The sequence below is a fragment of the Cavia porcellus genome, unplaced genomic scaffold, assembly GCF_034190915.1.
Source record: "Cavia porcellus strain 051 isolate PalLab524CR breed Dunkin Hartley unplaced genomic scaffold, mCavPor4.1 scaffold_2, whole genome shotgun sequence".
Classification (NCBI taxonomy): domain Eukaryota; kingdom Metazoa; phylum Chordata; class Mammalia; order Rodentia; family Caviidae; genus Cavia; species Cavia porcellus.
The window spans coordinates 52,398,341-52,542,519 of record NW_026947485.1 but is presented as its reverse complement, the minus strand read 5'-3'; the positions used below and the strand labels follow the sequence as shown (position 1 = coordinate 52,542,519).

Genomic DNA, 144,179 nt, shown 5'->3' with positions numbered 1-144,179 from the left:
TAGCTGTTCATAGCATCACAGATAATAAAATGAAAGAAACCAAGATAAAACCATTCCAACTAATGAAGCATTATAAGGCTTCAAAGCAATGTAATGGGGGATCATGATTGCCATAAACTCTTATGTACTCTTACCATTTCTTATACTAGGGAGACTGTACGGTATTTGTATATGTGAGTTTGATTTATTTTGCTTATGAGTATGATCTCAAGTTGCATCCATTTATTTATAAATATCTCAATGTGATCATTCTTTATAGCTGAGTAGTACTACATTATATAAAAATACGACAACTTTTTTATCCATTCCTCAGTTGATGGACAGTTAGATTGTTTCCAAGATCTGGCTATTACAAAATTGTTCTGCTATGAACATGGGTGCACATATATCACTGTGGTATGATGTTTTCAGTTCTTCTGGGAATATGCGTAGAAGTGGAATAGCTGTGTCAAATGGGAATTCCAATCCCACCTTTCTGAGGAGTCTTCAGACTGATCTCCACAGTGGTTGCACCAATCTACGTGCAGGAGAGTTCCTTTTCCCCCACAGTTTCTCCTGCATTTGTTGCTGGTAGTTTTCTTGGTCCTGGCCATCCTGGAGTGAGATGGAATCTCAGTGTTGTTTTAATTTGCATTTCTCTAATGACCAATGATGATGAACATTTTGTCATGTATTTATTTGCCTTTTTTTTTTTTTTTTATCAGTACCGGGGATCGAACTACCTGCTTACAAGGCAGGCGCTTATGCCGCTGAGCTAAATCCCCATCCCCTTTATTTGCTTTTTGTATTTCTTCATCTGAGAACTGTGTATTCATCTCAGATGCCCATTTTTGGATTGGGTCTTTGAATTTCAGAGTTCTGATTTTTTTTTAAATTCTATACATGTTTTAGACAGAAGTTCTTTGCTTGAGGGACAGTTCACTAACATTTTTTTCCCAGTTTATGGGTTTTCTTTTCACTATGCTGGAGATTTCTTTTGACATGCAGAAACTTTTTAATACAACGTGATCCCAGTTATTGATTCTGGGGAGTCTTTCCCATGCAGTTTGATTCCTGTTCATGAATTCTCTACCTACTGCTATGTCTTCAAGATTTTTACCTAATTTGTCTTCCAACATACTTAGTGTTTCTGCCTTAATATTCAGATTTTTGATTCATTTAGATTTTAGTTTAGTATATGGTAAAAGGCATGGGTCGAGTTTTAGTTTTTGCCAATGTGGATAGCCAGTTTTTCCATTTATTAAGAGACTGTCATTCTTCCAGTGAACATATTTGGCCCCTTTATCAAAGTTAAGGTGGTTGTCTATTCCATTGATCTTCAGATCTATTTCTATTCTAGCACCATGTTGATTTTATTACAGTAGTTTTGTAGTGTAATTCCAAGTCAGGGATTGTGATGTCTCCTGCCTTTCCTTTGCTGCTTAGCATTGCCTTTGCTATTCTAGGCCTCTTCTGGTTCCAGATGAATTTTAGGAGAAATTTCTCTAGATCTCTGAGGTATATTGATGGTATTTTCATTGGTATTGCACTGAATCTGTATAATAGTTTTGAGAGAATTGCCATTTTCACAATATTTATTCTTCCTAACAATGAACAAGGGATGTCTTTCCATTTTCTGAGAACCTCTTCAATTTCTTGTTTCAGGTTATTATAATTTTCCCTACATAGAACTTTTACTTCTTTTGTGAGAAAAATTCTTTTTTCGGATGCTAGTGTGAAGGGTGTGGCTTCTCTTATTTCTCTCTCAGTGATTTTGTTGTTAGAGTATAGAAATGCTATTGATTTTTGAGTATTGACTCTGTATCCAGCTACATTGCTGAATTTATTTATTACATCTAGGAGCCTTTCAATGGAGTTTTGGGGGTCTTCTATGTAGAGTATCATGTCATCTCCAAATAATGATAATTTAACTTCCTCTTTTTTCTTATTTTTATCCCTTTTATTTCTCTCTTGTCTAATTGCTCTGGCTAGTGTTTCCAGTACTATGTTGAATAGAAGCAGTGATAAGGGACATCTTTGTCTTGGGCCTGATTTTAAGGTAAAGGCCTTCAGTTTTTGGCCATTTAATATGATGCTGGCTGTTGGTTTGTCATAGATGGCCTTTATCTTAATATGATATGATAAAGGCCATCTATTCCAATTTTCTGTAAGGTTCTTATGAATGAGTGTTGGACCTTATCAAAAGCTTTTTCTGCATCAATGGAAATGATCATGTGATTCTTACTTTTGGTTTTATTGATATTGTGGATTACATTTATTGATTTACATATGTTGAACCACCCCTGCATGCCTGGGATGAATCCCAATTAGTCATGGTGTATAATCTTCTTGATGATTTGCTGCATCCTGTTTGCCAATATTTTATTGAGGATTTTTGCATCTGTGTTCATTAGGGAGATTGGCCTGTACTTCTTTTATTTTTAGTTTGGTCTTTCTCAGGTTTTGGTACTAGAGTAATATTTCCTTCCAGGAATGACTTAGGAAGAATTGCTTCCCTTTAGATTTCATTGAAGTGTTTGAGGAGTGTCAGCATTAAGACTTCTTTGTATTTCTTGTAGAATTCCGCAGTGAATCCTTCTGGGCCTGGGCTCTTCTTTGTAGGTAAGGACTTAATTACATTTTCAATTTCATTAATAGAAATTGGATTATTCAGCAGTTTTACAACTTCTTGACACAGCTTTGGTACTTTGTATGTTTCTAGGAATCTGTCCATTTCTTCTGCGTTATCGAACCTATCAGAGTAGAGGTTTTTGAAATAGGTGTTGATGATCTTCTGTATTTCCACAGTGTCTGTAGTGCATTGATTTCTGCTCTGATCTTTATAATTTCCTCCCTTCTTTTGGCTTTGGGCTTGACTAGCTTTTCTTTTTCTAGATGTTTGAGGTGTAGTATCAGGTTGTTTATTCGTATTCATTCTGTTTTCCTAATGTGGGAAACAGTGCAATAAATTTTCCTCTGAGGACCGTTTTCATTGCATCCCACAGATTCTGGCAAGTTGTATTTGTATTTTTGTTTGCTTGTAGGTATTGTTTAATATCTTCTTTAATTTACCCTGTGACCCACTGATTGCTCAAGAGTGTATTATTCCATTTCGATGTGTTTGTGGAGTTTTTGCAGTTTCTTTTATCATTAATTTCTAGTTTTATGGCGCTATGATCTGATAACATGCATGGGATAAACTCAATTCTTTTGCATTTATTTAAATATGTTCTGTAAGCTAGTATATGGTCTATTTTAGAGAATGTCCCATGTACTGCTGAAAACAATGTATATTCTGATGTTGTTGGATGGAACACTCTGTATATATCTATCAAGTCCATTTGTTCACAGGTGTGATTAGGTTCTGTTATTTCTTTGATTTTCTGTGTAGTTGACTTGTCCCTTGGTGTCAATGGTGTGTTAAGTCTCCTGTTATAATTGTATTATTGCTAATTTGATTTTTCATTTCTATTAATACTTGCTTTGTATAACTGGGTGTTCTGGAATTTGGTGCATATATATTTAAGATAGTTATCTCTTCCTCTGAAGTTTTACCCTAACCAGTATGTATTGACCTTCTTTACCTCTTAGACTTATTCTTGAAGTTCACATTGTCTGCAAATAGAATAACTACCCCCACTTTTATTTAAGTTTCTGTTGTGTGAAGTATTGTTTGCCATCCTTAAACTTTCAGTATGTGAGTTTCCTTTTGTGTTAGATGAGTTTCTTGCAGACAGCATATGATTGGATGTTGTTTCTTGATCCATTCTGTCAGTCTTTTTCTTTTAATTGGTGAGTTGAGACCATTTACATTAATGGTTATAACTGTTATATATTGGTTTATTATTGACATGTTATCTTTCTGCTGTTGCATTTTATCTTTCCATTCTGTTTAACTGTCTGCCTTGCTTAGTGTTTTTTTCCTTTATGTATCTAAACTGTCTTTCGGTATTCTTTGCATGGTTGGCTTGGTGATCATGAAGTTCTTCAGCTGTTCTTTGTCATGGAAGTATCTTATTTCTCCATCCATTTTGAAGGGCAGTTTTTCAGGGTACATCAGTGTAGGTTGAAAATCATTTTCCTTTAGGATATGACATACTTCACCCCATGGTCTTCCTGACTTCATTGTTCGTGTTGAGAAGTCCTCTGTAATTCTGATAGGTTTTCCTTTATAGGTGATCTGTCTTTTCTAACAGCTTTTAATATTATGTTCTTATATTGGATTTCTGGGATGGTGATTATTAATATGTCTGGGTATAGTTTTATTTTCATTGTGGCTATCTGGAGATCTATATGCTTCACTAATCTTAATGTCAGTTTCCATTCTCATGTTTGGGAAGTTTTCAGCTATTACTTCTGTAAACAGCCTCTTGATAGCATTTGTGTTGTCCCTTTCTTTTTCTTTTATCTCTATAATCTCATGTTGCTTTTCTTTGCATCATTTTGCAGCTGTTGAATTATTTCCTGACTCCTTGTCATTTTTCCTTTCCTGTTCACTAGCTGCAATCTTGTCTTCAAGGTCTGAAATTCTGTCTTCACTTTTGTTGAATTTGTTTTGACAACTTTCAATGGAATTTTGATTTCCTGTATATGTCTTTGAGTCTGTTTCATTTTTTCTGTTTGTTTCTTATATTGTTCATCCAGGAATTCTATCTTTTTGTTTAGTTCCTCTAATTTTTAAACTGTGTCTTCTTTAGATGTGTTCAGCATCTCTTTCATTACTTTTATCATTTCTTCTTTTACCCGGGAGATTATTTCTAGTTTCAATTCCTTTGAAGCTTCCTGGAGTTGCTTCTTTATTTCAGTTGCTGTTATTTCAGGTATTTCAGGTGTATGGCATATATTTTCTTCTATGTATGTGGCTCCTAGGCTTTCTTTGGCTGTGCTGGAGGTTTGAGATTGTATTTTGGTCTTTCATTTTGTCATTTTCCTATATTTCTATATTTCAAGTGTTGTTCCAAGGCTTCCCCTGGATGTGTTGGAAATCATCTCCTGTGCTCTGGGTTCCTGGGACTGAATGGAGATAGCTGAGTGTGGCCCAGTCAGGCCCTCAGGCCCTCCTGTGCCACCTCCAGTGTTCCAGAAAGCTGTGCAGGCACCTAATCACTGTGGATGATGGCCCAAAGCTTTCCCCGGGCAAGGACCAATGCGCTGGAACTCACTTAATGTGCCCTCAACTCCCCTGACTGAAGAAGGTCACTGGGTGTAATCTACTTGAGCCACAAAACCTCCCAAGCCTAATCTAGTGTGGCTGAAAGCTGGGCGGGTCCTTGACCACTGGGAGTGATGATCCTTAAACCCTGTCCTGTTTCTTTTACTCAGAAAGATGACTTGTATATATCTTAAAGTTAGGGCAAAAAAAAAAACTTAATTTGATAATGCTAAACTATTTGGAGTTAAACATCCTACAAGTTCAATCTAGTTTCCCATCATGTGACAGATAGATATGAACAATGATTTATTTTCAGGACGAATTTTTCATTATTTTATCATGTCCCCATTCTATTGTCCAGGAACTTAAATAACCTCATTTTGTGACTATTTAGTACTTCAGATATTCATCAGTACAAAGTTTATTAATGTTACAAGCCCTCAAGAAAGCAGTAAAAAGGGATGTTTAAAATTCCTGTAAAAGTTTTAACCAGAAAGTGAATTATGAATTCTATTCTCCTAATTGCTTAACAAGCCAATCTTTCTTGCAAAAAAGTTTGCTATTTCTTTTTAAATAAAATGACTCCATGAATCTTGTACATTTGCAAATAGAATGTTTCTGAGCAAAGGGTTAAAAACATAAAGTAGTTCATCAACAATCACCAGTGTACGTATAGAAAGTTAGAGAGATTTTCCAGAATAACTGCTACAAGAAGAAATTTTTTTCTTTTTCATTATTGTTCTTCTCAAAAAATTTTCCTCATATGAGCCATTGTCAATTTAACTGGATTTTTTCTAATAGAAAAGTAAATATTTATCATTTAGACAGTGCATGTCTTTAGAAGTATGTTCCCATTAACCACTAAACTTCTTTTAATAAACTGCTATAACTGCTCAGATCAGAAAACTAAATCAAAATTTATAATTTCTTAAAAATATTTGAGAAATTTGGTGAAGAGTGAAAAATTCTACTTGCTGGCACAGAAATGGAGTTTCTGTGCTAAACCACACAAACAACATGATCATGGCTAGAGAATGTAAGAATATTCCCAACTAAGATCCTAAGGGAGGTCTCCAGCCACAGAAACCTAAGGAAAAGGCATGATTAACTCTCATTTTAAAAAGTGAGCATACTGTGCCCATTGATCCAGATGTAGAGTTAAGCTACAAAAGCTTTTATGAGAAGAAATTATTGTTTTTATATTATCCTACTTTCAAGTCATAGATATTTTGGGAAAAAAAAGTCATGACAGCAGGATTCCTGCTTTACCCAGAGAGCAATGTAATAGCAAAAGAACTCAGAGCAAAAGATCTACTTTCTACTTGACAAGTTCAACTGAAAGAAATATTTTCTCCAATTGATCTTTAAATTTGTTTTTATAATGTATAAGATTTCTATTCTCTGTATTGCTGAAGTTTGTATTGTGCAAGCTATCTTTTTATATTGAGAATACCTTCCTTTTTTGGGGGGGAGGAGTATCAGGAATCTACCTCATAACCTTGCATTTGTCAGGTAGGTGTTGTGCCTCTGAGCTATATCTCTGACCCTGAGGGTACTTTTGAAAGCTTAACAAATAGGAACTCAGGAGTAAATCTCTTCATACATTTAATTTAATATTATTTAGTCTACCAAAAAAGATGATCTCCAGTGATATTTCGGTATCAGTGAATGTGAATTTTCTATAAGCATTTTTAAATACCTTATTTCTGATACAATATGTAACTTTAGTTCATTACCCAGAAATACTTTCTTAGGCACTGAACTGAATCCTCAGACTGCATACAAGTTAAACTTATATCACTTACATTCACTTTTCCTTCCTTAATTTTAAATGACATAGATTATAACACTGAGAATTTAGTTTATTACCCATCAGAAAACTATTATAGATTCTATCAAGTTTGTGTTCAGGTAAGGTGGCAGTGAAGATCAAGTAAGTATTTTCAAAAATTTCTTGAGCCCTGGGTGCAGTTTAATACATAGATAAACTGGCTTTTTTTCTTAGTAGTATACTGCAATTATACTTTGTTATTATTGAGAAGATAAAAAGTCAAAGATGATAATCCTTTTCCTATCTGCAGTCTTCCCAGATCACAGAAAGAAACATAACACTTTTTGGCACTGTTTTCCTATAACGACCAGGAATTTTGGAAACAACAGATAGCCAAACCCAGAAGGGGAAAAAGTCTAACTAAATGTGTTTTTCGTTCCTGATTACCCTCGACATCTCTTCCCCCCTTAACTATTGCATTGGCTTTTATCCTCTTTTTCTACCATGCCTTTCAGTTACAAATCCTATGACATTCTTTTCTCTTTTTTCAGAGAAAAAAAAAAAAAAAAACAGTGAACACGATAGAGAATTTCAAAACAAGATAATAGAAAATTAGCAGACTGATATATTGTGAGTTGTTGAGATTACAAGATATAAGCATGAAACATTGATCAAACAACCTAAGCACAAACTGTGCTTCTCAGTGACCTAACAGAAACTAGTAGTATAATTATCTTAGCTACCTTGTGTGTTCACATATGTACATTTATTTTTCCTTCCTGCTTTTCTTCTTTTCCCCTTCCCAGTTGTTCTTTCCTCTTCAGTAATTTCTTCTGCTTTCCCAATATCTATTGTACATTTTGGATATTACTCAATTCCTGGTACAAAAAAATTGATCTTGTTTATTTTTTCAATTTCTTATACTAGGGAGACAATGAAATGTTTACACATGTGAGTCTAATTTATTTCACTATTAAGTATAGTCTTTACTTGCATTCATTTACCTATAAAAGCCTCTAGTTTATCCTTCTGTATAGCTGAGTAATACTCCATTATATAAAAATAGCATCTTTTTTTAATCCATTCATCTTTGATGGACATTTGGTTTCTTCCCAAAATGCAGCCATTATAAATTGTTTTGCTATAAACATGAGTATACATGTATCACTGTGTTACAGTTCTGTCTTGGTTAATTTTTACTCATTACTGAGACAAAATACCTGAAGCCCAAAGCTGGGAAAGGACTTATTTCTTACAGTTTTTTGGAGGTTTCAGTCCATACTCAGTTGGCTCCAAGGCAGAGTGGCATGGCTGGGCTACAGTTCATGGCAGCTTCAAACATCAAAGAGGAAACAGGCAAAAGACAGCAAGACAAACCTTCTTTCTGCCATTACATTACATTCTGATTCCACTCCTAGGCCAGTGTAGCACTCACATCCCCAATCCAAGAGTTATACAATGAACCAATCACAAGTGCATAATGCAAATGCATGAGGCCTGGGGACCACCAACATAAACCATGATAGATGTTTTTAATTCTTTTGGGAAAATACCTAGAATGAGAATAGCTGGGTTGAATGGGATCTCTAATCTAGATTTTAGGGAACCTCTACACTGATTTCCACAGTGATTATACTAGTCTACACTCCCACCAACAGTGGAGAAGGGTCCCTTTTTCCCACAGTGCTGCCAGCATTTGTTGTTGATTGATTTATTGATGATAGCCCTTATTTCTGTAATGAGTTAGAAACTCAGTGCTGTCTTAATTTGAATTTCTTGAATGAATATTGATGTCAAATGCTTTTCATTTGTCATTTATTCGTCATTTGTCTTTCTTCATCTGAGAAGTGTATAATCATCCCAGATGCTCATTTTTTGACTGGGTCTTTGTATTTTGGGGGCCTGATGTTTTTCAGTTCTTCCTATGTTCTAGATAGAGGTCCTTTGTCTGAGGGACAGTTGGCTAAATATTTTTTCCCACTCTGGGTTTTCTTACATTCTGTTGGTGATTTCTTTTGATGTTCAAAACATTATTAAGTTAAGATTTCAATTATCAATTCTTTGATTTACATCTTATGCAATTTGAGTTTTGTTCATGAACTCTCTTCCTGCATCTATGCCTTCAAGATTTCTACATACTTTGCTTTAAGTAGATCTAATGTTTCTGTTTTAATAGTTAAATATTTGATCCACTTTGACTTTAGTTTAGTGCATGGTGATAGACATGTACTAGTTTTAGTCTTTAGCATGTGGAAAGCCAGTTTTCCCATTACCATTCTTAAAGAGGCTATCTTTCTTCCAGTGAACATGTTTGACCCCTTTGTCAAAGGTAAGGTGACTGTGTCTGCACTCATGTACTCACCTTCTAATCTGTTCCACTGATCCTCAGTTGTTGTTGTTGTTTTTCCAGTACCATGCTGACTTTATCACAGTAATATGTACTATAATTTCACATTAGGAACTGTGATGCCTCCTGCCTCAAGACTGTTGCTCAGGATTGCCTTTGCTATTCTAGGTCTCTTCTTGTTTCTAAATTAATTTTAGAAATGTTTTCCCTAGATCTGTGAGTACGGTAATACTTTTTTGATTGGGACTGCTTTCAGTCTACATAACAATTTTGGGAGTATGGGCATTTTTGCAAAATTGCTTTTCCTATCCTTGAGGAAGGAATATCTTTCCATTTTCTGATACTTCTTTGATCAGAGTATGGGAATTTTCAGAGTATTGGAATTTTCAATGTAAATATCTTTTACTTCTTGTATTAGATCGATTCTTAAATATTTCAGGTTTTGGATGCTATTGTGAAGGGTGTTTTTTCCTTAGTTTCTCTCTTAGATTTTGTTGTTTATGTCTTCTCTTTAATACTTTACATTTTCTCCCTAAAACAACTTAACAAATACTTACAACTAATTTGTCTGTGCAGAAGCACTGTTAAGTTTATATGTTTTGACATTAATAGTATCACTCTTTGTCACATTCAGGTTTAAGAGTCAATTATAAATTACCCACCCTCAATAAGTTTATACAAGAAGAAATACAAACACGAAACACCTGTGATATTTTTAAATTTTTCTCTGGTTACTGATGTATTAATAGAAAAAAATTAAGAACCATAATATTAGTGATTGCAACTCTGGGACTAAAGTATGTGGTTGAAAATCTTTCTGACAAATTAGCTAAGAAACATAATATAAAGCACTAGAATTCACCTAGAATCATCAAATTAACATGCTCACACAGAAACACCTAAGAAAACTTGTATTTTGAAAGAGAAACCTCTGCAGTGTATTCTACATTACGATCCTATTCATAATTTTATCATATCCAGCCTTCTTCTAAATTCAGTGACTTAAATTCTTTTTACTTTCTACATCAACAACATCTTTAGGCACAGAACACCACATGCTTTCTTTCATATATGTTGCAAAGCATTCTCTATAGGAAATGTGAAATCCCTTTTAATATGCTACAACAAAACGGAACTGTTAGGTCAGCCTATCCATGCTTGACTGAGACACTGCTTGCTCCAAGGGTGCGGGAAAACTGACCAACATGAAGAACGCTTCTTAAGGAAGTATAAGTGGTCACTTGACATTGTTTTTCCTGAGCCATTCATTGTAGGGCGGCCAAAGGCGCAAGGCAAGTGCCAGTGAAAGGAAGTAAATGTTTTGGGAGTAGAGAGAAAGCAGAGATAATATTTGAAGGAAAACAGTAAGCAAAATAACAAATCAGAGGTAGGTAAGAGCAATACTGAACATTTCAAGTTTGAAAATTTGACATTCAGAAATTGAAAATTAGAATCTATAAATTGGGATGGAGGTTTCTGGTAAAGACAGAAATATGAGTTTCACCTAGTTATATCAAATCCTGCAAATGCTTATCCTTGCAAATGAGAAGTAGTTTCTCAGCATCTTTGTTTACTAAAAGCTTGATAATATGAAATTATATAGAGTACTTTCCCTTAGTACTCTGATGGTAATTGCATTAAATCCTAGTGTATCGCCTTGACTGTCTTCTCTCATTTTATCTCCAAATACCTTGTATCACTTTTCTCTCTTGAATTCTCTTCTTGGCCAATACTGGTGAGCTATCTGATCATCTATATAATTTTATTTTATTGCTGCACAATGATATTAAATGCAGTTTATCCTTACTATATACTGACTTGGTATGTGATCATTTGAATCACCTTATTAGGAGAAAACTGAGCCAGAATCATATGAAGAAACTAACCCATGATAGTATTGCTATAGCAACAGAAACACTAAAATGATATCCAACATTTCAAGGCAGATTTATTTAACAATGGAAGAGCACTGATAAGGTATCAGTCCTTATAAAAATGTCATGGTGCAAAGGCTCAGAGAGGGAGGTTTTCATGGGGTTACAAGCAAGAATCAGAGTAGTTGGCTATCTTTGATTGGTTCTTATAAAATGTATCTTAATGAACAGCTATTTCTAAGAACCAGAAGTAACAGGAACTATAACAGGAACTGTTACCTGGGCAACTGAAGGATACTGACTGGGAGGAGCCATTTTCTGCTACAGTATAAATCATAGAATTCAACCCATCCTGAAATAACATCTGTCTTTCCCACCTTTCCAAAAGAAGAAGTAATTATTCCATTTCCTTTCTGTCTGAATTCTGCTCATATTCTGCTCAAGGAATTCTGCTCAAGGAAAGCAGTCCCTAAACACCATGGCCATGGCTAATCTTCTGAGAGCCTCAGTGTTCCTATATAATATCTTGCCCAGAAATATGATTCAGCAAGTGGAAACTTCTATAACACCTACATGTAATGATTAGTGAAAGTAATAAGACAGCATTTAGGAAGTTGAAGAGGAGAAAAAAAGCAGAAGTGTGGTGTGAGGAATAAGCCTGGAATGCCAGAGAAAAGAGCAGAATAGAAAAGCAAAATAAAAATAAATAAGTAGAGTTAGATTGCAGGCTCAAATGTCAAACTGAAGATTTTGATCTTTATCTTGAATAAAGCTGTTAAACAGAAAATATTAGAAAACATATTGGTACTAATTTGAAGTTTCAGGAAAACTTAATCTGTATTTGGCATCTAAACTGAATTGAGAAAGAGAAAAACAAAGTCTCATAGACTATTGCAGCACTTTGAGTATGGAGAAATGAGTGACTGGAATGTGGTGGTAGTGGGGAGAATGAAATACAAACTGTTGATTTGCAAAACACTTGGTGGAAGATCTTAAGGAGCTTGATGAGTCATAGGTTAAAGTCAAGATGATTGGGAAATACAGTGAGTCACATCCACTTCTGTTGGGCAGATTTGTGTGCTCCTTTTACGTAAATTTCTTTCTGCAAGAACCAAAGACTGAGGAAATTTGCATAATTACATATCCAGTGACTTTATTCTTACTCTCAGATACAGATTTTCTCAAGCAAACAGAGTTGCAACTGTACCCATTTTTATAATCTCATCATCCTTGTCCAGGTTTATCAGCATATATTTTGAGGGGCTGATTTAATATTAATAGATTATACAGTTGTTTTATGCTGATGATTTTTAGTGCTTACTGATTTTTTCTGACTACTGTGTGAAAAATAGAATGAAGACAGTTTCATGGATTCATGAGTTATGTGATTTCATGTATTTTAGATGTTTAGTGACATAAAATGACAGCTGTGTCAGACTGCCTATGCTGGGAAGTTGTGGAATCCACTTTAACTTGGGCCAGCTTCCATGGCTCCCCACAAAAGTAATTGATTCATCTAATTATTTCCTTTGATTGTTTCCTTATTCTAGCTTTATCACATTTTGTCTTGGTCTAATGCATTCTTGGGAAACCTTTTAGAGAGTAAGGTCCAAACTGCAACTGAAAACTCATTTATTCCAAAGAGCAACACTGCAATTAAATTTGAATACTGAGGTTTTAATTTAGAAATATAACTCACTCATTCACATCTTCCCTCCCCACCCTGACACAGGATCTTGCTATATCAGGGTCAGGTTGATCTTAAACTCACTATGTATCCCAGGCTGACCTGAAATTCCTAGAGATCCTCCTGCCTCAGCCTCTCTAGTGCTGGAATAATAGGCATGTGCTAACGTGCTCAGTCCAACATCTTTTGTTTTAAAAGAAAAACACAGCAACACATATGTCACAGGTTCTCCACCACTGGTCTAGTGCATCACTTCACTAACTACCATTAAATTTTAGACCTCAGACAGAGAATTTTCACCTGCAACAAGCCCTGTTCATGGAAGACGGTCGTATCTTTTTTAAAGGAGTTGGAGAAAAGTATGCAGATGAAGAAAAAGGAATTATATAAGAGAAGGGGCTGGCAGCTACATGTCTTCATCTATAATCATATCTATATATATATGTCTTGATTACTTTTCTCTCATTGTTGAGACAAAATGCTTGATGCCCAAAATGAAAGAAGGAAAGGTTTATTTAGCTTACAGTTTTTGGAGGTTTCAGTCTATACTCATCTGGTGCCAAAGGGACAGCTGTTAATGGCAGCCACAAGTGATAAGACTGAAAAAGGTAAATGGGCAAAGCATGCCTCTTTCCCTGTCTTATTTAGTATGCTGGCTACTTGATCCTGGGTAGGTGCAGTATTCATACCACCAATCCCAGCACTAGATAACAAGCCACTCACAAATGCTAGATTCAGCTGCTCTATGATTCCATTAAGCTTGAGGGCCATCCAAACATAAACCATAACACTATATAACCATGACTGAAGAGAAAAGGATATGAGAAATAATTAAAGTGAAGTATATATAGTCAGTATATACCACACCCTCAAAGTGACTGAAAAAGCATCTATTGCAAATATTTAATTCTAAAAATGTTTCGATATATCTATTGTATAGGCAAAATTAGCATAATAAGGCAATGTTTTGTTGCTTTTTTCCACTTGTGGATCTATGATCCTTCCTTAAGTAATATGATGTTGCCTTATTAGGAATGAAGTTAATGGCAAAGTGAGAAGTTATTTCATACAAAACCAATCATTGAGCCAAGGGATAAAGACAATAAGGTGGAGCTGAGTTATTAAGTAAAATATTGGTCTTCTTAAATCACCACAGCCTTTCAATCTTATCAATTGTAGATACTTCTGAAATGTCTTAATATTCTCTATGTATATGCCTACTATGTTACTGTGTGTGCTTTATTTCCTATAACACCTACTGAATACTAGTTTATCACTAATTAATTATTTAAAGTAGAATCTTGTATTACTTGTTTTGAAATTCTCCATACTACTCAGCTCAATCCCCAAATCCTAGATTACTTTATAGATTTCATAAAATGAATTCAAAAAAATGAACTAATGCCAAATGAATTATATTTTATATGAAATACATATAAATCCTAAATACATATAAATCCTATCAAAAATCTACTTGTTTTCTGTTTTTTCCCTTTTTGTTGTTTTTGATTATCATATATTAATTTGAAATATTTGCTGAACATTGAGATTAATTCTAAAATTTTTTTAATTACTGAAAGAAATCCAAAAACAGTTTACCTACTCTCAAAAATTAACTTTCATCCCATGTCAGCCCAAACTAAATTTTTATTTGCCTAGTGGGTTTCTACTTTCAAACACCATTTGTCTATATCTAAATTTTCAGATTTTTATTATTCTTTATAAAGATAGGAAATTTGAAAAGCTTTGTAGAAATTGAAACACTTACCTCCATTTATCATTTCTACTTTCATTTTTTTTCCTTCACCTTCCCCTTTCTATTTGAAAGAAACATAAAATAAGGCCAAGGAGTAAGCTCAGTGGCATAAGTGCCTGCCTGGCAAGCACAAGATTGTGAGTTCAATCTCCAGTACAAAAAAGACACAGAGAGAGGGAGAGAGAAAGAGAGAGAGAGAGAGACGGAGAGAGAGAGAGAGAGAGAGAGAGAGAGAGAGAGAGAGAGAGAGACATGAAATAAAACTGTCCTTGAATCTTTGAATATTAAAATGACCAATATGGGCCGGGGATTTAATTTAGCAGCGTAAGTGCCAGTCTGGCCAGCGTGAGGTTGTGAGTTTGATTCCTGGTACCAAAAATAAATAAATAACCAATGAAATAATGAAAAGTAAAGAAGCACCAGGGAGCATGTGACTGACATAATACTCACCTGGGGTTCAAAGGTCAGAACATTTGTTTAAAGGGTCTATCCTGCTAATCGATATCAAAATAACATGGGGGTAAATTTTTGGTGGTCAATTAAGAAAAACTGTGGCATTTGAGATTATAATACTATGTGAATTTTACTACTGTAAAGAATTTAAGTGTTAAAGAATTCTGATTCAGGAGTTTCATAGTTTAATAATGCTAGCATGAGTCTCAGTGATGGCAAACTTGCAAGGCAGAATTTTGAACGGAACGCAAATTCATAAGTCCAATCCAGTTTAGGGACCTTTATATTATACTATATTTATAAAAAATGCCATGGATTATATTATTCTACTTTTCATGCTGTTCATAGCCTTATTGTTAGGGTAACACAATTGGATATGTAGCTTTCTCTACAGGACACTAAGTGAAGAGATAAAAATAAATTTTTTAAGATCTTTATTTCTTCCACTCAGAAATACTCAGAGTGCCTACACCTGGCCAGCTAGACACTTTACATAATCAGCAAAATACATGCAAAAAGGCTGAGATGTAAAATAGACATGACCCCTGACCTCTTAAAACTAAGTGAGTTGTACAATGTTTTTGAAACTGCTTTTGAAATTTTTGTCTCTATGGAAATACAAAGCCGAAAACTGGAGAAGTTTACACAAACCAACAAAAAATATTACAATAACCTACCTACTCATATTTATCTGTTTCTGGGAGATCTTGGAGATGATTTCACTTGGGGAAAGAGTCCTAAATATAGTTTGTTGGAAGTAACTAGATTATAGAAAATGAAATAAACTGTACTCTGGGTAAAACAGACTATGTTATTGTGTATCCATAATGTATGTTTCTCTAAAACGTAAATGGATTACAAACAAATTTTAACTCCTTCCATGGATTTGTGTTCCACACTTATCTGTATGATATTTTTGATAATTTCAATAATTTTGATACTAATTTGATTATTATGTTGAAGAAAGAGCTACTCTCCCCTAAATTAAATGTTTGCACTGAAAAGAAAGCCTTCTGAAAAGAAAGAAAAGAAAAGAAACAAAAAAGAATAGAAGAAGGAAGGAAGGAAGGAAGGAAGGAAGGAAGGAAGGAAGGAAGGAAAGGCAGTCTTCTCTTGGAATGATGAGAGGGTTTTATTTCAAAGTTCATAGTCTTGTAAGACTTATAGAACTAAATTTGCTACTCTGCAGTTTATATCAGTAATATGAGTAGAAAAAATGACTGTTAGCTAGAGCACTACTATCTGGATTCAGAAATGACTTTAGAGCTCAGTGTAGAGCATAGGCTTAGCAGGCACAGAGATCTTGATCCAACATCTAGCACTGGAGGAGGAAGGGAACATGGAGAAAAGCTGGAGATGGGGACACAGTCCTAGCCTTCTAACTAGATGTAGATTTCTTCATCATGTTGATCTTGGAAGTAACTAGATTATAGAAAATGAAATAAACTGTACAAAGTTCAGAGGTCTGTCACTTTCTTTTTTCGCTGTTGCAAAATCTGACTTCATCATGATAATGAGACATGAATACTCTGATTTTCTATAGAATACTTTCATTCTTCAGGTCCTTAATGTCACTCAGACTTCTGCCCTGTCCATATAACAGTATAAGAGATTTAAAATCATAAAGTCATAGATTTTTTGATTCTTTGTGGATTCTCACAGTAAAGGAACAATAAGCTAGTCATGACACTATAGTTACGATAGCTATGATACCATTGTGGTTCAGTGCTAAAAATGTCCCCTTATTTGAGTTTTGCATAGGTGGAGACTTTCAGAAGTTTATCCAAGCATTTTCATCTGTTATATGCCCTTGAAAAAAATAAGAATTCTAAAATGAATTCGGAATGAAAATGTGTTCATTATGACTACAGACACTAATTCTTTGGCCCACATAGGTTCTATTCTTTTGTAGACGATATTAAGAGGAAGGTTATGCTAAAATGAAAAAAAGAAAACTTTTTGACTTGATAATGTAGTCTCCTTAAACCTGGATTTTCTGCTAATTTCCACTATAAAATGAAGAAGTAACATTTAATAAACGTTACAATACTAACATGTTTAAGTAAATAGCTTTTGAATATTATAAATATATATTAAAAGATTTTACTACACATTCAATGTAATGAATTCATCATATGTAAATGTAGTATCTAAATGTATTCTACTGTTAATATGCATTCACAGCATACGTGGATAATGGTTCCAAAGGAACTGTTGGAAGAGATATTCTGAATATGTATGAAGAATAATAGACACACATTATTAGTTCAATATATAGTAAAGATCAAGAAGCAGAATGTGTGGTTTTGCTAATACTCATTTACTGAAAATACAGCAGCAATGAAAAGAGACATATTGTAGTAGGAATCTGAATACATATTAAAAATACACAAAAAACCTAGCAAGCTTTTACAAAGTTTTTAGAACTGTAAAGAGATGACTAGTATTTTGTTATAGAATTTAGCTAATCCAAAAACAGAAATGATGCAGATTAGATTATGTAACTCACCTTTTAATAAAATGAAACACTTGAAAGATATTCGCACCCGTGATCTGTTGATCAAAGTGGAGGCTTGGTGAGCCTGCTTCTGATATGAAGGAAAAAGCTCCTGGGAGACTAATCCTCCCACAGATTATAGTCACAGATTTTAGGAAAACAATATATGGAGATTTGGGAAGGAAAATCAAAACCTGAATGAAGGAATTAGCATGATATGATCTTCTGGTTTCTGCAAACTTTGGACTAGAAACAGAAAATTGAAACTTCAGAGCAAAACATGGTCTTAATGCTGAAGAACTCAGAATACAGAGTTCAATGTGGCCACTTCCATAGGAAAATAAAGAGTAATCCTAAATATGAAAGAGTCAGGGAAAAGGAATACTACATTCTGGGTATTAATTATGCCCAAAGTTCTATACCACAAAAAATAATTAAAGGAAACAAAAGCCAGAACTAAGGTGTAAGATTCAGAATAACACATGTGAGGCATTTGGAGTTTGAAAGCCAAATTAAGGTAATTGCCCACTAAAAAATTAGCATACACCATATTCAAAGAAATAAAACAGAACCTAGAGTCACTGCAACATTGCATAATTCATGTATAAGATAAAGTCTCAAATTAACTTAAAAACACTGTCTCAATCACTGTCTTGCTGAGACATAACACTTGACCCTTGCCACTAAAAGGAGGAGTGATTTGTTTTGGCTCCCTGTCACTGTCATAGTTGGCTGGCTTCATTGCCCAAAGAACTGACTCTTAAAAGCAAGTAAGATATATTGGTCCCATGATCCAATCACTTTCCAAAAGCCCCACCAACAAATGTATGAAGCATTGGGGGACATGCTGGATCTCAAAAATAACAAATACAAACAACTAGGAAATTAACACATTCTCAGGGAAAAAAGGCAATAAATAGAGGTTGCATTGGTTTTCTACTGTTGCATAAAAAATTAACATGAATTTATTGGCATACACAACACAGATTTGTTATTTCACAATGCTAGTAGGTCAGGCGTCTAGCTAGCTAATCAGAATTGCAAGGCTACACTCAAGGTCCCACTTATGCTGAGATCTCATCTGAAGGTTCTCCTGGGGAAAATCTGTTTTAAACTCATTCAGGTTGTTGGCAGAATTCATGACTTTGTAGAACTGAAGGGTCTGGCTTTTCAGCGGTTGGCAACAGAAACCACTTTTGGATCCTAGAGGTTTCCAAGATTTTCTAAAAACACATGTGCAGTCCCCATTCATATGAATGCATCCAATATGGCTTATAACTCTAGCAAAAGTTAATAGATTTAAAAGGAGAGATAAATAATCTCCAAATCACAGGATAATCCTAGGTCTATAATTTAATTTTGCCTTACTTATAAGTAGTAAATTTGTCATTTCCTGTTTCATGGCTACTGGTTTAAAATAGAAGACTCATGGATTGGATAAAAAGACTTCATTTTTCTCAGCAAGTAGTATAACAATTGCATACTTGCATACATTCTCTGTAGTACTTAGGATTCTCTAGAGACACAGAATCAATATAAAATATGTGTAGAACTACACAAGGATTTATTAGGTAGACCTACAGGGTAAGAAGCAGAAGCATGCCTATGGCCAGCCATAAAATCAGAGACAAAAAAAAAAACCAAGCAGTCTTCTGAGTGCTAGAGAGCGGAAGGATTCAGTAGCAATTGAACGTTGAAGGCCTGAAAGCTCCTGTAGTCACTGGCATGAAAATGTGTAAAAAAGCAGAAGAGTCTCTACTAAAATGCTGAAGGAACTAGAGACCAAAGTTTACCAAAGTCACTGCAAAAACCAGAGCTTCCTGATAAAGGAACCACTTCCCTTTTTCCATTTTTATCCCATCTAGGCTACAAGGTTATTTGTTGGTGCCACCCATATCCAAGTTGGGTGCCCTGGCTGCATACACACTTAGTTTACTGGCCTGAGTGTCAGTCATCCAATACACTGAAATCTTTACTAATGTGCTGGGTAGTCCTTATGCCAGTAAGGTTGACACATCAGGGAGACACACTGTCCTTTTCCCTAAACATGAGAGGGGAAACATGAGGACCTAGATGTGTGAACAATGTGTTGGGCGGAGAATATTGAGATTATGAAAACCACTACTTCTATAATAATCAGTAAGTGATTGTATTGACTCTGGGAGATATTGAGAGCTGGTAGTTGTCTTCCAAAGTTACCAAGCCATTAACAACCCAAAGAAATGACTAAGAGATAGTTCAGGGCTTTGCAATTTTGACACAATCAGAAAAGTATACAGGAATAAGGAAGAACAAGGAAAATTATATCTCATGGAGAGATATTTAATCCTATTTTCTCAGCTGTTGATAATTAGACAAAATATTAGAATTGAAAAATTGAAATATTTCTTACACATATAAGAATTTAAAAATACCAGAAAAGTTTTAAACAAATGATATTTATACAACACAATATAAAACTTTAGCACTTAGAGTGTTTTTATCAAGATAAAGCATAAGCAACACAATTAAAAGTCTCAATATAGTTAAAAGAAATAGAATCACAGAATATGTTCTTTCATCACAAAAAATTAAATTTAATTTCATAATAATACATACAATAAATTATAATTATTTGTAAAACAATTCATTGCTAAATATCTCAGGAGTTTAAGAAAATTGCAGTGGGAATTTAAAAATATTTTTAAAAAGTGATATTGGAATATGTCAAATTTGGAAGTAAAGAAATAAAGCAATGTTAAATGGAATAATAATAGCCTTAAATCATTATATGTGAAAAAAGAAATGTGTAAATCAGTAATCCATCTTAAAAACAAGAAAAATTAGAGACAATTAAACACAACACTCATAGAAAACAGTAAAATAACAACTAGACATCAATGAAGCAGCCAAGAAATAAGAATATTTTTGAATAAAAATCTGGTTCTTTGAAAAGGTCACCAAAATTAATATGCTATCCATTATATTGATCAGAAATGCAGAGAGACAGACTGACAGAAAAAGAGAGAAAGAATGCCATCAAGAAACAGTGATGGATTATTGTAAGAGAGTATGTAGTTATTACTAAAGAATGTTCAGATAATTTTATGCCAGGAATTTTAGCTATTTAAAATACATTTTACCAAAATGACCACAAGATGAATAACAATTGTAAATCTGTCGTCTCAATTTAGGAAGATGTTTTTAGAAAAAACATGCACCAATATGCCATTACATCTCAATAAAATTGTTAAGTAAAATGAAGATTCAGGAAGTTGATTCTTGATATCGCATTACTTTTCTAATAAGAAGTCTTTAAAGTCTTCAAATATATGCATTAGGAAAAGAGAAGAGAATGCCACAGAATGTCATATGGTCCGAAGCTCCTTACGTGATTCTCAATTATCTCTATTTTTTCATATGTGTCTGTACTTTCTGTCACAGTTACATTCTCCGTCTTTATGATACTCTCTCTTTCTTGCTTGCTGGCTCCTGATGAATTCAGGTGCCACATTGTGGGATAGTTTATATGACTGTGGCAAAGAATTAAATTTTCTAGCCAATAGCTCAATAGGAGCTGATATTTCAGATCAACCACCCAAAATGGACTGAATTTTTCATCAATACTGTAGTGGAGCTAGGAAGTGAATCCTTCTCAGTTTCAGATGACAGCTGTCTCTTAAGAAAACCCAAATCAGAGGGCCTAGTTGAGCCATGTTCATTTTACTCAGTCACAGAAACTACATTTTACACATGTTAATGCTTCAAAGCCACTAGATTTTGGAGTAAGATTACGAAGCAATGGAGAATCAACACATATGAAAAATTGGAAGGGAAAATAGAAAAAATATGAGGACTGGGGATTTAGTTCAGCGACACACAGCCTGCTTGGCAAGCGTGAGGAGGTGAGTTCAACCTTGGTAGCAATTGGGATTTTCAATTCCATATTCATAAGAAGTGACAGAATAGGGTACTCATAAAGATGAAGGTCTTAAAAATGGCATAGGGAAGCTTCTGTTTTTTATTCTCAAGCACAATAAACTTATGTTATTTGTCCAAAGATACAACAGATGTGTTTTCATTTATATTCCTCTTCTCCTAAAGTATTGTAACTGGCTAAGAACTATCTCATGAAGATATTTATCTATTAACTGATCAATAGACAATAAATAGATATAGATATAGATTTCCCAGTAGGTTGCCTAGCAACTCTCTTGTGAAGATGCATATGATATATATGTATTTTATGCATTCATATATATGATTGTATGCATGTATGTCATCTCACTTTTCACTAGTAAATTTATTTGCATTTTGTTTTTGTGTCACAACAGTATTTATGGGAAATATTTCAGCTGAAAGTCTGTGAGGTGGTCTGTGGCATAATATATCTAATTGAAAAATTATTTTACCCAGGAATAAAGAGAAAATGAAAAAGATGACAAAAAGCAACTGAAACTCTAATTAGAAAAACATTAGGTATATTAATTACTTTTAAGAGAAATACCATTTTATAATAGTAGGACTTCCCACCTAATAGTAAACAAACTATCTTTCCATTTCTTCAGACCTTCTGTGTTTTAATAGGATCTAATACTTTTCTTCATGGTGGTCATTCGTCTTTTTGTTAAAATTTATTTCTGGTTAGTTAGTAATCTTGGTCACTACTGGCAAAGGAATAACCATCTCATTTTCATTTCTAGTTTCTTTTGGAAAATGTAGAGAAAAATTACTATATGTTTGTTTTGCATCCATGCGCATCATGAGTGTGGTACTTACTGTTTTCACTGGCCTCAAGTTCTACATATACTGGTCACAGGCAGCAAGAAGAGAAGGGTACCTGCCCCCATGGCCACAATGTTTCTACTGATTGCTCAGTCTTCATTTGTATTATATTTGCTACATGCTAAATATTGTAGGCAGATAAATTAGATAGAAATTAATATATAGTCAGAGAGAGACTAGGCCTTCAAGGAAATCATTACAAAAAATTAAAGAAAACATCAGAATTGTAGATGGAATCAGTAGCTAATGTTGTTTGTGTATCTCAAGGATAAACAGTAATTTGAATTATACTGTATGTAATTTATACTGTATGTAATTAGCACCACCTGGTTCAATAAGTCCAGGTGAGACATTAGGGCATCCGACCCATCCTTTCCCCAAAATGTGTTTGTTCTTTTCATATACTTTTGCTACATGACTCCTTCCTTTACTAGATCACATTAGCTAAGGCTCTATACTTATAAGTTGTTATATTTTGACCCACACATATTGTGACTTTATTGTATAAATTATCCTGACAAAGGACCCCTGTGGCCAACCACTCAGGATCCCTCCTTCAGGAGCTATTTTTCTTCCTTTTATTTCCAATAAAACTCTCCTAACTTCTTCCTTTGGTTATCAATATCATTCCTCAATGATGTGACATCACAAACACATATTTGACTCTAATAGGTTGGTAGTTACGTTTTTCCTGTATCATGAGGAAAATATTAAAACATAATCACATTTAGTGTGAGTCTTTTAGAGTAATATTTGTTTTTGATTTTATTTCATTGCCTATTGAAATTCAATTTCTCTTACAGGTAATGACTATCAAATTTCATCAAATATTTCCTTGAAGTATTTGAGATAGTAGTGTGGTATTTCCCTTTTAATCACTTGATATATTTTCCTAAGTTAATAGATTTCCCAGTATATAATCATCCTTGCTTGGACAGTTTTATTTTATTTTGCATTACGATTCTTTTGCATCATGGTACTATTTATTTAGTAGTACTTTAAATTTTAATGCATGATTATAGTAATATTTACCTGCATTATGTGTTTGTGTTGCTTATAAGATTTGGTGGTTAATATTAATTCAGCTTTTCCAACATGAATAGTAGCCTTTCCATCATTTATTTTGGCCCTCAATGGTATTGGCTGGTATTTAATGGCACTTTTTGAAAGGAATCTGAAGTCAACAATGAATCCATCCTGTCTTAGGAACTTTTCCAAGAGAAGACCTTCACTCACTGTTGTAGGTCCTTTAAAGGTAACAGGTATGATCAAATTTTCTGTTTGCTGGCTGATGCTTTAGTTTGCACTTTTATATAAAATAATTCATTTCTCTACATTTACAAAACTAAAGAATATACATCATAGAATTTTATGTTCTAGTCTCCTATAATTCTTTTAATATCCTCTACAAAATTATTTTGACTTCTTGCTAAATCTGAGTCATTGATAGGTTTATATATTTTATCTTCAGTCATCTGCATTAATTTATTTATTTATCTTAGCTTTATTTCATTATTTTCAACAAAAATACTTAAGGATACATCTAATAAATAATATGTATGGCCTTTCTATACAAAATTACAAATCTTATTGCTATTAATGAAAATACCAATGAATGAAGAATTATATCATTAATCCAGAGGCTCTATGTTATTAAAATGCCCATTCTTATGTTATTTTCTCCATTCAACACAATCCTTTCAAGCTTTCAGTAGGCTATTTTTAAGAAATAAGATTATTCTAAAATTTATATGGAAGTTGATAAGATTTAAAACACTCAAATCAATGCTTAAGAGGAAGAAATATTGGAGGACTTGTAATATATGAAAATTAGAGCAACAATGTGCTATCCATGCCATGTTAGGAAAATAAACTGATGAAACAACACAAATAATGTGAAAATAGACCCAAAGGCTCATAATCATTTGATCTTTGACAAAACTGGACAACAACTTGTCACATTTACTTTTCTTTCTTTGATGGGACAAAACACCTGATACCCAAAATCAAGGAAGGAAAAATTTATTTAAGCTCACAGTTTGTGGAGGTTTCAGTCCATATTCAGTTGGCTCCAAGGCAGGGTTGCAGAGGCAGATACTAAAAGCAACAACAGTGAAAGGGACAAAAGGGAGGAGCAAGCTTCTTTGTCTCCTTCCTATCGTATGCAGGCTACCTGCCCTGGGGTGGCTGCTGGACTCACACTGCCAATCCCAGCACTAAATCACGAACCAATCCCAAACTCTAGATTCAATCATCTTTCAAAGGACCCCCATAATGTCATGAAGCTTTAGGGGCACATCCCACTACATACATAATATACACATGCACACAAATGACAGTAAACATGCAATGTAATGTAAAAATCAGCAAGATATATTTGAATGGCCAGTAAAAACATGAGAAACACACAACCTCATTAGTTATCAGAGAAATTCAAATTAATACCACAATAAATAGTACTTTTATTTATTGCAGTTGCTAAGAAAAAAAAAAAATTACCAACAAACTGTTACCACCCAGACTGAAAACTAGAACTTCAAAATTTCTAATAAAATACAAAATTAAAATCATTTCGGTGGCATTTCATTGTTATTCATATGCTCATCCAGATATCAAACTTCCAGATAATTACTCAATAAAAATTTAAAAAATCATGTTAACATGAAAACTTGTACTGAAATATACACAGCACTCAATAGAGATAAAATTTCAAATAACCCAATGGCCATTAGCAGGTGAATTAAGAAACGAACCCTAGTGCATCTACTTCCGTGAATAGTGGTTAGCAGTGATAAAAGAAAGTAGTGATACATGCAGCATAAAAATACAGAACATATGATGTTAAGCTAAATAAGCCAGCCACAAAAGAATGCACTTTTTACATGTTTTTGTAGGTACTGTAGATTAAGGCAAAACGAATCTATGAGGTAAAAATTAGATAATTGAGGAGAAAAGGTAGGAAGAGAAGGGCAATGACAAGAAATAGATAGGAAAGAATACTGTGGAGTGATGAAAATAATCTCCACCTTAATTTGTGGAATGAGTAATAGCTACAATTCAAAAATATTTTTGCTTTATTTTATTTCATTCTAATCATATCTCAGTTTTAAATATCAGGGTATTTGATATTTTACAGGGGTAGAAGTATTAAATTTTACCCAAAAGTGTGATGGGAAACATTCTCAGACTAACAGATTAGTATAACAGATATACATTTCCTTTTGGCTGAAAGACAATTTCTGTGTCTATTTGAGTTGAGAAGCTGAAGAATAATCATTCTGCATTTCTGAAGTTACTCAAGATAAGTCCTGGGCATTAAGGCGCAGGGCAGAGTTTACACTGTTTGTAGTTCTGAATGAGGTCCCATTATATTCTGTGGATTTAGGAAAGGTGAAAAAGTAGATGAATGATAGTACTGCTCATTGATTATTGTATTAAAATTGTTCCCAACTCTAGTGGCTTACCACAACATTGACTTATCATTTCATAGAGTCTGGGGCAAGGCTCTCCCATACTTTGTACTAAACCAAGTATCAGCTGGGCTGCAGACTCATTTGAGGACTTAACTAGGAAGGAATCTGCTTCTGAGCGTTCATGTGGGTTTTGGTGGGTCTGAGCTCTTCCAGGGCCAAAGGGCACTCTCAGTTCTTTGCTGAGGAAAGAAAGGGAAGGAAATGGAAAGGGAGGTGGGGAGGGGGAAAGGAAGAAGAGAGGGCAAAGGAAAGGCATGCAAGTGTCAGACTTTTGTAACCTAAACAGAGAGAAGATTTTCCATTATTTTTTCTTACCGTGTTCCTTAGAAGCAAGTCACTAGGTGCAGCTCAGATTCAAGAGAATGGCCCGACTACACAGAAAATGAAGGTGATTGAAGGACATCCTAGAATGCTGCCTGTGAAGGTACTCACAAGTCTAGGTTAGTAGGTACTGACACTTTTTAAAGAGCAATTACGTATTCTGAGCTGTAGTGCGCAACATATTTTTCACTTTGGTAATGCTGACAATTTTTCATGATGCTATGGAGAAACATAAAAATCTTTAAATATAGTTTCATAATGTAAGTACATAATAGAAACATTGACAGGGTAAGAAAATAAACTCCCTCAGTCAAAAATAATTAAATTTGCTTTGTAATTTATTATTTGAACACTAAAAATAATATGGCTTACTAAAAGTTGTGTTTCATTTGATTTTTTAAAATGACTTCTTTTTCAGAAAAATATTTGTATTATGATACAAAGATATAACCTAATTGTATAGATAATCAATTACTTATCACCTTGATATTTCAATAAGAGAACTCATTTCAATCCACCAAAAATAACTATTTAACTTTAAACTTGCACCTTCAAGCTACTTAAAAATGTAATAAAATTACTATTATTATCAAGCACTTAAAAATCAAGGAAGACAAAATAGTTTGAAACTTTTAATATAACAATAATTGTGTTTCTTTTCATCAGTATTTTGAAACTATCACTAGACTTCTACTAAACACTAACATACGCACAGAACGACATAAGTATTTTTAGTAACATGTTTATTAATGAAGCTCTTGCATCATCTATAGTGCTGGGAAGAAGGTTTTTATAAGCAGAAGTTGCCACTTTTTAGAGTAGTAATTTTATTAAACTGAAAGAATGTTGCTGTCTTACCCATATTCCTCCTTGTTGGGGCAAAATATTCAACACTCACAAGTGAGAGAAGGAAAATTTATTTTAGCTTACAATTTGTAGAGGTTTCAGTTCATAGTTGGCTAGATCCAAAGCAGGGCAGCACAGCAGAGGCACATGGCAGAAAGAAATGGTTCATGACATCGCCAGTAGAAAGCAGGAGAATCCCTTCTTCATTCCCTTTTTATTCCAACCAGGCTACAAACCTATTGGTTGATGTCATCTGTTGTAGTCAGGGGTTTGTACACAGAAAACAATTAGGATCAAGACGTGGAGTTTATAATATTTTTATAATGGTCCCCTGGGTTAACACAGGAAAATGTAGGAAATCTATCCACAACATCACAGATAAACTATTTAGTCAAGAGCCTAAACCCCACAGCAAGGTCTCACATGAGTCCAGATAAAAATCTAGAGCTCAAGACACTGCCTCCATCAGTCCAACTGGAGGTCCAGAGCCCACAAGAAGGACTCACACCAGTCTCTTTTATGGATCCGTGCTGGGAAAACCCAAGGTTCAGTGGTGGAAGCCTGAAAGTCTATGCCATCAGGATGAAGGAGCTGTGCTAGTGGGATGAGGATTTTACGCTGGAGCAGAGAAGTCACACTCACAACAAGACCAGGGCTGTCCTGAAAGGCACTACAGCCGTCCTCGATGACATGGAGGCACCAGGCTCCTCCAATGACAAGCACAGTCGGGTACGTGCCAGGAAGCAGCGTGACAAGTTCATCCTGGAGACCAAGAGACACACATCTTCCCCTCCAGAGCCAGGAAGCAATGCTCGATGTGAGTACCAAACCTCCTCCAGGAGAACCAACAGCTCAAACAGCAATTCGCAGGAGAACCCACAATGCCTCCATGCAACAACGCATTAACACCCCAACCCTCAACCCTCCCTTTTTCTCCACCTATTTATCCTGGCAACTTTCCTCAGGTAGAGCATCTTTGCTCTATGCCATGCTGATGTAATCCAGCTGGCATTAAGTTGACCACCAGTTCTTAATCCATAACAATCCACCCCTGGTCAATTTAATAACCACACACCTGTTTTTTTTGTTTTTTTGTTTGTTTGTTTTTGTTTTTTTACTGTAGTTCTTAGTGGCAGATTTGTTATATTAATATAACAATTATATATAAATATGTAATTCTTTTTATACTTAATTTCTGCATCAAAAACAAAACATTTAAAAGGTGACCAAGGTAAACATTATAACACAGTACTTTGACAAATCAACTGGGTTACAAATATATAAAACATTAAAATTGCACGAAAAGAACAATTACAATCACAGTCCTTGCTTTTCATTAACTCTAACATGGCATGGGCAGACTAAAATATAAGGATATCCTGCAATTTAAATGATTCTTGATTTTTTTATTGTCTTATTTTTTTTAAACAACTATGTTCTCTGTTTCATCTTTATAACCCACTCTTTCAATGGAGCTTTCTTCTTAACTAAGTGTTTTAAATTATTTTACTGGCTCTTTGCTCTAAATTTTTAAAATAGATCTAGTCAAAAGTTCTCTAAAGTTAACTATGCTACCATCCCAACAGTAGACTGCACTGACACTAACTCTAAAGGTAATATCTCTAAATACAAATCAGAAGACCAACTTTCATCTAAAGCACAATATACTACCCAGACTCCAGCAGCCACTGCAGTCTTTCCCAATAGAAGCATCCCAAGCTTCATCTTAACTGGCAGCATTTTTATCAGCACTCTGATTTTCCAGGTTCCAACCAGAATCTCCAAAATAATACAGCACATAGGGGCTGTCTCTCTGGCCAATCTCTCAAAAATTTTTCAAATTAACTTTTAAGGCTCTTAAGTCACTTGGCCAGGCAACATAACAGCAATAAGCCCACTCCTGGTACCAATTTCTGTTGTAGTCAGGGGTTGTACACAGAGAACAATTAGGATCAAGATGTAGAGTTTATAATATTATTTTTACAGGACAATGCCTCCGCGAGTCCAACTGGAAGTCCAGAGCCCACAAGAAGGAATCACACCAGTCTCTTTTACAGATCCATGCCGGGAAGACCCAAGGGTCAGCGGTGGAATCCAGAAAGTCTATGCCAGCAGGATGAAGGAGCTGTGCTAGTGGGATGAGGGTTTTACACTGGAGCTGAAAAGTCACATTCACAACAAAGACCAGGGCTGTTTCAAAAGGCACCACAGCTGTCCTCGATGACATAGAGGCCCCAAGCTCCTCCAATGACAAGCACAGTGGTGTATGTGCCAAAAAGCAGCATGACAAGTTCATCCTAGAGACCAAGCGTCACACACATCTTCCACTCTGGAGCCAAAAAACAATGCTTGATGTAAAGACCAAAGCTTCTCCAAAAAAACCAGCAGCTCAAACAGCAACTCACAGGAGAACCCACAATGCCTCCAGGCAACAACACATTAACACCTCAACCCTCAACACCTCCCTTTTTCTCCACCTATTTATCCTGGCAACTTTCCTCAGATGGAGCATCTTTGCTCAATGTCATGCTGATATAATCCAGCTGGTACTAAGTTGACCACCAGTTTTTAATCCATAACATTATCCATCCCAGAGTACATTGTCCTTCTTAGGTAAATCCATCATTCGGACACACCCAGAACTATTCTAAACCAATCAGATATGATCCAGTGTCTCCCAAAAGCCCCATCTATGAGCACATGAGAATTTTAGGGAACATCTAGGTATAAGCCATAGCAGACATTAAGCTCAACAAAATGTAAAATACAGCTTCAATGAGACCTTTGTTGCCCGAGGTCTCCACATTAGAACTTTCCACTACTCGATCAACAAAGTATAAGAAAGTTTGCTTAGTGGATATTTCTACATAATCAAACCAAATATCCAATTTGAAAAAAAACCTGTGCAGGTAAGAATGAGTCATGTGCTGGGTCTCACCTTGTACACAAAACGATGATGCGTCAGTGTAAGTGCATCTCTCTCCAAGACAAAATATAGTGCTTGCATTATTGCATTAAAGCATTCATATGTGTGCTTTTTGTGTGTGTGTGTATGCTTTATTTGTATAAAATATCATAGCTATCATAATCATAGATCTAAAGAAAATGATACCAGCAGAAAAGGTAAGAGGAAAATTATGAGAACCACAATAAAGTTAAAGAAAGAAATCATTACAAAATTCATTAAAATCCTCAAAAAAATGAGTTTATAAATGCAACTTTGGGGATGCAGAATCAATTATTTGGTTTTCTTTATTTCTTATGGGAAAAATATGTTTAGTTCTCAAACTTTTGGTGTTCAGACACAAATTTGGAATGAATTAAATTTGACAACTGAGTTACCACTGAATTTCAAACTTCTAGTTGTTTTGCTGCAGTATATCAGTTTTCACTTGGATTACAGTTTAGGATTCTGAAGTAAAACACAAGCCCTCTCTTTCCAATTTGTTCCACCAGGCTCCTTGGAACAGGAGTGCAGAGTGGTTATGGCTCCTTAATTTAAGAACAATTGAGTCTGAAAGGATGACTTTAACAGAAGTAAGGAAAGACTGATGTTTGTGCATTATATTGAACTTTAGTTAGAATCATATTTTGGGTGATTAAAAAAATCCCTTGTAGCATTTTTTAAAGAGAAACTTAAGTGCACTTTCAGAACTAGACATGATTTTTAAGGAGACAGCTTTAAAAAGGTGACACTAAGAAAATCCCAGATCCTCAAAACAAATTGATTTATTACACACACACACACACACACACACACACACACACACACACACACATACACAATCTGGGTGGCTCTAGAAGTTACTTCTAGTTATGGAGTCATTCATAGCGTTGTTTGAAAGAAGTTTAGTTTCGGTAGTGCTGAGTGAACACAGACCATGTCCGTTTGCCAGATTGCGAAAAAGGAACTCTGGATCTCAGGACAGACCAAATGGAATATTTAAAAGTCATTGCATCAATTTTAAAGGATATGATTTCATTCTGTAGTGGTTTATTTCAACTTTAACTTTTATATTATTTGGCATTAATGGTTATGTTTTATATGGTTTAGATATTTTTATTTTGACATTGTTTAATAATTACATCTTTATAAACTCCATTGCCTTTTTGTTACTTAAAAATTGTCTTTTACTCTTTAGTGAGCTTTCTAAACACCGTTTTCTCTATTACAGGGAGACCCAGCACAGATTGTCTGCGCTTCAGTAACTAAACAGTAAGGCCTCTAGGGTGAAAAGAAACAGACAGCACTAACCAGTATCACACTCAGCAGCACTGTGCAATTTGTGTGGTGCAGTTCATGGTTTAAATACAAGTGAGATTTCCGAACACATCGTTTCCTTTCTTTTCTTTCACTTTCTTTCTTTCCTCTCTTCTTTCTTTCTGTCTTCCTGTGCTGCTTGCTTCTAGGTCTCCTTTCTTTTCCTTTTCCCCTCATTTTCTTCCTTCTTTCCTTTCTTTTTTCTTTTGCTATCAGGTAGACTTTATAAAGATGGACTTTTCTTGACACTACATGGCCAAAAATGTGTTGAGCACACTTCAAATAGTTTTTTTTTTTTTATCTGATCACTTGTTAAAAATTAAGTGAATAGCCCACTTGTTAGAAAATTGCTTCAAGAATTGATACAGAAATTAGCATAGAATTGTGAAATGAATTAACTACCCCTGGGGTGTATAAATGAGCAATTAATTTGATACAGATTTGCATGTTCCAAGAAATGTCACAGAACAGGTGTGCACTTTGGAATTCTCTAGAAGAGCCTGTTTGTACCTTCTATCGGCACTTGCTTTTGTGCTTCATCTCTTTCTTCCTTTTACCAGTTCCTCCAATCTCTAGAGACGTTTTCAAAACTCATTTGCCTCTTTGGATGCCTTTCTCTTCAGAATGGGTTGCACAGAACCTCTTATATTGGCTCAACAACTAATTCCTACCTTGTGGTATTATATTTTGATCTTCTCTTTACTTGGCCATTTCTCCTGCCCATCCGTAAGTTATTTTAGATCTGTAATTCTATGCTACTCTTAAATACTCTCACAGCATCCATCACTAGCTATTATTTCTGCTTAAACATTCGTCTGTGTGGTTAGTTGATTAATATCTATCAGCCTCAACACTAAACGTTATAGGCTAACACACGTTTTCTTTCTATTTTCCTTTAGTGTTTAGCAGAACACCTAACATACACATTAAAAAAAATTCTTTCTTGTCAAAACCTAACAGGAGGTCTGAAGTAGAAGTATGCAATCAGTCAACATCTGCTGAAAATTAGATGCTAATTTTGAATAAAGGCCAAGCTTTTCAATGTATAGAGTGGAAGTTGCAGTACCTTTGATATCTATCAGTGATACTAATGATACATCAAAGATATCAGTGATAAAATTGAAGAATAGATGGTAAAGAATGTGCATTTTAAAATACTTTGTATGTGATAGTCATTATAACTAATGCTAAGAAATGGATTATAGTCAAATTGAAATACTGGAATGGGCATATATTGACCTATCGTTGGGAAAAGATTTCAGGTCAAAGGATGAATCTCTTTAGAGATCCAGAGTAGATTTCTTTCCCTATTGACAGTGACAGAGAATCAATTTTATGTAATTATTAACAGATTGGGTCTAAATAGACTAAATTTCATATTTCTAAAGACATTTTGTGGCAGTTTTAACAAATTACCACCAACTTGGTAGCTTAAAGCAGCAAACATTTTTTTTTTCCTTAAAAGTTTAGAGGGCAAAAGTCTGTAATGAGAGTTTGGTAGTGCTATGTTCCATCTGGAGCTTCTAGTGAAGAATTTGCTCCATTCACTTTCGGCTTTCTGATGCGTACCAAGTTCCTTGGCTTATAGCCATTTAACTCTGGTCTCGGCAGCCAACTTTACAGAGGTTTTTCTCTATAACTGTCTTCTCTGTGTGTCTCTCATAAGAACACTTGCCACAGAAGTTAAGGCCTACATGTATAATTCACACACATTATATAGTTTAATCATTGAATGTTTAACTTCATTATATTAGCAAAGATTCTTTAACCAAAAAAGGTAACATATAAACTTTCTAGGAATTAGAATGTGGCCCTATCTTTTAAGGTGCCAATATTTAGTTGACTACAATTGTTTATATAAATTTAGTTAAGAAAAGCATGCCTTTGTATAGGTTGACTGTTTTAATAAAAAGTAATAAAAATTAAAAACAAAGGTAAAGTTTAACAAAAAGTCTCTGACCTTACAGAAAGATAAATTATTTGCAGCGACATCAGAGATAAATATCAGCCACCCCTTTTCCAAAATATACCTGCACAGCATCTTCTTCTAGCAATTTTATTGCATGACACATGTCAATAAAAATTCAATTAAGAGATAAAAATAATCATTATTATTATTAATTATTGCAATACATAATCTTTTTGTTGGCCACTTGTGAACCTGGATTCATTTCAGGGGACTATGAACATAGGAACAAAGTTGCTCCAGAGTTAGGGAGACTATGAGTTATAGTAAATTCCTCCTTTACAAACTTGACACATATCTGCACAGGGTCTAAAGTAGGGCACCTAAAGTTGCAAGAGAAGAATGGGGGGCTCTGGGGGACAGAAAGGGTCTATGCAGAGTAGGAGAGAGAATAATGGGAAGTGGAAAACTAACCAGGAAAATACTGCCTTTTTCTCAAGCTGATTAAAGGTCTCATGATTAGGTGAACAAGGGAATTTATTTATAATCCTTTTTTTCTAAATTGAATGTCTATTGCTTAAAACAAAGTTTGGCAAAATGCAGATACTGACTTAAATGTCAGATTTGTTCTATCTTTATCAAAACATCTAAATGAGTTTGGGATTATAGTAACAAAACACCTCGTCTTCTACAACATTTTAAAAATTTTGTCACCATCATCATGCTTATTTCTAATTTCAATTTCAGCAGATGACCCATCACTTAAAATGGCCCCTCGTACAGTATTTCCTATTTCTTCGCCATTCTTAGTTCTCTGTTACATTTAGGTTCACTTTCTATTTATGGGGCAAAAACCTGCTTATTGTCTGCTGCTTCTGTGATGTCCATTTTCATTTTTGTCTTCCGGCAGGTTGCTCTTGTTTGACACATATTACTGAATGCCATCACATCTCCTTCTCTTTCTTCCGAGCACAATGGGATGGTATAGTGACAGCAAGGAGAGACTCTGCAGGCCAGTGCCCCGGGCCAGAGAAGCAGGAGCCGAGAGGGACCCCACCTGAGAGCTTAGAGCAGAAGGACAAGTCAAGCTAATTCCGTAGCAAGAGATTTTTTTGTGTATGATTATTTGGTCACACATGAACAGTAGAAAATCTTTCAAACTCCCAAATACAACATCAGGTGTACCCATCCTTCAGCATCACTTAGAAATGATGGATTCATCTACATCCAATCTGAATAGAACACAAGTAAGAAGCCTGCAGAGCAAGAAACGGAGCCTGCACGTGCTGGCTCTGTAATTAAGCACGAAACAGCCTTTACCAAGTCACTTAACTTCTCTGGGGTTTTCACGTTTGTGCTTTGGCAGGTGTTATCTCTTCTGTTTGGAATTCCCTGACCTCTATGACAGGCAAACTTTTACTCAGCAGCCACACTCCGTTCAGTATCATTTTCTCTTTGAAATGTACCCCTGACTTCCCCCCACCCACGCCAGAGCTGCAGTAGGTGCGACTTCCTCCTCCGTGCTCCTGCAGGACTGTGCCACGTGACTGTCTCCTACTCTGTTGACTTCTCCTGCCCCTTGTTTTGCAGACTGAGCTCCCAAGAGACTAAGATAGGATTTCCTCTTGTGTTGAGACTTTAGTGCCTGGCACGTGGTTTGACATGCAGGACATACTCACTTGATACGTTTGCTAAACTTAATTTATTTATGTCATTATATTTCTTTATATGTCCAAAGAAGCAGCTAGGGAAGCTTGGTAGTTTTAAAAGAGAAAGAGTAAAAATGTAAGCAAAGGACCAATATATTACAGATAAAGAGAAGAAAGTGTTTTATTTGAAGAACGGGATTCAGACACCTGTCCACCAGCCAGTCTGTCTTAGCACCTAGTAGTAGGAGGTGGAGCCACACCTTAAAAAGACTATTGCTCTGAAATAGGACAGCTAACTTCCTCTGTAGCTCCAAAACTGTCACTCTGTGAAATTTACTCTTTCAAACAGTACCATTTTTAAAATTTGAACATTTTTGATGGAACTTTTCCTAAACTGTAAAAATATTGACTGAATTCCCTAAAAAACACAATATACTCCCAGAAGTCACATACCCAACTCTTTCCTTAATGACGCAGGTCTTCATTAGGAACCCTGCATTGACTCTTTCCCTGAGCTAAATTCACAGAGGCACAGTTATGACATGTTTATTTTTCTGTATCTTTCTTGTCTGTCAGCCATCATTTCTCCTGCTGTCATTTTTCACTGACCTAATAGATCCCTTAGCTAATCTCTTCTCAAAACCACTGTACCCCAAATTCTCTTCTAATACACTGTGAACGAAAAAAATAGAAAATAACATTTGTTTTGTGGTATACATTCATGAAAGAACAAGTGAGATTTGAGAAAGACAGCAGCTTTTGTCTTATTACTTGGTGAAGGTCATGAGAGTTATTTGAGATATTTAGGTGGTTGGAATAATTTTCTGGTATCTAGTTCCTGGGTTTGGAAGTTACCAAAGTGACGCTTCTATATAAATGAGGTAAATATTTGTATAATCTGGGAATGTACCTTAAGTGAGTTAAACACATTCAAGTGAACTCATAAAATATTTGTCTATGAGCCCCTAATGTATGATTATCTATAAATTATATAGAAGTACTCTTACTCTAGTGTGCCAGATACCTTATATTACATACTCAAAAATATAAACTAAAACTGATAACGTGAAAACATACATAAATGTTATTATAAGTATTTTCTGCTCATAATCTCTGGGAATTTACACACTATTTCACATCCTATTTGTAAGCTTCTGCTTTAGACATCTATGTCAGGATATTAACTTTGCATTTACCTAGGCAAATAAACTTCTGTAAAGTGGAAACTAATTTAGCTACTTTTTCAAGACATTAAATCAGATTGGTTTATCTCCAGCGCTAAATATGTAGCCTAACATATAGTATGTGTGCAATAAATGATAAAAATGGTAATGAATGAATGCTGAAGATTAATCCATAAGGATGCTTCATGAACTTTTAATTATTTTTGCATATATGTCAAATCTCTTACATAGAGTCTTCACATGTTATTCCACCATCATTTGTATTCTTTCACTAATCAGGAGTGGCTGTACACATGCTGAGATGTGAGGGCTTTGATTTGGAGCTCGGGCATTTAGCTTTCCTGGAAAGCTGGTGCCCATGGCAGGTATCTACCCACCTAAATTACTGTAGCAGGAGCCAGGGAGAAATGTGCGTTAATGCAATCCATTCAGTAATATCTGGGCTAGCAGGTGAAGCACTGGTGATGGTGGCACCTGCAAAATGATGACTCTTCTACCCAGGCAGATAATAGTATTATGATAGTAGGAAGGGTGTGAAGAAAGGGAGAAACCAATAGAGAAACATTTGGGTTGACTTTCAGTGAATAGCTGTGTCTTAGGCTCTCTATTTTTACTGTACATACCCCCTTTGGGAACTCTGATAACCTCCAAGCCAGTATAGTACCATCAATAAGCCTGTACTCCTGACACATACCTAGTGGCCTACTGGGCAGTTCCACTAGATGTCTTGCAGGCACTACTTTATACCATTATTTATATGATGAACTCAAGAGCTTTCTCCCAAACTTGCCTGTCCTGAAGGTTTCCATCCTGGTAGGTGATGCTATCAGGACCCATCAGATGCAGACAGCCCAAAGTGCCCTTGATTCTTCTAGCCCTATAATCTTTCACCCATGACTATTTGCCTGCAGTCTCAGGGCCGGAACCTTTCCTGGTCCCATTGAACTTCCAAGCTCCATCTCAGCACATTCAAATCATTTTACACATTATAGCTGAGCAACTTCTATAAGCATCATTTGGCTAATATATACAGCCTGCTATGCCCTGAATGTTTGGGTTCTCCCAAACTCGTAATGTTGAATACTAATCCTCAAGGTGATGGAATTAGAAAGCGGGGCTTTGGAAAGTAATTAAATCTCCCAAGGCAGAAAACAGAAAAAAACAAGCTCTCTTGTGTCTTTTTATAAGGGCACAAAGCTCATGATTTAATTACCTCTCAAAGGCCTTGCCTCATAATATCAACATATGGGGTTTAGGATTTCAGCTAATGAATTTTAGAGGCCATGACACTGAGTGAAAAAGTGAGACGCTGTCACTGTAGGGCTCATCAGGATCCAAGCTTGGTCAGTTAGACTCAAGGTCCCCTAGAAGACCTGAGTTTGCCTACAGAGGCAGGATAACCTTGAAGTCAGGCAAGCCAGAGCTAGCGGTGTAATCTTAGTATTTCACTTCCAGAGTTAAGGTAAGATTTCATTGATACAGTTGGCACAAAGCACATAGTATGATCACCTGCTATTTTAATGTACCCTTGTGGTAAGTTATATAGCCATGCCCCATCCACTCATGGGGTATAATCAGTGATTCAACCAGAACAAAAAAGTGAGTCCTGTGTAAATCTTCTTTGATTTTTATTTACATTACTATGACTCCTTTCATGTCCTAGAGTCAACGAGTTAAACGTATTTATGCTTCCTACAACTGAATTCTGCAGTTTGTTAGCTAGGTATATTATTAAAGCACTGTTTACCTGCAAATTTCTTTACACTAGTTATTTTTGGCTCATCAGATTGAGCTACACTCAAACTGTCTCATTTATAAACGAAGAGTTGATCAGCTTTTAACTTCTAATCACAAGTTATCTCTTCACAAATGGCACTGGTCCAGTGAGGCACGCAGCTTCAGAGAGGACCAGACTGGAACACAAGCAGCCCAGTATCTTCCAAGGGTCAGCTGACTGCCCTAGATTCCTCCAGTGGACTCAGGCAAGCATAACTAGTTCTACCTGATCAGGGATCCTGTTTGACCAACTTAAAGAATTTAACAATAAAAAAAAAACAGATTAAGAGATTTAACGCATAGCTGGGCCAAGTTTTTGAAGCACAGAGAAGTTAAATAGTAGTACTTGTTTGTTTCTCCTTGTCCACTTTAAAAGGTTTTTAGCTTCCTGGGGGGCGTTACCAGAGCTTCCTTAATTACCTCGCGGGAAAGCATCAGAACAAGGAGTTGGGGTGACTTTCGGGCAAGTTGTGGGGTGGTCTGAGCAGCTCTGGGTGCGCTCACAGCCCGGGCTGGGAGGCTTTGTCAGCCTCCTCCGACTTTGGCCTCCTGACCCAGACAGCTCTAGGCGCGAGGGAGCGCGCAGCCAAACCCAGGTCCCGCCGCCCCAGCCTTGGGCCAGCAGCCAAGTGTTCGAGCCTCCCCGATCCGGATGTGATGAAAAGGAGCCACCGAGGGAGAATCGTCAGAGGAGTGTAGCAGTGGTGGAAGCCAGCGGGAAAGAGAGTTAGAGGGGTCAAAAGTCCTCCTGGAAGGGAGCTGGCCAAGTAAGCTGGCTGGAAAGCGGGGGCGGAGTGCGCGCAATCAGAGCCGCCGCCGCCGCAGCCTGGGCTGAGCCGCAGGGAGGCGGGAGGGACGCGCAGGGGCGGCCCAGGCGTCGCCAGGCCACCGGGGCGACGCGGGAGCCGCGCTGAGGGCGCGGGCGGCGGCGGAGCGGGAGCGACCGGGGAGCATGCGGAGGTAGGTGGCGGCCTGGGGCCGACCGGCGGGGCGCTGCGCCCCCTCCCGAGGGCACCTCCTCTTCCGCGCCCCACCGCACCTGGGTCCCCTCTCGACCTCGGGGCACCGCCACTGTCACTCGCGCTCCAAAGATTTTCCTCGCTGGTTTCAAATCAAAACTTCCCCGGGGTGGAGTTTGGGGACGGGAAGCGGGGGCGGGGAGACTGTCCCGCAGGGTTGGTGTGCTTCTCTCTAAAAACATTTCTTTCTTTCTTCTTTCTTTCTGCCCTTTTTCCCCCGCCAGCAGCAGTGAGAGCCCCGCGCCCAGCACCTAAGCGCCCTGCTCCGTGCGCCCGGGCGCAGCTGCGGCGGCGGCGCGGCCCATGTCCGGCGCGGGCGAAGTCCCGGCTCCCGGGCCCGCGGGGCCACAGCGCGCGGCCGAGGCGGCGGGCGGCGGCCGGCGGGGCTCCCCGGCCCACGGTGAGTGCGAGCTCGCCCGGGACGAGCGCCTCCGTCGCGGCGGCGTTTTACATCGTGTCCCCCGGGACCGCCGGGAGGTGGGGGCGGGGAGGCCAGAGCCCGCGCGCGGGTCCCGACGCGAGTTGGGAACTTCTGCACAGTTCCCGCTCCCTGGGCAAGTTTGCTCTGGATCCCTCCCCTAGATCAGCAACCGGGTAGGAGGGCAGGATGGGCCGGACCCCCCAGTCCCCCTTCTGGTTGTGGAGAAACAAGATGACAGGAAGACTTCTTCTTTTAGCACATGCGTTTCTGGGCCTCAGACTTAGATGTGTGGGTTCTGAGCACGTCTCTAGGTCTCTACAGTGCTTGCGTCCTCTTCAGATCCTGCCCTGCTGCCCTGCTCTGAACAAGCACGCGCGCTCCTTTTCATCTGTGTCTTGGGGAGGCTCAGGAACCGGGCTGATAGTCGGGCTTTCTGTGACGAATTGCTTAGGAATGGCTCGTGCATATGTTTTCAATAACTGTTTTGTTTTGAAATAAACATATTTTTCAAGAAATGCTTTCCAAGAATGAATTAACTCCTCTGTGTTCTTCCAAAGGGAAGAATTTTTCCTGTTTCTGAAAAACTTCCATAACAAGCTTTTGACAAAGTTAGTATCTTTTGAAGGTAATATACGTTGAATTACATTGGTGACAGGAGGGTCATACACTTCTCTTACATAGTCCTCTAAGGATGCTTCTGTTCTAAAGAGTTCTGACACTGATGTGCATTAAATGGATTTCCAGGCCTCAAATATACTACCAGATACACTTGATTTTAAGCATATCTGATGGCTCTTTCCTCCCCCATAATAATGTAATGAATTGCTTGGGATTTTTTTAAGGCAAGAAGTGAAAAAAGATGAAATTAATGTTCAAGCCCCAGTAGATAAAAGCAGAAAGCATCCATGGTTAAATTAAAATGTTCTGGCATCCAGGGCTGTTAAATTGAATTACGTTTATCATTTTCTTTGAAAGAGTGACTCATTTTTTTTTAAACAGAGAAAATAAAAATGATTAGCTGCAGAAAAGCAAAGAATGAGAATGATAAACATATGTTTTCCCAGAAGCAGCCCATGTTCTACACGTTACACTGTCAACACAATCATTTTCCTGTCATTAAGCATGCCCTCAGTAGTTAAGATAGACTCATTGATGGACTGTTTGTGTTCCCACTTGTGCTGTTAATCACCATTGTTAAATATTGCCTATGTCTCAAATTAACACCAGACACCTAAGGAAAACCATTTGATTTGAAATAGTTAATATGTACAATATCCAACTTAAATAATTTGTTTAAAATCAGTTGTGAGAACTTGCAGTGGTACTTAATGCACCTGTGCCACTCGCTCAGCCTTCTGGCCTCACGTGATCTGACTCTAAGAAGCAAAGCTTCCTTCCACAAGGGCCCGAGGAAGATGCCTTCTGCTCATCTCACGGCTCTCCTGGGTGTGGAAATTTCAGTTGTGTTGTATCTGGAAATTAGCTGCAGCAATAGAGTCAGGCAGTCACACATTGCTTTTTCTCAGTTTAACTGTGACTAAAAACTTTCTTTGAACAGAGATCAGTTAAATTATGTGTAATACACGATTGTTGTTTTAAAAAGAAAATCTTCATATCTTATTAAGATATTGCCTCAAGCAGGGAGAGTCTGTAAGATGTAATTAAAGGAAAAAATTGGGGTGAGTAGGAAGAAACTTCAAGGTGTAGTTTCTCAAGAACAGCTTGGTTGGTAAATAGATTTGTGAAGAACTTTTCTTGAAAGCTGTTTTACTTTTATCCTCTCCCCTTTTAGTCCTCTAACCTCTGTCTTTGGATTTTTTTAATCATCTTTTCTGAAGAACAGTTTAATAATGTTCTTGAAGGAAGTCACTACTTAGTTAAGTGAAATGTAATTTTAAAATTCTATACACTGAAATCAGTAAGAGAAAAACAATGTTTTAACAAAGGTAAAAGAAAATAGAAGGTTATGAAGAAGTTCCTTTCTATAAAATCAGATATATGCATGCAGAGTGAATACATAAAGGTACATACATATATTAATGTGTTACAGTGTGCTGTCCATACTTTTACACAAAAGCATGAGACTTGAAAATTGGAAGTGACTGTAGGAATCCTCTAGTTTGAACTTTCCATAAAATCTAAGATTTGTTTTGTGTCATTTTAGGTGATGTTTAGAAAACTATACATTTTAGCCTTCAGAGTGAGAAGAAGGTTTTCCTTCCAGAGTGTATTAGCTGTGCTTTCTCAAAAGTTTTATACCTTGTTATCGTATTTCTGTAAGCTTTACTGTCACTTGGGAAGCATTGCAGAATATGAGAAATCTTTCCTGTGTGTACCAGAAACTTACAGAGCAAGCGCCTATGTGCTGAGCTATAAGAGGGGTTGAAGGCAGGTGTCAGACAAGAGAGAGCATGGAGATGTCAGGAAAATAAGGAACTCAAGGGACAAAGGCTGCAGTTGATCACTGTCATGTGGGTTATTTTCCGATATTTCAAGACACATTGGCAATCTGGATTTTTATGTATCTGCATTTTTAAGGGTTGGCAAATAGTTAAGGCCAAACTAAACAACCTTGTCTTCAGGCTGGAGGTGAACTCTAAGCAGCTGATTTGTTATCTCTGTTATTGAAAATAGAAAGTAAACATGTAATTTGAAACTATTTTGCAATTTATGACTAACTTCTGAAATATTTCCTTGCTTCTTGTGTGAATTACTGTTTAAATGCCTTGATTATGAAAGGAGAAATTGGGGAAAGGCAATTTTTATTTTAGGAGAGAATAAGGTTCTTTTATTTGTGGCTCTTCCAATTGTTTCTTTTAATTGAGCATTTTAAAATTTATTGTATCTTCAGGCAATATTGAAGATCTGGGTATTTGTTCTTTGAAGCAGTAGTTTCTAGAATGCGTGTAATTGAAAGCCTTTTAATTAAGTGCTTCATGTATAAGTTTGTGGCATATAACTAGCAGGATCTTTAGAAATAATCCAACCTGTTCATGTTTTAGAGGAGGGAAAGTACATCCAGTGAATTTAAGGGACTTGCCCAAAGACTTACACAGTAGCAAGAGATCAGGCAGAAGCACAAATTATACAATATATGTCATTGTGATAAATGTGGTGTAGGAGACAATCGATACAATTTGTTCATAGGCAGTAGATGCACTGAAGTTAATAGGCTTTGGATACTGGGAATCACTTGAGGTTATTTCTGTCCCAACCCCCATCCCATTGCATTTGCCAAAATGTAGACAGTTGGACTCTGAGTGCTGGAATATACTTTAATGTGATAATGTGTGATTTAATGCACTGCTCTCTCTTGGGAGAGTCCTCTGAGACTATTAGGCGGACTTTTCATAGCAGGATGCAAAATGCCAGTGAAGTTAATTAAAAATAATCTAAAATAGAAGCCAGGGAGGAGGAAGATCTTCAAGTTGAAATTACATAAGAAGAGCTTTGACTTAGAAGCTTAGCTGAGTTGTCAGGAGTTTATAGGGGCTAATCAGATTTCCTTTTGGAGAGGCTTGTTTATTTCAATTTGTATACCATGCCTGTATATAATGTGTCTGTATTTGACTTTCATCATGTCATTTTTATATCTTTTTAAGGATGGCATTGCTTAGGATGTATCATCTTTTGACAGCCTCTGTCCTTGGTTCTCAACTGGGGATGACTCCTCTCACCCATGAGACATTTGGCTCTATCTGATAATCTGTTTGGTGACCATCACAAGGGACGGGATATTGCAATAGCATCTAATGATAGAGGCCAGAGATACTGCTTAACATCCTGTAGTGCACAGGATAGAACAAGTCTGGTCCACACTGTCGAAGAGTGCTGAGGTCAGCAACACCTGCTTTTTTTCTCTCCCAGAAGCTTGTAACATTTTTTACTTCACTACAGACTTGCAGAATCACAACTTCTAGTTATAAGACTAAAAAAGTTACTCAGAGTTGAGACCAACTAATTCAGAGGCTTTTATCTGTAAAATGACATGCTAAATTAACTTGCTTTCAAGAGAACAGTTTTTAATTTTTTTTTTGAGAAGTCTTCAAAAAGCTCTAAAGCATAGCATGAGTTAGTAAGACTTTAGTGCTCTCTTTCACCATCTTGAGTATATATTCTTGTTCAAATATTCTATACTTTTCTTTGGAGACAGTTTTTATATGAGTTGTGTTCATTTGTCAACTGGACTTTTGGAAGCTAAATTATACTTTCTCATAAATACAGTAGGAAATTATATTTAGCTCTACAATAATTATTGAAAGATTGTTAGAATTAAATTTTACTGTTTTTTATTCTTATAATGATAACTCCCTGAGAACATACTATGGTGATACCTGAAGCCACATATAAATAACCAGGGAAAAATTCAAACTAAATGGAAGTTGGCTTAAACTGATTGAGGAAACACAGGCTTATTTAGCAAAATGGAGGAAGATGTGTCTGGATTTGGAGACATTTTCAAGTACTTTAAACCTCACAGTCTTCATTTCTTTATGTGTGAAGGAACTAATGTTCATTGTATAAGTTTAATTCTACAAGTACAAGACCTGTTAGCTGGGCATGTTCATTTTCCATTTGCTTAGAAAGTAATCAGATGAGTAAGGGAGGTATGTAACTAGGCAAAAGACATAGGAGAGGGTGGAGGACATTGGGGAGAAGTTTAGGAAGAAGGAAGGAAGAAATGAAGAAAGGAAGGCCAGAGGTAAGGGAAGAAGGAAAAGTTAAAGTGCATCTCTAATTCTAAGAAAGCATTTAAAGAGGTTGAACTGTTTCAGTTGAGAACTGTGCAAAAGATGAGTATGATATATTAAAGGAATAAAACAATTAGAAAGGCACAAAGAAAGTGAGATGACAGAGCTTGAAAGAGAAAGAAGCATAACTAACAGAGTGTTTAGAAAAACCTCAAGGAAAAGTTTTAATTTGGGTTATACCAGGAAACATGATCATCGGACTCATCCATGTGGAGTTGGGTGACAGAAAGCAAGACATGGAAAGGATGACTGCAGAATGTTGGGACTCATTAGGAGTACTGTGAGAGTTGCAGGAGGAGCAGAGTAAGGGTAAAAAAGAATCTAAAGTCAATTGCAGTAACCTCTTGATTCGTATGCTGAGAGTATTTGTGTCAACAAGAATATTTTTCTTGTTGTCAATGATGAACCTAGAATGTTCTTTGGAAGAAAAATCGAATTGGTGTTTTGCGATAAACCTGGTGGCAGATTCAAGGGGTGATTTTGGAAAAAGGAACAAAAGTGGAGGTGACACTTATTCAGGAGGCCATTCCAGCCTATTGACAAAAGCATAGAAGACTAAAGGCAGTGCAGTGAGAGTGGCATTATGGAGATGGATTTAAGGACAGTAACAGCCCCAGGATGGAGCTCTATCGCTCTTCAAAAGGTTCTTTGAGGAAACTGATTTTAAGTTACTGGTCTTTGAATCTTTTGAGAACAAGCCCACTGTTCACAATTCGTAAGTTAAATTAATATGTTTGGTTGAAATGTTTAACATGGGAGATAGTAGATTGGTGCCAGGGATGTAGCTCAGCAGCACAGGTGCCTGCCTGACAGGTGCAAGGTCCTGAGCTGATCCCCAGTATGGAAAAAAAAAAAAAAAGGAGATAGTAGAGTGGTTGAAATTTGAAAGAACACTTAAACTTTCTTGTAACCTGAATAAGTAGGCGCTGTGGAGTCTTGATGCCATAGAGTCTAGGAAATTTATCACTAGCCATGATAGCTAATAGACAGATGGAAATGAGGTTTTGTAGCTAGGACTGTGATAAGAGTCTGGGTCAAGTCCATCCACTAAAAACTCACCTGGTAGATGGGCACAGGAGTGAGGGAGGAATGAAGACCAATTTTAAGATTATCTACACTTTCGGTGAAGTAGCAAAAGAAAACAGAAAAGTGTTCATAATGATTCCTCATACAAGCACTGGGTATTTGGCAGTTAAGGAATATAAAAAAGTCGCTATTGTTGAAGGAGAAATAAAACATGTTGAAGACTTCTCTCAACTGAGTGAATTGAGCATACTCATCACATATCAAAAGTTTAAAAACGATGGAATAGAAAGTGATCAAAGATGAGAGGAGACTGGGTAGTAGTACTGGTACAGTGAGGTGGGTATTTATGATGCTGAAGAATTCTTAGCAATCTTAGGCAAGTTTGGACTATTTCCTTTCGAGACAGGGGCAAAAAAAGAATAGGTGACAGTTCCTGGGGATTTAGCTCAGCAGCATAAGTGCCTGCCTGGAAAGCGCAAGGTCCAGAGTTTGATACCCATTACCAAAAAAAGAGAGAGAGATAGTTAAGAGAAAATTTGATATGATAGAGAGAGAGAGAGAGAGAGAGAAAGAGAGAGAGAGATTATTGAAAGCCTAGATCTTCTCCGTAAAGTGTGTGGTAACTGAGAGCAAGGGTGGTTAGAATGAGAAAGAATTTTGAGATGTGTGTAAGAAATTTGGAAAAGTGAAGAATTCAGAGTGGATTCAATCTGTGGAAAACAAAAGCTGCTCAGTATTACTGTGGTTTAACTAAGAATGAATGGCATGAACTCTAATGGACGTGGCTCAGCATGGTTGATTGCCTTTGTCAGAAAGAAGCTAGTGGGAACCTGGGACAGAATCAGAATGGTTTTGTTCTCCACATAGATTTAGAGGCTAGTAGGGTGGAGGCAAAAGTAAGACCAGGGACAAATATCACCCAAGGCTGGGAAAAGCATCTTTGTAGCCCTTGATCCAAGATGGGTAAACAGCCAAAGAGACAAGAAGAGCAATTGGCAGGATAAGACTTCTGGTGAGCAGAGATTGTGCTTGATTGGTTTGTTGTGTCAGCTTGTATACAAAGATTTAGCATATGTGATCAAATGACCTTTCCAGAACTATGGGGAAGCTGTGGAATTTTTGGATGTGTAAGGGCTTTCCCTGTTTCTCCTGGATCATGTTGAGGTGATTTTATGGAAAGTAGGCCAAATGTCAGAGTGTGATTATTTTATTGCCTTTGTATTTTTATAGTAATAAAACTTACAAAGAAAATAGGGAAACATAAATTGCTACAATCTAAGTTATGACATTTGCCAATGGAAATTTATTTAGAAGAGTACCAAATAAAAGAAAAATAATTAACTATATTTTCTTTCTGAGATAATGTCAGAATTCTTTATAAAAGTAGAAGATAAATTAGTGATCTATGTTTCTGATTCTAAAAATCTATTCGGTTGTGAGAAGATTGATGCTGGACTGTCCATATTTTAGATTTGGGATCACGTTAAGTGCTAGTAATTCATTGGAGCAGATTGAAAATGCTTTAGTTCTTGGTCTTGTAATTCTCTTCTTCCTCCCCGCTCTCTGTCTCTGTCTTGCCAGTAATGCTTTCCTGAAGTGGATTAGACTTTCAGGGTCATCTTTTTACATTAGCTCACAGGTCCCGTAGGAGGAAATCTTTAGAATTTTAAAGTTTTAAAATTGAATTATGAGTTATATTTTATAGATTGTACTTATAGTCACTTAGAGTTCACTGAGTAGAAACTGTAGCAGGAGTTATTTTAACAAGAATTTAATTCTGTTTGTGGTTTCTACTTGCAATCTACTTCTGTTTTCGAATTCACAGTCATGTGTTCTAAAGAAAGATGATTCATTTGCCTGTGCTTTTCTGCCCAATTTTTCAGTAGTCCCAGGAATACAGTCTGAAACAAATCTTGGTGCTAGAATGTAGTTTTCACTATTTTGACATTTGGAAGAGGAAATCCTGCCCATAAATATCTTTGTATTCCCACTATATATAGTCTTATGAACATTAAGAATGCATAATACTTAGTTGTAATCACAGAAGATTTGTAAACTAGTTTAGAGAAGTTGAGATATGAATGTCTACCGAATTAAATTTCAATGCATTATTTAAACATCATTTCAAGGTTTCAATCAGAACATGTGGCAGATTAATTGAGGGCCTGTTGCCAATTCACTAGTAGAATTCTGGAGCTTATAGAGTTCAACAGAGAGTCTCAGAATGGGAAGAAAGAGTTGATTTTGTTAGAATTGAGCTGCTAGTGACCTCAGCTGAATAAGACACAGAGTGTAGCTTTTTAAAAAAATTTGAATTATACAAAGCTGAGAGCTAAAAATAAGGCAACTTGTGGCCTAACAGATGTCAGGAACTGTGAGGCTAGGCATTAAGCACTAAGCAAACAGCTTCCCTCTTTACTTTCTCTACAGTAAGGAATGTCCTCCTGCTCTTTTTCGTGGATCAGCTTCTGATCTCCAAAACCTTTATGAACATAGTCCTACCTTTGCTTATTTCTTGTACTACTCCAAATGTGTGCAAGATCTTCCCCAGGTTTTTCCAAAGGGTTTTACTGTTCATTTGTCACTGAGATATAGATGAAATTATCAAGCTCGGGAAAGCTTTTGAGAGTGTACACCATTAAAGTGTGGGCTGTATTAAAATAACTATATCTGTTTCTTGTCAATATGCAAAATGATTGTAATTCTTAATCTAAGGAAAATAGAGAGTTTACGATGTTCCTGTAACTACCTTTGATCATGATGCAGACCACAGTTGGAGAAACAGGCAGAGAAAAGAACAGTGAACTTCATTCCAAAAAAGAATGGAGAACTCCACCACCTTCCCCTTTCTGACACACATGGAGACACACTGATCTGTACTCTTCCACCAGAATCACTCTTAAAGTATTATGATATTTTAAGAAATATTTTTCTTTAATTCTCTTTTACTTTATCTTTTGCCACAATTACAAGAATGCAGGCCACTGAAAATCAAAGTGAACCAAAAGGGGATGATTTAATTCTCGAAGGCATTTCCAGGGTAGGATCTGATCTTGAACTAAATAAATAAGAGACAGGAGCAAGTCATGTTAAATAGTAGTAAAGGGACAAATAAGATAGTAAGTGAATTAAAAGTACCTAGAAATGCATTTCTTCAATTTTTAGAATGATGGATATTGTTTATTTTGAAGACAGCAGGTGTGTCTTTGGTATATGCACCCCACCCCTAGGCTCTCATATAATTCCCTCGCCTAGCCTTATACCTTCTGGACTCTCTCCTTCCTGTCTCTGGGATGCTTCATGCTTGGATTTGCTGATCGCCCACCAGCCCAATCTCGTCTGGTTCTGCAATATTTATAATCTAACTAAATTTCACAGTTTCAGTCACTTTCACAAAGAGAACATGTAGATCCATTAGCTTAGATATTCTACGTGAGTGTATCATCTTCAGCAGTTCAAATTCTACATTTCCAAAGATTCATCACTTTTCTTCAGTCTTCTGAATCACATCTAGAAAGCTATATATTACATAAGAGCATCTGATTGCTGAAATCCAGAGACACAATCTCCAGTTCCCTTAATTAGCAGTTTGCTAGATGTGATTCAAAAGACTCGTGAGAGTGAGTGATGTAGCTCGGCGCAGAGTGCTTGCCTACCATCAGCAAAACCTGGGTTCACTGCCCAGTACCACAAAAACAAAACAAAACACAGTAAACACCATGCTGAGTCTGTAAGAGTGGAGAGAAAACCACTGGGCAAACTGGGAGTATTTAAAGAAATCTTTATGAACATGAGGTATTTTCTAATACAGCACCAGAATATGGAGTGAGGATGAGACTTCACTTTGCATGATTCCTTTACTTCGTTTGTTTGGTTTTGCAAAGAAGAAAATAGGATCAATCAAAGAAATCTACTGAGAAAGTGGATTTTAGCGCAGTGTGAGGAAAGTGTTTTAATAAATAAGTAATCCCAAACTGGTGAAAACTGTTTCTTCTGAGGCCTCTTCCCTATCTTTGAAGTATTCTCGTCTGCTGTACTTGAATGTTTTGGGGCATGTTGGGTGTTAAGAGTTGTCTTCTGGATTCATGTCATCAGGTTTCTTAAAGGACCTCTAAGAGTATAACTTCAAATTCCAGAAGCCTGCGAATACTTGGTGATAACATGAATATTCTTATTGGCTCAGTATAATTGAATCAGTACGTATTCAAGGAAGTAAGAGTTTCTGTGCTTCCGGGTCAGTTATCCTAAATATATTGTTTAGGAATTGTAGGTATAGATACAAAACAGTACCAGAGATTACTGAGACTGAGGTAATAATGTATTTTGGAGACTGAGGTAATGTATTTTGGTGTCCCTATCGGATTGTTATCTAACCTCTTTACCTTTTTTAAAAGTGGAAAGTGTAGATTTGATTCCCCATCTCCGTATTGATTTAGAACCCTAATGTATTGCAATATATTTAAAACTATGGTTTACTGGCCAGGAATATAACTCAGTGGTGCAAGTGCCTGCTTGCCAAGCACAAAGTTCTGAGTTCAGTTCTTGACACAAAAGTAAATAAATAAAAAATAAAAATGTGGTTACTGTTTATTTATTCCTTGCATATTCATATGCAATTGTATATTATTTACTGCTTTTTTGGGTGTATGTCTTTCTCTTCTTGAGCAACCCTAAGCCTGTAAATTAAACTGAGTCAATACCATTTTTTTCATTCTTTAGAATCTAATCATGCCGTAATCTTGTATGAACATATGAAACTCTCTCAAGGTGTGCATTTTAGAATATGCTCAGAAGTCTTAGCATATTTCAAAATACTGGTAACAATAAATTAAGTGATTTAAACATTCCATGAACATTTATAGTGTATCTGTGATTACATAACTTTTTTGTGTTTATGAAAGCATGAATTTTTATGCAAATGGTCTATCATCTGTTAAAATGACTTCATAATCATAACATGTGTTTTTTGGATAGTGAGATTTTAATTCATTTTGGACTGTTAAGCAAAGTAAGTTTAGTTGGCATTATTTTTAAAGATCATTGGATTTGAGTGGTTTTTCTCTTTTTTTTTTCTTTTTTTGGATCAAAGAAGAAATGAAATTCCAGAGCCTCAGGTCTTTCTGAAAGCTGCTTTATCTTTGGCTTTTTAAAGGTTACATTTGGAGAGTATTTGTATAATATACACATGGTTCTGAGCCTCTGGGAAATATGGACCCAGATATTTTTACTTTTCCCAGAAGCTTCATGCTCAGATTACTTAAGATTTCATAAACTGGATTACATATAGATTGTCTAGCAATCCTGGTTCTTGAATGGAAGAATAAAAATAAAATTATTCAAACCATTTTTTATATATAAAGGATATCTGAATATAGGTTTTTGAAAAGTAACAATATCTAGATTTTACAGATTATAAATTATGTCACAGATTATCATCTATGAGACTTAATTATGCAAAAGTTCTAAAATTTAAGCACATAGCCACTTGTACTATTTTCTATCAAAATATATTTTACACTGTAAAAGTTTTATGTGGTTTTCTAAAGATTTCTGTGGAGCAGCATCATCTTTCACAAAGTAAATAAAATATGTGTGACAAGTAGAAAATGTATTTGCTGTTTGATTTGTGAATTTATACACACTTTTGTCTGCCTGTTTCAGCAGAATATTTGAGATGGCTCAAATGAGTCCATTTAGAGAAAAGATTAGAACAAAATAATAGAAAACATAGGCAGACTAGAAAATTAATGGGGAAAAATCAAAATGTACAGATGTAGACTATAGGGTCAAACTCAGTAATTCAATTTTGTTTATAAATTTGAGTTTAAAAAAATGTTCTTTTGCCTCAGTTTCATTGACCATAAGGGGAAGAAGAAGAAAACAAAACAAAGCAAAACACCACACAGAGATTCTCAGAAGAAATAGTGCCTTATTCAATTCTTATTTCCTTGTTCAATCTGGAGACAGATTGCTTTTATGGATTTTCATATAGCTATTAATAAGAAGGTAACTGTCCTCAATCTCAAAAGCCTGTCTATGACATGTTTATGGTAGGATTTCAGAAGATGCTTACTGTAATAACACTTAACATAATAATCCTAGGCAGTGTGGAGGAGCGTTTGCTATAAACCAGACACTCAGGTTTATAGGCATGATTCCATTTATTTTGAAATCCACCTGAGGCAGGTACTGCTTTGATTCCCACTTTAAGAATGAAGAGTCTAACATGGATTACCTTGCCCAGAATCCACATTATTAATAGTGACCCATGGCTCCCGGAGGTCAGAGCCTGCAGTCCTAAACCCTTCTCTAGTAAAGAGTAAAACTTAGAGGCAGTATTTTGTGTTTAGAGTCCCTGAGGATAATTACTTTATTCATAATAAAAGTTTCATATATTTAGAATTTTAAATGGCAGTTCCTATTTAATGAGAAACTCCATTGTGTTCAGAAGTTTGTATTTGTAAAAGTGCAATTGAATGTCTATGGCTAGATATTTAACAAGTAAGTTCTGTCATCTTGAAGCAGCCTTCTGAAGTTCTTCTGTTTCCATTGTTTGTCAAAAGCATTCTACTGTTGGCATATTATATTCGATTGGTCATTCATTGATGGGACAAAGTATCCCTCATAGATACTTTGAACAGCAGTATTATATAAAAAGTTAAGCTTACTCTTTTTACCTACAAAGGGCAGGACTAGGACTAGTCGTTGGCTACCTGATGGCAGATTTATATTCAAAATAAAGGACAACCTAGTGGTGTACCAAACTGACTAAGAGTAGAATATTATCTCATGTGAGCTGTGATTGTTTAAAATTTTGAAGGAGAACTAAGTACTGCGGTAGAGCTCTCTCCTAGGTAGGACTGGAAATTACCTTCCCAGCTCTCCACTAAAGTCTCATATTTTTAGTTGGATATCTGACTTGGAGACTTACTGTGTTTCTCATGCATTAAACTCAGCTAATATTTTCTTATTATATGATAAATGGGTTTGAAGATTAAATGAAAGATAACCAACATTTTCTTTTAACAAAAACAAAAGGCATTTTCATCTTTAAAACTTGCCTAGCTACTATATACCAGCATGTTAGTGGCTTTCATAATATTTTATGAAAATTACCATGCAATTCATTAGGTATTCTTAAATTTTTGTGTCTTGTTAATCATTATCTTATTTTTTGGTTCTTCTATTTTGTGAGGTAAGTATCACTATCAAGGCTTTATATTTGATAACTCCAGACATAAAACAGCATAGAATTTTAAATTAAAAGGAAATTCTATTAACTTGAATTTTTCCCAGTTTTCCCTAGTAGGTATAGTCAAGATTGAAGTAGATTGCTTCTTATTATTTATTCTTTTTTAAAGAAAAATAGTAAAATAAAAGATATTGATTATGTAAGATAGTTATTTTTGAGTGGAATGTATTACATTTAAATTGCCCTTTTAGAATCTGTATTTTTTCTGTGTTTTTTTTCTTAATTAATGCTTGTGACTTTCTCAGAATTAACTAAAATCCAATGCCTTTTGAAGGCTTTTCTCTGATGTGCTGTACTCTATTAAGAATAATTTTCAGGGTGTATAGGAGATCTTGTCTCTGTTCTGCCCTGGACTGTCAGATTTACAGATTTTGAGAGCCAGAAAGACCTCTGCCATCATGAAGTTCATTACTCTCATTTCCTGAGGAAGAGGATGAAGGGAATGAGGCAGGGTTCTGGTCATGCAGCTGGTTGACCTTTGGGCCAGAATTATGACCCAGGGCAGTTTTCACTGTTCTCTGTTTTGAAGTTGCTGGATTGTTTTATGTTTGTGTGTGTTTTGATCTTTGTAGCTGGAAGATTTATTGCAGACCTAATGTTTTCTTCACACACAAATTCTCTCCCACAACTGTGTCCAAATGAGGCATACTGAAAGGCTCAAGAGCCAGCCTTTTGGGGGAAGATACCCATGACTGTCCTTTAATATAGTTGTACTTTAGAAATGTCTTCAACTTTTATTTTAAAAGCATATTTAAAAGCATAGGAAGCGTATTCTTGAATCCCATCTATTAGTAAAACTAGTTAGTATTACAAATAATTCAGCTTTTGTGTTTTCTTGGTTGTCCTGACACGAAGATAGATATAAATACCTCTTAATTAGATGAGTAGGTAAGATTTCATTTTCTGATTATTCAAAATCTTGTCACAGGGTGATAAGTAACAGAATATATATCTCAATATTAAAATGCTCTTCTAGGTTTTTTTAAAAATAGTTATGGAGTATAGGAGAACAGCTTACTTAAAACAGTGTTCTTCAAACTTAAACATCCATCATGATTAATTTATGCTTCCACTCACCAATACCAGCTGAAGTGGACCTCTGAATTTGGGAACTATGCATCTTATAAGTAAAGAGCTTTATAAGTGGTTCTGACACAGAGCCAAGGCTTACAAGAACAGTTGAGATGATGGAGGCCCCTTTTCAAGAGAAAGCTTGTGTATTGGAGAGGTGCACCACTTAGATGGGTATGTAAGTACCTTATGGAAAAGTGTAAACTGATGTTCCCCCTCACTGGAATTACCCCATTGCCTATGGCCATGCCTTTCCAGCTCACATTGTCCTTCAATTGCAGCTACAAATCTCAGTATATCTAGGATGGAAGTGATTAAACCAAGACTATGTCTTTGACTCTCAGTTCAGAAGTGACACAGCAAGCCTACAAGCTAATAGAAACCTGTTGTTAGAATTGACATTGTATCGTCCTAGAGAGTAGTGGTTGACTCTGCCACTGAAAGCTGTGGTAAGGTTGGTTCTGTGTTTGGATATTGTGGTTCTTGTCTTATAATTGACTATCATCATATCCCACTATCTGTTCAGTACATTTATTCAGTGATATAGGTAAATGCCCACCATCTATGAAGCTGCCATCGGAGCATTCTGCTAAACTAAGAAAATATTTTAAAAGTATTAATGAAATAATATACATGAAAAGAGTCAAGTGGTCACAGTGGTGCAGTTTATACAAGTATAGAATTGGCAAAAGCAATTTAAAGTTTTAGCTGGTCTCTTTCTGAGTCTTGCTTTGGGATTGGTGCTGTGGGTCACAGCAAAAGCCAGGATACCAACTTCTTAATCATTTAGTTTTCAAAGGAAGCAAAGTTGGATAGATTGATGATTGTGATGTAGTAGTAATTACATATATTTGAACAGATTTGAATATAATGGGACAAAATGATATTTTTCTTTTCCTTTTTTTGATTTAAGATTTGGAATCATGTAAGTGTACCATTTACTAGATAAATAAATTTTTTTAAGAAAAAAAAAAAAAACTTACAATAAACTATCTCCTAATAAAAATTTAGAGCAGTGAGATCTTCCCTTTCTCTCCAAGAGTGGCTTACATAATTGTAAATGCCTGTGTATATGGATGGACCCACATGGCATTTTCATTTATTCAGAGTAGAGTCGAGAGGGTCTATGTTTAGCACTCGAATATTGGACATGATTCAAGTATGAGTCAAGTGTGTCTAGAGGCTTTATTCATACCTATTTTCTTTTAGTCAGCAATGCTTCATAATGCCTTGGTTTCATGAATTAATTTTAATGGAATTAAACTTGAACAGCTCAAAATTATATAATTAATTTCATTCAGCTTCAATTAAAGTTACTAATTGAATCAAGCCTACTAGCATGACACCTGGCGGCTGGCAGCTACATAACAGTAGCAGCAAATGTGGAATCTACTGACAAGCTAGTTCATGTGTACTAGTGAATTTGCATAGAAATCTCTTTTATTGATAATCTCAGAAAGGGCTTGAGTTGACCATAGCAGTGGAAGATTTCTGGACTTGTTTAGAAAAGTAGAGATTTTAATTGAAACTAACATATCCCAAGAAGATTACATTTTCCTTATGATAATGCTGTGTAAATGTTACATAAATCTAGAATATGTTGGTTTAGCATGCTTTTTATTTATATTTTACTGCTATTTGAGTATGATTTTGATTTCTGAAAATATGCAGAATTGAGGCCCCTTTTTGAAATCTCAACCTCTGAATTGACTCCCGAGTTCTTTTCCATCTATTTTAATGTGTTAAAATGTGTTTTGTGGCAGAACTTTTCAGCAAAATTCCCATGGTACATGAGAAATTTTTGCATGTGCAGAAAATTTTCCTTCCACTGAAATTGTTAACACGGTTGACTAACAACTGTTCGAGTCTGTTTCCTTTCTTTTCTTCTATAGTTAGACATCATCCTGCTTCTCTTACTTTTCTAACTGCTTTACAATTGTGCAGACTGTTCTTAATACTCAACGTATTCACTCTTTTGGTGAGTTCATTAATTCAAAAGTCTTCAATCAATTTTCAGGAAGATGACTGTTTCTAGTTGTACCTTTTTTATTTTTTTCTGGCTTGCAAATTTAAATAGCCAGTACTGAGCTCATGCACTACACTGTACTCTCTATGAAAGAAGGCCTGGGCTGCATCTCACGATTTATTGTATCCCCATCACCTTGTCCAATTCCTAAACATCTACTGTGTCACACACACACATCGATTTATAATTAGTAAGTTATTCTCCTAGTCGGTAGGTTTTGCCATCAAATTCAGATTAAGAACTTGTTCATGTCCAGCCCTATATTGTTGGTTCGGCTCAGGAATCTGCTTTAATTTTCAATAAAACTTTCCAAGATAAAAAAAAATTGAGAGCCATTGTTGTGCAAAAATTTATTAATCTTCCTACTACATGGTATTGCTTAGGCATCTCCTAAATCTCCACTGGGTACTTTTACTTATTTATCTTGTTTTTAAATTAGGTCCAGATTTCTCACCTTGGCGTTAAATACCCACACTCTTTTTCTAATCACACCTCTAGTCGTCGTCTTTTTAAACCAGGGATCAAACCCATAGAGCCTTATTTCTAATGTCGCCCTGAAAGTACTTCACAGCCCAAAAAGTTGGAACCTTTGCCCAAGTGACTACCTTTGGAGTTTTCCCATGCTGTTCTTCCACATTTCTCCCATCTGGGCTTTTTGAAACCCTAATCTTTTAAAGACCATCCAACATGCACCTTTTTTTATAGTATCTTTCTTGATCTCTGAATCCTGATGAGTTTTTTTCCCTTCCTTTGAACCTCTTTAGTGCTCGGGGCCTTTCATAGCATGCATTTTACCTGGTGTTAGAGGTTGCTTTTGTTTGACTTACGTTCCCAACAAGACTACATTTCCTCACATATTGGCTTTCCCCCGAGATCTCATAAACCCCCATATAAATCTCTCATCCTCAACAGCCTTCTTCTCTGAGGATGCATTATACATTCTTTGACTTTTTTCCTAAATGTCTACAGAGAGAACTCTGTACTTGCTTTCTACCTCCTCACTACTCAGTCACTTCTCATTGAACTGCAGTCCGACTTTCATCTCCACCATTCATTGGACTCTCGTCTCCTTTGATGCTTTCTGTGACATAGCTGCCCCCTACCCATATAGACTCACTCACTTTCATCTTTGTGTAACCTTTCCTTGTTTCTTTATCATGGCAGATCGCTTGCTACGTTAAAATTACTTATTTACTATAATTCTAATGCATTGTTTACTGTGAATATCTCTTTCTCTAATGTACAACGTAAGTGTTTACTGAATAAATATTATTGAGGCAATGTGTCTCCTCCGGTTTCCTTAAATTGTGATAGATTGAGATACATTAAGAAAAACTGTAATATAGAGAATTAGAGAAAATCATGTAACATTCAACAATGATAAATATGTATTCTTTTTTATTCAGAAAAATGTAATAAAGACCAAACTGAGAAAGATACAACTCAACCTACCAATAGCCACTTCACATCTGGAGAGAGTCAAGATCAGTCGTTGTGGGAAAATCCTTCAGATGGTGAACTCATCAGAAGTAAGTATTTCAAAGACAAAATGTAGGTGATTAGGGAATGTACTATGATAACATGCTCAGTTAATACTCATATAACTACAGATCTACAAATTAAGAATTTACTTGAAAGTATTTTAAATTTCAGAGCTAAAACTGGCATATGAATAATTTGATCAGCTTCCATTATTTCTTTAAGAAAGGATGAATTGATTTGTATATTCTGGATTAGATTCTCAGAGAGATTTGTGTGAACTTCTTAGTTCTTTACTGAGCAACAACTCAGCAGGAATCAAACAACCTTAAGGAAATGTAGACAATGGAACTTTAGAAAAAGAAGAAAGAAGGCCAGGCATATAGCTGGGGCCATAAGTGCCTGCCTGGAAAGCACAAGGTCCTGAGTTTGATTCCTGGTACAAAAACAAACAAACAAAAAAAGTGAAAACAAACAGCGGGGAAAAAAAAAAAAAGAAACACTTTGGCTATTGGTGATGGTATTGTGGTGTCTAGTTTTGTAGCCAGTGAATTTCAGATCTTTTTATTTTTCAATTACTATTGAGCAGCATTTGTTTGTGTCTTCATTTTGATACTTTCTCACTTTCTGAGATTGCTCTGTAGAATAATACAGAAATGTCAGTATTTTGCTGCATTCTGACTGTGCCTTGAAATACCCGTGGCTTTTGAGTGCTGTTCAGAATGGTGATTCTGTGTGAGATTCTGCCTTCCATCCCCTACAGCGAGCCTGTGTCCTGGTTGATAAGTTCCCCTAGGTGTGTTAAGGTGAATTTGCGATATCGCTATTTTATATATCAAATATTTAAATGCACAGAGCAACACTATAGAGTTCTTTTGAAATTTCTCTTAAAGGTAACTGAATTACCATGTCTCATTCTCAGTTTTGCAAAGTAGGTAGTGAAGAATTCATTTCTAGCAATCAAGTTTTATTTTATTTATTTAAATTCAATTGATCCATTCAGACAATTTCATTTATATAGGCTATTTTTTGTGAGTGTGTATGTGTGTGTGTTACATTTTGCAATGTTTAGAAAGTTGTAATATTCCTTACTTTTAGAATACTACTGTCTGGCCCAAAATAAAAATCAAACAAAGTAAGGTGGGGAAAAAGAGAGGGATGCGGAGAAATACAAACAGTAACAGTATTCATAGAATACAAACAGTAACAGTAAAAACACTAAGAAGGGAATTTCCAGTTTTTAAACAAAAGCTCTAAAAATGAGTGTGTTTTAGTTTAATTTTAGAATTGTTTTTACTTTGATACACTTTTTTCTTGGGAAAGCAAATGGAAAGGAAGGAAATGAAACTCAGAAACTTTTGAGGAGTAAGATTTATGTAGCTTTTATTGCTGAATCCTGAAGAATTAAATAAAGGTGATTTCACATATATCTTTACATCTTTGTCTCAAAACATAAATTGATCATTTATTATCTATATATCAACTCTGCTATTGTGAAATTTAAGGTTTTTTGAGATTCTGGCATATGTTGTTGGTGATTTATTAGAAGTAGTGGGTACTAGAAAAATTTTGCAAGGCATTTTTAATTACATCTGTTGAAAAGTAGGAATTGTGTCTCTTACTCTCAACATAATGTGATGTGTTTTATTTAACTGATTTATTTTGCTGAACTCCTTTACCCAGGCCTACTCTAGCATAGTATCAGTAAAATCTCAGGATAAAAATAAAACACAGACACTTGTTACATAAGTATATGAAAAATCATGTTTGTTTACTAAATTTGTTTGTGCTACTTGGTGAAACTCAATTCAGTAACAGATTCCATACTGTTTAAGAGAATGGATTTAAAGCAAATTTCTCTCTGTCTCTGTATCTGTCTCCCTCTCTCTCTCCCTCCTTCTCTCTCCACCCTGTCCATACTGGTTAAATAAATAGTGATAAAAAATGTTGCTAGAAATAGTTTCTTTGTTGAGAAAATGATGCAATCTGTGCCATGGGACACTGGAGCATTCGGGAGCACATTGAGTTTCCTACCAGTAGCACAGAAGGCAGAGATAGAAAGATGATTGCTCCATCTGAGAGGCTGTGAGGAATATTAACAGATGAATGGTATACAAATAATGGCCAAAGTAAGTGGTGCCTCTCCAGCTAGAAACAGTAAGCATTTCTAGATGTTTATAAGTCATATCTGACTGTGCATTCAGATTACAATTTTCAGAAACTCCTTTTTCTGTTATTTTCCAAGCCACAATTTTCTAGGCACTTTTTTGGATTTAGAGAGGTAAAATTGATATCTGGAATTGCAGAAGTGGAACATTTTATATCATCTTCAAACTTAACTCGATTCTGGATAGCATTTGAAACAGCTATTACAGTAGACACTGGATTCTTTGTGGCAAGGACTTTCCCTCTGGTCTTCCGCACAGACTCTGGCCATCTCCTGTAATTCAATCTGTATGTCTCTCAATGCTGAGTTTAGGGGAGATAAGTGTCTGCACCTTACTTCAACGTGTAGCTCCTATCTGAAGCCCAGTAAATCTTCAGTAATAACAATGGGCCTTGAAAGGAAGCCTCTGGCCCAGGGCGCGTGGGGGAGGGAGAGAACATCTGTGGTGAGTCAGGTCTGGCGTGGCTCCTGTTCCAGGAGTCCTGTGTGGCTCCCTGAGCACCATGGAAGAGGCGGACAGCTGGCTCTCACGGAATTGATGTCAGTTTCCCTGGTTGGCTGGATAGAGGGATCATCAGAAAAATGAGACCGGCTGGGGTGTGGGAACATATTCAAATGTACAACCCACTCTTTTTTCCAAGCTTCCATGGGACAGTTCAGCTGCATAAGCAGGCAGTGAAGAAGAGGAACTCTGTTGAATATGAGTTTTTCTTTATTCTTAAAAGTGGTTACGGAGGGCTGGCAGCTCACGCCTCTGTTGTCCTGGATTCCTGCTGCCTTCTTTGTGGGACATTTAAGGCATAATTTAGAGAGGACTGTTAGCTGTCAGTGTGATGAGGCTGTTTTTGCTTTTTGTTGCTGAGAATAACCGAGCTCTGGAAAGTCAAGGGAGTGGCTGCTTTGGAAATTGCATTCTAATTAAAGGGTGTATTCTCAGGCTTCATAAACGAGATCCAGGATGAGAATAATTTCCAAATTATTATGTGAACTTTAACCCTGACCTCAGTGGACCACCCTCTTGTGGTTCATACTGAATTCATGCTTCACACTGAAGTTTGTGCTTTGTGTGTCTTCCCTATTCATTTTAGAAAATATTGTAGGCAGCAGACCTGGGATACTGGAGTCTTTGGGGGCTTGGATTTCAAATTGGTTGCCTCTGAGTTACTAACTTATTAGAGAAATTTTTTTCTAGAAATAATAAATAAAAGAGAAGAAATCCATATGGAATCAAACATTTCAACTAAATAGGCCACACACAATCTGCTCAAAGAATGTGCACTGTGACTCTCTCTTAGCAGTTTTAAATTTATGAAAAGACAATTCAACCACTTAAGTTTGTTAAAAAATTAAATAAAATTAGTAAAGAAGTAGAACCCAAAAGATGTTTTGTGAAGAAATTTTATCATTCTAAAGTTTCTTTTTTTGTTTTGTGATTTTTTTATCCTTTCAAGATTTACAAAGCTTTCATATTATGAAAAAATATTTTGGCACATAATTTAATTTTTGGAATGGATATTAAATTTTCAAGTTATAAAACTTCTTTTTATGAGGGTACTAGGGCCGTGACTTTTTGCTTCAGATTATCAGATACGGTACTGTATAGAACTTGAAATTTTTACTTGTATTAGTGATCACCTTGCCTGTGACTTGGTAACATAAATGTTGCAGTGAAATGAAACTCTCAATTAATGTTAATTTCTCTACTTAACCCGCAATATGCATGTACTGATAATAGGTGATAGACAACATGATGTGTTTTAATTAGACTAAAAAACAGAAATAACATTTTGATTTCAGTCTTGGGGGGATTTTTAAGGTAGAAGGAAGTATGTGTGTATGCAAACTGTGTTCTTTAGCTTATGATTAAACATATGTAATATTTTGCTTTAATTTAGGTCAAATTTCACTCTTCTAATTATTGTCTATAAAGAGCTTACATTTTTCTTTGTTCCTCTTTATAAAATGCCTCAGGACTCTATCTCTGATTTTTCTAGAGAAAAATTTTATTACTTAACTTTATTCTTGGACATTGCTTTTACATAATGTCTCCTAATTCTAAATGTCATTACTTAACTCCAGAAATTTTCCTTAGCTTCTCTTCTGAAATAAATTTCCCATTAAATTAGACTATTTTGTTCAGTTAATTCTCTCCTTTGTGATTTTATAGAATTCCCATGATCTGAAGCAAAGTTAGAATGCTCTACTTAAATGGTAATCCCCATTCTATTTAACCCATTTATTCATTTTGAAGAGTTTTTAGCTCTCATAATAGTAAGCACTTAATTGGCAGCAGAAAGCAAGCAGTTCTCTAATTCACACTTGTCCCTCTTACGGAGCCGCCGTATCATGCCTTCTCACTCATCCTGCTACTTGAAATATTCCTCTTGGCATCATCTGAATTTTTATCACCATCAACAGGCTGCTATTAGAAACTCTTATTATTTCTTTTCTTAGCCTTTGCCAACTTTCCACTGATCACTGTTTAATGAATACCATTTTATCACTTCAAGGGATGCTGCCTTTATGCAAAACAGTGAAAGAAAAGCAGGTACTCAGGTGTGGTGTTTGTGTACTTAGAGCATTTCTCACCTTGATGATAAGGAAGGAGGCTTAAATTTAAATTTCTCCCGCAACACTCTTGTTTTGAATGTACATTTCAACAAGTATTATTTGGTTTTCCTTAGAATTCACTTTATATAAAAGAACCATAAAGAAGCCCCAAATAAGTACCCTTTAGTGAAGACTGATATGTGTAGGTTTTGGGTTCTGGTTCTTAGAAAATCTAGCAGATTATTATTTTTTTTTTTCTAATACTTTGTGATCATTTGATCTTTTAGAGGAGTATTAAGAACAAGCTCTTTTTCTCACTTCTTTTTATCTTTTTCAGGATTGAGAATTGAACCCAGAGCCTCCAACTTTAGGCAAGCACTCTACTACTGTACTGTATTTAAGGCCCTTTTATATTTTATTTCATTTTAGTTAGAGACAAGGTGTTTCTAAGTTTCCCAGGCTAGTCTTGAACTTCAAATGCCTGTGCCTCAGGCAGAGGAACAGGGACCACGTCATTCTGATGTTTGCCTTGCTTAGTGTTTTTCGTTGTCCATTTAACTCTAGAAAGTTTCCTGTTTTTCAACATGTGGAACAAAATGTTGGTGTGGCTGCAGTTCAGATGCTTTGGTGATAACTATGGAGAGCGCTCTGATCATCAATTATTCCAAAATTAAACTAATAGTTTAGTTTCAGTTTGGGTTATTTTTGATGGACTACTGTGTTTTTCCCATTGGCCAGTGGCAACCATTGAGCTGTGTTCTAGAATAGAAATGAAGTTTCCTCTCACAGTTCTTCCTCCGGGTATGTGTGGCATGCTCTTGCCAGGAAACTAGGGAGAATCGTTGTCCTCTTTTGTTTTAAGCATCTTAAAATTAGGGTTCCGGAGGTCAATGAGAACAAATTGCAAGCATTCAGTCTCTGTCTAGATCATTGTTATTGGTGTTAGGTAAGTTATCTAAACTCTGTGAGCTCTAAGCTCTCATTCACAAACTGGTGATGTTAGTGCTAGATACTTCATTGTGTTACTCTAAGGGTTAAACTAGAAAATGTGTATTTCATGCTTAATCAACACAGACACAAGTGAGTAAATGCTCAATGAGTTGTTTTGCATTATTATTTTCCTTAAGCCCAGGTATATCAATTTTAAGGCTTTGTTTTTCTTATTCATCATGGTTATATTAGGTTATATACCCACAGGGACTAGGGTATGTAGACCACGTTTTACTGAGACCCTAGATATTTATATCCATAATGTACTGACATCAATTAATTATAGATTTTAAGTGATTGTGAAATGATGACATGTATAGAATACATTTTGCACAAGTAAAAAGGAAGAGACTACATCTTTGCATTCATGATTCATGGAAGTGGATATACACACCTATTTGTTTTTCCACCAAACAAAAGGTTATTTTTCTTGCCTTTTTACAAATCCTTTCTATAATTCCTGCATAAGTGATCAGATTTGTTTTGGTGACGATTGTATAAATGTATTTTAAAGTGTACTGTGTGCTCTAAAATAATATATAGTTATTGTTATTCTTACTACTATTAATTTTGTTTTCCTAATTTATTACTTTAGCCTTATTTTTATAAAATACCTTGATATTGGACATTATGTCTGTATCCTACTTTTTATTTGGTCAAAATTTTCAATTTCTTTCTGATCGTCCTATACTCTTTCGATCGTTACAGGAAGAATTGAGATAGTATTGAGGGGCAGGTGGAGGATGAGGACTCATCCAAGGAACTGGGTTTATTTCCCTCCTATTGAGAGTTCTTCTAGCAAGTAGCTGGGGCCTGGGAATTAGCTTGGAAATCATCTCAAAAATGCTTACCACTGAAGAAATAAATAACATTTAATGACCAAGACCACAAATGCTGTGGTCTAGATAATTTTAGTTCTCAAACCTCAAACTTCCTGGATTTGAACATTCTGTACACACAAATTGTCTTCTGTGAATTTTGGGGATTAGGAGTTAAAATGTGACTTGGGAAACTAAATAAACATCAATTACATTGAGTTTGGGTCCCCACATTGACACTGTGCTATGTTGAGGATACAATGATGAACAATACAATTGTGTTCTCTGCATTCAGAATGTGCAGTCTTAGAAGAGAAACAGGCAGTTTATTTGCAATTAGTGCTCCAGGGAAAGTAGCACCTACCCCATATTCACCTAAGAGAAGCACAAATCTGCACAATAGAGAGGGCCTCAGCCAGAGCCTTCCAGAGGAAACCCTGTGCATGACAGCACCTAAATGAGCTAAATTATTGAAGCAGAGGATGGAAGAAGATGAGGTCAGGGTATTTCTAGCCCAAAACACAGCCCATCTATAGTTTTAGAGTTAAGAGAGGTAGGATGTTGCCAGCTGGAGGACATTGGAAGCAATTTTATGTAAATTGGGCTATAAAATGCTTGATGAGGTGTGGAAAGAGATGAGAAGGAAAGGCTCTGTAGAAGAGTTAAGTAAGGTAGAGGAGATCAAAGGAAGTAGGGACCTATGAGATTTATATTTTAGTTTGGCTATAGTTTTGAAGGATTGCTCTTGAAACCGTTTGGAAAATAAATAAGAATAGGAAAGACTGAAGGCAAGGAGTGACCAATTGGAAGACTGTTAATCTGGCTGACAAGGGAGGGTGTTTTGGACTGTGGCAGTGGCAGGTAGGATTGCAATCAGTGAAGTATATGTGGAAGAAGAATGTTACATGATGAAAATGAGCTCACAGTTTTAGTTTGGAGAAATGGACTTATGATGAAAGGACAGTGGGGGAAAGATTTAAGGACATTGTCCAAAGAAAATTTGACGTGATAGGCAGTGGATATAAAAGAAGTCCTTGCAAATAAGACAAAAGAAAGGCATTAGCAGTCCATATACTTTTACAGAACCTGAAGAAAGATTCGTATCCTGGCCTTTAGCTGTAACATAATTTTGTAGTTTAAGAAACAAAAGTAGAATTAGGTATAGTGATTGACTACAATATGTAGAAAGAGAAGATGGAATTCTATATAATAACAGAAGTTATGGATTTAAGATTTCTGACATGGGACAATCTCAGGTGAGCTCAAGGCCAGCTGAGGTCATGAGGACATATGCTTGGGTTAATTTTTCCCAAACCTACAATGCTAGATCTAGAAGAGGTTTTAAAGGCTTATGAAAGTTGCCATATCAGACAGTGGGAAGGCAGAGATTCAGATGTCTTTTTCTAATCAATATGCTCAGTAAGGGGGAAAACAACATATTTATGTTTCTTAAGTGTCTCCCAAGTTGCTCATTGAAACTTATTGGTAGGGTAAAGTGGCTGGTTGGTTATCTCAGGCTGTTTGTTACTTTGTTCTGAAGTCTGTGGATGAATGGAATAGTTGCTTGTTGAAATGAATGAAATATCGTGTAGATTATTTGGAAATGCTGATCTTAATAGTTTTAAGACTCTAAGTGGTCTTTTTCATCTCATCCAGTTAAAACACAAAATTGCAACTGAAAACAAAGGATATGTCAGTATGTTTGTAACTTTCTTTCATGTGTGTGTACAAATAAAATTATAAATGTCTAATTCTTGTTTACTGCAACCTCTTACATCCACCTCTTTACATGGTTTCCTCCCTGGAGTTACAGGAAATTACATGAGGAAAAATGGACAAAGTTGACTTACATGTAATATTGTCTGTGTTCTCTTCTACAGTGTTGATTTACTCTGAGGCAAGTTATTTCCTTACATTAAAAGTAATAATATTTTAAAACAAAAGTCCTGCTGGTGGCAAAAACCATTACGGTGAGGGCTCAACTTCCCAAAGACAGGTTAGAGCTTGATAACCTGTAGCACACACTCAGGTTACATATAGAGGCCGGGAAACTCATCTTGCATCAGTTTTTGCAAAACTCAGAATGTGGTCCATAATTTGAGAGATGAGAGGCAGTGTAAAATACGAACAGAAGCACTCTCATGCAAAAAGTCATCATGAATTCCATGAGTACAGCAGCTTAGCAGTGAGACTTTCCTAGCAGAGTCCAAGTATTGTGTCTACACAGCTTTCATGTCAGTGAAGTTAGGCCTCTCTGGAGGCTTGGCGGGAGGGATACAATTTTACTGGATTACTAAATACTATATACTATTTTATATTTTTTTTTTCAGTAAGATCTTGAAATTCAGAAACTTACTGGGCTTGCACAAATCATTTACCTGTTGGTCCTATGAAGGAAGAGCTCATATAGGAGCAACTCCTGTTGACGGATTCTCTAAGACAGTGATTCTCAGCTGTCCATTAGCCACAGTCTGTGGAAAAAGAACCTGCTTCCTGCTAAGCTCAGTACCCAGGGCCAGGGGATATCTCAATGAAAAAGACTGATGGGGATCATCCTCTACCGTTTTCAGGTGTTCTATTTCCTCTTTATTTTAGCACAGCTGAGACTCAGTGTTATCACTTTCCCCATGTTTCTTTCAGCTAGTCTGTTGAGAACTATTGGTAAATTTTTGTTGAATTCTCCCCAGGCTCCATGAGTTCAATAGCAAGATAACACAGAAGTCAAGGGAGATCTCTGTTACAACACTCAGATGGGAGCACTGTATTAGAGGGTGAAAATTACATTAAGTGAAACATGGGAGAGAGAGTGGGTGGAGAAATTTGTTCTGCTTTGGAACATTATTTGGTTAAATACATTTTCCATGGCCCTTGAGAACTTGTGAGAACTTGGATTGGAAAATTTAAGGGGGAAATAAAGATTCCCACCATCTCAAATGATCATGAATAATTGATTCATACCAGTGCGATCATAATAATGTCATACATCTCATCTTTGGATACTGCCCATTATTTTTTTCCTTTATGAAAAGAACATGAACATCTCATTCATGTAGAGACTTGTTTTTGTAGGTTATTCTCACAGCATTCCTTCAGCATTACGAAGATGCTGTCATAGCAAAGGTAAATGACAATAACACACCCATGTAATGGTATGATTGTGAGCAATTATCTTTAGCCTGTGATTGCCAGACAGTGAGGGCTCTCATAAAATTCTCATCTACAGCAGAATTTTAAAAGTCTTATCAATACAAATAATTCTGTATACAGATACTCAACATTAGAAACATAAAATTAAATTTATATTTTTACATATTTATGTTTTCAATATTTCAACTAAATTAAGTGGTCCATTGTTTGATCTGAATCTAAATTTCAAAAAATAGAATAAAACATTCAATATTTTAACTTAAACATACAAACTTTAGATTTTTAATTTTTTAAATAAGATCCATTGTATATTAATTTCAATGATTGGGCTCCAATGAAATAAAAATGTGTAATCATAAAAATGTGCCTTTCAAAGAGGGTTTGAACAATACTGACTTGTACTATACACACATATTTTGAACAAATTTTGTTTGGATAGAGCAGTTTGAAGAAATTCAGACCACAAGTCTTATCTCACTGATTTACACTTGGGCCTTGTTAGCCATCTGGTCTCTGGACATTTGATGCGAAGGATTCCCAAATTGCAGTGAAAATCAGATGGTAGCTGCTTAGTCAGTTGTTGAGTGTGATCACCGGGACTGTTTACTATGCCTACTACTCTACTTTTGGTTTAATTTATGCAGTCCATAAGTAATACCTTATTTGACCTTGTGGGTCTGGACTTGTTTGCCTGACACAGTACTTCTTTTAATTTGTTTGAAACAACATCAATCATTCATTTATTTAATACTAATGAACTGTTTCACATCAGCTGCCTTCTAAATATTGAGACACCAGGGGCTTTATATCACCTTGCACATCATTTTACCAAAATCTTTTCCATCTAAGATTTTTGAAATCGCAAATTTACTTTGTTTTCTCCCTGTGCTTTATTTTAAAAATTACTCCATATCTGTTGACTGTGTTCTTTTTCTCCACAGTCTCTCATCTCTTTTTTAACTTTACCTGATATCTTTGTTGGTCAGCTGGATCTTTCAAAAGATCTCTCGTTGTCTTGTTAAGTTCCATGATTTTATACCATATTTGTCACTACAGCACTGGATCAGGTTCTCAGTCTTTTCATATCAGAATACTGGAGCTGAGTCACGCATGAAGAATGTTATATCATGGAAGGATTAGCAAATCTATAAATCTATGCTCTCTTAATTCCAATTGATATGCCTCTGTGTCTGAATTCTCAGTTGATTTTCATTTCTGTTCCATAGTTGTCTTTTAATTTTATGACACAGGCTGTTCTCTAAGGACTCGGATTACATTTTAGTACTATTTCACTGAGACATTTGAGGTTTCAGCTAAGCACCATTTCCTGGTATTCAGACCAATTTTTGCTCTAGATGGCTGTTGCTTTAACTCTTTTTGGTTGTATCCTGGAAGGAATAGTTACTACCAAAATGTTCTTTTATTGATAAGTCGCACTTCTCAATTAGTTTGGTAGCTTCTTCTCAGCCCTTTTATTTTCTGTAACTTGACAGAACTTGTTTCCTGCTTGTAATTCCCTCCCTCTCTGCACTCTCCTAGACTTTGGTCCTCTGTAGATTCACTGGCTTCCTTTCCACTTCTTAGATCCCTTTGGTTTTCTTTTTGCCTCAGGGCTTTTCATCCAGGTCTTCCTTTTGGCAGGTCAGTTCCTATCCCTTCAGAGAACTCACCTAAAATGAGTTTCCTATTTCACACACTTCCTTTCATTTTTAGCTGTTTCCACACGTTGTAATTTATTTTGTGCAATTATGTGTCTAATGTCCATGGCTCGAAGTTGCGTTCCCAGAAATTAGTGTAACTCCAGGCCCGTAATAAACTTTCGGGGAATGATTTTGGATGATTGAGTCTAGGAATAAAAAATAACTTGCTTTTTCCTTTTATGAACTTTTTTCATAGCCAAAATATGCTTCTTGTGCTTCGCTATATATGTTTAGCATTTTCCTTCACCCAGCTTCGCTTATGTTGCTTCCCCATAACTTTAGTTAAGAAGCAGTGACTCTGAGGACATCGTTTATCCACAGAATTTCAGTCCCTCTTTTGTATTACTAGACTGAGGGCACCTCACAGGGAGGGTTGGTTTCTTATTAAGCTTTGTGGCCCTCGCGCTGTTTAGTCCTGGGCCAGGGACAGTGTTTGCTCCCAATACTTCTTCTGTCTTAATTTTTAAATAAATGAAAATCTTTACCTTTTAAGGACATTTGGTTCTTCTGTAGAAAACAACTTTAAATGAGCTAAGCTGTGGTAATTTCTCTTACAATATGGCTTGACTTTCTTTACATCTCTTTAGAAGGGAAGACTGTGTCTTAAGTCCATGCATATTAAAGAATATTTTTGTTTATAATATTAAAGATATTACTGTTACAACATTATGTGTTTAATAACTTGATTTTTCTTAGTGATGATATAATTATCAACAACTCTATGGAACATGTAAGGTTGGCATTATCATCTATAGAGAAGGTTGAGTTCAGAAAAGCCAAGTAGCTGGCCTATAGCTGTATCTAAATAGCTAAAGTCTTGACTTTCAGCAGATAGCTTGTGTACTTTCAATTTATTTGTAAATGAGAGTTTGGGTTGTCAGAGGAAGGACTAGGTATTTTGGGACATTTAAGGTCCTCTACAGATTGTGTTAAGTTTACTAAGGAGAGAAGATAGTTTTTCCCAGCTTCAAATTCTAGTCTGCTTCCCTAGCTGAAAATTACTTCTATGCTTTACCACTATTACTAACAAGACTGTATTCTACCTCGCTATTGGGCCAGAAAAAGTTGAAAAAAATGCAATATGTTGTATTTCTTGAGAATTTCATCTCTGTTATGATAAATTCAAGATAATTCCTGAATTTAGAAAAAACTTGACATACAGAGAAAAGACTTCTGTGATTTTCAGAACTACTTACTGATTGGCCTCATTAGTAAGTCTACTTACTAATTTGGCCTCATTCCAAGGATAGGTAAAGAATTTAAGCATATTCTCTTCCTCTTGTGGTATATAGGCATTTTCCACTTGTAGCAAGAAGAAATTGGAATAACCTAAGCTAAAGATACAGGGTGAGACAATAATCGTATCTCTTTGTGACAAGCAGTGGTTCTTTACTTCACATGCTACTTAAAATACATACTGGTATCCAGGACCTGTTCCAAACCAATTAATGTGTGAATCATTTGGGAAAAGAGCTTAGGTATCTATAAAATCTCCAAGAAATTCCAATGTGCACAACAGGTAGAGAACCTGTAAGGTTTTTTTTTTTTTTTGTAATTTTTTTTTTTTGTCTTTTTCATTTTTATCGGTACCAGGGATTGAACTCATGACCGCCTGCTTGCAAGGCAGGTGCTTATGCCACTGAGCTAAATCCCCAGCCCCGACAGGTAGAGAACCTGTAAGGTTTTTAATTGAACATACTACTCTAGACAAGATAAGTATGTAGAGTTATCTGAATATTAGTTACTATTTTGAATATTTGAAGGTCTATTTTCTTTCCTTTTTTGGAGTCGGTGGCTTCTTATACTATGACGGATGATCCATAGGAACTGATAGGTGTGGTTGCCTGTTTCAGATAGCCTGCCGGTCTGCTGCTTGTTGCAGTCCTTAGCCTTTTGGGAAACCTGTTTTCTCTAGAAACATTAACCTTTCTCAGACGTATTACTTAGTTTTAATTTCACTGTGCAACATGTTAATCTAAATTTCATATTGGAAAAGAAAAATTTAACTTGGCCATGAAACTTGGTTAAATGGCACAGTGAGTGACTTCAGATCTTTTAGACGTAGCCATAAAGAATTATATGATTACTGCAAACCTCTGCGATGAAATCTGCAATTTAGTTTACTTTTCTGATGACATCTAGAGTAAGCAGAAATATTTAAAAGGTATCTTAGCAGTCTTGATGAATCTAGCAGCCTAAATTATAGCTTATATTATATACCAATAAAAATTTTAAGGATAAAAACTCTTATTTGGAATATTTCTTGAAGAATTATACATACATGTTTCCTTCATCTTCTTTTGATATTTTGTCTTGCATAGAATAAGCTTTCTCTTTCATTTAAAAATTTCTTGATTAAGCAGCCTCTTAATCAAGTGTTTGTAGTTATATTGGAAAGAATATCTCAATAACTGTTACAGCTAGAGTTAGCTCATGGAGTAAAGCAAAGTCTTTTATAATAGAGATACAGTTTACCTAAGAGTCATATTAATAAGTTAAAAATCAGCTTTTTGAATAATATATGAATTCATATGGTATCAGTAGTATCTGAGCATTTGGGACAGTACATAATTAGTTTCAATTCCCTTTGAGAGGGAGATGTGGATGTTGAAGTAAGTTGCTGATGAAGCATATACTTTAGAGAACAGTGTATTTCAAAACTATGTGCAGTATCAGCTATTTCTTTCAATGGTATGGAAATATAACATAAGACTAAGAAGATTTATTGCAGGCAGTTTTAAAGTATTCCTACTATATAAAAATTTGTAGTTTTCTCATTTAGGAGTTGTTAAAACAAAGATTATAATAGCAAATATCTATAGGCCTGCTGGGAAAACTTACTTCAATATTTCTGACACTATTGTTTGCAGCTAATAAACCAATAATAATAACTTGATTGCATATGAATAATCTGTATTACAATATTTAAGCATTAAATAGATTTTGGTCATTTAATTATCACAAGTTATTCTTTTGTAAAGCACTGAACAATGGACATAGTACAGCAGATAAATCGGCACTCACAGAGTAAGGAAATTTAGGATTGCAAAACAAATATATTGAAAGGAAAGAGAGGAGTAGAACTTATTAAAGGTTGATTTTATTACACAAAAGTGAAGAAATGACATTTATGGAGGACACTGCTTTGTTAACCAGAATAAATATTCTAGACTTGAAGGCAGTTCCTTTAAAGATTTCAGTTTTACTGTGGGTATGAAATAGGCTATAATACAGGATATATAAGATCATACACAAGACTTTGCTGTCTATTTCTGATTTTTCTTAAGACACAAGAAAAAAACATGGTGCCTTTTAATCTTTTGCACAACTCTTAGAAGTCTTTTCTCTGACAGTGGTGTAGACTTGTTGTTGTCTGAATTGTGTTCAAAATCGCCTTCCTGAAAGATAGATCCCATTGCTTAACTGAGGATCCACGGTCATCTCACTCAGGTTTGCTTGTTTTGATGTGCTTGAGGTTCACATTCCATTCCTTGTGCTCATTAAGATGAAAGAAAATGAGGGGTTTGCAGTAACACTCCCTGGGATGAAATCTGCAATTTAGTTTACTTTTCTGATGACATCTAGAGTAAGCAGAAATATTTAAAAGGTACAGTGTAATGTGCAAACACAAAACAGCCATGGGAGTGTTCATTTTCTGCAGTTATTTTTTTTTTTTTAACTAAAAGCAAATAAACAAGTCTAACCAGTACTCTGTGGGACAAAAAAACAAAATTGGTTAACTGCATTCCCAGAGTTAGAGTCTACAGTGTTGGCTTGACCGAGTATGTATGATTACAGCCTGGTCAGTAATAATGACAGATTTTAGTGTCCATTTTAGAGTGTGAAGCACTAAATTACAGTGAATGGAAAAAAATGAGTAGTTTATAAACCTAGAATAGCATTTCTCAGAGGGTGAAGACAATTTTAAATCATTTGGGAATAATTTTATTCTTCTCCCTCTTGATTGAAGGTGCAGTATTATTAATATAAATGTGAAATACTTGTGAATGGTCTCTTTGGAAGACAGGCTTGCACCTCTCCATCCTAAACATACTCCTGTGGGATTCCTTTGGCACACAACTTTAAAACTCAATCCTATGTAACATTTCACAAAGAAGCTTCTTTGTTCAGGGGACTTGATTTTATAAATCTTTCTAACGACGGTTTCAACTAAAAAGAGTTTCCAGCTATCCAGGCCTGTTGCTGTCACTTTTAGTGTACCTGAGAACTCACTTCTGAAGCCTCACATACTCTGAGGAGACTTTGGGAGACTGGAGGTGTCGCTGGTGATAGACTCAAACAGCGAGGTGCTTTTCTTTTGGTAAGAGAGGTACACATGTTGTACACCAATCAGCTTGATATCCATATTCAAAACAGACAAAATAATACTCACTACAAGGCATCTAGAGGAAAAGCGAACATGAAATAATGGCCCAGAATTTGATTGAATTATCTCTATTCTTTTACAAGTGTGACAACACCAGCCAGCACACAACACCGATACTTAGTAAAGGGCTCTGCATACTTGGAAAGTATGAGGTGGTTTGTACTAATCCTGAATACTTGTTTGTGAGGGAACATTTGTCAAGGGATATTGTCTTTCAGCTTCAATTTCTACATCCTTGAAATATACTTGCAGTATGTTTCACCTTTTATAGTTAGCGAAGGGTCAGACATGAAAATTTACATGGAAATATTTTGTCAAGTGTCTAAGTCTGCAGGTGGATGTTAATTATGTACAGATACAAGAATAACCAGTTATGGGATTAAGTAATACATATGGGATCATATTCATCTGTGTGATAGAAAGATTTTAATAATTATATTAGTGTATATTATTTAGATGACATAAAATATAAGGTCTTAGTGGAGTGAGTCCTTATATTAATTCTTTCCAGGTTGTTTTCTTGATATTATGACATATGCTTGTATACATTATTTATATATGTATTGACTCTGAACCCACAGACCTGTAATATTATAGTGTTAAAGTTGGAAAGATACGTTAGAGATCACTGTATTCTACCTCTGTGTTTCTCAGTTAATAAACTGAGACGGAAAGAGGTAAAGAATTTATTCAGGGGTACCCAGGTAATTAGTGACAGAACCAGGCTAAAATTCTTTTTTGTCTTTTTCGTTTTTATTGGTACCAGGGATCGAACTCACGACTGCCTGCTTGCTAAATCCCCAGCCCACAGGCTAAAATTCTTGAAAATAATCTTTGGTTAACAGTGAGACTAGATAGTAACTGCTTTTAATTTGTCCACCACAGTATGGAATTTGAAAGTCTACATTAATAGAAAATAATTGCTTAAACTAATAGAAATTTTTAAGGTCCTAGATGGATAAACATTCAATTTTCTGACAAAATAACTGTTCTTCCCTCAGTTTGACTTTATGACAGAAATCACTGTACACAAATGTTCACAAAATTTCAGTTTAAATGGATTTTTTTTTTCAGAGAAATGGATGTAACTCATCCTTTCTTGGAAAGTACTTAAAAGTATAAAATTTCTGTGAATGTTTCCTGATATTCCAAATTGTAGCTGTAATTTACATTTATATGCAGTTGATGACTGCTTGATGTAACTTCCCAAGGACCCTTTCGTTGGGAGTGTTTTGAATGAAATCAAAGTAAGTATTTCAGCCAACTTCTGGCTGAGAAGTAGAAGTTCTACTGAGAGTGGTCCTATACGTGATTTTTTATGGTAATGGTGTATGTGGAAAAAACACATAAGATCTGGAAGAATATTGCCAGGAAGGTTTATGGAATCACATTCTGCAGTTTTTCTAGTATGTCTGTTAATGTTTATGATTTGAATTACGCCATACTCAGCTCAGTGGACAGTGTGCAGGGCAGTGTCCTACCCACACTGACCTCCCTTGGGGTGCCAAATGTGCTGGGCCTGTTCCTGCTGTGGTATTAGTCTGGCATGAGATCTCTACTCTTCCGCTTCAGGAGACCTGTTCCTCGTCGGGTCTCAGTTGGAATACCCTTTGTGCTATCCAAATTAAAATATTTTTCTTTGTTGTTTTATCTGCCAGTAATATTTTTCCTTTGTGTTAGTTGTCAAAATTTTAAACTGTATGTTATTTATTTATTTATATGTTGAGCCTTTTGTTAACCTCAAGTTAGCTAGTCTTGGCATTGTGTCTGGTTTATGGTAGATGTTCAGTGAAATATTTGACAGAAATGCTTAAGAAAAGAAATCACTGTTGGGTTATAATGGGTCCTTCATCCACGATTAGCTTCAAATGCTAATTTTTTCAATTTTTTATTAGCTCCAGTTAATTTTTGGCTACTGTTGAAATACAGCAATATACTTCTACTATTGATGAACTCAATGTGAAGTTCATGATGAATAAATTTGATGTTTTCATTTTTCCAATTCATTTGAATGAGAAATAATAGTACTATGAATATGTATGTAATGGTTGTGGGGTTCTGAGATAATTATGATGGATTCTAAAAATCATTAAGGGATAGTAGAAGAAACCAGGTTACATCAGGGAAGTGGAGGAAAAAGGACTTGTGCTTGTATTTTCCTTATTTGCTTTTCGAAGAAATCACGATATACTTATTAAAATTCTGAACCATTGAAATTGTGAGCAGCAGCAGAATGTTACTGTTTCCTGCTATACTTCCATCTGTGTTATTTTTTTCAAAGTGGCCACTGTTCTAGTTACTAGGGCAGATATTCAGGATAATGCTATATTATGAGGCACTTGTGTCACTACATTTAATGGACACTTGTTGTCTGACTACATGAACGAATAAATACAATTTGATGGAGAAGTCAAACTTTTAACAAATTTTGGCCTTAGAATAGAAAGCAGGGAACTTTAAAATTCCCAGTGGAACCTTTTAACAAAGAAGGAGAGCAGATGAAATCTGACTTAGGTTTTGAGGTCAAATAGTAATGGAGAGCATGCCAGGGAGAGGAGCAAGGCACAGGAGCATGAATAATGATGATGTGCTTGAGAATGCAGTAAATTCAGTAGCATTAAAACATGAAATAATAAGAGAAAATTATGGGATGCAAGACAGGCAATACTATGAAAGGTTTGATAATGTTATGCTTTTACCCTCAAAATTTACTATGTAAGGAAGCTTGGTAGTGATGTAGCAGAAGGGCTAGAATAGAAAATCCTGAGGCTGTGAGCTCTGAAGAAGAGTCCCTGCTAACATAGATAAAAGATGCCGGCCAACTGATGTCCGCGAGGAAGCTGGAGGGATGGGAAGGCACACTGAGCTATGGCAGGGATGTTGTGAACAGGGCGTACACAGCAGGGCTTACTGAGTCAGCAGGTGGCAAGTATTTTGGATGGACAGGGAAGGACCAGGTTTGTCATCTGAGATTATCTTTCATGTTGTTCTCTCCCTGCTTCCTCTCCTCTTGCCCGCTTCCTCTTCTCCTTCCCTTCTGTTGTCTTTCCCTACTTTATTGTTTCATTTTCCCCTATCATTTGCCTTGTTTCCTGACATTGTTTCTTTATTGTGTTTTGTTTTCGTTTCCTTTGGAAGAGTATTTTCATTAAATATGTCACATACACACACACACAAAATACATCTGTCATAATTTGGAAAAAGTATCTACCCACCCACACCCCAAAAAACTTGTGTGTTCAGAGTTGGGTATTTTTGAAAGTGCCTAGAGCATGATGACCCTAACCTAAAAGATCACTTGACCAGTCGAATGTGCTGAATGTGCTATTAGGAGGTGGGTCTTGGCTGGAGGAAGGAGGGTGCTGAGGGTACATATTCCAAATATCTCTGGCTACCTGGTTATTAACTCATGCTCTGCTTGAGTTCCGGCTTTCCACTCCATCATGTTTGTGCTTTGGAGCAAGAAGAACATGAATTGAGACCTCTGAAACTGTAAGCAGAAATAAATCCTTCCTCTTTTAAATTGCAAGTGTCAAGTATTTTGTCTCAGGAATGGGAAAGCTGCCTCATACAGCATGTCTGCTCAATGCTCCTTTGGATAACACTTCTACAAGTATATTGGATGCTGTATTGAAAGAGAATTTTAAAACCACAGTCTGTAGATGTAAAGTTCCTTTAGTGTTTTTACCCATTCACCAGCTGTCACTAATTCATTGAAAATAAAGATTAAATTCAAAATTCGAAAAATTTCATCAATGAAAGCAACTTTTTCAGCAGTTGTAAAATGAGTTCAGTTTTATTAGGATATATTATTTATTGATTGTAGCAAAATCTGTTCTTGAACATGTCAAAGATAAAGATTAGAATTTGTGTCTACATTTTCAAATAAATTTCCAAGGGTAAGAAATGCTTTGTGAGTGACACAGGTCTTGGTTTGATGAAATTCCGAGTATGTCATTACCTTTGGTTTGTTTGTATTTGGGAGAGTCCGCGGTTGTTTGAGGAGGGAAAATCAACTAACTTAGTGAGGTTATTTAACAGAGGTTTTCTCCAGCTGGGCATGGTAGCACACCTGTAAACCCAGCACACAGGAGGCAAAGGCAGGAGGATTGCTGTGAGCTTGAGGCCAGTGTAGGCTACGTAAGTGAGTTCAAAGCCAGCTTGTACTGCATTAGTAAGACCTTGTCTCAAATCAAACCAAACCAAGTCAAGTTATTTCCCTACCTTCTAGACAAGTCTTTAATAATTTTAAGCTGAAATTAGTAACATTAAAGCTGATCTACTTCAAGATTTCTTATTTATTCGATGATAACTACTCCTAAGCTTTTTAGGGCAAGGTCTTTTTTTTTTTTTTTTTTTTTTTTTTTTTAATTTAAGAGGAAAAAGAGAAAAACACAAAACAAAACAAAGCGGTGTAAGGGTACACGTAATACAGAACTACAAAAAAAAAAAAAAAAAAAAACATAACAGTAAGAAATCACCTGTTAGTAGATTACATATTATCATCTTGAAAATAGTTGCTCAAATCACAGTATCAAAGAATACAAGGTGGACATTCAAACAGGGAGACTGCAAACAGCTGTGTTCAATGATCCAAAAACATTGATATAGTCAGCTATTTAACACCCCTAAACACACTTGCTGTTATATCTGTTAGAGCTCTTTTTCTTTTTTCTTTTTTTTCCCTCTCTTTTTTACAACAAAATTTACACATTTTGGATTTTATTACTCCTTAGTGCTTATTACTTTTTGGGGGGGGAGAGAATACAGTCAAATATGGTAAAACAAAGCTGTCAGTCAAGACCAAGGATAGACATAGCACATGGTGTAGAACAGAGTACAAGTTTATCAACAATGGTTATCAACGTTGTCCCTTGTTTCCTTAAAAAGAATTGTCTATCTTATTAGATATTATAAAGTTGGACAAAACAGTAGAGAACAAGACCAATAAAACTTAGGCATTGTAAACATTACAGGACTTCCAAAGAAGACAATAGTCAAACCAGAATGGGTATCTTAGTGAATCTTGCCTTCAAAGTAGTTGCCTATGTCTTCAAACTTGATACTATCATATAGAATGGAAAAGAGTCTAATCAGTCAAAACAAGATCATGGGAGTATTACAGGACTTCAAAACAAATTAATAGGAAATCAAAAAGAGTTACTATTATATATCCTAATTTTTTAAATTTTTTCTTTAAGACAAACATAAGAAATGACTAAATAATTTTTTTTAAAAGAATAAGGGGGAGATTGAGATAAAACAGGACATAACAATATAACAATAGAGGACAAAGCATGACTGTTTCAGCAACCTAGTACTTCACCACCATATAACCCGACTTAATAGTAGTTACCATAGTGTCTGTCTTTTTCCTTGAAATATTTGGATAAAACTTCATATACTCTAGCTTCAAATATTTCCATATCAAGAAGCCCAGAATAAAGCCTTTCTAATTAATGAGTGAAACCTTTATAAGGCTTCAAGGCCACATAATGGGGAATCATGATTACCACATATTTTTATATATTTGAATCATTACTTACATTAGGGAAACTATTCAGTATTCACACATGCAAGATTGATTTATTTCACTTATGAGTATGGTCTCAAGCTGCGCCCATTTATTGATAAATATCTCAATGTGGTCCTTCTTTATAGCTGAATAATACTCCATTGTATAGAAATACCACAACTTTTTTATCCATTCCTCAGTTGATGGACACTTGGGTTGTTTCCAAGATCTGGCGATTACAAATTGTGCTGCTATAAACATAGGTGCACATAAATCACTGTGGTATGATGCTTTCAGTTCTTCTGGGAATATGCCTAGAAGTGGAATAGCTGGAATAAATGGGATTTCCAGTCCCAACTTTTTGAGAAATCTCCAGACAGATCTCCACAAAGGCTGCACCAGTCTACACTCCCACCAGCAGTGCAGGAGAGTTCCTTTTTCCCCACAGCCTCTCCAGCATTTGTTGTTGTTGGTTTTCTTGATCCTGGCCATTCTTTCAGGAGTGAGATGGTATCTCAGTGTGGTTTTAATTTGCATTTCTCTAATGACCAATGATGATGAGCATTTTTTCATGTATTTATTTGCCATTTGCATTTCTTCATCTGAGAATTGCGTATTCATCTCAGATGCCCATTTTTGGATTGGATCTTTGAATTTTGGAGGTCTGAGTTTCTTTAATTCTTTATATGTTTTAGACAAGAGGCCCTTGTCTGAGAAAGAGTTCACTAAAATCTTTTCCCAATTTGTGGGTTTTCTTTTTACTATGCTGGAGATTTCTTTTGACATGCAGAAACTTTTTAATAAGAAGTGGTCCCAGTTATTGATTCTGGGAAGTATTTCCCGTGCGGTTTGAGTCCTGTTCATGAATTCTTTACCTACTCCTATGTCTCCAAGGTTTCTACCTAATTTGTCTTCCAATAGATTTAGTGTTTCTGTTTTAATATTCAGATCTTTGACCCATTTAGATTTTAATTTAGTACATGGTGATAGACATGGGTCTAGCTTTAGTTTTCGGCAAATGGAGAGCCAGTTTTTCCAGCACCATTTATTAAAGAGACTGTCATTCTTCCAGTGAACCTGCTTGGCTCCTTTATCAAAGATAAGGTGGTTGAGTGTGTTTGTAGTTGTGGTTGTATCTTCTAATCTATTCCACTGATCTTCGGCTCTGTTTTGATTCCAATACCATGTTGATTTTACTACTGTTGCTTTGTAGTATAACTTCAGGTCAGGGATTGTGATGCCTCCTGCTTTGTCTTTGCTGCTTAGAATTGCCTTTGCGATTCTAGGTCTCTTCTGGTTCCAGATGAAATTTAGGAGTGATTTCTCTAGATCTATAAGGTATGTTGATGGTATTTCTATTGGAATTGCATTGAATCTGTATAACAGTTTTGGGAGAATGGGCATTTTCACAATGTTTGTTCTTCCTATCCATGAGCAAGGGATGTCTTTCCATTTTCTGAGATCATCTTCAATTTCCTTTTTCAGTGTATTATAATTTTCACTGTATAAGTCTTTCACTTCTTTCGTAAGAGTAATTCCTAAATATTTCATTTTTTTGCTTGCTAATGTGAATAGTCCAGTTTCTCTTATTTCCCTCTCTGTAATTTTGTTGTTCGTGTATAGGAATGCTATTGATTTCTGAGTATTGATTTTGTATCCAGCCACATTACTGAATGTATTTATTGTCCGTAAGAGTCTTTCAATGGAGTTTAGGGGGTTTTCTATGTAGAGTATCATGTCATCTGCAACAATGATAATTTAACTTCTTCTTTTCCTATCTTTACCCCTTTTATTTCTCTTTCTTGCCTAATTGCTCTGGCTAGTACTTCCAGTACTATATTAAATAGGAGTGGTGATAAAGGACATCCTTGTCTTGTGCCCGATTTTAAAGTAAAGGCTTTCAATTTTTGGCCATTTAGTATGATGCTGGCTGTTGGTTTGTCATAAATGGCCTTTATTATATTGAGGTAAAGACCATTTATTCCAATTTTCTGTAAAGTTCTTATCATGAATAAGTGTTGGACCTTATCGAAGGCTTTTTCTGCATCTATAGAAATGATCATGTGATTCTTATTTTTGGCTTTATTGATATGGTGGATTACATTTATTGATTTGCGTATGTTGAACCATCCGTGCATTCCTGGGATGAATCCCACTTGGTCATGGTGTATAATCTTCTTGATGATTTGCTGGATTTAGGGCAAGGTCTTTGAAAATTTGTTCCCTGTACTTCACTTTATGCCTAGAATATTGCATGGCAACATAGTATATAATAAAAATACTTATAATGATCTATCATAGTCACTTAGCAGCCTAAATTACTTTGATACATTTGTTGAAATTTTTATGGAAAAACTATAATAAAAATTTTTATAAATGATCTCAAACCTGAATCTTTAAAAGAGGTTATTAAGTTAGTTCTTCTGTGTCTAGTCATTTGCTAATGCTTATCTTTTAGCATAATTTTTTTTTCTCACTAAGGTTTAGTGGCTTGACACTTTGATGTAATCAAGAATTTAAAACAAACATTCCCAAAATCAGCCTCCAAAATTTTAAATAGCTCTATAAGGGAAGCAAGATTTTAATCTCAGTTGTAGATGAGTTGAGAATAATGGAAAACGATGTTAGTATTTTTACATATTCATGAAAGTATTGTGAAATTTTCCCATTGTGCTACCACTCAAATTCATTGTTCACGTAAAACAGAATTTAAAATTCATTTATTTTTGTAGCTTTGAGCAAAACCTTATCTCATCTTCCTGAATATCGTTAGGTTTTGCTGGATAAGCTGCTGAATTCCTAATTCCTAATGGAATTCCTGAATTCCTAATGGAAGACCCTTGTCAGGGTCCTGTACAGGGTTTGGCCATGATTATTAGAACTTTACTATTCTTTGAGTCTTAGACTTTTGCCTAAGTCCCAGTTTTTCAGATTATTCCAGAGAGTACATCATCTCTGCTATTATAAATAAAGCAGAAATGTTTCCTTGTTTTGGCCCACATTTTAAAGGAATTTATTGAAATTCTCCCAGTAGCACCTACGCACCAGTGAACTTTGAGGGTTATGAGCTCTATGAGGGCCTGGGGGAATTAATAATAATAAAATTTGCTAGTCTTCTGATTTATTTACCACCAGACATAAATTTACTTCTTAAAGGTTCAGTCAGTAAACTGTAGGTTCCTCAAGTAGGTGTCCTACCTTGTTACTGCAGGGTTATTTACATATCCACTTCCTCAATCTCAAAGGGATACCAGTTTCACTTGCACCCTAAGTGCAGTTTGCTTTTGTTATCGAAGGGGGAAAAATTTCAGATACATAATTTGGTCCTGACTTTTCTTATGCTGTTTTTGAAAAGGTTGCTTAAGTAGTATTTTTTGGTGCATTCCTCTATATATCCTATATCTGTAACTGAATCTCTAATTCCCTTGTTATTACAGAAAATTTCTTGAATCCTTGCTACAATTCCACCATTCTCATATTATGCTTTTACACCAATTCCCTAGACTCACAAAGGCAAAGGATGAAGTTTATAATGGAACTGAATACCAAACTGTTGCTTGATTTATTCAGGGAGATTGTTATATGCTGGGATCTAGTGACAGCTTAAAAGCTAGCATAATTCATCAGCAGCAGCTGATTTTACTGGGTATCCACTGGGTGCTGAACATTGCACAAGGCTCTCTGTCTGCCTGTGTATGCCTGATAAGTTTGATGCAATTTGACGAATATTGGATCTTGTCTTTAAGGAACTCTGTGATATCAAGACAAAACAGCCAATACCCAGGATTGTGTTATGTGCATACAAAATACATAAAACTAAAAACACTAATTTTGCAAAAGGGTCATATAAAATAGGTCTCATTTTCATTAATACCTATATTTCTACCAGAAGGAAGCAGTGATACTGGATAGACAAACTATAGGAGTCTGCTCTGGTCTTCACCTTAGCTGACAAGCGTGCATTTATGTATGTGTATACAAGCCAATACTTTTTGTTTCTGTACATAAAAAGTTTACATAGTATTTTTCTTAGTGAGATTCAGTTACTCTTCTCACAAATAGATCCATACTTCATCTCTCCCCATAAGAGACAAATCACAGTTATATCCAGTTATTTAGAGCTAGTGACATGGTGTTCCATAGATCTCAAGATGATGTTTATTTCTCCCACATTATGGTTAAAAATCTGCCCTACATCAAATTTGCATGCAGCATCTCATAATTCTGTCACTCATGGCTTTAAATATTTTAAATAAAGGAAGTATCGCATGACTATATTGTAAACCTAAGGCACAGTACTAGACCAAGGAATATACAATATTACCCTTGTTAGGAATGCTATGGAATATAATGGAACTTTCATAAGCATCTCATTGTTGAGCTTCTTCGCTGACTTGTTCTGAATTCTGTGCCCATCAGGTTTCTTTACTGTAATACCTTCCACTAAGGTTTCCCTTTTTTGGTGTCCTTCATGGTCATCTTTGACCAAAGGGCTTCGGGAAGGATTCCCCTGAGGGAACCCCAAGCAATTCTTTTAGTTGGTAATAGGGCTTAGATTTGAGAATTACCTCAATGTGGAATAGTTAGAAGTCTTTTGTTTCTAGACCAGGGATATTTGTGGTACTATAGTTTCCTTAATGTGTCTATTGGTTATGTATCACTATTCTTTTTTGGAGGTGGCTATAGACAATTGCATTTTTTGGTAACTGGCACCAAACCTTGTGTCAACTAACATTTGACTGTGGTTCTTTACTTTGTCACTTTAGTTGAGTTCAAGGATTCCCCTATCTTTATAGTCTGATGTTTTTGTTGTTGTTGATGTTACCAGGATTGCACTCACGATGGTGCGCTTGCAAGGCAGGCGCTTATGCCACTGAGCTAAATCCTCAGCCTCTTACAGTCTGATTTAATGTTTTCTTGTCACTAGCTCTGCTGGTGTGGGTGATAGGGAACCTGAGCTGATGCTCCTTCCCCGGACTTTTTTCCTTATGAATGACTTCACTGAACTATTCATGAGCAGGAAATAGTGAGGAACTTCAGAAAGATTGAGGTTTTTGGCTTCCACAATTCTTTCCCCTCCCTAACATTTCCTTCCATTTTCAAGCACTTTAATCATTGCACTGAATTGAGATGGTAACAAATATTTGATCTGTTGCCATTTCGCTAACACCAATGATTATCTGAACTTAGTGGTCCCTGATCACTGATTGTGAAGGGTGTTACATGGTTGTGCTTATTGTCAACTGCATAAATGCTCATACAATTTGGGGCTTTCCTCTATTTTAGGCTAGTACTCTAGCAAAAGTACCTTTTTGAAATTTGTCTATATAGAAAGATCTGCTTTTTTATTTGCATAAGAGAATATTTTTTGCATGTTGCATGTTGCTTGCTAGTAATGGATGTGTTACTTGAAAGTGGAAACATCTTTTAATAAGAGCTGTCTGCTTTAGCTAGTTTGCTTTCACCTCAGAAAATTTGTTTTATTGTTGTGATTACTATGCCCATAAATTCAGTTTACCAATCCATGAGTAGTTAGGACCTAATGATCTGCCCATAATATATACACAACATTTATCCCATAAACTAATAACACTTGTGTTAACTAAGTACTACCTCTTAACACTGACCTTTTTGCTAGGTTGGAGTGTTCTCCTTGATCCCCTTCTTCTATTACTTAGTTAGCTTTACAGTCCCTGTTCTACTTTTTATGTTGGATCACAGTTAATAGTTTCAGACTTTTTGACTTGTGCCTTTGCCAGTCAGAGGGACCCAAAGGCAGGGTTCAGTTTAGGATCTAAATCAAAAGACAGTTCTGCATCTGTTCAAATATCAATGTGCCTGTTAAACTGAAATTTAAGAATGTTACACACCTCCTATATGATTTGTTGTCCTTCATTGCTAATAAATCCTCCTGATGAATTCTAAAGTTTCACATATTTGAGAATTTTAGTTTACACTATCACCAATGAGTGTAACCTACTATCCACTGTAATTTTACTCTAGTATACATTGATTAAAATATGTGGGAGCTGAACTTGGTTAGTATCTGCAATATTATCTGTTGACAATATTAACTAACTTATTTAAGGATAATACATGAATATGGCTTAGCAGGTGCTCTTTTATATGATTATATATTTAAAAAACCAATACTAATAGTGATTAAAACATCTATTCATATAGATTTTGTGCTGAAAATCAGGTGAGTTTCTTAATTGAATTCATGTTTTAATTCATACAAAAACACTCTGACAGTTTTCTACGATGTTATAAATACATAGATATCTATTTGTTTATATATTTATTATACAGTTATAAATAATTATAGGTGAAAGTGACTGTCATCAGTTAAATCAAGTGTAAAAATACTGTTGAATTAAGAAACAAAGAGATACCAAAGTAAAATCTCATCTTGCTATGAGATTATATGGGAAGACATTTTAATATGTAATATAAAGTGTATAGAAGATAATCTTTGTTAAATTAAGCTGAAGGTTATCTGTGCTCAAATCCATGAGTCATACTTGTGTTATCCAAACAATTTAACTAGAAACCCTTACGTGTGATAGCTGATAAATGGTCAAATTTGCCATTCCTTTAAGGATTAAAACATATCATTAGTGATAAACTACAGTTGGTGGAAATTTACAGTAGAGTGTCATCACTGGCTTATAATATGAGGACATCTTAAATAAAATATCCATATCTTAATGGAAAAATGCAAATTTGATTCCTTAATTGCTATTTTGAATTTATTTTTGTAGAGTTATATTTTTTCTGAAAAATACAACATGTTTTCATTTCCCCTGAAATATGTTTATGAACAAAAGTGTTTTGGATTTCCTTATAGAAAAGCACAGAATTAGTAAATTATAATACATAATTTAAAAGCTAAGCGGTAAATCAGAAAGAAATGAGGGAAATATGTGATGGAAAGTAAGGACAGTGAAAAACATATGAAGATTTGTCATTATCTCCTGTTTTAGAAGTAGTGGTTCTGATGTCCATGAGGATGAAGTAACTTTTCAAGCTCAGAGAACTTGGAGACACAGATTAATTAGAGTTCAAATCCTAGTTGGTCTTGCTAAAAGTCCACATTCTCCTTATAATTTGTTCTAGTACCTTCTTCAAGAAAAACTGTACCAGTTATAAATGTCCCCATATAAAGGTGACTAACTCATTCCAGTTTGCCTGGGATTTACTTGGGTCTAAAGTAAAATTTCTCCATCTCATGACAACTCCCTCCTTATTCCTGAACAAATTAAGATGATTGATCATCTTACTTGTTACCTTCTAGCCATGTTAAGGATGGAAATTTGATGGAATTTTATGTAATTGTCTTAAAACAGTAAAGTATACCTGTAATGGATGATTTCCAACAAAATTACCCTATATCATCATTGTACCTCAGTAATAATCCAATCTTGTCCACATTATCTACCCTCTTAAGATCCACCATGGATCATGAATTTGGAAGGGGCTTTTCCACTGCTGCTAATAGATGGGTTATATTACTAGAAGACCATCACCCAAACATTTCTTTCTTGTGAAATTTGGTATCTTTTGAGTCTTTTTGTTGAGGGTAGCTTGTGTGTGACTGTACAGACTGGTTTATAGGCTGTGATAGAAACTGCCACATACTGGCACTCTGTGCCCTGAGATACAAGTTCCTTCCAGTATCTGTGTACTGAGAAAGGCTTGGATCAAGATAATGGAAAAATAAGACATTAACTCATTTGTTTTACTTGACTTTAACATGTATTACATTATATGTCAATAAAAATCTTATACAGTTTTATCCTATGAGTCGTGCTGATATGATTTCGCATCTTTTTAAAGCTGTACTGTATATAGATGCATATTTTATATATGTTATGTTTAATATAAAATCTCATATATTTAATATGCAATATTTTTACGTAAGTGTAAACTGCATAAGTGTGTGTGTTAATTCTGTAGTGACTGTAAACTAGAAGAGCAATGTGTAGCAAGAAAAACTTTGCCAACTATCTTTAAAAAAAGAAATTATATTTACACAGTCATTTCACCCCTCCCAGTCTATATTGATTGTTTTGCTACTGCTAATTTTAAATCCTAAGCATTAAGTTTTGATTTTCTTATATGTACATCAAGCATTTAAACTGAGTAAGTGGCAAATTCTTTTGTAATTTTATTAAGTCTCATTTGTGTGAAGAGACCAGCTACTGAAGGTGATTTGCACATGTTAATAGATTATATGCTGTAGCAGAATGCTGCTTTATATTGCTACTCCAACGGCGACTATTTCAAATATAGTTATTAGTAGCTACAATATCACCTGGTTTAAAAAATTATCAAAAGAAGGTCATGCTATTTACTCCCATATTTATTATTCTTATTGAAAATTGCTAGACCTAATTCTATTGGTTTCCTTCCTGATTGAAAACATTTGAACCTAGAAAGCACAGTATTTCTTAAGACATTTATAACTATTCATCATGGATATTAAAATTACAATCACCCTGCATTGTGTGAGCAATGTTTAAAAAAAAACTCTTTACACATATGGTAAGCGGGTGACCAATGCTATCCAGGCTTGAAGATGCTGAATGGTCTTATAACTTGTATTTGAAATTTTGATGTGTATTGCATTCGCTACTGAATATCAAGAATACATTTTTTTCACTCGTATAGAGTAAATTTAAAATGGGGTCTTTTGTAGAAGCACCCATCCTGTTTAGAGTGATATAACAGATGCTGAATGTTCACATATCAAACAAAATGCCAGCTTTCTGTAGAAAAGAGGTGTCAAAAAGTTTCTTTGTACCTTTAACGCATGTGATTATGTAGTACAAAATGCAGAGTTTGTAAAATTTCTTGAATATACAGGCAAAAAAATGAATAATTCAAAACATCTCATAAGTTCTACATTCTATTGTCCCTTTCTAATACTGGCAGAAGATAGGAGTGCACTCCCAATAGAGCTGAATTTGCACAAGTTACACCTCTGGAAATGCCAGATGGTCTATGGTCTACTTTTGAGAGCTGTCACATATGTAAAGATTTGAAAAAAGAAAGACAGCTGAATGAGAGCAGCAGATCATTAAAGAGAGAGTGAGGGTCCCTAGACATCACTTGTGTTTTAAGAAGCATTGTGTCGTTCTCATATTAGCGTGCCTTTTTTTTTTTAAAGCCATATACAACTTCTACACAATAAGGAAAAGAATCTGTTCAGTGCCAGATACTTGTGGCTTAATCAGCCAGACATTTTTACTGTTTATTCAAAAATAAAATCACATTGCCTACTTACAGTTTTAAGTGTAATTTTAGCATAACGTTGAAATCATATCCATTAAAATTGATCAACACAGTTAAATTTAATTTCTTTTGAGATAACTGTTATAACTAGGACTTACCTAGTCTTGATTTCACTTATTTCACACATCTGGCAAAATCAACTAAAAATTGTTTTCATGTTAAAACATTGAACGAAGAGATAATCCATGGTTACCTGACCATAATACAAACCACAATAAAAATAATTAGGTGACACTGAAACCAAAACAATGTACTCTCATTTTTCTTTCAACAGAAGTAGATATTGTTTTGAGGATTCGAATGTGGATAAATCATTAAGGATATTTTGCACTATCACTCCAGCCAAACCCAGTAATTTTCAGAATCAATTTTGATCTTAGGAAAAGGTCAGATCTGTCAATTTTAGAACTTGGTAGCAGGTCACTGTTGTCGTTCACACTTTTGCTTTTATTTGTTGAGAATCTTTAACTATTAAATGGTAATTTTAAATTTATATTAAACTATGGAATACAGCTGGACAATTTTGATCAATAAAGCATCTTCGAAACACTGGTCAGTGATGTTTTGACTTCACCAAGCACCCTGATTGCTTGAACTATTCTTTTTAGAGAAAAACTGATCTAAAACATTGCATGTATTTGGAGAGACTACTGAAAAGTACTTTGGAAAGAACACCATGAAGTATTAAGTTTAACTGTCTTCTTTGGGATCTTTTAAGTGCATATGCATAACTAGCTTTAGGCTCAATAACAGTCATCAGGATGTCACCCTGATACAAGAAATTACAAGAGCAGCAAATTGAATCAAGCTATTGCATATCCACAGGAAATAAATCTCCATTTTTAGATGCCTTAATTGTAGATTTTAGTCATGAGAAAGGATATATATATATTTGCTAAACAGAGAAATAACTTTTTCTCTTGTTTCTTTTTCATTCAAACTTAGGAGAAAAATATACTGCTACATTTTATTGTCATTATTTTGGGCCTCTGAGAAAATTTCTTTTTAGACAATCATTCTCTTTTTTATCACTATAGTATTGAAAAACTATAAGATCACTTCATATGTAAGTTTTACAAATCAGATGTTAATGTTAATTAAGTTAGTATAAAAAGACACTGTTAAAAATGAATCTTGTTTTTATTGAAACATGCAGACTGGTTAGTAGAAAATTTGATTCATTGTTTTTCTTCCTGATACATGAATCAAGAACTGAAGTAAACAATGGTGTTCTATTCATTCACATAACTTTTTGTCAGAAATATTACCAAGCCTTATCTAGTCCTTAACTTATCAATAGTCAATCCCTTTTGGAAATTAATCAACACCATATATAACTGCAAAAGCCTTGCATGCAGTATATTTTCTACTGGATAGCTTTTCATACAATTTTTAGTTTCCAGGTCAAAGAGTTTATAATAGTCATGTAATTTAGATTTTATAATTGATTATAATCTTAAACTAAAAGTGTAGTTTAAGATTTTGAAATTACAAGAAATTTTCACACTTTCTGATGAGAATTTAATTTATATGCCTATGTCCTAGCTGTGATGGACTCAACAAGAATTTACCAAAACTAGTGTTTTCAGAAATACTCAGCAATACAAATGATGAAAATTCCCCATGCTTGTTTTATGATTTGTTGTTCAAAGAATCAAGTTGATATGTTTTTCTTAGTATCATGCTATTAAAACAGCCTCCTACATATTTTCACTTTGAAGTTACTCTTTTTGTGTGTTGACTTTTAAAAACTTGGAGGTCATTTGCAGGAGGTATATGCATATGTACGTGCACACACGTTCACAATTGGGAGTCTATTGGTCCGTTGGTTATGTCTATGTCTGGTCAAATGCCACACTGCTTTAGTCACTGTCATTTTATAATAAGGTTACATATCTAATATGTACATCACCCTCCTTTTCTACCTTAAAATTTCCTCTGTGACCCTTGATAATCCTTCTTTATTTTTGGATTGACTTTGCATGTTCCACAAATAAGGCAGTTGAAAATGGCAATTGAGTTAATGAAATAAACAATAAAATCAATGCATCAACATAATTAATATATTTATACACTCCATTTACCTTGGCTTCTTTATGATTTTCAGTAATGTTAAGTTTTTGCAATAAAACATATCTGCCTATCTTTGCTTAGTTTAATTTTGACTATTTACCAGAACCATTTTGGAAAGGCATTTGTTTTCTTGTTTCACTCTTCTCTCTCTCTCTCTCTCTCTCTCTCTCTCTCTCTCTCTCTCTCTTTCTCTCTTTTGCTTTATAAAGAAACTTTCTTATATATTTGTTGATTTTTTTGGAATATTGCTTTTTTCATTGTTTATCATCTGCAAATCTTGACAAATCCTTAATTCTTGAAAATTTATAATCTTTTAGACTTTCCTAAAATATCTAAATCTGTGTACAGTGGAACATTCTGTTTTTTTCTTTCCAGAATTAGACCTGTTTTTTTTCTTTTTCTTTCCTTATTGTTTTGTGTAAGAAGGGTGAAGGTGTGAGCACCCTCTGGCTGTCTGCGCCCCAAATAGGAGCACCAGAAAGGATGTTTAGTTTGTATAGCTATGTTATGTCAGAATTAAACCATTCTCTTATTTTCCTAAGTTATTTATTTTAAAAATAAAGAGTAAATATAGAAAAGATTTTCTTCTGCAAGATTCATAAAAAAGAAAACTGTATTCCTTTTCATTATCCAACTTTTACTCCTTTAATTAATTGCTCTGTTTATTTTATTTTTTTCTTTTTGGTACTGGGGATCAAACTCAGAACCTTACACTTGCCGGGCAGATGCTGATGCCGCTGAGCTAAATCCCCTGCCTCATTCTGTTCATTTTAAAAGCTGTGCCAATATCATTATTAGAAGTGTTAGGATAATATTGGTGAGGATACAGCACCCAGAAGAGGTCTCAAAGAGTCTAGAAAAATAATCAACTTTTGCTGAATAACTGTTGAATTATTCTTCAAATTTTCCTTTAAAAACACCAAAAGTAGTTTTTCTGCCCTACTTTTTATATCTTTGTATAAAATGACTATTAATAATTCTGTTCCTGTGTTTCGTTTTAATGACTTTGTTTCCTTTCTTCCAGCTTCTCTCTTTCTCTTCTTTTCCTCTTCAATTTTAGTATCAGGAATGAAATTTTAAATCTGTTATTGAATGTACTTTCATTGTTGTAAAAAAGTTCCTTTTTTTTTTAACTGGATGAACTTTTCTTGTTTTTCCTTTAGCCCAACCTCAGCGCTTGCCTCTGCTGCAGACTTCAGCGCAGGAACCTGGTGAAGAGGAAATAGGCAAGATAAAGAAAGGAGGCCATAAGGGTCTGAGTAACGCCAATGGAATTCACCACCCCGGGGCCAGACGTGCCTCTGCAGATAATCACAAACTTTCAGCTCCTGTTTCTCAAAAGATGCATAGAAAAATTCAGTCCAGCTTATCTGTAAATAACGATGTCAGTAAGAAGAGCAGAGTAAATGCTGTCTTTTCCCAAAAGACAGGCTCTTCACCTTCACCGGAAGGTAAGTGTGAGAGATACGCATATTGTATTTGACTGGATATAAAAATCACATTCACATAATAATTTGATCAAGCAAACAAACAGAAATTTTGGTAAAATGATAACCTCTCCAAAGGAAAGTACAAAAAACAGAAAAGAAAAATTTTGAAGCTGACAGCCTGCTTTTTGCTTTATTGTCTTCCAGAGTGAATGGTTACTACTTTAAAAACTGTTATACCTTTCCAATGCCACATTTTAAAATATGAATATAAAATTTTAGTGGTGTCTGTGAGCTCATGTCCTTTTTTCCCTCCTCAATGCACTATGTTATTCTGTACTACAGATAAGATGACTTGCAGGTAGTTTTCTCTTTCAAATCAATTCCTAAATATGCAAGGTTCAAATGAGAAAACGGTAGGGGAACTGTGTAGTTCTTGCCAGGTAATGTCTGTTGCTCACGGACCATCCTCTTCCAAGCTGTGCGCTGCCTCTGTTGCACCCACACCCACTGCTGCCCTCTTCCGGCCTCTCTGTGCTCTCCATCCCTCCCTTGGTTGTGCTCTCTGACCTCTGGGAAGCCAGTTATTACCAGATTGCTGCTTTTCCCTCATCCTGCCATTGACAAAGTAAAAGACTAGTTAAGTATTGTGAACCTTAGAAAAGATTTTCCTTCTTATAAAACAAAGCTGTATGGTGGCAGACAACCTGCAGATTCTTTTTTATTGTGTCATATTAAAGAAAAAAATTTCCTCCTATTGTTAAGGTTCCAGCTGTTTCCCGTCATGTCCTTATCTGAGAGTCCTTTACTCTTCCTCTCTATACCTGTTACTAGTTCTTGTGAATTTAAAACTTTGAGGTGTGTGTGTATGTGTGCATGTATTGAATCTTATACCCTTTATTTATCCATTTTAATTGTCAAGGAATCTTACATAAAGGAGTTTCTGTGGGATGCCTCTGTGTAGTTGGCCATGTCCATTCATAAGAGATAAATTGAGTTGTAAATAGGAAATTGTAGTGAGAGTTACCAGTGATGAGTAGGAGAAAGGATATTACGTTTTGGCTACAGGTGTCTTAAATTCAACTGAGGCAAAGTGTTAGGTTGATCAAATGATATGATAATAAATGGTCTGCATAGTTCCAGGTCACTGACACTACTTTCCAAACTAATTAGGTTGAAAGGCACATGATTGACGTTTTAAAATGAGTTTGACATGTAAGCTGCATGGTCATTTCTGAAGTGTAGGTAGGCTGTTAACTAAACTGACTCTCCAAGGAGTTGAGGAGGCAATGTAATTTTCTTTGGAAGATCTTCACTTCTAGATGACTGGGTGAAATAATTGAATACAATTGAAATTTACTTGTTTTATACATTTGAATTTACTAATAATGCCCCAACTTTTATTTTCCATTTGGTATTTACTTATTTTAGTATTAAAGCATGGCAACATTTACATATGACTCTGAAGTAGCATGTAGAATTTTTCATCATTGCTTTTAGTCACATCTGAATTTATTTCTAATGTAAGAATGCAGTTTTATAAGTAACATAGGAAGAAGATGGAAAACCAGCATTACCTTGTGAAATATAGTTTAATTTTCCCCTTCCTCTTTTCTATCCATTTTTTAGTCTCCTGTTCTTTTCTTCTTCTCTCCCATCTCCATTCCTACTTGTGACTAACCACAAAGACCTCCATTGAGGGACACCTCATAATCTGTTCTTGCAACAAAATAACATTTCAGATTCATTTGCAAGCATGAAGAGTATGAAACAGAAATGAACAGATCTAATTACATTCTATGAAATCCTATCTGTATCTTCTCTTTTAGTCTGCAGAACTTAGAAAATTCTGGGATTCTTTTGTGACTATTTGAATCTAGATTAAAATTTCCTTGTCCTAATTCATATTCTGTCAGTGAATGTCTTCATGGTACTTGCTACTATTTAAGGTTTGTGCCTTAATATTTTGTTATTTCTTCTGATTTTTCAATTTCTAAGTTGTTTATTCTTTGGTAATGTGTTGTGGAAGTCTGCCCTGCACAAAAAATCCAACAAGGCAAACAAACAAATTCACTGAACTAATAGATGATAAATTAAAAGGATAGTATCAGCTAACCTAGGGACATTTTTTCTGGGCCTGCTATAAGATTTAGAGTTTTGATTAGACTGTTGAAAGTTAGGTTTGACTTTGAGATTGTATGATTCTTCATGATTTGCTGTGTGAATAAAAATGGATAGAAATTATTTTTCAAAAAAGTACTAACAGTGGGAACATTTTAAAAATGGTTAAACTTTTCTTAGTTTTATATTTTTCTGTTTCACAGTTTTTAATATTTTTCATCAACTGTACCTGCTCTCATGGTGACAAATGAAAAAACAAGTCACAAAATTATACTATTTTGAAAGCCTCCAAAGCCCGCTTTAATTGTCTGTTATTTGTGGTTGCATGGTGCTTTAGATTGTGATTTTTGTAACATCAGCAATTTGCAGGACATCTTTCTGGTTCTCATGATGGAATTAAATATTTAATTATTTTACAGTGATTCATTAAGAGCACTAAGGGTCCTTGCTGATCAAATGTGGGAAACATTGTTAAATGGTGGGCTCATTTGAGGACTGAAGCAGGCATATAATCGAGTCTGGGGACCAGTGAGATAGTTTAATGTTTCTTAACTGTAGGTTATTAAGGTCCAAGTGCAAATGGGCAGGTCCTCCTTTAGACTCCCATGGGCCTTTTTAAACTGCATCCATTTGAGTGGCCTCGATTTATTAGAAACTCTTCTACCTACTTCAGTCATGTGGACTCATTTAATTCTTTCGGAAATAGTGAACTGTGAACACTGAAATAATATTTTCTCAGAAAAAGGTAATTTACTGTCCATTCCACTGTCCATTCCACTGTAGCATCAGATGCTAATGGTGATACACTGTGGCTCAGGCTGGGTTTGTCTTAGTAACAGTCGCTTTCTTAAAGCTCTTCCTGTGAAAATTTTAAAAACAACTCACACCTGTGCTCTGTGATTGTTTTTGTTTCCTACTAAATTTTGAATTCCTGCAAATCCTAAACTGGGTCTGAGCCTTTTTTTTTTTTTTAATTTTTAATTTACAGCAGCATCCAGCTTTATGGCTTCACAGAATTTCCCATGAGTTAATATATGATATAGTGCTTTATTCTAAGATACTAATCCACTGTATCTTGTCCTTTTTTAAAAACCAGCACTGGAAAATAAAATATGTGCTCATATTCCCTGAAATATATTCTTTTCAAAAGTTCTCTTTTTGCAACAGAGGGAAAAATACTGTTCATCTTACTTAAAGCTTATTAAATTAGTAGACTTCTAGTTGTTTTGTATAATTAAATATTTTCATACATAGTTAAATGTTCTGATTGCATCACCCAGGTGGAGAGTTTTAAAACTAAATATGTAAGATTCTTGACCTTTGAAATAATTGTACTATAATTTTGTATCATATAATATTCAGATTGCCAAGGGTTTTCATTAGACGCTAAGACACTTTTCTTATCATAGAAATGGCAAACTTTAACCTGATTTGGTTATTGCAGTTATAGCTCTATATTGTAAAAAATGAAGTCTCCATGAAAATGCTTTTAAAGAAATTGAATAATTTTCAGAAGTATTTGGTAGTTAATTTATACTCCATATTTAATATTCTAGATTTAATCTTTATTGAGAAGTACACATCTCATATTAGCCTTTTACTGAACACAAAGGCTGAAGGAGACATTGAAAAGCATTGTGTACATATGGTAATCAGGGTTGTTTCAGTTTTAATCACATAGAGGCAGTTTGCCTAATGGTTAGAGCACAGACTCTGGACCCATTATACTTGGATTCACCTATTGCTGTGTTAATATCCAGCAATTTATCACTGGCCTGGTTACTTAACCTCTTGTGCTTCAGTGTCTTATCTTTCAAATGAGGATATTATTAGTTCTTACTTCATAGGATTGTTGTGAAGAAGAATTGAGCTGATGCTAGGTAGTGGTTAGAACACAGCCCGACCCTGCTGTTATATTGAATACGTCTTAGCTTGGATGATAATCATCATTGTTGAAGAACACAGAAAGGTCAGCAATGTTTGCTTTCTGTAACACCAATGACTGAAAGGGACATGAAAGACAAGGACAAGTTGAGTTACTAGTTTTACAGCCGAGGAAGGCATGCAGGGCTGAAGGAGCTTTATGAAGTAATATGTTGTTCACAGAACCATGTAGAGTTTATTTGCTGTTGGCTGAGAGAAGGATTTAGGAGGGAAGAGACTGGAAGGCTAGGGAAGGACTAACCCATGGGCATCTTGCAATGCCTTGGTCTTCTAAAGATACAGCCCAGATCTATGTGACTTCTCTGCAGGATGTCACCTGACATCCTCTATATTTGTTTTTGGAAAAGAAAATATGTTTTCTTTCCTTTCCTTCTCACTTACAGCAGATACTACAATATATTGAGAACCTACACTCTGAATGCCTTTATGGTATTCTTTTTGTACTTTAGCAATGAATCATTTCATAAAAAAAGAAAAGGGTGTATTGATTTCAGACTTGATGAGCTTGCAGTGCTAATAAATTCCTGTGGAAGCTTTTGAACCAATTTTAACCTAGTCTTTATTTTACTGTTTCTTTACTCTTTTAGATTCTGGCCTCCGTGATCTTCCTCCATCTGCCTTTAGGTTCTTCTTCTTCTCTTTTTAATGTTCTCCTCTTGTATTCATAGCGATGCTATTTTCCACGTACACCAGCCCATTCCTGCTTGGAGGAGTGCACAGCCACATCCTCCACAGACTGCATCAGATTTTCTCTTTTTCCACACGTACACATCCCAGTATCCTAAAACCAGGAAAAATATCTTCAAAGGTAAAAGTGATGCTGAGCATTCTTTCTTCCCACAGTGTTATGAAATCTCATTCTCATGTTTTTCCCCACAGAAAAACTGAGTTTTGCCTATAGAAAGCAGGATTTTGCTGGAAAGATAATGATTGGACTTCATGGTATGACCACGGTGTTATAATCAGAGTTTTCAGGAAAAAAAAAGGAAAATCAAAAACCTTTCTGTGACTTGGCAAGATAAGTCATTGCATTCCTCAAAACACTGAATTTGCTTAGATAATGTTTTGTTGTACTCTGTTTAGTCAGGCATGATGAATTCCATTCCATGTCAGAATAACAATGTAGGAGGAAGATTTAGAATTACATTTTCCAGTGCAATATTTGCCAGTCCTTAGGAAAATATAATTTTAACAAATTTTACTGCTTAGCCAAAAGGCTAAATGGAACAACAAAAATACAATAGTGTGTGTGTGTGTGTGTGTGTGTGTATGAGTGTGTGATATAGATGTGAATAGATCGCACACTTTCAAGTTCTATTTCATTCTGTGCATGAATCATTGCTTTTTGTTTACTTGAAATATTTAATCAGGTGTGTTAAAATCTGAAGCAATTACCAAGAAGTATTCACAAGTAGTAGGTATTTTTGTAGAGCAGAAAGTAAACATTTCAATAAATTTCCTTTAGAGCTTAAAAAAATAGGTTAACTATGTAATTTGTGCACATCCTCATGCTTTTGAAGATCAAGTAAAAGATTAATGAGCTTCTGAAAAACGTGTCATTTAACCTTAAAACATAGAGACATTCAAAATATGCCTCAACTGTCAGCACTCTTTTTCTGTAGTAACACACAGCTTTGCAGGTCATCTTTAAAAAAGATAGAAGCTATTGGTCATGGACTGTAACTCTAGTACATGTGGTTTTGTCTCCATGCTGTCAGAGTCCACTGTTCTAATAATTTAAATTAGCTTAGCATTTGCTCAGGAGATGGGTGGGGAGGAAATGAAACAATAGAGATACAGATAGATTGGCCAGGAAGCTTCAGGGTGTGGGGTGCTTGCATGAAGAGACTGTTGAAAAACCTGGAATAATAATAAGCTAGAGGAAAAGAAGCAAATATAAAAACCTATTACCTTAAAAATACATCAAGCTTTTTGTTTTTAATACAGCAGTGAAAATTGTGGTTTTTTTTTTTTTGTGTTGTTTTAAGACTAAACAACAGTTTATAGGTTCTGTAACAAAACTAGAGTTTATTTTCAATGAGTTTATTTTCAACCCCAAGAATTGTGCAGTGCATGGTTATGAGAGGGCCTATAGTTTGTAGGGGTTGAAGATTGAATGAGGAGTCCTGATTCAGGGCTAATTCTAAGCTGAACTACGTAGCAATTGGGTGCATTGTGAGTAGAATTGTCATTAATTTTCTCATTTAATTAGGAAAATAACAAAAAATCAGGAAATCAAAAGAAGCAACTGGATGCAGTTTGCAGCTGATAGTTATTTTAGACTCCATCAATTTAAAATGGTGGTATACAATTAAAGACGAGAGCTTCATAGTACATTAGAAGTGTACTATTGGAGTTGGAGAGAAGGTTAGGCCCAACCATGCTTAATGGTATTTGTTTTCACAGAGGAGCTATTAGGAACAAGAGTTTTAAACCAAAGGTCAGGTGACTGAGAACCAAGTGACTTGGGGATTGCTGGAGACCAGCCAGTTTGGTGGGATAGGAGTGTGGGTTCAACTTGCAGGCCTGGGAGACAATCCCATGGAAATTTCAGATGTTTCTCCAGGGGTTATAGCTAGGTTACCCAGGGAAGAGGTCAGAGTCAAAGAAGTGGACTATATGGCTGAGAGGGAGCTTTAAGAAAGATGACACAAGAAACCAGCTGGAGCCTAGGGTGTGATAGATGCCAGAGGAAGTTGGATTTGAGAGAGAGAGAGAGAGGAGGTTATTAAACTACACCAGATATTATTGACATGTCTGTAAAATGAGTTCTAAAATAACTCTTTTGGACTTATCAACATGAATATAGTTTCATGAACTTATTGAGACTTATTTTCATCAAGAAGCCAGTATGATATGAGTTGCTGAATGTGAAAAAGCATACTAATGATAGCATTTCTAGAAAAGCCAAAGTTCTGGGCAGAAGTCCAGATTTAAGCAGCTTGTTTTGTTTGTGTTATATTGTTTTATTTCAAATGGAAATAATTTGTACATGCTTACCTTTGGATAGAAAAAATCAGAGAGAAAAAAAGTTCGAAGATACAAGAAGGTAATAATTATATTTTTTTAGACAAGCCAGTATTTTATATATATATATATATATATATATATATATATATATATATAGTTAGCTCTTTCAATACATTAAACAAGGTGAAACATTATCAAAGTAATAGAACTGAATAGCCAGAGACCCATGTAAAGATGTGTTGACCTTTGTGGCTACTGCTTTGGGGTTGCACAGTATGATTAATTGTAGAAGACACAGGAGTAACTTCTATGGAATCACTTGGTATGAGAAATGTAACCTCTGTAGATGCTAAAGCCTATGTCAAGTCCCTCCCCTTCATCGTAGAAGCATTAATTTCATTTGAAAGGAACACATTGAAAAGTCCTTATTATTTAGAATTCCAAATCTCTGACATTTGTGTATTGGATTCAGATTGATGGAAGTTAACATCTTTATCCTTTACACTTACAAGGTTCTCCAATGAATTTAATGATAGCTTTTACACATACTATAACAGAAAAAAAAAACATAAAAAGGCAAACAAATACAGTGCTGGAAGATTAGAAGAAGGATGGTTGTTAAAGAAACCAGTGTGTATTCCAGATGAAACAGAAGACAGTAATTTAATTTACATTATTTTAAAAGTAAAATTTATGCAAGTTTCTTGTAACCTGTTGTTTATTGACTTGCTATTACAGACAAAGACTAGAAAAGATTAAGATATAAGTTATAATGAATTGTAGTTTTGAGTAATTGTAATGGTCCCTTCTACAACTGTTCTAATCATTTCTGGATGCAGGAATTTCTTAGACAATCAGATAAAAGTTACAGTTTCCTCACACAGCATGTTTTTAAAGAAAAGTAAAAAGCCTTATTAACAGTTGTTTTATTCTTGGAGGTCACCAAAGAGATTGACTTCTTTAAAAAAATCATTTTTAAATTAAATGTCTCTGAGAATTGAACAGATATTTGGGGAGGTTGATAATGAGCCATTGCAGTTTTGAGATAGGAGACCCCAGCATAGCCATATTGAAAAGTTCACTACGATGATCTGACTTGGCATGTTTAAGCATCATCTTATGTTTAGTGGTAGTAGATTATAGGTCCCCTAGAGCCGGAGACAGGAGACCTACCCTGCTGTGACAATTTGCAGTGATTCACATTGGAACTGAGTCAGGGTGGCAGTGGTGGAAAGGTGATGAGATTTTATTTCAGATGGAAATAAAGAACAAGAATAATGAAATTGCAGTATAGGAGAAAGGCAGGGTATTTATTTTTATTTTTTGTTTGCTTGTTTGTTTTTAACCTGAGAAAGAATGCAGTCACCAATAACTGATATGTAAAAATTGTACGAAGCACACAGTCTGGTTTTTAGAAGAAGACCAGATTTGATTCTGAGTATGGAAGCTCTTTCTGTTTTTATTTGTGAAAGTGGTGATGTGGGATAGGTGGTGAGTTAGGGGAGACTGGCGTTCAGAGTAAATCTCTGCAGGCTGAGGGGAGTTTGGGAGTCATCAGGGCACCGAATGCGATGTGCCTCTGCATGTGTGTGCGTGCATGTGTGCCAGTGTGTGCGAATGGGTGTGGCTTACCATCTCTATAAACAGAACTGGGTTTCTCAACCCTGACATCTGGGTATGTGGAGAGTAGTAGCTTCAGGACATCTCTCAAGTGTAACTATGGGCTTTGCCCCAGGAAATTATGATTCAGTAGGAAGGGATGGCATCCAACGCCTGAGAATCCCCTGAAAGCTCTTCGTGTAATTCTGATGCAAAGGGTTAAGAACTACTGTCTAGAAAGTAGATAAAACACAAAAGCAGAGGTATTTTAAGAACTGAGGCTTAAGGCACTTTATGAACAGGCAGTGATTAAAAAGAATTCAGAAGGACAGTACGGAAGCCAAATTAAGTGAGTGTTTTAGAGTGGAAAGGTGAATGAAAAGTGACCGTTGAGATTGGCTGGAGGTTGCTGGTAGCACTCATACTTCTGGTCTGTGGTGGGGACAGAGTCTCAAGTGAACATACTAAAAAGAATGAATAAAGAAAATCTGGAGGCTGAAATATAGGTCACTTTGTTTAAGAGGGTTTCTGATGGTATAGTAAAAGGATAAGGCATATAAAGGGACATTAACTGTGAAATTTAGATGTGAAATTTTGGTCAGGTGATGTTAGTGTGAACTAGTAAAGGGAAGACTTCAACAATGCAGTATTATGATGTTAAGTAGGTAAGAAAGGAGGAGATTTATTATATGGCACTCTGCTGTGGATGTATGCTTTGTAATGAATCTGTGTGTGGGGGGTTATCACGTCTCTCAAGTTTTAGATCATGACAACGAAAGAGCTATGTTTTAAATACATTATGTCTTACAATGACCAATAGGATTTGGTACAGTGAGTGGAAAACTTTGGAGACCTTATGTAAATATTTCATCATTTGAAGTGATGCTATATGTGCTAACATTTTCCATTTATTTTAGAAAAAATTGCAGGAAATCTTAGTTACAATAATGGCAAAAGACACTGTCTAATACTATAATTCAAAATAAGAAGTTTTTAGGATAAGATCCAGGATGTGCAAGATATTTTTAGTCATTTGAAAAACACCAGCTAATGACTCATAAGTATCTTGAGTTTGTAAAGAATTTACATAGAGAAAAAACATATCAGAATAGCGTTCACTGAATAAAGTTTTTGTCTTCAAATATTTGTGGCAATCACAATAAAACTATACTCAGATGCTCATTATGAATCAAAAATTTTCTTTAGACTTTGTATTTTTAGTTCCACTAAAATGTTGCCACTTAAATGAGTTGCATTTTTGTGTGTCGAGGAGTAAGTATGTATTTAAATCACCCGTTGAACTGAAGAAATGGACTGATGTGTAATGCAAATCTTAATTCATGTCTAATTGCCATGTTGCCCATCTATTGGTAATTGGTATTATTATTATTATTACTTGATACTGCTGAGGTGGAACTTGGGGCCTTTACACTGAGCTGCATTCTCTTTCCCCACAATGGAAAATACAGATATTTATTTCAGACTTTACATCTCAATGGATTAAAACAATCTGACTTCTCTGCTCCGCAGAACGGAGATGTCCATGTGAGGATTTCATGGAGGTTGCAGTTCAATATTTCTTTTTCTTCTTTATTTATCTATTTTTCTTGGTACCTGGGATTGAACTTGCACTTACCAGGCAAGTCCTTGAGCCAAGGGTCACATTTCATCAGGCTTAGCATGGAGTAAGCCTCAAGCCCAGTGTTTTCCAGACTTCAGTGCTAATTGTGTTTACTTTGAGACAGGATCACTAGATTGCTCAGACTGAGCTCAAGCTTGCAATTGTCCTGCATCAGCCTCCCAGAGTACTGGGATTACAGGCAAGTAATGCCAGGCCAGGCCTAATGTTATTTTTTCTACTTCCATAAATTTCCTGTTTTCCCTGTGTGTGTTGTATTACTGCATTCTTCACGTTATTTGTTCATGTGTTCCCATTGCTCTGTATATCCTGAAGACCAGTTGTTTCCCTGGTTAAATAGACACTAAAATGAATAAGAATTAAGAATTTTAATCCTGGGGGAATAAATTAATTCCTAATATGGAATTTTTAGTGAAAAAGATTCTGAAGAAACAGGAAGCAATGTCCAGCCCATCATGTATTATGTGAAGGTCAGTGTCAATTTTATGCTGTTTTTTGTTTTACATATTTTTATTTTAAAGAGGATAAAATTGAAAATAAAACAATAAAATCAATCTAAATAAAACCAATATAAGTGATACAGGACTTCAAAACCTTATGAAATCAACAATAGTTAACCATAATGCCGTTTGTTGACTTCAAAATAGCTGCAACATACTAAAAATCGAACAGAATAGAAACAGTACAAGCAAAACAATGAACACAATAAGGGATTTCAAAACAAGCCAATAGTAAATCCAAATGGCTACCATAATATGTCTTGCTGCTTCAGCCATCAGATTTAACATATTCAAACAAAACAAAAGAGAATAAAGCAACCTAACAAAACAATGAAAATGATATGGTTTCCAGATGGGGATCCCTTCCTGGTGAGGTCTTGTTCTCTCCCCCTGCAGTCCACGAATGGCGCTGACTCACTGAGAGAGGCTTGGGTCTAGCTACTCCAGCAGCGCCCATGCCTGGTGCTGGTCCCCTCATGGGAATCACCTCCTAATGAGGTCTGGTTCTCTCCCTCTGCAGCATGCTGGTCCTCAGGTGAGGATCACCTCCTAATGAGGTCCGGTTCTCTCCCTCTGCAGCATGCTGTTTTAAGAGGAGCTTCCATCTTTGGAGATCTGGTCTGCCAAGTCACAGGTTTTATTGTCTGTTTTCTTATGTTATTCTGGAGTATACAGGTCTGGGTCTCTGCTCTCTGCCCCCCACCTTTTGATTTTCTCTCTCCTCTCATTTCTTTTTTTGTATTTCTCATTAGCAGTTTAACTTGAATTATTTTTACTTTTTTTGTGTGGTAATGAGGATTGAACCCAGGAATTTGACTCAGTAGCCCTTTTTGTATTTTGAGGCAGGTCTCACTAAATTGCCCAGGCTGGTCTTGAAGGTATGATCCTCCTGCCTCAGCCTCCTACTGCTCGTAGCATAGCTCTTTATTACACTTGAGAGGAACACAAGTGGAATAATGCACTACATTTTCTATAATAACCTTCTGGTACTTGTTCAGATAGTTTTTTTCTCAGCTTGTGTGTTTGTGAGTAAAGGTACCTACTTAAAAGAAATAGATCCAAAAATATCTATCTAAATCTCAAGACTTTTTCAACAACTTTTTAAACAAATTGAATTTTATATTTATTGTATTTGAATTAATTTGTATTTGAAAACACATACTTAGCTGTTGGGAAGCTTTTTAAAATTGCATTTCCAATGTACTCATTCCCAAAGCTCAATGAAGTACCACAGAAATAAGTTTCTCTTAAAAATGCTTCTAATGTTTGAATTATATATATGTAATATTAATCCATTAAAGTTCTGAGAACTTTTCATAATTAATATATGTAATCCTCATCTATTATCATGAGAAACATTATGAGAGGAGCTCATGATAGAAAGGTGACTTTTACATGCACAGCTCAGTTGCACAAGTACCTGCCTGGTAAGCACAAGGTCCTGAGCTTCTTGATTCCTCGTTTAAAAAAAAACAAAAACTATATATGTATATATATATCCATATATTTTAAACTGACTGTACTGTACTGGGAAGTTATTTGAAAGACTCACTCATGACCTTCCAGTTTAGGGTCCTCAGTCGTTCTGGCAGTGTGTGATGAGGCTGTGTCTGTGTTCAAGACAAGAAAAAAACTAATCAACTAAATTTTATTACCATTGCAGTTTAAATGCATCCCAGTACTTTTCTAGTTATAGGTATAGACAGTAAACCTCGTTAACTTAAGAGTACATCTTAATTCCTTCTTAGTAATTTTCATTCTACATTACAGTTATAGAAATCATGAAATACTATGTTGTTACTTTAAAATGAAACTAGTTATCAGATTACCATTAGAGCTTAGTATTACTTTATTTAGAATGAAGCACATATTTAGTTTTCCTTAAATTTTATTGTCATAAGGATTTTGACATAATTGATTACTTTTAGAATCTTGTGTATTTGAAAATATTTTGTGCCTAGGCCACACCCAAACACCCAAAATACTTGCTTTTGCTTTTTTGCATCTTAACTATTCTTTGTTATGAAAATAATTTCTTATGGGACACACTTGTTTCATAAATTTGCATTTCTGTGTAATTTTCATAACATATAGAATATAGATTTTTCAATAGGTTACTTTTGCTCATATTAAATTGAAATGATGATAAAGAACTTATCCAAACTTCCACTTTAATAAACTACATTAAACAGTAAACTTAGAATAACTGAATTTATTGTTTCTGTTGCATTGGCATCCTTTTACCAAAATGTAGTCTGCAACATCAGAATACAGAAGAATAGAGAAAATTGACTTTGTAGTTTTTGTATGACACAATGTGGGTTATCTTTATTTAATACTCTATAAATGATCACAAGAGAAAACAGAAAAAAATGCTTCCAAGTCAACAACCAGCTGATACTCTTATTTCTGGACTCTCAGGCATGCCTTCTGATGGGATTTGAATTGATAAGCAACACAGTGTGGCCTCAGGCCCCTTCCAAGCGCAGAACTCTGGTAATTTGTACCGTCTTCCCTTTCGCTTGCGTACTTGACCGAAGGGAAAATGGAAGTGGAAGACATCCTCTCAAGTGAGTGTAGGAGGCAATTAAAAGAATAAAATAGAATAATTATAAAAAGTTTGCTCAGGGAAATGAGTGCTGCTCCCGTTTTAAAGGAGAAAAATATTCATACGAGTAAATAGCAGTTGTCATTTAGACTACTGAGAAATCCAGGAGTTTGGGGGGAAATGTGAGAGTAATTGGAAGAAAAGAGCAAAATGGATTAATATACTAGTTTTCCAAAGACATATTAAACCTGCCTAAATTTCTCCCCTGACTTCTCTGGGGAAATCAAACCAGAGGTACTGGGCCTCTTGGGGAATGCTGTCCCCATAGCATCACATGATTTAAAGTTGACACCAGAAGTTGAAGTTTATTTTTTTTCCTAATAATTATGCTCAGCTAGGGATGCAGAAACTGTGTTTTGGAATGACAGAAGAGTAGTTATTTTAGAAAGAACATTTCAATATCCATGGTAGATATCTCCTCGAAAATGTGTTCTGGGAGTGACAGGAAGCGTTGCAGGGAAACTGCAAGCCATCTTTTACCTCAGGCCATACAAATGAATCGCATCAAATCAACAGGTATTTATGAAGAGGGTGCCGCACACCCCGCATTGCATGCAAGAGTCTGGAGAGGGAGTTCTGTTTTACTTTTTAATCAAGTGCTTTTGGTTTTCTTCTGTTGCTGTTAAAAAGTACATTTAGAAATAATTATGAGCCTGTTTGTTCTTGAACACTGTGTAGGGCAGCTTTGTGCTTCGAGGACAGAACATCTGATACCCTTTGTTTAAAGGAGGACAGATGTATTTTCCTTTGTGGATTCAGAGGTTTCCATTCCTGGTTATCTGCAGTGGAAGGGTGTGGTGGAGGACAGCTGCTGGGTTTATGGCGTTTGGGAAGCAGAGAGCAGGGCAAGAGCTAGAGAGGAAGGACTGGGACCATGGACAGTCCTGGAGGTCACGGCCCCCACAACTCACTTCTGCCAGCTGGGCACCACCTCCTCATTGAGCTATGACTGCGTCATTGATTAAACTATTGATGAGGTCATTGCCCTCACAATCCAGACACTTCCACAGGAGTCACTTAATCCTGTCAAGTTGACAATCAAGATTAACCGGTACAAACATCAACTGACCCAGAAAAGAAACACACACACACACACACACACACACACACACACACACACACAAATTGTTTATTATTCAGATTTGTACTTTTTGCTGAAACTCCTTAATTCATGACCTGGGTTTCATTCTGGTGTACATACTTTCAGAACAAGAAATCTATATTGCCTTTTAAATGTGTCTGTACCAGGAAGTCACACTGATGATATCTTGATGACCATAAAAATTGCTTTCACTTGGTTTCTGGTCTCAACTTGATCTCAGGATCCTTTTTTTAATCCTCCTCGTGTCGTCCATTCATCTAACATTCATTCTGGAGGATCTTCCCTGTGTCGGTGGCTTTTCTGAGTCCTGGGGTTCAGCAGAGAACTGGGAAGGCAGACAGACTCCCTGCTTCCATTCTCTACAATGGCTGCCTCATTTTGTGGCTGTTCTCACTAGTGAAGCTCTCTGCAGCCTTTCCCCATGCTGCAGAGGCAGAAGAGACTATCATCTTTTCCTCTGGGTCTCTCTACCCCTGGGCTGCAGCTTTACCTAGACCTCTGTTTCCCAGAAAGGTCATGCCTCTTCCTGTGGTGGTAGACACTGTGTTACTGTAGAGCTGGTATCTGCTCACCCCACTGGGTAGCCCTTGAACTTTCTTTCCAGGGTAAACACACACAAGTCTTTTCCACCTAAAAACCTGTGTGTGATAAGTCTGCAAGATAAGTGTACGTGTATGATCCTTTCTGGAACCTGTGTCCCTTTGTAGTTTTTCCCCGAGTTTCACCATTCCCTCACAGATTTCTTGAAAGAGTGTCTACCTTCATGGTCTCTGCCTCCATGCTTTTCAATCCTCCTTTCACTGATGTTCACTTCTGATCCAACTGGATTCCTGAGATTTCTCTGACCAGAGTATCTGACACAAACTCCTTGAGACATTGCTCTCCTGCATCCGTGGTTCATCTCTGTCAGGCTCTACTTTCCTATTAACTCCTTGGTCCCCTCTGCTTTTCTTTTTCAGTCCTTTCCCCAAGTGCTGCCATTCCCTTGCATCTTGTTTTTATTCTTCCTAGGCAACTGAATAATGTTGCTCACTATTAAATTTTCAGCCATTTTTCACTTCTAACCCAGGTCTACTGACTTCCCAAGCCCCATGCCAGTGTCCAGCTAGATTTTTAACATTCCATTTTCATATCTTCAGACATTTATCACAGTCAAAACCAGCATATATCACAATCAAAGCCAATGTATCAGTGCACAAGCAATTTTATACTAAACTTTTTTCTCTTAGATTTTTTTTTCCCTCCAAAAACCAGGAAGTCACACATGCCCCTTCTCTTCCCATCACTACCTCAACCAATACTTTGTCAAATCATGCTAGCTATCCCTCCATTGTATTTCCTGAAAGTCATCTGCCTGTTACTACTGACCCTCTATGATTTTCACTGTATGCTTTTCCTATCTCCTCATTCCTGACTTGGAAAATTAAAGGCATTCTACTTGATTTCCCTATCTTCAACAATATTGAGCCACTCCTGTCTTTAAAACTATATTATTGCCGCAATGCCTTTATGTAAATTTTATTCTGGCTAGAACAATCCTTTGCCTTTTTTTGTCAGACTTAAAATATAGTTTTTCTTCAAGATACAGCTCAGAAATCACCTTGACTTTGTCTACCTTGTGCTCACTTCTTCTACCTCCCAGAGCCCCATCTTACAAGTCTGAATTTCATAATGAATATTCATTTCATCCGGACCTCAGTTTCTTGAACAACTGTAAGTGGAGCAATAAGAATATCTATCTTTTTTGAAAAAATTTTTGAGCATTCAGTGAGCAAGTATTTACAAAACTGCAGTAGTGCCTGGACAAGAACAACCACTGTATTTTCAAATGAAAGTAGAATTTAGTAAGATAAAGCATGATGATATTTTATCTTAGCGAAAAAATAGTCATTATCACCTAGACCAGTGATGGCGAGTATTTTGAAACTTTCAATGGTAATGATCAGCCAGCTGCCACATGCATGCTGTAGGATTGCCACCACTGAACTACACTGACATTTGAATCCTGAGTCTTCTCCTTAATAACTTGTACGTTAAGGTCACTTATATAAACTTTTTGAACCTCAGTTTGCTAATCTATAAAATGAGCCTAAAGTGCCTCCCATGAAGTTCCCTGTGCTGAAGAAAGAATGCTTGTGAGGCATTTAGGGTGTGCTTGGCTCAGTTCATCCTCCATGGTCCCTGAGCACCAGGGGTTCATATGAATCACAACTGTTATCACACCCAGTGTTTTTGTTAGCTATAATTTTATTGAACTATCTATCATGTTCTTTGAGATTTGTCTGGGCGGTTGGGACACTGTCGGTCAGGTAAGCAAATTTTCAATAAAGTGTTGCTGGACAAACATTTAACCATCAAGGTTTCGCCTTTGGCTTCCCTTGCTGGTCAAGAATAAACACTGATTTTGTTCATTCAGAGTTTTTCCACTTCCTGCTGCTTCACACTTTAAGAAAGTACTGTGTTTCTAATGCTGTGTGCCTCTTTTAAGTTTTCTGTGGACCAGAGTACAGGGTTTATACATTGACCATTTTCCATTTGTTTATATGAATCCTACAGTCTAGGTCCATATTTAAGTCTCTGCCACAAGTTTCTGACTGCTGCACAGTATGGCCATCCTCTCCTTACCTCGTTTACAGCCAGCTTGTATTCAACATTAGCTTACATTGTGCTTTGAATATTGCATAAAGCCCAGGAGCAGTTCCCTTCAAGAAAAAGACCCTGAGATTGATTTAAATATGTACTGTTATAAGTAAAAGTACATTCCATCATTGTAGAATCTTAATACTGTACTTGCAAAGAGATCATCTCCCCCTCCTTGTTGTGCATATCAACACCAAGTACTGCAAAATTATTTGTTCCTGATTACTCAGCCAGTTAGTGACAGAGCCAAGACTAGAAACCCAGTTTTAATTGTCCAATATGTCCAACTTCATAAATAGAGTTGTACTTAGCAATGTGACCATCATGAAGATACTCAGGGCACTCATAGGTTGAAATACTCTTGTTTTGTGCCTCCAAGTATATGATTTCCCTATTGCTAAAAGCTTTGTTGAAATCACACACACAGCAGTAACAACCCCAGACACAGCACACTGTTTCCATGATGCTGGTATTTGCCTGCCTATGGTAATCATACGTCCTGAGCTGGGAGTGGGGAAAACCTCTGTTTGGGGTGGCCCAGATGAAGTGGAGAGGAATGGGAAGCAACTGTGTGAGAGAATTTTTATTTTTATCTTCTTTTCCATAATTTAAAGTAATATAAAGTGCTGCCAGATTTTTATTTTTTTTTTGAAGACACGGGCTTATCTGCTTTTGTCATTTTGAGTGTACTTGTTCGTAGATATTTTTGGCTCCAGAATTGTTTGTCCACTAAATTAAAGTGGAGGTATTTATGGTTTAGAATTTGAATGCCTTGCCATCCTATTCATCTGAGCCTTGTGATAGAGCCTTTAAAAAATCAAATGGTATTGGTAGATTGCACAGATGGTGAGGGAGGGGAGTGGAAAGTGTAACAATGCCATCAACGATTCACAAATTAATTCCGTAAATAATAGGATTTACCGCCTGTGTGCTGCTTTGAAACCTGCTAGGTATCTCATTTCGCTGGGAAGTTTCACTCTGCTTGTTCCCTTCATCTTGCCTGGTGTGCATGTTAGACTGCTGTGCCTCTTTGGTTGGGGCCTGTCTCTCGGTCAGCCTGGGGAGTGGGGAGTACAGCCTGGGGACAGCGGGGCATAACCTGGGCCTTCCTGGGCCAAGTTCTTCCTGCCTGTGGGAGGCCTGGACCTCCTGCTGCAGATGCTGCTCCAGTCTTCCAGGGAGGCCACAGGATCTGTCACAGCTGGGACCTCTCAGTTGTTTGGAGGGCAGAGGTGAATTTTGGGCTCTTGCAGAACTGGAGTCCTTGAGGAGCTGGGAAATTACCATGAATGCCATTTCTACGAAATTGTCAAACCTCCTCTTAGTATGTTTGTTTATTCATATTGCCATGAAGACTTCTGGTCACAAGTAACCAGGCCAAGTTTCTGGGCCTCTGTAGTAGGCTAATACCAGTGACTAATGGCACCAGATATGACTGTTTTAATTTACTCCTCCTAAGAATCTGATTTCCTTTTTGTAATAAACCTTGCGTAATATTAAAACCAAAAACAGGTAACAAGGGGTGAAGCCAAAATGTAAGTTACGAAATAAGCACAGGGAGAAAATAAAATTGTAAAATATGAAATTAAACACTTGGGAGAGAATGTTTAGATCATTTCTATACAAATATATATTTTCATTAAAACACTTTCATATGTTTTGTTCTGGTTATGCAAGATACTGTTACCAACTTCAGAAAACTGTTGGACACTGACTCTTTCTAGGAAAATGCTTTTGAGATCTAAAGCAGATTTTATTGTGCAAAATTTATTCTTGTTATTAATTATATTTGTATTAGAGATATTTCAACTGGCCAAACTTGCAGTAACATTAAGTAGCTTCAAATAAAATATGGTTTTATTATGTTCTTACTTTCTCCTGAAAAAAATAAGTGGTAATGATTGAAATACAAGGAAATATATTATTATTTTAAAATCTTTTTGCTATAGCCAGACACAAGAGTACTATTCTTTCCAAACAGACTTTTTCACTGTCCCACAGCTTCTGTTTTTTATAGTTGCTTCTTGGTTCTTTTTTTAATGTGTTTCAGCTATAAACAGAAGATTTTACAAGACTTTCTCCTGGGGAGCTGGAGATGTGGCTCAGTGGTAGAGCTCTTGCCTCAAGGTTCAATCCCCAGCACCACCAGAAAGAAAAAGAAAGAAAGAAAAAAAGAAAGAAAGAAAAGGCTTCCTCCACTCTAATGAAAGGGTGCCATCTTAGTGTTTTAGTGTGATAATCAGAGTGAATGGTGCAGAGGAGGGAGGGTGTGGTCTTTCTAGAATATTGTGGCATCATAGTCATAGTCAACACAGTACTGCTTACCTGTTAAATTCTTTATTGAATCCTTTGTATGCATCTGTTTAGAAATGCACATCCTTAGCCTGGACTTCTTTACCACCTCTAGTGTTAAATCATGACCAAATACTGGGTCATATCTCTCTGAGAATTTGGAATATTGAAAGAAATCTGCAACAGATCAGGTAATAGGACAAATAAGAGAAACAAACAAACAAAACCCTCTGGGATCTTACTGGATTTGTAATATAAATGTACTTCCCAAGAACAGGAAAGGATTCCAGGATTTGGATTTGTGGTAGGAAAGTTATTGAGAAATCTCTTCATGAGGCATAGGAGGCAGGGGCGGTGTTTTTCAAGGTTCTTTTGAATTCGTTCAGAGGATAGAAAACATTATTGTTCAGTTTTTCAAACTGTAGTCTTCTTTGTACTACTCTGGAAAATGTAGTTCTTCTCTTACTTTCCTTGTATCTTCTGACCTACCTCACTTTCTTCCCTGCTAGGAAAATGTTGACTGTATTTTGGCTGCGGTGCAGGGCCTCTCGGGACAGCCATGTGCCAGAGGGTTCTGTGTAGGAGGTGTACTCCAGCCAATTTATTTAGGCAGCAGGTCATCAAGGGCTGTGGGCCAGAAATGCTGCAAGTCCCCTGTCCTGGAGATGTGGAGCTATTTGGAGCTGAGCTACCGTGCAACTGTAGTAAATATCCTCGCCCCGCCCCGCCCCAACACACACACACTTGAGGAGCAGCATTTGCCTGAAGATGTCAGTGTCTGGTCCCTCACAGCTGGATTTTCACAGTGGCTAGTACTTAGCCATCTTGGCTGTGATCTTGTATAACCAAAACTCACTTCTAGGCTGCTTTTGAGTCTGTTCTGAGAAAAAAAAAAAAAAAAAAAAAAAAAATACAGTGATACTTCACTGTAGCTGAGACCCTTGCACAATGAGCAAATTGAGCAGATGTGAGTCTTTGAAGCTAAAGAGTGGCAAATAACTTCTAGTCATCTGTACCTGAGATGATGAAGATCCAAAGTTGGGAATGGTCTTGTAGCAATTTTTAAATCACTGTGTTATACGTAAGTCCAACTGTTCATGTTCTAATGCATACTCACCTTCAAGCATATTAATACTCTGCTTCTCAATATATAGTTATGTGATGGGGACTGGGTTAGCAAAGTATAATCCATCCAGCATTTTAACTCAGAAGAACTTTATTAAAGATTAGTCAAGATAAGACACCTACAAATTTGCACTCGTTCAAAAATGGGTTTGTGGTGTGTTCTTAGAATTCATAGTTTTCTGTCCTTTCCTGTATTTTACTTCAGCTGTTTAAAATCTTTGTTCTAAGAAATTTAGAGCATGTATCATACCACATCTTAAAAGAAAGAAACTAAAGAAATAAAAAAAAAAGAACCTGTTTACAATAAAACTGAGTTTATTGTACATATACTGTTTTACAGGCTCTTAATCAGGACTCTTTCCATCCTTCACAATTGTCTTTGTCCAATTTCCTATTGTATTTGGGGCCACATGCAATTGAGTAAATCAGTTGGGGATAATATCATTATTAACTGACTGTTTGTCCCAAAACTAACCTTCAGTTTCATTTTCAATAGAACAAAGCTTGTAAGATCAGTCAAGGCTCTCTTCACAAGTCATCCAAATGCAGCTCAGATCTGTTTCATTTCTGACACCTGAGTGTCACTGAGGAGCAAGACACCCTCCCTGCAGGCCGGCTGCAAGGGCTTAACCACGATGACCTTTACAAGCACTTGAAGGTTTTAAAGTTTTGCTGCCATAATTCATAGCAAGTAGTTTTTATTTTGTTTTGTCTTACGTTTTGAATCAAATATTGTGCTAAAGACTTTCTTGTGTGCTTTTTTTTGGGGGGGGGCGGGGTGCTGTGTGTCTGTCTGTATGTTCCTTTGTTGTTCCTAGATTTACAGTAGCTGTCATTCTTTTGCTAAATCTTCCTCTCACTGCACTGAATTGTGCAATTCTTGCTTGGCCCCATTTAGGACAGGCATTCTTCCCAGAACCCAGTTGGCTTCTCAAAGGTTAAACATTTTTGGCTCAAACTGCAAATCATGACTGAATAAAATCATAAAAACTGAAATCTTCCACAACAAATGGAAAAAGAAGTTCTTCTGACAGTGAACCACATAAATGCAGTGGTCCAATCTTTTTAAAAGTTTGTTTCCCTTCTCAATTCTTCCCAAGTTTGATCATTCTTATAATCTGTTCTTGCTTTTATAACCCTTGATTCTCCTTGGCAGTGGTGAGGGAAGAAACTTTAATAACTACTACTTCTGAGTGTGCCTTTTCATGGCACGGGGTTACAAACTACTCTGTATGAAGCACAACTTTGAGAAGAAACAAAACAAAACATTTTGGCAAACAATACAAATGAACTATGTATTGTTTTGACAGAATTCAGGGATCTATTTTTGTTTATTTCTCTACTTAAGTACAGAAAGTGATTGTGTGCAGATACATGTTGACTGTTATCTCTGTAATCTTTAAAATGTGTTTTGGTTTGTGGCTACTTTGGATGCTAGTTAAAAGATTTGGCTTTTCAGGGTAGCCCAAAGTGCTTTTCTAGGAAATGATAAAGGATCTATGTTTTAAGATGTTATCTTCTTTTTTTTTGCAAACTTTAATATTTATATCAAGAAGTTAATCTTTTCAGGTCTCTGTCATTACCATATGTTTGACCACCAGAATTCCTGCTCTTTTAATGTAACGTACAGCTTAATTTATATGTTTTAAATTTGCATATGGTATTTATTTTAAACAAGATGTCATTTTATACTCTTATGTCTCATTGGACACTGTGACTGACAATGTATAGATCTCCAACTTGATTGACTTTTACTATTGGCTGTTTATCAAACTGAAATTCAGAATAGTCATTTGCAATGCACAGAACCATGAATGAAGGCTAAAAAAAGATAGATGAAGAAAACAAATCAGCAGAAAGCTTGGATTTATAACTGATTGTCCTCCAAGGAAGCTCATTCAGTGGTAGAAATGGCCCACCACAGTGGGGCAGCAGAGCTTACCGGAGGAGAGGAAGGCACCTGGAAGGGAATGTCCTGGGTACTGATCTGCCTCTATTTACCACCTCTGTGACCTTGGTAAAAATTCTTCTGTAGGTAAGTCACTGCCTTGATAAAGTAGAGATAATATTAGAACTACTTCCTATTAATGCTAGGATCAAAGGAATTAATATTTGTAAAACATCTTAAAACTTAGTTTAGTACAATATAATGTCTTAAATTTAATAAATATTTCTAATTGAAAATTACTTTTTCTCTGAAATAATATCTTTCGTCATTTTGAAAACAAGTACAGTGGAACCTTGGTTCATGAACTTAATTTGTTCCACGGTTCTGGAAGAGATGCCCATGTTCATGTTCCTGCAGGAAAGATGGGCTGCCACTGTGTTCATCACCTGATGCAGAGTTTGTGAACAAACGTAGTGACAGTGGTGCTGAGGTCCACAGATGCGTCATAGACTGAGGGAGCGCTGTGATTACTTTTCATACATTAATGTTAGATTTCTCCTTCTATGTAAAGCAACTAGTCATATATACTAGTTAAAGAAACAATTTCTATTCTAGAAGACAGGTTAGTGAAACAATGATCTCATCAGGGATAAGCACATTCGCTTCACTCTTGTTGCCTAGTAACAGTAAGATAACGTTTTAAGATATGTGGTTGTAGATTTTGTCAGCTAAAAGGAGTTTACAGATCATTTGCTAGTTTAGGGTATTTAATTTCTATATGATATCTGTCATGATATTCTAATATCTGGAAGATAGATTAGATTAGAAGTGAATGTATCCCCTGAGCAGTGATAAGTTACGTAGTTTGAATTGTCACTTGATTAGCTTTTCATCCTTTGAGCTGATTTCACACCAACCACATTTTACCTGCTGAGTGTATACTGAGTTATTATTCCTTTCTATATATAGGCATGTCAGGACTTCCTCATTTTGAATCAAGCATTAAACTTTTTCCTTCCTCTGCTGTGTCTGGTTAGTGCCTTCTCATCTTTATTAATTGATTTGTCAGATTTGTCTATCTGCCAGTTCATTTCCTCAGCTGTGTCTCCAACAAACTACAAGATTTGACTTGGATTTCCTACCATTGCTTGGAAATCTCAAGGTCTAAAAACTGACTCTTTTATTCTTGTTATTTTAATTTAATTTAGAAAGGTCCTGTCACATGCTGAGAGAAGACAATCATATTTGACAAAGGACTAGAATCATGAATACATAAAGTATTTCTAGAACTAATTAAGAAAAGAAGCCAGTCACTAGAAGAATGAAAGGACAGTCTAAACACACTGGATATCTGTGTTGAAGAGAAGGAATCTTGAAAGGCCAACCAACCTGAAAAGATGTCACATTATAAACAACAAATGCAAAATGAAATCAGCATGAGATTCTGTTTCACATTCAATTAATTAGTGTGTATTAAAGTGTGACAATATCAAAGATTGTAGGCCAGTGAGTAATCTGAGACTTAGTAGACGGAAGAAATTTTGGAGCAATCATTTTGGGAAAAAAAAATTGGTGTCGTATTAGACATTTACAACCTGTGACCCAGTAAGTGTACTGCTAGTTATTTAGTAAGTGTATTCTGGAAGGTTTGACCAAATTGCCCCAAGAAACAATCCTTGGAACAAGAAAACACTGAAAATAACAATACTCACAAATAATAAAGTGGATATACTCATTGTGGTGTATTAATTCAATTGGTAACAATACACAGGAAATGAATAAACTGCAACCACATAAATCAGTGTAGATATATCTCAAATACATGACATTGAACAAAAATGCCACTCACAGTGTGGTTTCCTTTCTATTTAGAAGTCTATAACATAGCCCCTGTTTGAGGTTGAGTTGGACATTCTTTCTCCTTTATAACTGATGAATACTTTACATATAGTTCTATATATGATATGTTTTATGATTAGTATATAAAGAATTTACACGCCCGGTAACCATTCTTAGTGTTTTGAGAATACTCAGTTAAAGGTTCTTCAATGAAATTTTCTCTTGGTCTTGAAATTTAGGCATCCCACAGTGGAATAGAGTTAAATATCAATAAAATATTTTCCGAATTAGTATGTTCATTAAAAGTTCTGTTGAGTAGAACTTTTATGCCTCTGTTTAATACTGTTTTCATAAAAATTATGAAATAACCATGGCATTTTAAATATTTCACAAATAATGGTACAGTAATCCTGCAAAACCTCAACTGAGTAGGTAAATATCAAATACATATTGAGCTAAAAATGTATAGAAAAAATGTAGGTGGAGGTAAACCATAGACACTGTCTAGAATCCCAAACTTTGCTTTAAATTTGTATAACAATTTTGTAAGTATGGCCATTTTCACAATGTTGGTTCTTCCTTACCAAGAACAAGGAATGTTTCCATTTTCTGATAACCTCTTCGATCTCCTTTTTCAGAGTACTATAATTTTCAATGCAGAGATCTTTTACTTCTTTTGTTAGGCTGATTCTTAAATGTTTCAGTTTTCGAGTGCTATTGTGAAGGGTGTGGTTTCCCTACTTTTTCTCTCAGTGACTTTCTTGTAGGTGGCAGGAATATTGTGGATTTTTGAGTGTTGACTTTGTATCCAACTACACTACTAAATTTGCTTATTAATTCTAGAATTCACTTGATGGTGTTTGGGGGGTCTTTACTTATGTAGAGTATCATGTGTATCTTTCTTTTACTCTTTGAATTCTCAGTGAAGCTGAAGCCTGAAGTGAAATATGGTAGAGGTGTGGGCAGTATTACGAGGGGATCCTTAGGGATTGGCCTGTAAAGTTGAAAATAGGCTCATTTACTTTGTTATTTGCTTTCCAGTACCTGAAGTAGCTATAACAGTGATGTTGGAGGAATTCCATCAACTCATATCTTCGTGCAGATTGTAGGGCGTTACAGAGGTCGGAGCTTTTGTCTCTAGTATTCCAGGGTAACCACAAGCGGTTAACAACAAGCTGGGGCTTTTTTCCTTTCTCTTCTTTCATTCTTTAGTTTCCACAAAATTTGCTGAAATTCCATGGGACAGCTTGCAATTTTAATGCCAAATATGGTAGCACAAAATGAGTTAGACAGTAGGATGAAGATAACATGGTTGTGCCTTACTGGTGTTGCAAGATGAGGAATCCCTTTATTAAAATCAACATTGTAAAAACTGCAAAAATCCACAAAATAAACCAGAACTAATCCTAGAAAAACTTCATAAATATTTCTTGTATTGGACAAAAGTCTCAGATATTGGTCTTAAAAGATTTTATTATGTGTTAAAATCATCCAGAAGTAGAAATGTCTTTTAATGGCTTCTCCCATTCGCCCTGAAATGTTAAAGAAAATAATTCTAAAATATGGTAGCACTTCTTAGGTAGTGATTTGTTTTCCCACGTTTTTATTGACTAATGAAATTTGGTAAGCACTGTTGTTTAGAGAAACATCAAGAAATAATCAAGACGTAAAGTATAAAGCTCCAGAAGAGGTGGAAAAGTTAGGTTTGTTTATACTTGCTAAAAAGAAATGGGCACAGTTATTCCAGTAATAATAGTTGGACCCAATTACAGATTCCTACTGTTTTTTCATCTGTAATTTTTTGAAATTTCATGAAATTTGATGAAAAATGATTCTTTTGGGAAACATGGATCAACCTGAGTTGATTCCAATTTAACAATTGAATTAATTATTTAACTATGCACAAAGTATTTTTGTTTTTAAATGTTTTGGTAGGGCCCAATCATTTAGAGGAGCCCTGAAATCAAGTTATACAAGTCCAACTTTGTGACTTTGCAAAGTTCTGGGTTTCTATAGCTGGTCCGTGACTTGTTTCTGCCTATGTTCTTTGTTTAAAATTTCATCCCAATATCTCTTTGCTATTTTGTATGGAGCAATTGAGACAAACTTAATAAATGTCACACATTATTTTAGCCCAGTGATAGAGAGGGCAGTAGACTCTAGGAAGGGTAAGTAAGAAACATAGAAAAGAGGTACTCACAGCCAAGGGCTGTCATGCAGTGTCAGAGTAAAAATGTTAAACACATGTGCACAGCTCCTTTTGTTTTTCACTAAAGCAGTATTTACTACTGAAGATGACTTATTTAGGCTTTTACCTCAGCTTGTTTGTGAACTTGCAGCTCATGGAAAGAAACTTCTGAGGCTGCATTCATTTGGGTTGTACGTTTGATCAGTTATTATGCAATTTACTGATGATGTAATTTTGTGCTTCTTTTTCTCACCCATGCTGTCCCCTCACAACTGAAAATGAAGGTTGTTGTGTCCACTGCATCCTGGCGTGCTTGTTCTGTGAATTCCTGACCCTCTGCAATATTGTCCTGGGACAAGCTTCCTGTGGGATCTGCTCGTCGGAAGCCTGCTGCTGCTGCTGTGGTGACGACGTGGGGGACGACTGTAACTGCCCTTGCGACATGGACTGTGGCATCATGGATGCCTGTTGTGAATCATCAGACTGTTTGGAAATCTGTATGGAATGCTGTGGAATTTGTTTTCCTTCATAAATATTTATCTTTTGTTTGTGTTAAAACTGGAGAACATTTTTAAAATTTTCTTAGAAGCGGTTGAAAAACACATGGTAAGATTCTGTTGAAACAAGTCAGTATTTGCACTGTTCACTCATTTTTTCCATAATCCCTTTTTTTTCACCAATCTACATGGTTTAATATGTGAAAGTTTAACTACCTTTGCTGTTTTTTGAAACTTCTTAATGAATTGTACTAACTGAAATACATTTTGATACACACAAAACACACCAAAAAAATTTTTTTTTTCTTTGTCTTTTTGAGGCAGGGTCTCACTACGCAGTACAGGCTGGCCTTAGACTCACTCCAAGCTGGTCTCGAACTTGCAACGCTTCTCCTGCCTCAGCCTCCCGAGTGCTGGGGTTACTGGCATGAGCCTTTCTATTGATGTTTCTGTTCTTCTAACCATTCCCAGAAGTAAATTGCTCCAAATATGTTACTTCTCAGTGGGTATCGAGACCAGACCACTTACTTTTTAATATTTATGTGCTAGATGTTAAAATGAAGCATATTTAGTTTAAACTTTAGGGAACAAACTCATACCATACCTTGACATGCACTGTCACTCTCCATACTCCTTTTCTCTGCCTTCCTTGCTTGCTTAACAGATGCTGAATGCCAGTTCTGGCTGTTTTCTAGTCTAGGCCTCAGGGAACAAACGTCATTCCACCCTTGTTCATAGCAGCATTCAGTGTGGTATAGCCACAGACCATTAAGCAACAGTCTATACCCAAACCCGTAAGTGAGCATTATAAGAGAAAGAAAAAAAAGACCAAGTATAAACAGAGAGGAGCCACTAGAATATTAAGGAAGATATCAGGGAAAATAGGATGGTTGAGCAGACCTCTTAGAATGAGTGCTCCATCTGTACTTAAGTGCATTATTCAGATTTAGGACAAAGTTTTAGGTGCACAGCCTGAATTAGTGTGTAGAAAAATGGCTGCAGCTCCCTGTATTTTGGTTGTAGGAATACAAATTTTTTTAAACTATTATGTAAATTAGCCCAAGTATGCACTTGTATAATTTAAATGTTACAATAAATCTAATACCCTAAAATTAGCGATATTTTGTAGAAATATGGGCTATTTTTATAAATTTAATTTATCAAGAGTTATTTTAATATTAAAATCCCACTATTCTGATTTTGGATTTTTTTTTCAAAGGCTTTTGTTTTGAGAGCTTCATGTCTTCTAGAAGCCTGATGTCATCTGCCTGTTTTGGTCTGTTTCTTAACTATGGTTATACTTCATAAACACAGTTAACCTTGAATGCAAACCTTTCTTTCCAGTGTTGGGGGAACCCTGACATCTACCAGTGTGATCAAATTAAGTATTGCAATTTTAAGTTGCATAAAGCTCGTACGACAGATAATAAAATTCTCTATATGTGAAGATTGGTGGTAACTGCAAAATTAATTATATAGTTACAGAGTCAAAAGTATCCATAGCTTAGGGAAAAAGAACACCTTTTTATCTTATATGTTCTGTGAATTTAATCTCTCAAAAATTGTAGTTCAGTTTTATTATTATTATTCCTTGTAGAAATTTTGAAACTAGGGTTAACAGTTATTTTCAGTTTTACTGGATGATTATCAAACTGATAAATAGCAATAAAGTTATATGTTTAGGGATCCTTTAGGAAACCTAAACTTATAAGCAATTTTTAAAACCTGAATCGTGTAAAACCTATGGTTTTCTTTTGAGATGAAACCTAGTTTCCAGTTATACTATTATTTAAGGGCTTAAAACAAGAAAAAACATTAGGAAACTCTCAAATTAGTCTTTTAATGCTATTTACATATACATTTATACACCTCCTTAAAATTATTGGGTTTAAATACAGTTCTAAAGCATGCACACACACACAGTCTTTAAATTACTAGACTTAAACACACTTCCTGTAAACAGCTTTTTTTCTCTTCCTCTTCCAAAGAGCATCTTTGATTTGTTACATAAAATAGGATGAGAATCTCAGTATTCACATATACTCAAAATTAACCTATGCTTGTATATTAGGATATAAGAATAGCATCTACTCATAGACCCATAGAACTTGCTAATGATCTGGAATTGCTAGAAATTTGACCTTTTGTCTGCAGAAATTTTCAACTAAGTGGTTTTTCTGATATTTAAATATATGCTTCTGTTATTTGCAATGAAATTATTAACACATTTTAAATAATGTTTTTCTGTAATAGAACATTAATGAATACCAGAATTTTATTTTCATACTTACACACCTAATACTCTTCTTGATTTGACTACTTCAGGCAGTCATTCCATAAAGAATCTTGCATAATTAAACAGTTAAAGCATAAAAGTAGGCAAATGTGAAAATAGTTTCAATATATTTTAAAATTTCTGTATGTTAAACGTTTTATTGATTTATGTGACCATGATAGCTAAGTGCTATAGTTTTGCAGTTATGTATTTTGCCTCTTTTTAAATGTGGAAACTTGATTTTAAATATTTTCAAACTGGACCTGTATTATCATGAATATATTTTAAAATTTTAAAAACGACTTTTTTGTTGTGTGTCTTATTGTACTTCCATATCTAATTGACATAGTATTTGGCTTGTATTTGGATTAATTTAACAATTGTTTATAACCTCAGATTTTTCTTTATTTCTTACTCCTATTACATCCCCTTCTGGAGATTACCCATTTCCTTATGCAGTGCCCACAAGTGAATTGTGGAGAGAAGAACTGAAGAGATAGAACATTTTATAAATGAAAATCATAGTTGATATATGGTATCAAAATGCAATGCTCTTTCAAAAACTCACATATGTCAAAATACTAACTTCGTACCTTTTTAGTAGATTGATTTCATTTATTTACTTTGAGAAATTTTTTTGTCAAATAGAAGACAGCTTCTTTGAAGGTAAGCAGAAGGAGTATGTGAGAGAAAGGACAGACAGCTACTCTGGAGGAGTACAGAGTATTCAAAAGTGAATAATTTGAGAATTATATCTTAACATAATAATTTCATTTATTTACTTTGAGAATTATATCTTACAAAATTAAGCAAATCTTTATGCTGGGATTGATCATCAAGCAAAAAGTGCTCAGATGTATGAAATGGATATTAAATCTAGAAAATGTTACTTTCACTGAAAAGTAAATCATCAGAAGTATTTCCAGGTATTATTTTTAGTGGCACGATTTTTCAAAATATTTTGAGTTAGTAATTAGCATACAACAGTAGAACTCTTTCAAAAAAGGCTGTATTTGGAAAAATAATCATTTTGTTTTGTGCTCTTCCAACATTATTATCTGTATCCATTTTCTCCACCTGAACACTCAGTGTTATTTGTATAGTTCAAGGAGTAACCAAGGCAACCTGATGTACTGGTTTTCCATTCTTCATCCACAGAAACTCTTTCAGTATCCTAGATTCTAATGTTCTCAGTGTTAAACGTTACTGCCTGGCACAACAAAGATTTGAGCACAAGGCCTTAATGGTTTGCCTTCTTTAAAGGTAGTTAAATGCTTTAATTTACCCATCTTCCTAATGAACAATTCACTTATGAATAAGATTATTTTTGAAATTATTCAACACCTTTACATCCATTCCCTGTTGGATTGCTAGAGCTATGCAGAGATACAAAGTAAAATTTCATCAAAGACTGTGATACCCATTTTTATCTTCTGTTTATACCAGTATAGTAAAGCTTACCAGTTTCTTTTTAAACCATGTTTAATATATTTACTAGTTTATTCTCACCTTTACTATTTACAGTTTTAATTCAGGATTCAGTATTTTAAGGAAGATATTTCAACTTTTTATCTCTGCGCATCCCTATAACCAAGAAACTTGGAGGAAGTGTTTTCTCTCTGCTTGGCTTGGTACTGGGAGCTTGAAGAAAGTCACATAATCCTCAGAAAGTTGCAACCCACGAAAGAAGTTTGGCCCCTCCCCTGAGAAAATGGATAGCTCCACCAGTCAGGCTCCTGTTATTTACTTACCTATTAAAGATTGCTGTCAGAGGTTTTGGTTAAAATGGGAAGAGTTTGTGAAAAGAGAACAATGTTTTGTTGTTTTCTAATGTGGAGGGCAGGTTTAACAAATGTCATCATGGTGACTAAACGCACTGTCATTTCCACTGCAAACTTTGCAGTGAACAACGGACTCTGCCATTTACTTTAAAAGACTGTGACTCAAAAGATCACACATATGATCAAATTTTAATGAGATCAGTAGATTCTCTGGGGATTAAAAGATTATAAGCAAAGCCTTGGCTCACCTGCCACCTTCCCCTGCCCCAGAAAGTAGAGCCTCTGGGCAAGCTGAAATCTGTACACAATTCTTCATCAACCTGGGGCAGGATGTGTTGTTTTCTGTCAGGGTCATACTGGTGAGTATAAGTGCTTTCTGCCTTCTCACTGAACACTGAACTAATAGTTTTGTTTCTATTGTTTATTGTTTATATCCAGAATCCCTCACTTCATCCTATTAGTGAACCTTAAAAGAGAATCGTTTGTTTGTGAGGTGATTTTGAAGAAATCATTTTAGAAAACTGCCTTTTGACACATTGCCAACCTAGGTTACAGATGTGTGTTAAAGACAAACTAGAGCTTTTGTAATTAGGCATTGTTCTCTTCTAGGCAAGTCTTTTTGTGAAATGTAGTTAAGAATATAATTATTAGGAAAATGGTAAAAAAGAATTGAAACAAATTCTAAGTTTAGCTTGAAAAGTCGAGAAGGTTCTTAAATTCTCTCTGATGCATAAAAGGTAGAAGCAAAGGAATTGCATTCCAAAGCCAAGAAAGAGGGTGTACAAAAGCAGCTGATCCACTTGACATAGTTCATAGCCTTTTGCAAAGGAATAAAAGCCTGTTGAGCAGGGAACCAAAAGATCTCATTATAGAAGGAAGCCAAGCCATATTAAAGCTTGTGCACTAGTAACTATGTCTAAAAACAGCCTGCTGTTTTATATTGAACCAATACATTTCTTAACTTGGTAGGTTGCAGTGTAAAGATGTACAGAGCCTGTCTGCTGGATGCTATGCCAATTACAGATGTGGCAGAGTGGTGTCAAACACCTACAAACACTTAGTATCGCACACAATCTTAGAGTGAAACAAAAGGAGTTTTGAAATGTCACCTCAAAACCTAGAAAGCACAGTTCATCTTGTGTGTCTGACTCTGGGAGTTTTCAAATCACCTTTATTATATAATTTAATGTGGACGTCATAGGATCCCTCACTCGGAATGCACAATTCTTTCAAGGGCATGAATAGTGCCTGAGAGAGGAGAGTATCTTTCAAAGTAATACCTTCAGATGACAAGGCATCTCTGATCAACCCTGCAGAAACTGCATTATATTGGCATTGAGGTGCAGGAAAAGTGAACTACCCAAGAATACATATTATATTAGGTTTTCTTAGATCATCAGAAAGAATAATTGGGCATATTTACGCAATTACATTTCAGTAAACTATTATGCCAGTTTATAATACATATTCTGGCAAAAATACATTAAATTGCAATCCAAAAGCAATTTAGCTGCTGAAGACATTATTTTTTATCTAATTATTCATAAATTAATGAATAAAATTAAATTCCAATCACTGAAGAAAATGAAGCAATGGTGAGAATCAGAACTACAGATTAGTTAAAGCAAAGATCTGCAATGCATAACAGAATTAAAGCATTTCTTTTATTCAAACTCAGTGCTTAAAAAAGAACAAATCCATCATCTTGAAATTTGACTTGTAGCTTGACATTAAAAATAATATGAGTAGAATTTTCAGTGGGGTAAGCACAAAACTAGTTCAAGTTGTGTCACTCTCAATTACAGTACTCAGGAGGTGTACCCATTAAAATTCCCACTTGTGGGTTCCACTCACTATGCAAATGGGGTCATTACCTGGAGAATTTAATTGGTTATGACACTGGGAGTAGGATTTTTCCTTTCAAAATAAACCTACTTACACACATTTCACTAGGAATTTGATTTTTATGTATACTTTGGATTATTTTGTTCTATAAACACCTACTAAAATTAGACTGTTCTTGCATATTTATTTCTTGGGAATAATTCAATGGATACAAATTACTTTGATATGGTTTGTCTATAAGCTAGTGAGAATGAATCTTTTTAATATATTCCTTATCAAAACATTATAAAAGAAGTATATCTTTCAAACAACCTATCACATGTGGATACATTTTCAGTAAAGTCTTTTTTCTAGCATCTAATTATTATTTTCTCTTTCATAAATTTGACTTTTTCTCCATATTGTCACCTTGAAAAAACTTAGAGACCTAACACACTCTCTTAGATGCTTTTCTATGCTTGCACACACACAGACACATATATAATGTTACTGAGACACCATGTCTGTTAACAGAAGGTCTTCGTATTCACTGACAGGACAGAGTGGGGACATTAAGTTCTTTGTCTTAGTCAATATAAGAGATACTTCTTTCATAAGCCATGAAACTCTTGAATTTAAAGTGAAGAAACAACAACTTAGTGTAAAAAGTGCAGGATTAGAGGCATCTGACATGAATTTTTACTGATCATACATATTTCAACTGGGGAAACCTAGATTCTAACAAGAAAATTGGTAATGGCCTAAATTTACAATGAACACTGAAATTACAGAGTGGCTTGGTGTGTGTAATATTAAACTGAGCACCCAGGAATTCAATTCCTACACACAGACACTAATAGCAGTTCCCAGAGTGAACATGAAGCAGAAACATTTGCTATAACTATTAACGGGATAATCTCGGGGAAGCACTAACTGTTCCTTTAAAGAGAAGGGAGTGCAGTCTTCATTTTCATTACTACACCAAGTTGTACAACAGCCAAGGTTTTATCACTAGAGAATATTTTCCCTTTAATGTAAGACAAATATTCTAAAATCAGAGAAAAAGTAATTCCAAGGATATAGGAAAAAAATACTGCAAAATCACAACTGGATCATTGGGCAGAATTTTTAACATCTGTAACGATGGGAAATTTCCCATAGAATATCAAATATGGATCCAAGTCTCTGACATTCGTATTTCTATGATATTTCTAATTGTGCCCAGAGGATAAGAAGGAGTTGGCGCATCCAATAAATATAATGATTTACATGCACGGAGCTCCCTTTGAAGTTAATAGGACCTTTGGAAAGGAGAGTTATGCACCACGAAAGCAAAGTTTAGCGTGAATCTAGGTCTTTCTTTTTAACATCCAGTGGAACTGCCAATTCATTTGGATTTTCTAAGTGCTTATCTATCCCTTGTATATGATGTTTAAGTCGGTTTTGAGTGAAGTGCTACATGTGTAGAGGAAAGATAGTCATAAGGAGAAGCTGTGCCAATTGCCTGGTGCATACTCAAGGACTAGTTTTGTAAGACAGCATCGAAAAGTGGCAGGACTTGACATTTGTAGAGCTTGTTTAACTTTTGAAAAGAAGATCATAGCCACTGTCTTATTTGATCCTCATAAACATCATGATTGTTCCATTTTACAGATGAAAATATTGGGCGAAGTCACTTACATTTACTTCTTAAAAACACTACTAATTTCTGATAGCACTAGGAAATTTTTATTCCTAGACCTTTCCTTTAGATTGATCTATTTCTTATGAAATAACTTATTACTTAATAAAATAAATAGATTTAATCACTGTGTGGTACTTGAAGCTGGTTTGACTGTAAGATCTTATAATGAAAAGTTATAGCCACTTGTGTTACTTATCGATCACATACATTGACCCCAAACCCAGTCAACCCATCATAGGTTACTGTCTTTCACTAGTTAGCACTGGTGCCCATTTTTTTTCCTAGGCAGGTAAGCAGGGAAGAGTTAGATGTTCCTCATAAGACTGTGTGTCACGCATTCTTCATTAACCCTTCTCATTCTGCCTCTGCTTCTTTCTTTGCATTTTGCTTCCTGGTTTTCAGTGGACTTTGGTTGAAGGTAGGCACTAGTGGGAAATAAGAAAGTGAGAAAAAAGTCAAACTATGCATTCCCATTCTGCTCCTTGGTCTCCTTGTTGCTAGAAAGTGGTTTGACTCTTATCCTGTTCCCTCGGGTTTGTTCCCATATGTGGTAGCTCCTGGAGTGTAGCTGCGACTCCCTTCCCCTAGCTCCTCAGGTATGAGGGAAAAACTGGTTTCCCACTCTTTGTAATTCCTGTCGCTTCAGATTCTCTTGTTGGTTTCCTTACAACCCATTTTTCTTCTGCAAACAGTATTTTTTAATTAAGCCCCCTTCAATTAAGCTCTCTGAGTGAGCCAGTGTTCTAAAGAGGTAGTAAGGAAAAATAAGTTTGTACATGTGCAAATGCATGTGCTGTCTGAATCCAATCTTTTTGTTATATTTTTCTAAAATTTAACATCTCTTGGATATTTGTTTCTCTTTACTAGGACAGTGACTTAAATATAGGAAGAAGTACACATGACACTATTAACACTTTCCTGTTTTGGTTCAATGATCACCCATATCCGATGCTATCATTTGACACTGTGGCAAGTAGGGAGTGGTTGAGGCAACCAAAAAGGGTATGCAAAGTTTATGACTGTGTTTACAAGCATAGCTGTGGGGTACCCAGGGGTGACAAAGTTTCCTTTTGTTATAACCTGAAATTAACATCATTATCAACATAGGCAAATGCACAACAAAAATCCCAGTTTGGAAGTTCATCCACCCCAGAAAATGTCATTTTGGATGATTTTATATCTATGTAAAAAACGGTAACAAAACAAGCCAGCATGACAGTGACATATCTCTAGATACCAATACTTCTAACCTAAAGAAGGTCCAGTGTGAAGCCTTAGATTTCAGCTCAATTCTGTTAATAAATGTGTAAGAGTTTAATTGATGCTTCAAATATTCATCCAGTTAGTCAAGAAGTGTCTATTGGTCATTTTTTTTTTTTTTTTTTGGTTAGATTTTTGTGGTGTGGATAATGATAATGGATGTCTCAGTTTGGAGACAGAAAATGTATATTAATTAGAACTTAAAAGTTAGAATAGAAACAGATATAATTGTTATGAGAGTAGAAAGAACAAAGGGAAGAGACTATCTTTGAGAGTGAGGAAGTTTCCCCAGAAGAGGAAACAAACTAGGGTGTGGAGAAAGTTGCCATTCACACATGCCGGCTGAAGCTGCAGGGATGCTGGAAGGGTGGACTGAGGGAGAGATGAGAAGAGAGAGGTGAATTCAGCAAGGGACACCTCAATGCTTCGATGAAGATTTTTTTAAACTCTGTCCTAGAGACTACGTTAAGACTTCAAAGAATTTAATCAAGGATAGAAAAAAATTCAACTTGTATTTGATATACCTTTTAAGGACACAGTATGGATAATGATATAAACTCAGATGAGCAGTCAAAAGAAGGTATGCATTCAACACACACAGAGGTTGGTGACAGACAAGGCACTGGCTCGAGGGACAGACGTGGGCAAGAGGACTGAATGAAGTGCATTTCTGGGAAACAGTTGAAAGACTGTCTCAGGTGAATGGGCATGTTAAATGTGACCACTTATTTACTTGCAAAACCAGCCACGTGAATGATAAATTAAAGTTTGGTCCATGAGAGTTTTAAAAAACATTCATGTTTCTGGTCAAACAAGTCATGTTTTCCACAGCATGATAATGGATTTGAAAGTGCTTTGTAGGTGGTGAAACCAATATTAGAAACCTACATGATAATTCCTATTAGAGTTTATGTGGTGCCATTTGTAGCGTATGTGGTGTACAGGTAGGAGAGTGAAATCATCCAGTTCTCTAGTTTGTCAGTGCAGTATTTAAGCTAGAATGTAGGGGAGAAAAAGAAGAAAAAGAGCAAAGAGACATGGACAAAGAACACCAAGAGTAACCGGCATATGTGAGATGATGAGGTACGTGTTGACTGAGTTAATGAGCACACACACACACACACACACACACACACACACACACTTGCATGTGTGCATATACTTGTAAGAATATATACATGCAAGTGTTTGTGTGTGTGCATGTAAGATATGAGTAATTTTAAAAAGCATAGTGGGATATGTAATAATAAACACACTGAGTGAGGAAAGAATAAATTTCTACCTCTCTGGCTTAACCTTTTGAGCTAAATCGACAAGTCATTAAACATTTACTGGTTACTAACTGATTGGTTAAATGAATAATTATATGACTGGATTAATGAGTAAGTTCAGTTCCCGTCATAAGTCGTAGGCACCATATGACTCAAATCTCTTTGATTGGTCACAGCAGTACTAAAATTAGTAAGTGTGCTTTTCAAAGTTCTATTCTTGCCAGCCTTTTTCTTTTTGTGGCACCTGATTCAAATTCTCAGTTGAGCATGTCCCAGTTTCTGTGTTAGTCTGAGAGGGTGTTTACTGGCCCTGAGAGGTTACCTAATTTGCCTTAAGTTCTGTGCATCACATATTGTGTTTCCTCAAGCCTAATAAAATGTCCAAGCCTGTTTTAACCATTTTATTTTTACATTAAATGACAAAATGGTTATGGCATGAAATTCTGCTTTTTTAAAAAAACAATTACACTAAAATGAAAATACTTAAATTTGCATTGCGAATACTAATGAAATTTCAAGGAGTTCAGTAAGGAAAATTATTAATAATAATAAGGAAAAAGGGCAAAAGGCAGCCACATTTTTTTTTTTTTGGCCTTCGTTATAGAAGCTGATACTTGAAAAGGAATCACAGTATAGTTCACCAGGCAGAAATTCAATTTGCATCTGGACACTGGATAATCAAATAGGATCTGAGGGCTTTTATCTGTTCATGCAAATATTTATTTTGAAATAACTGTTAAAAGTATAAAGGTGAAGTAATGGAAAACTGAACTATAATATGAAAACATAAATGTGCCAGATTCTGCTTTGTTTTTGGTAAACACATCATAAAGCAATTGTCACCTGCTGAGGTTTTTCATTTATTGTAAAGTAAAAAGTTTCCATTCATTTGGATTACATTTTCTTTTAAGTGAAATGTTGTTTAGGTGCTTAGAGCTAAAACAAGATAAATTGTATTGAAGTATGTAGGTGTTATAGACATTGAGGCAAAAGATCATAAGAATGATCTATATAATCATTTCTTTTTTAAAGGAGACCATTTATGTGGGTAAAATGACCATTTCCATGGGGGCAAAGTTAATATCATTATGCTTTCTTAAAGCTGAACAACTGTACAATTTGAAAAACATCAAATTGCATAAATATCTTTAATGAAAAAGTTCATGTTTTCCTACCTTCGTTAGAAAATTCACACTATTTATACGAGGGCAGATCTATCTTCAAATTTTTCTAAATGAAAAGAATGGTGGTAATTACAGGCCAGGTTTTCATTAATAAAGTATTATACTTGCAAGTTTTACAACTAGAGGTAGCAAGGTGGTTGTCATATACTATAATACACACATTTTGATTGTTACAGAGTAGACATCTGCCAGAAACATTTCAGTTTAGCATGATGAATTTACCTTAGCCCTGTCAAGAATCACATTACAATCACATTACAATATTATATGTTGAAAAACAGAAATAAATTTGTTGAGATAGGGTTTCAAATCCCTCGGGATCCTGTCATTTCTGGCATTGTGGCTAGGCACATAGGAGCTCAAGTTACTCAGTGTGGGATTTACCAATAGTGAATGTCACTCATTTAATAAGATTTGCGAAAGAAAAAGATCGGTGACTATGGGTGACTCAAGAAGTTTATCAGCATCACAGCAAGGATTTTAGCATACTCAATTTCCACAAAAGTAAAAGGATATATAAAGCGTAATCCCTTTCCAAACCACTTAAACTTACATGAGAAGTTGCTTATCTGCAGCCTTTTTGTTTTGTTTTGTTTTTGTTAATAGTAAACTTTTCTAAAAGATTTAGTCAAATTTTATTTGCTCTATTTGTCTCAAAATACTATTATACCCCTTGGCCAAATAGTCAAATTTACTCTTTTCTTGTGTGTTAAGTACACAGATACTGAGATGTAGATAGCAAGAGACATAAACAGCAAATTCCTGGAAACTAATTCAGACGTTATTAACATGAACATTTGCAGTGATTTCAGGGGCCAAGCTAGACAGCCGCCTCCTCTACAGTATGCCTTAGGAATATCAGGAAACTTTGCAGTAATTTCTTGAAAGGCCTGGTATTCTATCAAGAATTTACTGCATATTTCAGAAAGATTTTATGGTGTCGACATAACCACATGGTAGGCTTCTTATATCCATAGCAACTTTTAAAGTCTAAGATGTGGAATAAAGACTACTGCCTTAATAATACCTAAGGAGCACATCCATATAGGCGAGACTGTGGGCAAGGTTCACAGTTTAACTACCATAAAAATTAGCTGCCGCTTTCATTTGAGAAATGTGGCAGATAAAAGCAGTTTCAATATTCCACCATTGCATTAATGTAGATGTTGTACAGATACATTAAATTTTGCTCTCTCAACACCGTGCTCTAAGAAACTAGTGAAAGTATTATGTTTGCATGAGACTGATTTGACATGTAGTCTGGGAAATATATAAAATGTTAGATTTTTAGAGGACTTGACTTATGAAAAGTCATATTTGAAAGAGTGTGGAATCAATTCTCAGGGATAGTTTATGGTCTAGAAACTCCTATTGGGAGTGACTAGTAGGGATGTGTGTAATGGGAGAAACTGGTAGGGGTGTGTGTGTGTATTCTAACAAAAGATATATATACTGAACTACACAATACTAAACTTCATCAAGGGAGAATAAAATTACATCATTACTAAGTTTATATTTGCAGCATGTCTAAAATAGTCTAAAAATCATTTTGATCCTATTTTCCAGTTTATATTTTGTGCCTTCTAACTCAGAAATACAGATTTCTACCTTAAACTGGTGAGCTACATATGTGTATGAACACATATAGCTATATATACATATTTGACCATAATGACCTATAAATGACCAGAAATCATTTCAAATTTCTGATGTGAAGAATGTTTGCTAATATTCTGGTATCAGAAGCTGACTATAATATTGACATATGAATTCTAATTCTCACTTCCAAGAAGAGAAACTGATGACAAAATCACTCACATAAACAGAAAACATGGACTGGCAGAGAGCAAATAAATACAGTTATTCTCTACTAAAGAAATATCAGAAACCACTGGCAAAGTATCAAAAGAGGATTCATGGAATATCAAATTGTGATGCAACAGTCTATCACATCACTGCCAAATCATTGCAAAATTTCATGTTAATAGCTTCTGAATTAGTTTCCAAGAATCTGCTGTTTATAACTCTTATTATCTACATTACAGTATCTGTATACTGCACAAGAAAAGAGTAAATTTGACTATTTTGACACGGGGTATAATTGAAAGAATCAAAAAAGAATACTGTACTTGTGGGGAAGATATTCTTTTATTAGGACTGTGGGAGACCCTTTTTCACAGGAATTCAGAAAGGTAAGACATCATAACTAGTCTGTATCCCACCAACTTATCTCCTGTAGTAAAATGAAAAAGGGCTTCAATTTTTGCTATTTACCTGCTATAGTCTTACGAGAGTAATTAACATTATAAATCAGAACTCCTATGAAGTTGCTTGAGTTATGAGGCACATTGAATTTTTTATTGTTGAAAGTTTCAGAGACTTTTTGGCAACATAATCCTGCTACTTCTGGTGTTTTGCCTCTGGCTTTTCATTCAGGTAAATTATGAGACTCTTAAACCAACATTCAATAGTCTTTCTGAGACACAGGCATACCCAGAACACCAAGATTTTCAAAAGGGAAATGATAGTTTATGAAGTGTTTCTAAAAGAGGGAATAATTTTTAAATCACTGAACATTATTGTGTACATCTTGCCTTTATGTGTGCAATAATTTTAAAGAATAATTTGAAATGATGAACTAAACTGATCCGGAGACACTAGTCATTTGTGAAAGGGCAGTGTTGTGTTTGTTTGTTTTGTTTTGTTTTGTTTTTACATTTAGCACTAATGTCCTGGAAATATTTTTTTTTAATAACTTCCTTGTATTTGAACATTGCCCCTATCATCTGTACAGTACCTTTCTTTGCATTTTATCTGTGGACATTTTTCTCCATATGACCTCTGTTTTTACTTTTTTTTTTTGAGACAGAGTCTCACTCTGTAATTCAGGCTGGAGTTTAATTATGTAGCCCAGGTTGCCCTTAAACTCATAGTGATCCTCCTGCCTCAGCCTCCTGAGTGTTGGGATTACAAGTGTGCACCACCATGCCTGGCTTTTACTTTCATATTTAGACCCCATTTTTACTCATCCCTCTTCACTTCTTCCAAATTACCTGGTTCTAAATATAGTGTCCTCAGTCCACCATCTTTTTCCAATGCTTTTGTTCAATGTTCGTGGCCCTCGCGATGTGCTCAGGACCATTGAATTCAGTCTGACATGGCCTTAAGTGGCCCCTTTCTGAAAGGAACTGGGAAGAAAAGATAGATTAGGCTGCCGCATTCATGAAGAGCACAGTAGACTGACGGAATAAAAAGCTGAACAAATCACTAAAAGACATTGTGAGACCACAATGTGAAAACTGTATAGATGTAGGAAGAACAGACATTCTGATAGAAATGTCATTTGAAAGATGATTTCAGGCAGACAGGAAAGAAGAGAGAGGGCTATTCACGCAGGAGGAACAGTACACCATCTATACATCGGCAAACTGGCCAGAAACAGTAATTCCCAGAACAGAGACTGTTCAAGTTGACTGAAAGCAACCTAAACAGGAGGGACCAGATGGAAGATGACGGAACAAGGAACTGTGGATAAACTGTACAAGTTTTATTGGTTTTGTTTTTATTTGTTTTTGCTTTTCATGTCAGGCTGATCGTTCAGATTTCGTCCTAGGTGTAACAATTTTAAGCAGGAAGTGTCAGTTTCAGATTGTGTCTCAGGAGGATACTTTAGGAAAATAGAATAGAAAAACTAAAGAGGACAAAGAAAGAAGACCGAAAGCAAGATGGAATACGACTGAAACTAGTGAGAGGAGAGAGAATGGGTAGAACTCGGGCTGTCAGGGCTGTGCTTACGGGACTGGAGAGAAGTGGGTTGGGAGGTTAGAGTAAGCCCTCCAGAAGTGGACTGATGACCAAAGAGAAGGGACAGGGTCACAGAATATGAGAAAGAAGACAGAACCAAGGCTGTCACCAAAGTTTTTCTTCCTTCTTTTCATTCTTTCTTTTTTATTTTTATTTTTTGTAGGTATCAGAATCGGACTCAGGACTTCATGCTTGCCAGCATGCGCTGTGCCACTAAGCTGTATTCCTGGCCCCTTATATCTATCTATCTATCTAGCTAGCTAGCTAGCTATTTTTTGAGGACCTGCTTCATAATAATGTCGCCAATAAGTGGAGTGTGTTAGGAATGATGTCACCCTTCAATATGGAATTTAAAATGTTCAGGTATTGAACATGAAAATAAAGGAGATTATAAAAGCAATTTGGAGAGTTGTTTCTTTGGGATGGAATTTCCCTCAGAAAGGGTCTGGAGGAACAGCGTGCACTCAGGTTATTTGAGAAGTGATCCTCGGGACCCTACTGACCAGGTAGGACATTGAGGCCAGGTACATTATGGAATATATTAAAGAATGTATTCTACAGAGTTACAGGTGACTGCTTATCTACAGAAAGAGAAAAATAATCGGACACTTGATTTAAAGAGGAGTGGGATAATGACAGCTCTCCTGACTTCAATCTCCAGTGTGCAAAAATAAATAAACAGTGATACTGAAGTCACAATGGGCAGTGGAATTCAATTCTACCAGGGCCCACTTGGAAGACCACAAATTGTTCCCTGGAAATGTGCACACAAAGTACAAGAGGGAAAGATCGTAACACATAAATTCCTACACCAAAGCCCCAAATTGACCCCAAGGATGCAGACATCCCTTAAGTTCAACCAGCACTTAATCTGACCACTTAACTTTCCTAGTCATTTGAGCTACATCTGCTGATACAGAAAACTCACAAGGGATACCTGACTAAGTTTGGTCACACGGCACTGGCCATCTCATTCATAGCTGAATGCAAAGTTGGCATTTGGAAGAAATGAATTAGACTACTAATGTCTGCTCTGAGGAGCACTTACAAGTGCTTGTTGAAGCCACTAGACTTGATAAGATGACTGATACAAACACACATTCCCAATACCTAATGATATGGCCAGGTCTCAGTGTGACTCCATATAAAGTCTGAGATACTTTTGTGTTTATTTCTATAGATGATTTTCTGGGAAATAAGTCCACAACTTTTATCCGACTCTCAAAGGCACTCTGGATCCAGAAAAGTGTGATGAATACAAATTTGGAACAACAGGCATATACCAAAAGAAAAGAAATTTTGGGAGAAGACATTTAAGAGTCAGAAAAATAATTGGAAAAGAGGTAAATGTTCAGGTTTTGCAATCATAATGAATTCCAAAATGCTCTCTAATTCACTGACTGTGTCATTTGAGCAGGTTATCTCGTTCGCTGAGCCTCATTATCCTCTTCTGTAAAATAAATAAAATGTAGATAACACAAGTCACAGTGGTGCGGTGCCCATAAAATAGGAAATGAGGACAAATTATGTAGGATAAAGTAAATGCTCATTAAATGAGGAAGTGTCAGAAAGACAGAAAGATAACCATGGAGACGGTAACACAGCATTCCAGAAAAAAATAAACAAGCAAAGGGGTTCTAATTAGTTGAATAAAAAGAATATTGAAAAGTTTATTAAATTTCGATGACTTTGTCAAGAACAATCAAAATACACAAGATTGGGTGGAAAAGTCAAGAGAGTAGGACATGAGGGGCTGAGACATTTTGAGACCAAAGCGGACTCACAAAAATCATATCTCAAACTTAGCATCAAGCTTTTCATAATACTGTATGAGTAACCTTAATTAAGAAGCACAGGTGAAACAAAGATAGGCCACCCGTGTGGGTTTCCAGGTCTTTCCTCCTATAAAGCATGTAGTATTTCTACCCCAGAATCATAGATTAGACTTTCAAATAAGGACTTGCTGTGCTATGTTACAAAGTCACAGCACCTAAGTTACAAAACATCTCCATTCTACGAAGAACAGAATTTTATAATTTAAGGAGCTGCATTTCATAGACACATAGATCCTAGAATCTCTTACGATAAACTGTCTTTTACTCAGGAAATACTGCTAAGAGAACGCTGTGCATTAAATTTCATTCTCCTAGCGAATACTGTTAGCCATGGAAGTCCAGATGACAAAGAAATTATAATTTTCCATGTAATTTTCCTTATTTTCTTTCACATTGGCACAATTCACCTGGAGATTTAATGAACTCACTACTTGAACCAATTATTTGAACCCCTGTCCTCAATACCCACTGTGCCCCATGCTCTAACCCAGAGATTCAAATACCATTGATAAGCAATCGCCAATAATTATTTGATCTCTATTTTGTCAAAATGTTCGTTAAATATTTACATTCATACTTTGCCTGAATGTTGGATTCAAAACTGGGCTCATGATGTACATAAATATATAAAAAAATACATACCTAGGCATGTATGAATATGTACATAGATTCAAGACTTTTTCCTTAACATACATTTTAGACATTTTACCATATAATTTAAGGGGGTTTCACTTCAACCTTTTAACAATGTTAATGACTTTGAAAGATATGTGTATGCTCTATTTGCAAGTTAAAAGCTTGCAAGTTAAAAGCTGTTCTGCCATATTTCATTGATATTTGTAGAAAGACATATGACTCATGGTTTAGTAATAAAGAATTTTATCACTAACAACTATAGCAATTTATTCAGAGTATCAACATTTGTTCCAGCTCCCTAAATTCTGTTCTCCACAGAGTACATAAAGAGAGACAGTAAATGCTTGCATATGCACAAAATCAGGGTGCTCAAATTTTGGGAACCCAAATCTTTTCTACTGGCAAAAAATAAACAAGATTTGACTTCTGTCCTGAAGGAAAATATTGTGCCTCTTATACCTCAGAGTAAGCAAACATTGTGGTGCAGAGGGAAATTCTATCTCTGTCTTCCCAGTATGTTCACTGCACAAACATCTCGGGGTAACATGGAGCATGGACAGCCAATATCGCAGTTGAGTTTGGGCTTGGCTATAAGTTACCTCCTGCTTGCTGTAATCAAGGTTTGCAAAAAAGAGGTTTAATATAGGTCACATAATTTGTAGAACTATTTTGTAGTATACACCCAAAAGGTCAAAGGCAGAAGAGTACAAGAGATCTTTCCACGTACTAGAAACCCAAAGAATCTAGCTGAGGGTCCGTATCCCATAGCAATGTCCGGCATGAGTCCAGCTGGGGGCCTAGAGCTCCCAGCACTGTCTCATGCAGGTCTGCATCAAGGATATGTACTAGGAAGGCTCCAACACCAGTGGTAGGAGTTAGCAAGTGGAGTTGGCAAGCCTGTGCTAGGAGGGTGAAGGATCTGTCTTGGAGCCAGGAAGCAATACCCAAGGTAAGGACTAGAGCTCCCCCAAAAGAACCGCAGCCATTCTTAGTGACAAGGAGCTTGGCTCCTCTGACAATAAGAACAGTTCATATCAGGAAAGCCAGCATGACGAGCTTCTCCAGGAGAACCAACAGCACTATCTTTCCTTCTAGTTCTCCTTTTGCGCTGTTGTCAACAATCCTCAGGTGGTCCTTCCACACCTGGCCCCAAAATTCTGTTGTAAGAATTAGGATCAGCTCATTATGCATTCTATGATATCTTCATTGAGTTACAGTACATCAGCTTTATGCATCCTGACCTGCATCTGAGATGAGGTCTGATGACTGAACCCAGGGTCGCACCTGCATTTATGGTTTAATGTGTCTTTCTTGTCTCTGCCACAGAACTATGTAACTCTCTTCTAACCCCCTCTTCTTGTACTTTTCTTCTACCTCTTCTTCCTCCTCCTATTGTATTTTGTTTTCCACATTGCTATGTATTTGGAGCAGAGGAAGAGCTCAAAAAATAAACTCACATTGCCATCCTGACTGGAAACAAAGATATTGAAATGCATGGGATGTAATTCAGTCACAAGACAATACTGTGACACCTAAAGGGTTAGAGTTAGTTTGGAGTTTGGTTCTTCAACTTCTCTTTGGAAAGCAAAGGTATACTATTGTTATGAAACTGTTGATTGTATTTCCAACCCCAAACTTTCTTTCATGCCCTAATTATTTGATGGCTTTAAAACATTTCTATGTTTGCCATATATCCAATATTATTTTCAGCTCTACTAAGTTACAGTTACTCAGAATGTTTTCCCAGCTTTCTGAGAACTGGGACAGTGGGGCAGGGAAGATAAGGAATTAGTAGCTTGTAAGTGTACCAGTTTCCAACATTAAAAATTGAAAGCTATTTTTTCAGGCCAATTACAACAATCTCTGGATCAAAATTTTTAAAAATTAAAACAATAAGGAATAACAATGAGATACATCTCAGAATGCAAAAAAAGTTTTCATCATTGGAATTTTGGAAACAAAGAAACCCACTTGTCTTTTAAAAAATATGGTAACTTAAAACACAGAAGCATGGCTTGTAATTTTCTATTGTTTTTTATAAGTGACGTAAATCATAATTCTTTAAAAAAAGATTTCAAAATTTGAGTAGATTCTTAAGCACAATTAATGAAGGGCAATGCAATCAGACCTTGAAGGACTTTCATTTTGAATAATATGTGTTTTTTATTGAGATTATCACTTATCTGGTAAAGTGAACTAAAATTAAATATATATATATAGATAGATAGATATGTACAGATATTTATCTATATATAGGTATATCTATCTATATTCTATAGGTATCTATCTATAGATATATATATAACAAACTTACATAGTCACATAGAAAAAAATTACAGAAATGTCAAAATTATGTCCTTTAGCTAAATGTTTATCTTAAAAGGACTAAAAATCTCTTTCTTGTCTGTTTTTGTGTTTCATAGACGGATAAAAATAATGCCCTTCAGAAGACAAAATCTATTGAGAGATATTTCTAGCAAAGAATCTTTACTGAAATTATGAGATATAAAATTTTTAAGATATAACAGTCAAATGGCTCTTGAGATGTAGCCTCATTCTGATACTTAACCCATATTTTTTTGAATCTTTCAGAACATTGTAGTGTATAGAAGTATAAAATCAAATTTTTGAAAATCACACTGCTGAGAAACAGTTTTGAAAACAAACACAGAAATTTTTCAACTAATTTGTTTTGCAAAGAAAAGACATTTTTAAAAATCTTCAGTTTTAGTAAATAATATCAAGACTTTTGAATGATCTTATAAAATTAATTGATGATCCAATGTTAAAACATAATATAGAAACCAAGTCTTTATTTTTAAGAATATTTCATTCTAGGAAAAAGAGAAAAAGCAAATACACCTGTTTAGATGTCAAGTGGAAAAAAATACAAGGTTAATGGACTAGAACTGCCTGAGTGGGATGATTGGTCATTATACAGAGGGGTAAAAGTAACCTTTCTGCTGTGTTAAACCAGAAGAATGTAAGTGAATAAGCCATTCTGCTTATCTGTCAGAAGAATGTTCCCAGCAGAGTAAAAAGCAAGTGCAAAGGTCCTGAGACAGAGATGCTTAATGTAGTATAAAAACTGTCTGGTGTTTTTCTTGACTGAAGAGAAGTAAACCAAGGAGATACTAACAGGGAAAGACATTAGAAAAATGTCCTTTAAGAACCTCCTGTGCTCAGAGGCAGGCCTTTTGGAAGCTGTTCACCTTAAATTATTGGGGTGCTGTATCTGACTACTGTTAGTAAATGAAGCCTGGTTCCTGACAGGATGATAGGGGTGTGGCCTGAAAGGACACAGTTCCCTCCACAGCTCCTCCCTTCTCTCTCTGCTTCCTACAGGCCATGATATGGTGGGTAGCTGTCCTGTATCAGACCCTTTCACCATGCATTCCTGCCTTGAGCTAGCCAACTGTGGAGTAAAACTCTAAGCCAAAATAAGCCTGTCTTCCTCTGAGTTGTGAGTGTTGGATATTTCATCCCAGGCAGAAGGATAGTGAAGTCTGTGCCTGTCCAGAGATTTTAAGCACTTTGGCTTTAACTTTGAGTTGGACAGGGCATTAAGTAGATTCTGAACTGAGGTGTGTGATATGACTGGCTTTCATCTCCCTCAAAAAAAAAAAAAAAAAACAATTTTTTAAAAAAGTGTGAAAGCAAAGAAAAATTTTAGACTTACTGGAAAGTTGCTGTCCTAGTCCCTTTTATATCACTCTGACCAAAATACCTAACACACATGATGTGAAGAAACAAAGAACTGTTTTGACTCACAATCTCAGAGTTTCAGTTCAGGTTCAAGCTGACTCCGAGGCGAAAGTGGCCTGGTAGAGGAGAGCGAGCACCTCCTGGCAACCAGGAAACACAGACAGGAAGTGACAGAGAGGAAGGTGTGGGAACAGGTTTTACCCTTCAAAGGCACACAGCCAGTGATCTACTTCCTCCACCTAGGCTCGCTCCACTTCCTGTTAGCTCACCTAGCTGCGAGCTTATCTGTGGATCAATCCATTGATACAGTTAGCAGGTTCAAAGTCCAATCACCTCTGCTTGCATCTCAATCAAATCAAATTGAGAACAAATCCTAAACAGCAAGAAATACCAAGGAGAGTTCCAGTTTATCTCTCCCAGTGTCTCTCATTGTTGACATTTTATGTAATGTACTCACCAAAGCTAAATAGCCAAGATTACAAATAGTCACATTTATAGCTATTTGAATTTGGTAAATTTCTCCATTAAGAATGTACTACATCTATTTAAGTTGGTCTGGCTACTCAATCTCCTCTGGTCTGTGACAGCGTTTAGTCCTTCCTAATTTTGTATGACTTTCACAATTTTGAGTAGTAATAACAGATTTTTTGGTAATGTAGTTGATTAGACAAAAGGGAGGATGCTTGGTAGTATGGTCTTTAAAAAAATACTTTAGATTAATGTCATCTGATAAAAAAATAGAAATGGGAGTAGAGAAATTGCATATACTCTTTAGGAATCCTACCAGAGAAATTCTCCAAGAGGAGGTTAGAGATATACAGTCTACATACAGTATTCCTGGGAGTCCACAACAGATTTGTAGTGGGTCCACAAGACAGTTATGCTAAGAGATTGTATATTTCTAGTGCTGAAGCAATGGTAAGTAATGCAAAGTATTTATTTCTTAATGCAAAATATGATGTTGGCACCAAAACTATGCAAGCGGTTGTCTTTTGAATTGGAACAAGCTGATGTTACAAGAAAATGCCATTCTCAGTTAAGAATGTCTTTGACAGAGCAGCAATACTGATTAGATAAGATAAAATCTTGGTACTTTGGCACAAGACTTGTGGTTTGATATAACTGGTAGAACATTTCTGCATGCTTCAGTAGGATGGCTGTCTCGAGGGAAAGCACCTGTATGACCGAGTTATGTGAACAAGTGGTCTTTTTCAAATGTACCAGTTTTACTTGAAGAAATTACTAATAGACAAAGCATAGTTACACTTGAGTATATGGCAGTATCATCTGTAAAATGATTTAAGTAAGTTTGCCATTTCAAAGACTTACTGCCACTATAAATAATATGCATTCAATTGAAAAGCAGAATATTTAAAAACTTGTACTTATTAGTTAAAATCATCTTAACAGCAAAATTGACAAAGATAGTGATGAGTACAATTCAGAAAATATTTCATAATGAAAAGTATTAACATTTGGAAGATATGTGTAAGTCAGAACCAAGTATCACAAAGACCAACAAGTGATGCTCAACAGGATTATCCAAAGGTAAAAGACTGCTTAAAGTGGAAGGTGGGCCAATGGATTTTAATGCAAGAGTATGAAAATTTATTCACATAGCTTCAGTCCTAGATACAATCGATCATTACGGAGAAAAATACAATATTTTTGCATTATGGAACATCAAAAAAGTTCACGATTATTAGAACAAGCTATTCTCTCTTTTTTTTTTTTTCTTTCAGCATACGTACATGGAGCTGTATTTTCTTCCTGTACTTCAAAGAAAACCTCGTATTGCCATGGGGTGAATGCAAAAGCAAATACTAGACTGATTCTTCTCTATTAAATCAAACATATATGCCAAAATGTAAAACAATGAAACTTATTAAACATTTTTGTTTAGGGAAACATTTTTGTTTATTTTTCACCAAACTGTATTTGTGTTCCTAGACCATGAATTTATTGCCATTTTATTAAATTATTTAATAAATTGCTTTTAAGTTTGTTTTGGTTTTAACTTATAGTAAGGGAACTATGAGTATAATCATCATCAATAAAAGTTTTTGGAGTTTTCAGGGACTTTTAAATGCATAAAAAGAAACAAAAACTAAACATTTGAGAATTATTACTCTAAAGAATAGCACTGTCAGGTCATTGTCTTTTATACAAATTTTAGTGATATTTTAAGCTTGAAAGCAAAGGAAAAAATCATTATGAAAACATAACTGACAATTCACAAAAAATAACAAATACAATTACAAAATGTACAGTAATTATTACACCAAGCAGACAACTGGGGACATAGATGCAGTTAACTTGAAGATGTAATGTTTACCATTCACAATAAGACTACCTATGTATTTTTAAAGAAAAGCCAATTCTTAAACTTATGGAATGCCCTCCTAACTCTCTTGCTCTTCCTTTATCTCTCAGGAAAATACACAAACATAAAATATTAATTATTTCTAATTGGTGTGCTTTGGTTACTTTTCACAATTTTTGTCTTTTTTTATAGACCACATTTCTCCATTTTCTATATTTCATGCCAGGATGCTTTCTTTAAGAGTCTAGAAGTTATACAACAATGTAGTATATTATATATAAAACTGTTAAAGACACACAGTAGCAATTTTTGGTATATTTATAAGTGTCTGTGGTTATTAGCAGTCTACTTTTAAAACCTAAGAATTATTTGATAAAAGAAAATTTAAAAACATTGGTTTAAACAGATTTATGTAATAAGTATTGATTTGTTATTCTTGTCTTCCTTGTCACTGCCTACTATGACAAATCAAAACTTTAATTTCTTGTTTCAAATGATATAAGATTTTGGCCCACTATGTGAATCATAAAAGAATTAGTATTCATTTTTAAAAACATTTTAGCTATTTTCATTTTTATTTTAGTGCAAGTTGATAAATGAGAAAAAACATTTAATTTTTAATTCTATGCTTTATTTACAGGCTGGCATTTCAACATTTCCATTATTTCCCACAATTAAAACTTTAAAAGATGAATTTAAGATAACATAATACATTTTATTTTACCTCTGTAATGAAGTCCATAGTAGTATATTTGCTTGGCAAACCATGAAATCTACTTGCAGTGAGTTGTACCAGATAAAATACTGGTTCATTTATGATTTTTTTTTCAGTTTTCTTATAAAAGCAATCATTAACCATACTCAACCAAATTTCACCAAATTCAGCATCTCTCTTCCTTGAAGAGTTTGTGAATATTTAAAGAGATGCTCTTTGGAAGAATTTGAAGTGAATAACTTAGCAGTATTTTCTACTTCCCTTCATTACTCCTGTATTCTCTGTGAAATTGCATAGTGAACTTAGTAACGATTCCTTCCTTTTTTAAATTTGTCTTGCAGAACTCCAGCCACAGAAAAAGAACTGTGGTTCCCACAAGTACGCATACAAAATCTCTATTTGAGAGTTACCTTCAGAAAACTATGTTTGAAGTACAGTGAAGACCCAACAAAATATTCTCCTGGGTAGAGGTAAGCAAATTTAAAATATCTACACTTGGATTTTTTTTATTTTTAATTACTCAGTAACTAAGGTTTCCATATTACTGGGCAGTAACATTCCATTTTTATTGCAAGGTGTCTGTAGTTATGAACCAGTCATATTTCTTATCCGTTAGAGTTTCTTCGCTTCATGCTGAAATCCAGCCTCAATTTCTGCTTTCTATTTCCCATTGGTCTTCAATTTCTCACTTGCTTTTTTTTATTCCTTTCACTTGGTTTGCCTCAGTGTTCATCTGTTCATCTGAGAAGGCTGCCTCAGAAAAGATCTCCATTAGGTCAAGTGTCACCAGCTTCCTGTAACTGAGGTTTGCTTTGCAGTTTCCTTAGCTAAACCCATTGAACAGATGTCCATGTTTGTTGCTGAACAAGAGAACCCTGTAGGAAAAAAATCAGTTAGCAGTAGTTCAACTCTTGGTGATTATTCTGCTAAAAGTAACAATCTTGAAGCAGTTGAAGGGAAGTTGTTCTTTCTCCTTTTTTCTTGCTGGATGACTTGATCAGTTCGTCTACTCCTGGACCGGTGGAGAAGAGCTCTCATTTTCATGTTTATTTCTTCCAAATGAAATAAAACTTTCTGTATGCCTTCATTCAGCTTTGCTCCACATACATTTTTATTTTAATCAAAAGATTTCTTGAAGCGAGTGAAGGCCACCTACAGGGCTAGTTTATGTCTTTAAAAGCTTTGTTTATCACCCAGAGTGATAGTCTATCAGAGCGGATTCATTTTGGTTCAAGGACGTATTATTGTCTTGATTGGGCTTACACATCAAAAGAAAGAATTAAAGGGTTCTGATGAAAACTTTCCACCCGACACACAGGTGGCTGAAAGTATGTGCTAGCCTTTCTTGGGTCCTTTTGTCACCTTTCTTAGCTTTCTTGTTTTGAAACATGATAATAGTAGTATTTGAGTTTTCTGGGGATTTTTGTTCTATATTGCATGCTGTGAAAGGATTTTTCTAGGTTCTGCTTCTGGGCTCCCTCTGATCTTGTGATGTTAAACACGCTGCTGTCTTCCCTCGGCATTACTCTCATCATTTTCTTCTCCACTCGTTCCACTTCTGTCCTGTGTATGTGGGAGGGGGCTGGATAGAAGATGTGAGAGCAAATTTAGTAGAATGGCAGAGTAGGGGGATGTCAGGGAATCACACTGCTGAAAAAAAAAAGGCCTCCACAACTTCTAAAGAAAAAAAGGATAGGCTGTACTGGTCTTTGCATTTCTTTTTCTCCAACATAACCACAAAAGTTAACTTTTTTCCAATGAAGCCTTTAAAAAAAAAAAAAGGAAAAGAAGAACGACTGTCACTTTTCTTTGAATTCTGATACCATTTAGTCTCTAGAATTGTGTCCCATGAAAATTCATGGTTTGTTTTCCAAACAATAAAGAATGGTTTATGTAACTCAAATCCCATGTTTCCTGGTATGACTGGTGTCATTTTGACCTTGAAGAACTGTGAATCTCTGTGAATCGTAATGAAAATACATACTTCAATAAAGCATGCCATCATATTTTGATTCATTTTGCATTGTGTGTGTTTAAGGAAATACTAGAACTTCCTTTTGATAGTTTTAATACCTTGGGAAATATGCTGACTTTTGCTTTCTATCTTGCCCTAAGGTC

The 144,179-nt window shown here is 35.7% G+C and overlaps 1 protein-coding gene and 1 long non-coding RNA gene across 2 annotated transcripts; one reads left to right on the top strand and one right to left on the bottom strand.

The window, feature by feature from the left end:
- Window positions 1–38,983: 38,983 nt before the first annotated feature.
- Mdfic (MyoD family inhibitor domain containing) lies at window positions 38,984–120,341 on the top strand. Its single transcript, XM_013158191.3, has 4 exons — window positions 38,984–39,115; window positions 56,669–56,791; window positions 90,549–90,836; window positions 117,552–120,341. The coding sequence occupies exons 1-4, from the start codon at window positions 39,019–39,021 to the stop codon at window positions 117,797–117,799; spliced, it is 756 nt and encodes a 251-aa protein (XP_013013645.2). The 5' UTR covers window positions 38,984–39,018; the 3' UTR covers window positions 117,800–120,341.
- Window positions 120,342–123,017: 2,676 nt separating this feature from the next.
- On the bottom strand, window positions 123,018–139,190 carry LOC134474334 (uncharacterized). Its single transcript, XR_010045118.1, has 3 exons — window positions 139,090–139,190; window positions 132,097–132,231; window positions 123,018–125,753 (listed from the first exon to the last, which is right to left on the bottom strand). It is a non-coding gene; the product is annotated as an uncharacterized LOC134474334 (long non-coding RNA).
- Between the last annotated feature and the right edge of the window lie 4,989 nt (window positions 139,191–144,179).

Bases quoted from the DNA above. Each gene is read 5' to 3' on its own strand.
- Mdfic (XM_013158191.3), top strand. From the start codon at position 39,019: ATGTCCGGCGCGGGCGAAGTCCCGGCTCCCGGGCCCGCGGGGCCACAG. The intron at 39,116-56,668 runs GTGAGTGCGAGC...TTTTTTATTCAG, and splicing joins GCGGGGCTCCCCGGCCCACG to AAAAATGTAATAAAGACCAA. The intron at 90,837-117,551 runs GTAAGTGTGAGA...CTGAAAATGAAG, and splicing joins CTCTTCACCTTCACCGGAAG to GTTGTTGTGTCCACTGCATC.